This window comes from Saccostrea echinata, unplaced genomic scaffold (assembly GCF_033153115.1).
Source record: "Saccostrea echinata isolate AGI-Se365-2 ecotype Australia unplaced genomic scaffold, CSIRO_AGI_Sech_v1 ptg000054l, whole genome shotgun sequence".
Classification (NCBI taxonomy): domain Eukaryota; kingdom Metazoa; phylum Mollusca; class Bivalvia; order Ostreida; family Ostreidae; genus Saccostrea; species Saccostrea echinata.
The window spans coordinates 21,172,501-21,304,021 of record NW_026889803.1 but is presented as its reverse complement, the minus strand read 5'-3'; the positions used below and the strand labels follow the sequence as shown (position 1 = coordinate 21,304,021).

The 131,521-nt window shown below is 33.0% G+C and overlaps 3 protein-coding genes across 7 annotated transcripts in view; 2 read left to right on the top strand and 1 right to left on the bottom strand.

Moving 5' to 3' along the window:
* The first annotated feature begins 39,744 nt into the window (after window positions 1–39,744).
* On the top strand, window positions 39,745–66,927 carry LOC133206308 (tetratricopeptide repeat protein 24-like). Of its 5 annotated transcripts, none has more exons than XM_061342262.1 (14): window positions 39,745–39,788; window positions 41,942–42,609; window positions 42,837–43,052; window positions 43,442–43,570; window positions 44,381–44,595; window positions 46,282–46,403; window positions 54,882–55,142; window positions 55,952–56,136; window positions 57,784–57,818; window positions 57,983–58,032; window positions 59,233–59,576; window positions 62,843–62,993; window positions 65,265–65,288; window positions 66,350–66,927. In XM_061342262.1, exons 2-14 carry the CDS (start codon window positions 41,970–41,972, stop codon window positions 66,453–66,455), a joined length of 2,478 nt encoding a protein of 825 aa, XP_061198246.1. In that variant the 5' UTR covers window positions 39,745–39,788; window positions 41,942–41,969; the 3' UTR covers window positions 66,456–66,927. The 5 variants fall into 5 exon arrangements, with proteins under 5 accessions (XP_061198246.1, XP_061198249.1, XP_061198245.1 ...); XM_061342265.1 differs by having other exon boundaries at window positions 54,882–55,148; window positions 59,233–59,378; XM_061342261.1 differs by having other exon boundaries at window positions 54,882–55,148.
* Window positions 66,928–71,600: 4,673 nt separating this feature from the next.
* Window positions 71,601–78,572, bottom strand: LOC133205585 (RNA-binding protein 8A-like). Its single transcript, XM_061341426.1, has 6 exons — window positions 78,446–78,572; window positions 78,024–78,083; window positions 76,239–76,316; window positions 75,983–76,119; window positions 75,541–75,671; window positions 71,601–71,976 (listed from the first exon to the last, which is right to left on the bottom strand). The coding sequence occupies exons 1-6, from the start codon at window positions 78,516–78,518 to the stop codon at window positions 71,949–71,951; spliced, it is 507 nt and encodes a 168-aa protein (XP_061197410.1). The 5' UTR covers window positions 78,519–78,572; the 3' UTR covers window positions 71,601–71,948.
* Window positions 78,573–94,940: 16,368 nt separating this feature from the next.
* LOC133206047 (TPR repeat-containing protein DDB_G0287407-like) overlaps window positions 94,941–131,521 on the top strand; it is a 41,054-nt gene continuing 4,473 nt past the window's right edge. Inside the window, exons 1-26 of the mRNA XM_061341955.1 lie at window positions 94,941–95,206; window positions 95,382–95,558; window positions 96,378–96,515; window positions 96,717–96,755; window positions 97,336–97,525; window positions 101,231–101,377; window positions 102,989–103,215; window positions 103,768–103,929; window positions 104,196–104,300; window positions 104,391–104,458; window positions 104,932–105,016; window positions 105,851–105,990; window positions 106,963–107,025; window positions 107,120–107,168; window positions 107,590–107,732; window positions 108,913–109,078; window positions 111,885–111,989; window positions 114,042–114,175; window positions 114,688–114,793; window positions 117,088–117,237; window positions 119,498–119,616; window positions 120,632–120,776; window positions 124,491–124,605; window positions 124,943–125,219; window positions 126,477–126,717; window positions 131,055–131,171. Coding sequence (XP_061197939.1) covers window positions 94,943–95,206; window positions 95,382–95,558; window positions 96,378–96,515; window positions 96,717–96,755; window positions 97,336–97,525; window positions 101,231–101,377; window positions 102,989–103,215; window positions 103,768–103,929; window positions 104,196–104,300; window positions 104,391–104,458; window positions 104,932–105,016; window positions 105,851–105,990; window positions 106,963–107,025; window positions 107,120–107,168; window positions 107,590–107,732; window positions 108,913–109,078; window positions 111,885–111,989; window positions 114,042–114,175; window positions 114,688–114,793; window positions 117,088–117,237; window positions 119,498–119,616; window positions 120,632–120,776; window positions 124,491–124,605; window positions 124,943–125,219; window positions 126,477–126,717; window positions 131,055–131,171 — 3,672 coding nt within the window. The 5' untranslated portion in view covers window positions 94,941–94,942. The remainder of the gene's footprint in view (window positions 95,207–95,381; window positions 95,559–96,377; window positions 96,516–96,716; window positions 96,756–97,335; window positions 97,526–101,230; window positions 101,378–102,988; window positions 103,216–103,767; window positions 103,930–104,195; window positions 104,301–104,390; window positions 104,459–104,931; window positions 105,017–105,850; window positions 105,991–106,962; window positions 107,026–107,119; window positions 107,169–107,589; window positions 107,733–108,912; window positions 109,079–111,884; window positions 111,990–114,041; window positions 114,176–114,687; window positions 114,794–117,087; window positions 117,238–119,497; window positions 119,617–120,631; window positions 120,777–124,490; window positions 124,606–124,942; window positions 125,220–126,476; window positions 126,718–131,054; window positions 131,172–131,521) is intronic.

Here is a 131,521-nt window from a genome sequence, read left to right as displayed (position 1 = left end):
ATTTCCTAAATGAATCAATTTAAAATTATAGATTAACTTAAATATAGTCTAGAATACAAGAATGATTAATTTTTCTACGTTCCAAATCAAAAATATCAAATATGCTACAATATTCATTAATGCAAATATATAAGAAGTCAATTTGCAATTTTAACAAAGACACCTTTTCAAAGAAAAACAATAAATTAAACATGCGCATTGTTCATAAAATACTTTTATTAATTATTATTATTTTGTTTTGTTTATTTTGGGGGGTTGGGGATGGTGTCACGGTAAAATTAATGAGCATATACTATAAAATACAAAGTGATAAGACTTCCATAAAATTGTTTATGAGAACACATAGGATGAAATATTAGGACCTGATAGAGGCTTACATAATTGAATTAGAAATGGTCTTGGTGCTTCTCTCCAAATATCTAACTTGTTTGTAGAAAACTATCTTCGTTAAATTTCAATCATTTTTTTTTTTTTTACAATTTTAAATCGAATTTATATAAACTTTGTAAAATCTGTAACAAGGAACAAAAAAGCAGATGAGTATCTATATTCTACAATATTAATTTTTCAGAATGCTGGAAAATGTATCTTCCTAAAAAAATTATAGTACAACAAATGTTTACAAATTTTCAGAATTATTGTCAACTGCTGATTCCAATGTAATAATTAAATTGTGCAGTAACATATATCTAAAGTATATGAACATAGACCTATTTAGCATAGACCTAAAGCAAACCCTGGGATTTGTATATTGTCTTCATTTATATTGTACTTAGAACCTCATATTGTACTATTAAATGGTTGAGAGAATAAATTAAACTTTCAACTGAGCATACAGTATATAATTGATTGGTACTGATTGCTTTTGGATCATTAACATAAAACATTCAATGCTCAAACAAATATTTTTTAATCACAACTGATAACCTAATTATAGAATCTTTAGAATTGTTTTTACTGTTTATAGTTTTTATCTTTATAATTACATGCAATTCACTTCACAATTAATTTTCAATAATTTTTATTAATATGTATTTTTTAATATTAAAAAAGAATAATTTATATTTTTTAAAATTAAATTTATGTTTATTAATTTACATTCTTATCTGTAACATTTTTTTGATTTATTGTTTAAATCTAATTTGTGTATGTGTATGTTTTATTTTTACATTATTATTTTTAATGATAGTAATCCTCAGGTAATGCACAAATATTCATATGTGTATGTAAAAACAGACTATAGCCTTCTGATCACTCAGGTATAAAAATCAAAATGTTGGCTATGTGGGAATAGGGTTTCTCAAAATGTTGGGTATATATGTGGGAATAGGATTTCTCAAAATGTTGGCTAAGTGGGAATAAACCCTTGGGGTAATGCTAAATGTAATGGTAATGCATTACAATGCATTACTTGAACTCGATGTAATGCTTGTAATGTGTAATGTCAAAAAAATTCCATACATGTAATGATAATGTAATGTAATACTTTCTCAAATCAAGAGGAATGGTAGCATTACAAAGCATTATTTGATATATATATATATACCTTTGTAAGAGCCTTCTATACACTGCACACTAAAGAATTCTGATTTTGTAGTATTTTTATGCAGACTGATCAAGAATAGAATAAATTGAAATGTACAGTTCAGTACTTAATTTGTAATCAAATCAGGCATTCAGAACATTTTTAACAGGTCAAGATGAATAGATTGAACACTTCATTTGCAGATATTTTGCCAACTTAAGTAAACAACAGTGATTTCTGTCCATCAGTACTTCATTGTCTTTGAACATTTTTTCTTGGGGGTTAATGCGAGGTACCCTATGTCAAAAATGTGACATATAAGGTCAATATTTACACATCTACACTATAATTTCCTCAATGTCCAAAAATCTTTTCTTTCAGTGTATAGAGGGTCCTAAATTGTATGAAAAAGTTGTCAATATCGATTGTATTTGCTAGTAAAGTCATTTTATCGACCATAAAACTTGCGAAATGTTGACTTTAAACGAGGGAAGGTGTTGATATACTTGTAGCATCAACTTAATTGTCAATCAGCTGGCCTTGTTTTTGAAACTTTCGTACTTTGAGCATGCTCTTGCATATCGATCAACTGGGAGACATATACTCTATATGAAGGTGATAATGGTATTTTACTACGTAATATTGGAAGTTCACGATAGAAAAGTTGAAGTCATCACGTTTGTTATATTTAGTTTTGTTGTTAGTTTGCCATTAATGTCTTACTCTAGCAAAATATCCAAATATGAAGCAGATGAGTCAGACGCTGTGATGTCTTTTATTTCGAGTTCAAAGAGATATATATATTGAATCAACTAAGAAAGAAAGTAAAAATTATTTATTGATAAAAAGTAGTCGATGTATCTAAATGACGATTTGAAAGCAAGAGACGAGTTCTTCTTTTCATGTAGAAGTTTTTTTTAATAAATTCTGCTTCATATGAATACAAAAATAGGTCTGCCAATAACGTGCTGCAATTAGTACCCGTGGGAATTCCAACGGATTGTTGAAAGACTTGATCTCCATTAACTACACAGATATTGTCAGAAACTTAAGCATCTTTTTAATATCAATTGCGGAGCACTTGTGTGCACAATCAAAATGTGTTGGGTTTTTTTTTCAAAATAATTTTGCAGATGATAAATGTCATGGATGTAAATTTACGAGATCCATTTTTATTGAAATAGCAGTTGTCTTTGATGTCAAAAAGCCTTGACTTTAATTTATCGTTGGGAAAGGTTTATAAAGTGTTGGAAAGTAGTACGTTTAGATGCTATTGATTTTGGTAAAATTTTGTGATTTCAAATTTTCTAAAAGTTACTTGGAGTTTTTAAGTATCCACATTTCATTAACATTATTTCTCAATTAGGTTGTTGTACAATGCTCCTGAAGTTTCTCCTTCAATTCTGTTAACATTTTGGTGAGGAGTAAATAAAGAATCTTGGTAGAACATTTACAAGAAACTATGTTAGGATTATCCTGAGTAAATTGCCCTCATTCAAAATCGCTGCTAAGGGCCCGTTTAATGCAAAAATAAATACAATGTCAAACCAAACGTTTTGACAATATAATAAATCAGGCTGTTATAGAAAGACCTGCAGGAACACAGGAAGGGGTTTAGGTCTTCTTAGGTCGTGCCCCCCCCCCCCCCCCGAAGAAATGCTTCCTATGAGCCTGATAGAAGATGTATCTTAAGTCCAGAAACTCAGTATAAGTACTTTTAAATCAGTCTCTTCCTGCCAGTCAAATCATGTAACGCGGTATTTCAGTGATCATAATGTTGCCTAGCAAAAAATCAAAACATGCTTTAAAATCTTTATGTACTTATGAGTGGTTTAAATAATATTGGATATTATGTTTTATTGACATGTAGACAATGAAAATATAATCGAGTAATGAATAAATGCTCTGATGTATCTTTTGTGATCATTCTTATGGTTCTCCTTTCAAAAATTATGTACCTTTTTTCACGACCAGTTTATAAGATGACAGATATTGACAGCATCAGGAAATTCCTCTTCCAACAATCCATCAAAACAGGCATAGATTAAAAGAAAATAACGCAATCCTTTAATCAAAAATATAATACTGCTATTGTTTGAGCTGACACTGAGAGGATAGTATTGATTGGACATTACTATATTTTGCTTTTCCCATCATGACGTTGCATACAGACAATATCATGTCAAGTTTTATTAATAGAGAATACTATAGACACAACTTAGATGAAATCAAATTTGATATCACGAATCGAACGTTTGTCCACTTTTTAAAACCAGATTAAGTTCAAGAAAAAATATCCCTCAAGGAAGGTATTGCTGAAAAATCAAAATTAAAGATAATAAGGTCGACCATGATCGGTTTCGTCTTTTTCAGAATTTTTTTCCCCCATATACACTATGTAATGTTGTCTATCTACTATGGCAAAGCCTACCCCTAGGGATCACAAATTTGGGAAAAAAAATCCGCAATACATTGGGATGTTTGCCTGTTAATGAGACTAATTGTGGCCACGCTGTTCTCGAGAAGTTGATTTTTAAAAATTTCTATGTTCAAATTTGAAGCCCCATGCATTGAGGTTATGATCTGAACAAACTTGAATATGTTCTACACGAAGATACCTGCTCTTCTTAAGCAAAATATTGTACCTATGTCTTTGGTTTAAACTTTGGTCCTCTTTCGAGGGGTTGATTTTAACAACTTTAAATCAACACTACATGACCGTAGATGATTGCATGTTAATGTGACTAATTCTAATAGTTTTTCTAGAAGATTTTTACATACACCACTCCTCTTTCTGTATTTCTGAAATATCTCCGCTTGAAAAAGAGCATGGCCCTTTGGATTCCTTTTACCCAAAGATGCTTTATGGTAAGATTGATTGAATTTGACTTTGGTTCTTGAGGAGAATACTAGTAGTTAACGACCAAAAATGACAGACGGAACATTAGTGCTCCGACCACGTAAGCTAACTCCAGACTATATATCTTTCAGCTACGATGAGCTAAAAGGAGAGGTTAATCATGTGCATTTTAAATAAAACATGAATGATGGTTAAAACATTTTTTTTAATTACTGAAGAAAATGCTTATTCTTTGAATATTTAAGAGAATCTATCGAATGTATTCGTGTTGATGACCACACTACTTAAACCTTAACTGCAGTAATGTAGCACTCCCCGATTTTTCTCTTGACTTCCCATCCTCCCCTCCCCATAACAAAATTGAGGGAGGGCGATATTATTGCATCTTCTTTAACCTGGACACTTATTTTTGTGCGAAAACAATAATACAACAGCAACAAAGCTCAGTTGTAATCGTTTTGAGGTCGAGGTCAATGCACGACATTCTATGACGAAACCGATCATATTTCAAAAACATTTTAAAGTGTTTGATCAATCAAAGGTGCATTAAAACGCACCGGATATTGAATTTTACTGACATCACTGCTAAATGGATAAGAGTTAGTCAAATATAGTAGGCAAAATAGGTTAATGCATCCATTAAGCCCATTCTATAAAAAAGATCTCATTAACTCATGATCTTACTGTTGTTAACATCTTTTGTTAACATCAAATTTAAATATATTGATGGAGATTTCAAGCGCAAACCCATCAAACATAGCTGTTGAATTCAGAAACCCTTTAGTTTGAGGAAAACTTTGTCTTGCCTCAGAGATGACGTTGTTAATACCATGAAGATGTGGGAAAATTAAAGTATTCAACTTATTTTCTAGACATTTTGTAAAAATAAAATGATAAACTACGATAATCACCTTTTAAACAAAGTTAAAATAAAGAAGATATTAACTTAAGAGTTAATCGTTACATATTACAAACAAGAGGCCCATGGGCCACATCACTCACCTGAGTAACTTTGGCCATACTGTTCTTTACCAAATTTCCCCCTTGTAATACCTATTGTGGTCCCGCCCTACCCCCGGGGGTCATGATTTGAACAATTTAGAATCTACACTACCCAAGGATGCTTCCATATAAGTTTCAGCTTTTCTGGCCCAGTAGTTCTTGAGAAGAAAATGTTTGAAGATTTTTCTTACATATTTCAATGTAAAAATAGGATTCCCTATTGTGGCCCCGTCCTACCCCCGGTTGTCATGATTTGAACAATTTAGGATCTTTACTACCCTAGCTTTTCTGACTCACTGGTTCTTGAGAAGAAGATTTTTCCTATATATTTCAATGTAAAACTTAGATTCCCTATTGTGACACCGCCTTACCCCGGGGGTCATGATTTGAACAATTTAGAATCTACACTACTTGAGGATGCTTCCACATAAGTTTCAGTTTTTCTGGCCCAGCGGCTCTTGAGAAGAAGACTTTTTAATGACCCCACCCTATTTTTGTCTTCTCTTGATTATCTCCCCTTGTAAGGAGACTTGGCCCTTTATTTTCACAATTTAAACTTCCCTTTGCCCAAGGATACTTTGTACCAAGTTTGGTTAAAATTGACCCAGTGGTTCTTTAGAAGAGGTTGAAAATGTGAAAAGTTTACAAACGGACGGACGACGGACAACGGGTGATCAGAAAAGCTCACTTGAGCTTTCAGCTCAGGTGAGCTAAAATGAGTCAAACTATATTTTCACCGACATTCATATCAATTTCTCTCCTCCACTGCCATTCTTACCTTTTAAAAAGTTTATTTCGCTATACACTGTATGGCATGTCAAACGTTGCAATATTCTTTCCCATTTATATTGTATAACTTTTCATTTGTATTATATAATTTTTCATTTGTATTGTATAATTTTACATTTGTATCGTATAATTTTTATTTGGATTCTATTATTTTCCATTTGGATTGTAAAAAAAAATCATTTGTATTGTATAATTTTTAATTTTTATTCTATATTTTCCATTTGCATTGTACAATTTCTTATTTGTATTGTATAATTTCTTATTTGTATGCGATATTTTTTCATTTGGAATGTTTATTTATTTCATTACGAAGGATTTCATTGGTCAAGTTTTAGTCTGTAAAGTGTTCAAAATGAGATGTTTCAGGTACCCAACACAAACTTAGTCTGGTACCCTTCCCACAATTCCGTTCGCGCACTCTCTACATACAAACTGGGCTCCTCTATTTACGTGTATGCGGAAGTGTTTTGACTGACTTGTTTCATACCAATTGTTAGGCCTTTGTTTTTGTACTGAATTGACTACGGATATTTCCGTCTACCTGATCAATACATAGGGCTCACGGCGGGTGTGACCGATCAACAGGGGATGCTTACTCCTCCTAGGCACATGATCCCACCTCTGGAATTTTCATGGGTCACATATTTGTATTGTTTGTGGATTTTTGAGATCGATCACTGTTCGCTATCTTTACTCTTTACATTGAGTATTAGTGTAGACCCTGTGTTGGGTATTCATATTTGTATTGTTTGTGGATTTTTGAGATCGATCACTGTTCGCTATCTTTACCCTTTACATTGAGTATTAGGGTAGACCCTGTGTTGGGTATCCATTTTGTGTATTAGGTAAATAAGGAATCTTTGCAAAAAAAAAAAATCTTATTTAAATAAATTTCATTCAACGAAAATATAACAAAAAATAATAATCATTTTGAACAATTAACAATGTAATATTTTTACAGCAGTTTCAAAAGGTAAATGGTTTTCAGTTTAGAGAATTATGAATGCGTAATAAAACTCTGCCTGTGTGAGAATCCATTTTCTAGTATTGCGTTGATTACAGAGAAATATCCATAAGTTGTTGAAATGACGTAATGTCTTAGAATATGTTTTTGACAACATGCATTTGGCATCTTCTAAAATATTTATAACAAGTTCACTCATAGTGGAAGATGTACAAGACAATAAATAGAAGTTACTGTGAAAGGGCCCATTTTTTTTTTTAAATCTCGGGGAACTGCTACAATATCTATGAGTCGAGGTGAACATGAGTTGATGATTGTAAGGAGTAATTTAACTGTATCTCGGGGTTGTTTTGACATGCAATTGTTTTAAATCTTTTGAAAATTCTCTGAGAGAGAAAAACATATCTATAAAACATGTCAACCTTAGTACCAAATAATTAATTTATTCAAATATATTGTTTCATCACTTGAATTGTAAAAAGAGTAACCAAATACTAATGCATGATGAACGCCTATGCGTCATTGCGATGCAGCAAATGTTTTCGTTATAATAAATAATTTTAAGAAAGGCGTACATCCAAATAAAATTTTCTTCCTATTTGCAGCAATCAACCATTCCAAAACTCTACATACAGTAAAACACGTATTTTCCATCAACATCTGACTATATGTCAAACAACAGATAATAATTCAATTCGTCACATGACATAAAATAGATAAATGAGACTGTAAGACTTCCTGCTAGTACAAGTCATTACAAGTTTAGCTTTTTTAAAAAAGCTGAGAGTCAGCCACTGGAATATAGAGTTTTTTTTTCTTGTTTTGTGATGGTATATGATTTGTTTTATCCATCATGTTGTGTTCATTAAAAGTCATTGTCGTCTAAGTTAAAATTCGCCCAGTCGTTTTCTTATTTGTAACATATTTGCTGGCATATAGTAGTTATGTTTTCTACAGTAGTCTATATATCGGAAAAATTATTAAGGGGGGGGGGGGCGCCCCCCCCCCCCCCCACCACCACCGGTTCTTATGGCCATGAGATAAAGTTCGTCTCAGAAATGAACAAAGACACTATGATCCCAATTAATGAACGTTGAAGAATGTATACAATTTTACTGTTAAATTCTATAAATGATATTGATTATAATGCTTAAAAGGAAGGTAGACCTTGGGTTAGATTGTGTTAATTATTATAAGATAAAAGTTTTTAATTGTGCAGTTTCGAGGCAATGCATGATAGGGGAAGGGGGAGGGGTGCATACTGTGTGTACTTTTAATTCAATTTCTAAATTTAAGCATTCATTTTAGTGTTATTTGGAAAGAAAAGAATTGCTTCCAAAATAAAGTAATAAACTGGAAAATCAAAATATTTTATACATACAGTACGTATACCCTAAACTGATACTGGATTCCATCTCGCTCACTCTCTCTAATTGGGGGGGGGGGGGGCTGTCTATAAATCTGAGCAGTTTCTCTCAACTCTCAAGTTCTACTGTGGTCAGTTTCTCACCTGTGGGCGTGGTTCACGTGCACAAGCGGCACTTACATATCTATCATCGTGTAAATTATAAGACTTTACACATCTTAAGTGATCTTCTGACGTTTTCATAACTTCCATTATTAAAGTGAAAAGAGATTTTTTTTTCACTGTTTTTGGGACCTTTGTGCAATTGGATTATTGTGTGAATTCCGACCTGTACGTGTCTTATGCAAGGTATTGATCGAGGGAGTCTTGCATCAGGCATTCAGAGGAATACACACAAATTTGGACTTGCAACGGCGATTGAGGGTATATATATCAAGTGTTAAATGTGCTCTGCATATAAACTTCTCATCTATAGGAAGCACTGAAATATTTTCATAAGTATCATAAGTATCATATTTCCCACTTAGAACAATCTCTTCTTTAATTTTTCGTCGAGAATGACGAAGAACAATGCAGTCTATAAATAGATCGAGGTCGTGTCTTTGTTTAGAGGGTGTTTGTGAAGAATCACGCCCTCTGGTTGGAGCAAATAGCACGAGTTTCTTTAGAACAAGTCGTGTACATCTTTTTCCCAGAATTCCAAATTACGCAAGCGCACTTGCAGTTTCATCCCACCGTAACTAGTCAGCCCGTGGGCTGACTAATGAGCTGAAGTTAAAACAAAAAAAGTAATCACGCTAATCATTAAATCATTGTGACCAACATTTTCCTGATTCAATTTACCATAACATTTGATTTTCGCTTGTTTAGAATTTTTTTTCGGATGACAGAAAACTCAAAACAAGCGAGACGATTACAAAGGGTTAGGAGGTGGATAAAATATACAGGTTGCTCATGAAAGATGTCTAGAATTAGAATATGAAAGGTAGTCGATTGAACAATGCTGGAAGTGGAGAAAAACATCCACAAACGTGCGCAGAAAATCTTGCACCGTAAACAGCACAATTTTTACATTACGGGATTTGAAGCGTTATTGTCAAAGACTACTATAAAAACCATAACACTATCGTTCTGCAGCTACTATCAAAGAAGCCACAATCGTTATGATTTAGGTAAATATACATGTATCAAATTGAGCATAAAGTGCTTATGTGAGCAAATGTCCCATGGGCCTCATACCTGGTATTAAATTATTATGTTACCAATCTGATATTAAAGAATTTAACGAAGCATATATATTCTGTATAAAAAGGAGTTTTGGAAGAAGGCGTTTGTGTAAAAGAAGACATTTTAAAGTATTGGTTCCTATGACGAAAATAAAAATTCCAAATCGATATCACACATCTGTAGGACACCCCTATCATATTCCAAAAAATAAATTGGCTACTGCTTAAAATAAAGTTTGAGGAAGAAGTAAGCTTGACAGACGAGACAGGTCAGGGAAGAATTAATTATTGTTAAAAATATTTACAGCTGTTTTATTGAATTTCTGACTTTTCAAAAAATTGAACTCTTTATATTAAAAAAAATGTAGTTGAATCATTCATTTCAAAAATGATTTTTATATCTCAGAAATTTGAATTTTCTGTAACAGAATTCGAATGTTTGATATCAAAAATATTTTCTGATTTCCCAAAATTACCGGTAGTAGAATCTTCAATATCAGAAAGTTCCATTTCTATATTCGAATTAGTAATAACAGTAAATATTTTTTCTGATAACTTAAAATACCTCAAATATGACACCCACTCCCATATTTCGGAGTTCACTCCGTTTTTGGGGGGGTCTGACTAGACTGCTAAAAACCCATACCTTCTCATAAAATCTTCAGACTTTTTTTAAGAAATATATTTTGTTTCGATAAAATGTATACCAGTATCTAATAATATCGCTATACTTATTTCTTTTGCATAAAAACTTATTCCAAATTCTTACTTAAACTTTTCATCGAATGCAAATCATTAACCTAAAATGAGCTAACTTTTTAGTGGGAAATTTTCCAAGCTTTCTTCGTTTAATTTGTAGTCTCTTGTTAATTAAAACAGGAAGTCTTATTTACCTCCTTAATTGGAGAGTGAAATATGGAGAAAATGAACAGTAATCAAGCTCAAAAGTCCATTTAAACAATACAAAACGGGAGGTAATGGTCCCCTTGTTTCATCAACTTATTTGTCAAAAGCTTGCCACGTTTTAAAAATTGTTCGTACGTAGATCATGCTGTTGCGTATCGAATCAAATGGAGGACATAAAATCTATATGCAGGTGATAAGGGTATATAGCTACATGAATGAGAGAAGTGACGATAGAAAAGTTGAAGTCTCATTGTATCGCGGTTATTGGAATACATGGAAGCTTGGCGCTGGTATAAGTACAATTTTTTTTCTATTCTATAATTATGTGAATGTACCAAAAAAAAAAAATAATAACAACTTAAGGCTTTCAAAATATGAACTACATTATGGTTTTTACTAGGTTTATACACTCAATGGTCAAAATGAAATTTAAAAAAAAATAACCAGAAGTCTCTGACGAGACTGTAGCTCTACTGGTTTGTACTTAAAAGTAGCACTTGGACTTGAAACTTTGCAACAGCAATACATAGAATAATGATCCTTGGTGTAGTCTCTCTTTGTTTTATTGAGATTTTTGTATTATTAAGATTTATTGCAATCAGACTAAATCTGTAGGAGGAGTAGCCTTTTAAAAGAATTTTACAGAAATTTCAATTTTAGTAACCATGACAACATCATTCAACAAAATCAAAAACAATAAAGACAATTTTGTATCATAGTGTAGTCTACTTGTGTGCCAAGTTATACTGAAATCAGATCAAAACTTTAGGAGGAGTAGCATTTTGAAAGTATTTCAAGGAAATTTCTATTTTTAGTAACAATGGCGACACCGTTCATTGAAATCAAAAACCGATACACAGAATCATGTATCTTAGTATAGTTTAGTTGTGTGCCAAGTTATACTGAAATCAGACCAAAACTGTAGGAGGAGTAAGGTTTTAAAAGAGTTTCACAGAAATTTCTATTTTTAGTAACCATGGCAACACCGTTCATCAAAATCAAAAATTAATACACAGACTTATGTATGATAGTTTAATCTACTTGTGTGCAAAGTTATAATGAAATCACACCAACACTGTAGGAGGAGTAGCGTTTCGAAAGTACTTCCCAGAAATCTCTATTTTTAGTAACCATGGCAACACCGTTCATCGAAATCAAAAACCGATAAACAGAATTATGTATCTTAGTGTAGTCTACTTGTGTGCCAAGTTATATTGAAATCAGAGTAAAACTGTAGGAGGAGTAGCGTTTTGAAAAATTGTTTACAGACGGACGGACAGACAGACAGACAGACGGACGACGGACACCTTACTATCTCATAAGCTCTTCTGGTCTCTGACCAGTAGAGCTAAAAACGGGGAATGGAAATAAATCTGTAAAAATTACTATTTATTTGATTTCTTTCCAACATGTAATCCATACTTCATCAACACACGAGACGAAAGACAGACAGTCCATTTAAAAAAAAAGGATAGTGGTATGTTTCCTATTTTTTTTTTTGTGGAAAATACCGTGATACAATGGAACCCGCGATATGATGAGAATTGATATAAGAACTGAATTCACAATAACAATTCCGTTGAGGACAACACTCTCTCTGAAATCAAGTATTTTGCTTGCTTTTTCGTAGTTTTCATTGCAGAATGAAAAGAAAAATTCTGATCACTCTGGACTTTTTCTCATTTGTCCATTAATAGTACATGTATTTACAATATTTGTATAGTTTAAGTCAGAAAAATTGACCAAAAGTAGAAAGAGGTGTCACAGATAAGAACGAGACTACCAACTACAAATAGAGATCTGTCAACAGCATGGCCGACGTCCTTCCATCCAAGATCTAAGTATGGCTCTGCTGATGATTGCTGTATAACTTCACTATCGTCATCTTCATATGGAAATACTTCATTAATTTTTGGAATATTTGACATTTCAAATTTCTGAGCACTTTTGAACTTTAAACACATCACCTTACCAGCATAATAGGCGAACATCTTCCAATGAATCGGGACTGGTTTTGCTTTATCGTCATTGTCATACAGACTTAGACTTGCTATCGTGAAGAAAACAATAAAAGAGCTCATTGTCATTTGCATCGTAATGTATATGTTCAAAAGACAAACTGGATCCCCTATTGGCGGAAGTTCATCCGCCATGGCATTCATAAACACCACGAAGGTCAACAGAAGTGTTATGGCGTAGGAAATTCTTTCACCCGACTGATGAGGTAAAACAAAAACCAGGACGTTCAAAGCACTTAAGAATATGATAGGTAGAAGAACATTTATCATTAGAAATTCTGGTTTTCGACGGAAATGAATGATGAAAGAAATTTCCGTGATTTTCCCATGAACAAATTTTGTGCTGATATTCGTTCCAGTTATCACCCATTGTGGATGTTCCATGTAGTGATCGAGTTTAATGTTATCACGAATCGACTTCAGAACGATGTTCTCCTGGTAATGTGAATTTATTATTTGAATTTCACATGAATGTTTATCCATGGGGTAATAGAATATATCTGGTTCACAAAGTGTTAAAATACTTCCTGTTATTACATAGTTGACGGTACCATTGAAGAAATGCTGTGTTTTATCAACAGAAGTGGATTCCGTTGTTAATTCAAACCCCTCTGCAGGATTATGTAGAATCATCGTCGGAGTCCAAACTTTGTTTTTTGATAGTTGGAACATTATCATGTCTTCGTCTAAGGCATTCCATTGAATAAACTCGTCTTTCCACACTAAATTCAGCGCAATTGACGATTTTAATGTTCCTGTTTTAACATTGAAATCCTGAATGGAATTCAACATTAGATCTGTATATATAACCATGGTTTCCTTCTGATTTTTGAGCGGCCTTAGAAATTTTGTATAGTTTTCCAAGACAGAATCTTGAATGTCTTTCAGCACCTGGTATGTGTGGCAGGAACAGACCACCAAGAAGTAATGCATAAGAAATAACCAAACCGCCATCATGAAAATTCTGAAAAGGAATGATTGCGTAAAAATATAACCACAATTTTCTGCTAATGGCACTGAATTTTATGTTTTTATTTGACTCAAGGGATATCTTTTGTAGAAAATTCTGCAGTGTAATTAAGTCGATAAACAGGATCCTTAGCTAATGGAAATTCCTCATGCAAAACAAAGCCATTCCTTGTTGAAAGATCTTTTTCGTGTATAAAATACAATTAAGGTGGTTATCTTATACTATTTTTAATTAATGAAAACATTATCTCTAATCAATATTCCATTCAGAATAGGTCTTAAAGATATGAATATCTAAGAACTTTATTTATTCTCTGAGCCCGTATTTCTGATGCAATGGAAAAGCCAGTTATCTGAATACAGTTCCAATGAATCGTTTAATCCAATAGAAATCATTTCTGTAATAATTTTTTACCATTTAAGATATATAATTGGTCATTGAAAATTCATATAAAGGTCGTTTTATATAAAGACAGTTTTATTATTGAAATCTGCCACTTTTTAAACTTTTTGTGTGATTTTATTCTTTCTTTTAATTTTTTTTATGCAATGAAATATATGGTTATAACGAACAGTATTCAAGGAGCAGAGCAAACACGGACCTCCAAAACATCAGAGGCGGGATCAGGTGCCATGGAGAAGTGAGCATCCCGTGCCGACCGGTTACACCCGCCGTGTGCTCCTTGTCACCGAAATTCGGAACAAACATAAGAGTTCTTACTTTATACTTGGAGGAGACTACACTCTTCAGGACATAACGTGGCCATCTCGACAATTCACTGGCAGATCTGTTCCAACAAGAGTAACTGACCAGTACTGCAGATACAACATGACCTTGCTCTGGATCAGATTGTGGATTTTCCAACAAGAGATGACAAAACACTTGACCTCTTCTTCGTCTCCCACTCTTTCCTTGTAGAAAAGTGCAAACCTCTGCCAGCATTAGGTAAGAGTGACCATGGTGTGGTTATGATGGACACCCTCGTCACACCTACTATAGTCAAACCGGGTCAGAGAAATTTTTCTATGGAAGAGAGCAGACACACAAGCAATCCAGGAAAGCTTGAAGAACCTGGCATCCAAAGTAGTGATAAATGATGACATCAATGTTTTATGGACCCAGTTTAAGAACCATGTCAGTACCCGATTACATGTCTCAAACAAACTGAGTAGGAGCAGGCACTCTCAGGCATGGATCAACTCATCGGTCAAGCGTCTGATCCGAGGTAAATATAAGGCTTTCCGTAATGCCAGATCCACCCAAAACCCAGGAGAATGAACTCAGTATCGATACTTGAGGCAACAGCTCAGAGGGAATTTAGAAGAGTTCACGACAGCTATATTGATGAAATTTTATGAAGCGACCTCAATAGCAATCCAAAAAAATCTGGTCTTACCTCAAGGGAAATAGACAAGATTCATAAGGCGTTGCACATCTTAAAAAGGCTGATGGTCTGTTATACTGTGACAAGGAATCGAAGGCAGAGATCCTCAATGACCTATCCCACTCTGTGTATACCAATGAGAACACCAGCATCATGCCAGACGAGGGACCTGACCCCTACCCGGACGTGCATCGTATTATAATGTCACAAAATGGAGTCTATACCCTCCTTAAACACATCAAGGTCAACAAAGCTACAGGCCCTGACGAAATACCAGCTAAGTTACTACATGACCACGCTGACTAATTTGCAACAATATTAACATCCATTTTTCAATCCTCTATAGAAACAGGAAAGATTCCAGATGACTGGCGACGGGCAAGTATTGTTCCAATTTTCTAGAAGGGGGACAAACACTTACCTTCGAATTATCGACCTGTATCATTAACATCTATCCCTTGTTAACTTCTGGAACATATACACAGCCAAATCATGGACCATCTAGATGAGAATTCCATCCTCTCAGACAGTCAAGATGGATTCCATTCAAAACGTTACTGTGAAACTCAGCTGGTGTCCACCATCAACGGACTGGCTCAGAGTCTAGGAGAAAAAGGTCAAGTAGATATTCTTATGCTTGACTTTTCAAAAGCCTTTGATAAAGTCTCCCACTAGCGGATATCTCATAAACTAAACTACTATGGGGTACGAGGCATCAATCTCCAATAGATTAACGACTTCATTTTGCAGAAGACTGCCTCCTATGCAGACCAAAGGCTGATGCAGATAACTTACAGAAGGATCTGGACTTTCTGACTAGATGGGAGGAGGACTGGCAGATGGCATTCTGCCCATAAAAATGTGTAGTTATACAAATTACCAATAAGCGGAATCCCATCACTGCTAACTATAATATACACGGGCACCTCATAGACGTGGTTGATTCCAGCAAATACCTTGGAGTCAGCATCAGTAAAGATCTATGATGGGACAACCACATCAATAATATTGCATCCAAAGCAAACAAGACACATGGCTTCATTAGGTGGAACATGAGGGGATGCCGGTCATCTGCAAGATCTGCAGCATAACAGGATCTAGTTCGACTAATCCTTGAATATGCCTGTACAGCATGGGATCCCTGGAACTCCAGCTTGAGAAAGTGCAAAGAAGAGCAGTACGGTTCGCCACCAAGAACTATCATGATCACCACCCGGGCAGTGTTACCCAGATTATTCAAGATCTTCACTGGGAACCATTAAAGATCAGAAGAATGAAAATCAGACTTGTTTAGCTTTATAAGATCAAGCATGCATAAGTGGCTATTCCTGCAGATCTGTACCTAACCTCTAGTGACAGCAGGACTAGAGACAAGCACACGTTCCATCTACCACTCGGATAGATGCACATCGCTACTCCTTCTTTCTGAGAACAAAACTGGACTGGGACCACCTATCATATGAAGTTGCCTCAGCACCGACGTTAGAGTCCTTTAAGACACAGCTGGACACATACACGAGGTGCCAGCTGGCTAACAATACCTTCTAAGCATGCCAGTTTTTAGCCTTTTATTGTGCATAGTGCTATGATTGGGTTTTTAGCTTTGTCCGCAGCGTGGCAGTACCCGATTGTAACGCTCTACCTAGAGTTTAACTCGTATGGAAGGAGAAAATAAGGTAAAATAGGATCACTTCAAAATCTAGTTTTTTTTTTTTTGGGGGGGGGGGGGGTCAGAAAACTTGTGTATCAAAATTCTTTTTTGGCTTTGATTAAATTGCACAAAAAAGTAACTTATTATATCATATTTCTTTCATAAAACTTTTCAAATCAGAATTGAAACAAATGTAAAATAACAATCAGAAAGCCAATTTCTTTCATATATACAAGAGAAGAAACTCAATCAAGGTTTAGATCTAATCATTTATATTAATGACACAACTTTGAAGGATTGAAAAACTATAATTTCTTTTGATCATGTTATTTTAGAAAGTCATATAGAATGAAGTAATTTTTTTCTCAAAAAAATCTACTTTTAAAGATTCAGAAACTTTTCATGCATTTGTCTATTCTATTGTCACTTCAAAAAAGAATTGCAATATAAACTGGTTAACTGGAGAATTATCTAAAAATAAAAACAGGATGAAAGGACGAAAAAGAAGCTGGAAAAATACTGTTACGTATTATTTTTGGGTAACACTATAAATGTCTCGACCATTTCGGGGACAGATATAAAAAGAATTGCAATATAAACTGGTTAACTGGAGAATTATCTAAAAATAAAAACAGGATGAAAGGACGAAAAAGAAGCTGGAAAAATACTGTTACGTATTATTTCACATTCACAATTTGCAGGAAAGAATGATATAATGTAATGTGTGACATTTTCAAAGTAAATTACGAGATTCATTTTTAGCGTTGTCCTTTCGAAGGAAGTTGGTTTCAATGTTTCATATTTCGAGGCATCCTCAATACAATGAAAGACATCTGGAAATGGTATATAAAAATTCAAACATTAAGCATGATAAACTTAATCCTCATTTTACCTATTTATGTGAAAATCAATGTATTATACAAATTTGGAAAGAAAGACCATATGTTGATCCAATTTGTGAAATTTATTGCTACTCTGATATCCGTCTGCATCAATAAGTTCTGTTACAGTTTTCAAGTTTCAGTTTGATAAGTCCATTTTCACAAAAGTTATTGCCCTAGACTTTGAAAATTTTACTTTTCATCATTTACTGGACTTTTTTTTTGCTGTCGCTCTGCTTGTAGATCATGAATTAGCTGATTTTTGAATTTTGTCATGAAATATATGGAGATAACGAACAGTATTCAAGCTCAAAAGTCCATTAAACAATACAAAATAGGAGCAGAGCAAACACGGACCTCTAAACATCAGAGGTGGGATCAGGTGCCATGGAGGAGTGAGCATCCCCTGCCGACCGGTCACACCCGCCGTGTGCTCCTTGTCATGATCGGGAAATAACGGAAAAATCCGTCGACAATTCAGTGTGTAAATAATGGCCTAACAATTAGTATGAAAAACGTTAGTCAGCATTTGACTCAATGATAAATTGTATTTGCTGACAAGGTCATTGTATCGACCATAGAACTTACGAAATGATGACTTTAAACGAGACAGCTGATATTCTTGTTTCATCAACTTGTTTGTCAATAATTTACCTCGTTTTAGGAATTGTTCATACATAGAGCATGCTCCTGCGTGTCGAATCAACTGAGAGATATATACCCCGTATGCAGGTGATGAAGGTATATTGCTGCACAAGTAAGGGAAGTTGACGATTGAAAAGTTAAAGTCATCACGTTTATCATAAAGCTTGGTTATTAGATTACCATTAACGTCTTTTTCAAGTAAAATATCCAAATATGAAACAGATGTGTCAGACTCTGTGGTATCTTTTATTTCAAGCTCATGTTTCATGACAATTGATCTGTTTTTAAAAATGTAATTATAATTGGCCTTTGACTTTGAAAACTTCTAATTATTCACTAATTTCTTGACTTACTTTTTGCTATACTTCTAGATAATGAGGTGATATTTGGTATGTGTCCTCATATTGATGACTTAATGCTCAGGTTCAAGTTTCACGACAATTGACCTGTCTTTACAAAAGTCAGGACCTAGTCTTTGAAAATGTCTAATTTAATTATTCACTGTTTTCTGGATTTTTTCTTGTTATGCTTGTAGGTTATGATCTGATATTTGGTATGAGTATTTTTATTGATGATGTATAGATCAAGTTTGAGTTTCATGTCAGTTGACTAATTTTTACAAAAGTTATTGTCCTTAGATTAAATAATATCTGTTTTGAGGACTTTTTCCCTTTCTACTGTGTTTGTAGTTGATGACCATTTTCACACAGCTAATGTATGTTGTGATAATCAATTGACAGCCCTATCAGCAAAACAAAAGCAGAACAGCAACATGATATTCTTTTTTTTTTTTTTAATTTGCCCCCTTTTGAAGTTCCACATCTTTGTATTTTCAAATATTCGAAAATTGCATGTAAGCGGGGCATGTCACACTGACTCATCTAGTTCCAATTTACAAAAAAAAAATCTGAGTATCTTACCTTCCTTCCTGTTCCCACCAGGTTGCTTTTGACCTTAAATTAAACCCTCAACATATTTTCCTCTTAATATTTGTATGGATTGTTTTTCCCCATTTAAAAGCAGTTTAATATTCACAACCTTCCCAAAACATTTACCTTAGATTCTAAATCTAAAAATTCTTTTCCAGGATTTTTCCTAGATTATATTCTTTTTGCTCTTGCGTATGAATACTCTATGGACAACAATCTCATTTTTAGTTTCAATATTTTTCGAAAAAATTGATGACAATATGGAATTAAATTGTCTCTTTTTTTCGATTTCATATGACACCATATATGCATTGTTTCAGTACTGGACTGCCTTATATTATATGTTTATTCAAAAAGGCGTTGAGAAATAATTTCCAATATCTTCTTCCTCTATTGCTTTCATTTGTTTTAAACTTCAGCATTTTTGCTGAGTGGTTAGTTTAAAAACCTGGGGCTATTTTAGTGTGAAATACTTGATTTAACATACACAAAGATACAAAGAAATAATAAATCTACTTTAATTTGAATTATAGGGTTTGACCTTTTTCATGCATATTATCTCCCCTCTTCATTTCATCCTCTCCAGGGATTAACAAACTTCTATTTCTTAGATAATCTGCTATGCAATTTTTCATCATATTTCTTTACATCCATAAAAGTTGACTAAGAACAACATAACAATCAATGTCTATATTTTATTGAAAAACATCCCTTTTCTTTTCTAGAGCATTAAATAAACATATAAATAGTACTTATTACAAACAAATAATGAAAAGCAAACACATTTTGTAACTATAATAATACATTCTTTTTTATCATAAAGACTTTTTTGCTTATGTCAGAGTATGTAGACTGATATCACGTCATCAAACGATGACGTTACCGATTCAGTAACGTTACATTGATTTACTTAAGCTAATCACATGAAGGCTAATCATAATGGGCACGTATGCAGTCGTGACAAGGACTCCTCGGGTTCTAAACTATGGAGGGTGTGTTTTGTTTAGTAGACGGAATAACTCTTTTTGCACTTTCTGTCGCATCGCAATCTTAATAAAAATAATTTTGAATTTTCAACAAAATTGTTTTTTCATAGAATATTGTAAAACGATTTTAAATGATCTGATTGAAAAATACACGCAAAGTTTGCATACCTTAATGATCTGGTTTTTGCTGTCGTTTTCGAAGTTATTCACTGTAAATGACTATTGTACCCAAACACATTATCATCTCTTAAACAAATAAGGCACAAACCCCATCAAAAAGTGATTTTGTCTTCTGTTCAATCCATCTTGACATGGAAATTTAATAAGCTTAACTAAAAGTACTGTTTCAAAAATAAAAATGCTTAAAAAGTAATTTTGACATTTTCAGTTTGAGGATAAACAAGTAGGTTTGTATTTCATCATGTTATGAAGCTTTTTTCTGCACGGCAGTGGCAATTTACATATTTTGGTATATGCTTTATAAATGTTTTGTCATTTTTTGACTAAGAGGCAGTTAAAGAAAACTATACGAGGCAAGATTTTCTCAGCAAAAAGAAAGATGCAAGGTTGATATTAGAACAACAGCTTATTTCAAAATTTTACCATGGCTGGCCAGCAAAACGAAAATAATATAGAAAAGCCAGTTTCCAATGATAAAAAGCAAAAAAATTCTAAGACATGCCTTATTTGTTATGTTTCCAAAATATTCCCAGGTAATCCAACCAGGATTGTTCGTTTCATTCTTTTCCGTGTTGTTTTCTTGATCTCCATCATCAGTGATTGATTTTTCGTACCTCTCTACGGTCTGATTCTCCGTCTCACTCCCCTCCGATGATCCAACTGCGTTTTTCCTAATCTTTTTTATAGAATATATCATTATCATATTTTGCAGTGCCTTTGGAACAGGTTCATTCTTCACTTTTTTGTTGTAAATGATCATCGTTAAAATTGTAAAGATTAGAATAAAAATGCTATTTCCGATCTGTATCATTATTGAGATACTCAACATACTTATCGGATCACTAATGTGAGGCAAACTGTCAGCGACCAAATTTAGAAAGAAAATCAGAGCCAACAAAATGGTGACCGCTAGTGAAGTTCTCTCAGCAGAAGATTCTGGGAGTACAAGTACTAGAGGATTGATCAGACCTAATGCTTTGATGGGAATCAAAATATTCAAAATAAGAAAGTCTGGCTTTCTTTTAAAACGTATTGTAAAAATAACACGATTGTGATTAAATGCCGTTGAAAAGCTGTGGGTCGTATTTTTCTTGAAAATGTCTATAATTGTCCACTCTTTGCTGTTGGGTGTCAAAAAATGATAATCAAAATCAGTGGTTTTCAGAATCATGTGTTCTTTGTTGAAAGGACTCAAAATATCCAAGGTGCAGTCATGCTGATCAAAGGGGTAATAGAAAATATCGGCGTCACATTTTGTTGTTGCGATTCCATTAACCGTGTATAGCACTTCGCCATTTGAGAAATATATAATATGCTCCATTACATCAGTGCTTATGCCGAGAACATCTGTTGCTGAATTCATTAGAATAATTTGAGGAGTCCAAATTGAATCGCTAGTGCAAATACATATAATAAAGCTCATTTTTGAAGTATTCCATGTCAATATTTCATCCTTCCATGAAAATCCTAGTGTAAGTGATGTTTCTAAGATGCCATTTTTTTTCATCAAATGATTGCAGGGTGTTAATCCTGATATCAATATTCACATACATAGGTTTGCTTTGTTCAATAGAGGTCTGGTAGACTTACAATAATTTTTAAATAATTCTTGTTTTAGGTTATTGAACTCCTGATATGACAACGACGAAGAACGCTGAAAACACATAATTACCAAGACAAAGATAATTAGGAATGTCATTGTATTAAAAAAAGAAAACCAAAATTGTCAGAACGTACTCAGTCTGTATAAGCATTATGGAATACCTAATGGTAGCATTTAAATATTGTAGATCAAATCTTGAACCTTTTTTTTTTAAATGTAGTAAATCGATGCTTGATAAATTGCATCAACACATTACATTGGATACCGCATTAAAATATTAGAAGACCATCAAGATTTGAAGAAACGTACTTTAAAGAAATCTTTTATATCAAAATTCTAAGAACACTTACATATAGAAATGAGAAAACTGACATTTCTTCTCGAAAATATCACGTGTATTATAGTCATCGCAATCTAAGAAATTTTCATATAAAACTGTATATATTTGACAAATTTTCAGTTTATGAATGCACGAAACGAGAATATTTAAAATTTAACTGTAATATTCAATTTATGTAGACATTAATTCATCACAATTCCAGATAATTTGTAACAATTTGAAATAAAACATTAACGGTTTTAAATTACAATTTACATCTTGAAATTACAGATTATGAGTAAAAATTTCGTTATTCCGAGGTCTTGTTATAACAAGAAAAAATAACTTTAGTATGATATATTAATTGATGCTTATCAATCAAAGTACACTAAAGACATTATTTAACCACAAAAATATTCATATCTTCCAAAAGAAATTGAAAGAAGAGCTGCATACTCTAGCTAGCTAGCTTTCATAGATGCAGTTTGTTTGTAGACTTTTGAAACAAACTAAAGCTTGATACTGGTATACGACATATAGAATTGCAGTTGGTAGCAAGTATGCGTGTAATAATTTATTATTATACCCACACTTTCTAAAGAGAGTTCGGGTATATGTTGTTATCCTGGTCCGTCCGTCCGTCTGTCACACTACTATAATATCTTTTTCCTTCATCCTTTTTTTTTGTATTACAAACAGTGGTAATAAGATTGTGAATATTTCATTTCATATTTCATTTTCATCACCCCAGGGGTCAAATGTGGGTCAAAAAAGACTTTATTTTGCAAAAATCTGGTTCCATTAATTCCTCTTACATTTGTTGGCAGTGGCTCATTCATCTTTTGGAATATGATTGGTGGTGCCCTGTAGATGTGCAACAGGGTTTTGGAATTTTCATTTTCACCCTAGGAGCGATTGAGGTAAAAAAAAAAAACAAACAAAAAACAAAACAAAAAAAAAAAAACAAAAAAAAAACGACGTTTTTCTACAAAACCCTGTTTCCTTGAACTCGTCTTACATTTTTCACATTAAACCTGTCATAGTTTGGAATAATTCTGGGAGTGTCCTGCAAATATGCATACACTCAGTAAGTTTCGAAATTTACATTTTCACCCTGAATTGGGGTCAAAATCGACTTATTGTGACTTCTTCCCTTGTGACCCGAATATGAAGGTGAGTACATTTAGAGGCAAATTGAAATTTCAAAACCTAAATGCACATCTACAGGAGACACTAAACCTTCTCCAATTTGTGATTGGGCTGCTATGAAAAATGTATGAGGAGTTCAGGAAACCAGGTTTGTTATAGAAGAATAGTTTGACCACCAATCGCCCCCAGGGTGAAAAGTTAAAATTCTAATGTTTTAATTATGGGATAAATTTTCTTCTTTTTCTTCTTTTCTTCTTAAAATTCTTTAAATTCGGTAATTTCGGACTTGTAATGAATCCATTATATGAATTACTTACATTAGAGGCTCATGGGACACCTGCTTGCCTAAGCATTTTGTCATGCTCAATTTGATACATATATGTTTTGTGTAAGTTATAGAATTATTGTGGCTTATTCCCTGGTTACAAAAATATAAAGGAGAGTATATTTAAAGGCAAATACCTACTTGTGGGATTTATTGTGTCATAACAGCATCGAGTTTTATCTAAATTAAATACACAGGATAACCAGATTGAAAAGAGGAAGGGGATCAGAAACATTTTAACAAATGAAGAAAAATGTTCATATATATTATTGGTTTCTCCGTTGTTATGTACCTAAAAGTTAAAGCTGGAATCTTGATACAGCTTCATTTGCTGGGAGACTTGTTGTACTTGCATAAAAATTCCCGTGTATTGTTGTTATCCCGTTCCGTATGTCTGTTTCACTTTTTTCTTCCTCAAACTACTTCTACTTTTTAAGCAGCAGCAACCCCATCCTCTGGAATATGATTGGTGGTGCCCTGTACATGTGCAAAAAGATTTTGAAATTTTCATTTCACCTTGGGGACCAATATGGGAGTCAAAAAATGAGGATATTCAACAAAAACCTGGTTCCCTTAACTCTCTTACATTTTATGCATTGGGCCATTTATCTTTTGGAATATGATTGGGAGTGCCCTGTAGATGTCTGATATGGATTTGGTATTTCAGTTTTTCACTTTGGGGTGATTTGGGTAGAAAAGTATCGGATTTTTTTTTAAAGAAAAGAATCTGGTTCCATGAACTCTTCTTGCATTTTTAGAAGTAGCTCATACATACTTTGGAATATGATTGGGATTGTCCTGTAAATATGCAATAAGGTTTTTGTAGTTTTTATTTTTCACCCGGGAATGTGGTATTTGATTCTGAATGGAGTGTTGGTTCCTACAGGAATACCTTTATTTTCTCCGGATAAAGTAGGTTATTTTCAGCACAAATAATTTCATTATAACAAGACCTGTAATAAGTATTATATTTGTATTTAAGCAACTGGGCATTCTCGAGTGTTAGTCCATTTTCCAGCTAAACAAAACACTGCAAGGTGCCAGAAATTTAGCTTTTTAAAAACCCTTCAACCCATAATCCTGTATGATGTATCTTCAGTACTTAAGTGTGTAAAACAGTTTGCTTTTATTTATATTCTGGTTTGGTTTTATTTCAATTTTCAAATTCTTTGAATTAAGTCCTTGATATTCAAAATATGTAATTATATACATATCTGTTCTATGAGTAGAACAGATCACTTTCAGCGCCATGGCCTTTTATTTTCATCGTTCATACAAGCAGTGAAATTGCATAGATTATGCGCCGGTGACCGAAAAAGTCTTGAAATTAACTTAAGGTTTGTCACTCTTGAAATAAATTATATCAAGGATTTTTGAGAAGTATATTTTAGGTATCTACTCTAACAGCTTGACTCAAAATCGCAAAGAAAATTTGGGGTCAGTGTGCATCTTACTGAACAATGTTACAACGAACGTGGCCTTTTTGCACTTAAATTGTATTTCCTAGGTTAATCAATTTAACCCTTATCATCTTTTAACAGATTTAACAATAAATATAATTTTATTTTACGTAAAATAGTCTGAATAACAATATCATAATAAACTCGTATATTAAGTATTTTAAATATATGATAAATAGAATACTACATACTGAAATCCATATCATATGTCATATCAGCCGTCGGGCCCCATATCCTTCCACATAAGAAATAGTCCCTCATAAATCTTGTTTTTTTTTTAAAAAAATGATTTTATGACCATTTTTTAAATTGAATGCATGTTTTATAATTTTCATTGTTTGAATATGATATAAGAATTGAATTATAATAAATAGCTTAGAAATTAGAGGTTTTGATTGAACTTCTCTTAAAACTGAGTGACATATCTTTATATACATACATGTATCAAACATTATTACATGTAATGGCAGAATATTACATAGAATGCCCCCTCCCATGTATCAAGGTGATATTTCAAATGTCTAGTCTTGTTTATATAAATTATGCTGCCAGATAGATTGTTTTACTAAATAAATGTCACGAACTTATCATTAAGCTCAGTAGGGACAAAATGTCTTTTTAGAGTCTAAAAATAACTAACAGGAAAAAGACAATGCTTTATTTTGTCAATTCGTTCTACAGGAAATTTCACATACTGACTATTAAAGGTATTTATTTAGGAAACCGATAAGGGGTTTCATTTGTGCAGTGTACTTGGTTGCCTGTGAGTCTCCTGCATTAACAAAACCCAACGCATGTATTTTTTTCAGAAGCTTGAATTGTTTTATGAATACAAATACAGTTCAAATAATGTCATTTACTTTGACAATCAAGAAAATTTGAAAGCCACATTGAAAATTTAAAAAATCCAGTAATTGTCAATAATTGAAACAAAATTAAGACAAAGCATCCATTAGCTACATCTCATGAACTTAACTATGCAATCAAAATCAAACTAATACTCTGATTTACATCAATTCATCATTAACGACAGTTACAGGAAATCGTCATAATCATCAAATACATTTCTAGAACAGGTTTGTGATGATACATATTACCATAGAAATAAAAAAATCCTTGTATTGAGCGTTCTTTAAAAAATTGTTTGCTTGCCCTCTCCCGAAATACTGGCTAAAAATGACCTGACTCAAAACTGTTTTAAACCTCCAGGAAACATTTTTTTTTCTTTTCATTCCAAAGATTTCTCATCCCGCCAACAAGTATTTTAATTTTTTTAAAAACATAATTTTCTGTGGAAATTTTTTTTCCACCTACCTACTAACCCAATATTTTTTAACCCTAAGTCGGGAGATGGCAAACAAACATTATTTTACAGATGGCCTTGTAGATAACTGTTGAATCTTAATATTTCATTGTTAAACGGTCAATTTCGTAATTGTTTGTCATGAAGGGCAAGGGTATACCAAATTTTTAAGAAATTTACCCAAACCCATTTGTAAAACTTGTAGAAATAGAATATGTTCAAACCGGTCCTATTTGGCCCTAAGTACCATGAATTGACCACTTGATTTACTACACTGAATGAATGATACAAATGATTCTGTGATTAAGGAAATGATTGACTCTAACATTCACTTAAGTCATGAAATAACCTTATGAAAACAAAAGCAGATGCAAACACAGAAAATAAAGATTTGCAAGACAGTAAATGCTTAAATAAACTATGCAACAATATAACACTTCGACAAATGTAGTTTACATGTATATGGATTTAAATACTCTTTTCATTGATTGTCCTCTAACAAAACTCAAAGGAACTTTTAGAAAATTTGAAATCACAAAATTTTAACAAAATCAAGAACATCAAAACGTACGAATTTTCAACTCTTTATACAACCATTCCCCACGATAAATTAAAGTCCAGCCTTTTTGGCAGTTACTTTTTCAATTAAAATGTAACTCTTAAATATAAATACCTTATCATTGGTCATTTGCAAAATTATTTTGCTAAAAAAAACATTCTGGTTGTACACACAAATACTTTGAAGGTGATATTAAAAAGATGCTTGTGTTTTTGATTGACAATATCTATGATGTTTTTGAGATCAGGTATTCCAACAATCTATTGGAATTCCAATGGGTACCAATTGCACCCCCTTATTACTAGATCTTTTTGTATTCATATGAAGCATAATTTATTCAAAATCTTCTTCATGAGGAGAAGCAAACACTTGCTATGGCCTTCAGCTCGACATTTAAATATATCGACGACGTATTATCAATTAACAATAGTTACGTCCATTCATATGTCGACTCGATATGTCCCAATGAGCTTGAAATAAAAGATACCAGAGAATCTGACACATCTGTTTATATTTGGGTATTATGTCCACGGATTTTTCAGTTTTTCCTGATCATGACAAGGAGCACGCGACGGCAGGGGATGCTCATTCCTACATAGCACCTTATCCCACCTCTGATGTTTTTGGAGGGTCGTGTTTGCTCTGCTCCCGATATGTATTGTTTAAATGGACTATGACCTTAAATACAGTTCGTTATCTCCATATTTCATCTGAAAGACTCTAATTTAACTATAATTAAGATTTGTAGATGCAGTTTGTTAACAAATTCTTATATACAAAAATCTATCGACAGTTTTCGATACACTGACTAGATATTTAATCGACGAACAACAGTCGATAACTACAATATACCATGGGTGGCTAACAAAATAAAGATAATGTAGAAAAGCCAGTTGACAATCACCAAAGACAAGAACACCTTAAGGCATGCCTTATTTGTAATGTTTCCCACATATCCCCAGGAAACCCAATTAGGATTTTTCATTTCATCCTCTTCAGTATTTTCCACTTGATGTTCATTGACGTCATCAATAACTGTTTTCTTAAAAGTTGTCTCGGTCTGATTTTTCACTTTCAGACCTTCCATTCCAACTGAGATTTTCTTGTTCTTTTTGCCAAACCGATTCATTATTAAATTTCGCACTGCTTGTGGAATCGGTGTGTTCCTTGCTGCATTGTCATAAATAATCATTGTCATAATTGAAAAAATGAGAATAAGAATACTATTTCCGATCTGTATCATTATTGAAATATTCAACATACTTATTGGATCACTAATATGAGGCAAACTGTCGGCGACAAAATTTAGAAAGAAAATCAGAGCCAGCAAAATCGTGACCGCGAGAGAAATTCTCTCACCAGACGACTCGGGTAGAAGGAAAACAAGAGGATTGATCAGACCGACTGTTATGATAGGAATCAAAATATTTAAAATGAGAAACGCTGGCTTTCTTTTAAAACGAATTGTAAAAATGACCTGGTTGTAGTTGAGTGCTGTTGATAATCTAATGGTCTTGTTGCTCTTTGAAATGTCTTTGATCACCCATTCTTTGTTGTTGTCTAATGGTAATTCAAAATTGAAATCAGCGGCTTTTAAAATCATGTATAAATCAGTCAATCTACTTGATACATCCATGATGCAGCTGTGTTCATCAAATGGATAATAGAGAATATCAGCATCACATTTTGTTGTTGCTAGTCCAGCTTTCGTATATAGTACCTGTCCATTTGCATAATGAATCGTGTTTATTGTGGATTGATCACTGGTGTCTATGCTGAGAACCTCTGTTGCTGAATTTCGTAGAAGAAATGGAGGAAGCCAGACTGAATTGCTTGGTAGGAATATATAATCAAGGTCACACTCTCTAGCATTCCATGTCAGTAGTTCATCTTTCCATATAAACCCTAAAGCTAGAGTTGTTTTTAAGATCCCTCTTCTTTCATCAAATGACAGCAAGGTTTTAAACCATATATCAGTTTGCACATAAATAGGTTTGCTTTGATCCAATATAGGTCGAATAAGCTTACTGTAATTTTTAAATAATTTTTCGTTTAGGCTATTTAGTTCCTCATATGAGAACGAAAAGGAATATTGAATCCATGTAAGAAATAAAAAATAAATATTTAGGAATTCCATTGGATGTTAAAAAGTACAATCCTATTAAGATGTACACGCTTCGTTTCAATATCAAATAGAATGGTATTTAAATGGAAACATCCTATATTTTTGTTTTAAAAAGGCAAAATCGATGTTTCAATTTAAAAGAATAGGGAACGAATTTTCGAACAAAAATCCCGCAATATTCGTTCAGGCTGAGCAATGCGTAGGCCCATTTTTTCCTGAGTATAGTATTTTGCTATAGTAAATTGTCCTTAAGATGATGGGTGCTCTCAACCCACCCCACCCCCACTTTTTGTTGCTTAAAGATCGAGCACTGGCAAAGTCCAGCATTTGGACAGTTGAGGAAGTTATTTTCTTTTCTTATTTATTTAGTTATATATTTATTATTATTATTTAATTTTTATTATTTTAATTTACTTTTTATTTTGCTTGTCTGAATATTTTGGAAAGCCCCCCCCCCTCCCAAAATTTTATTTTTGCTTGTCAGATTTTTTTTTTGGGGAGGTGTCCTCCACTTTTGAAACCGTTGCTACGGGCCTGCTGCTGTGTCATATTAATTCCATTTCACTTAATTGAATCTTTTCAGCATTAAATGATGTCTTTTACATCAGTTTGAAAAAAAAAATGACAAACCTTCTTAAATTCATACAAAGATTTTTAATTAAAGAAACGTAATATTTAAGGGAAAAGTAAGCACACACACACTATCCATAATCAACAGCTCTGAGATTTGAATTAGAAAGACATAAGATATCGGCAATGTCTAGGTTAAGTCCACATAGAAAATTCAATCATCTTGTTAGACCAAGCTCATTTATAATGAAAATACACTTAAATGCTGTGTTCCGTTTTAGCTCACCTGAGCTAAAATTTTGTCCATCCTCCTTCCGTCTGTCAACTTTTAATATTTTCGATTTTCATTTTCGAAAGTCGGTTTCTACTGCAGAACCAATGGACAAATTGCAACGAAACCTGCCAACAACCATTCTCTTCAAAATACTGAAGATTCATGTTCGTTCAAGAAAGAGATACTCTTTTTAAAGGGTAGATAAGTGAGAAAAAGTGAAAAATTGGTGGGTCGTTTTAAAATCTTTTTTAAAGAATAACTGGGCCAGAAATAAGCCAAGTGAATGCATCCTCAGCTAGTGGAAAATTCAAGTATGTTAAACTCATGAGCCTGTGAGTTGGGTGGGGACATAATAGGGGATCTGTGATGAACATGGGAATGTATAAAAATAATCTTTACAAAAATAATCTTTTTGAAGAACAACAGGGTCAAAATTCGAATCTGATCATTATGCAAAAATCCCCCGAAAGTGCATATTCCTATTTTCGAAATTATGGCCCAGGGATTTTAGTGTTGCTATAATGTTCACATGGAATATGTGAGAAAAAAATCTGTTAAATATTTTCTTTTCAAAAACAACAGGGCAACATTAACTTCTATCAATATGTAAGCATTTTCGTTTTGCATAGAGTGTAGATTCATATTTGTTCAAATCATCGTCCATAAGGATACAGTGAGGCTAAAAGGCTATTATGATTAAATTTTTTACATGGGTATTTACCCTGCCTCTGATAAAAATATTGAAAGTTTTATTGGTCGAGAAGAATACTGTATTAAACCATATTATGCTGCCTACTGACATTATATTGTTAATGTGCCCCTCCACGTGACCTACCCACCACACAATTTATGGAAATTGTTTAAGGATGGGGCTACAATTTTAGTGCAAAATCATTTTAGAAAGTCTTCTCCAGAACGGCAAGTCCACATTTGTCATAATGAGATTTAAAATCCTCATGAAGTTTGGATTCAAGTTTGATGAAGTCATGATCCCATGTGGCTGGGATCGGCCATAATACAGACTCAATTTTTTTTCTGGAGAAAATAGAGTGGATAATCTTACAGACAAACATCAGAGAACTAGCAGGGTAATGGTGACGCAGGTGAGCGTTATGACCCTTGAGCCTCTTGTATAATCTACGTAACAGCTTTGAAGAAAAAATTGCTACTTTTAACGCATATTGTTTTTATGTATTGTGAGGTCTGATATAGATTGTGGCTTAATGGCTATGGGAATTCAGCAAAAGGAGCACATGGTCAGAATTTATTTTGATAATTGTGCAGTTTTTGTCAGAAGATAGTTTTAATTATTAAATACATTAATATAGAATAGGAAATCATGATTAGATCAAAATAGAAATATAAAGAATATGTAATAATGTTTCTGTTCATACATTTCTTTTCTCCGAGTTAAATTGGAGCTGATTTGTGTTCTTGAAGCGAAATCCCCTTATTAACAAAGTTGGACATGTAGTCTATGTTTGTTTCATTACTATCTTTACTCCTCACAAAAATATTAACTGTTGTAAATGAGAAACTTCAGACGTACATGTACTTTTATTTTAGAGGTGGTGCAAATCAAATCTGAATTCTCTTAAACTCCAAAGAACTCTTAGGAAATCTAAAATTACATTTTTTTTTCAAAAGTTAGTAACATCAGAACGTGTGATTTATCTACACTTTCCATCCATTCCTCTCAACAATTAAAATTAAACTAGGCTTTCTGACATCATGAACAAATGTATTTTCTTCAATAAAAATGGAATCCGGAATTTTTCATATCTTGTAATTGGTCATCAACAAAAATTACTTTGTTAAAAATCACTCTGATTCTACACGCACAAGTACTCTGAAGTAGATATTAAAAGGATGCTGGAGTTCCTCATTGACAACATCTTTGTAGTCTTTGGAGACCAGGTCTTCGAACAAACTGTTTGAATTCCGATGGGCATTGTGATCCCTTATTAGCTGACCTATGAAGCAGAATTTATTTTCTTTCAAAAACTTCTACATGAGAAGAAGAAAACACTTGCTGTAGCCTTCAACTCCTCATTTAGATATATCGACGACGTTTTATCATTTAACAATAGCTACTTTCGTTCATCTTATCTCATCTGATATATCTCATTGAATTCGAAATAAAAGACACCATAGAGTCTGTCAAATCTGTTTCATATTTGAATGTGTTATACTTACTATTGACGATAAAGGCCAACTAACAACTAAATTGTTGACAGACGAGTTGACACAAAACTATTCCAACATCACCTGCATATGGTGTTTATGTCTCCCAACTTGTTCGATACTTAAAAGCATGCTCTGAGTACGAGCAATCCTTAAATTGAGGCAGGCTTTACATGACAGATGATTTGATGTTGCAGGGATTTCAACAACTTCGTTAAAAGTCAGCATTTCGTTAATTCTGTGGTCGTTATAATGACCATGTTAGCAAATATAATCTAACCAAAGGGTCATGTTTTGACTGACATATTTCACACCTATTGTTTGGCCTTTGTTTTTATACTTAATTTGACTATGGTATATTCCATCTACCTGATCAATACATAGGGCTAACAGCGGTCGACAGGGGATGCTTACTCCTCCAAGGCACCTGGTCCCACCTCTGGAATTTCCAGGGGGTTGTGTTGTATGATTTGTATTGTTTGGAGGTTTGTTATTTTTTTTAGATCGGTCACTGTTTTTTATCTTTTCCTTTTTCATTTGGGAGGTTAAATTATACCGGAAACACATGAACTGATGTTGCAAAAAAAAAAAAAAAATAATTATAATAATAGTGCTGCTTTGACAAAATCATACATCGATGAAATATAGAGATAGCGAACAGCAATCAAGCTCAATAGTCCATTGAAACAATACAGATCGGGAGCAGAGCAAAGACGAACCTCAAAAAGCATCATAGGGTAGGATCGGGTGCCACGGAGGAGTAAGCATCCCCTGTCGACCAGTCACACCCGCATTGTCATGATTAGGCATACGGAAAAATCCGTAGAGAATTCAGTGTGTAAGTAATGGCCTAACAATAAGTATGAAAAACATCAGTAAGCAGTGATATATTAAATTTGCTGACAAGGTTATTATATCGACCATACAACTTGCAAAAAGTTGACTTCAAACGAGACTGTTGATATCCTTGTTTCATCAACTTGTTTGTCAATAGCTTGCCTCGTTTTAGACATTGTTCATACGTAGAGCATGCTCTTGCATATCGAATCAACTGGGAAACATTAACTCCATATGCAGGTGTAAATGGTATATTGGTATATAAATAAGGGAAGTTGTTTATAGAAAAGTTAAAGTAATCACGTTTATCATAAAGTTTTCTTGTTAGGTTACCATTACTTTTTTCTAGTAAAATATCCAAATATGAAACAGATGTGTCAGACACTATGTTATTTCGTATTTCAAGTTCACTGGATATATCGAGTCGACATAAGAATTAAAGTAACTATTGTTCATTGATAATACGTCGTCGATATATCTAAATGTTTAGTTGAAGACCACAGCATGTGTTTTCTTTTTCTCATGTGTAAGTTTTTGAATAAATTCTGCTTCATATGAATATAAAAAAGGGCTGCTAATAAAGGGGCCCAACTGGTACCCATGGGAATTCCGACAGATTGTTAGAAGACTTGATCTCCTAAAACTACATAGATATTGTCAATCAAAAACTCACGCACCTTTTAAATATCAACTTCGGAGTACTTGTATGTCCGATCAAAACCGAAAATGTGATTACTTCTAGTATTAAATAAAGAGAGTAAAACATGTAGTGAGCAGTCATTTCATCAATATTTCATTCATTTCTAACTCATTCACCGCTTTGTGATTGACTTCTCGATCAGTTTTGGTTTATACATTGTTCAAGTCAAATGACCGGCCATCTGTCTGATCATTTGGACAAAAAGTAAGATAAGGGATAATATAAAGTGAAATGATACAGATTAAAATCACAATTCTACTTCAATACCACTTGCAATAATTAAAAAAACTACTGAGATATCTTAAATAAAAATGGAATTTTATTTGGTTAAACTTATCTATTGTACTTATATTAACATAGATTTAGTTTCTATTTTCAAGACTTTTGGCGGGAAATTTTTGTTTGTATGGTGTGGTCTTAATCAGTGTTGCTCTCAGCATTGTAACTTCTGGCTTTAGAAAACCCAACTAAATTGAATATCGATTGTAGTGCATGAAATATGTCAATTAGACATGATTGTGTTGTAATTTTTCTGAAATACGATGCACCTTACATTAATGGCTGAATTAATGAAATTCAATAAATCGGAAAATTTTAATTGTCCCGTTAAAAACAACACCTCCTCCCCCCCCCCCCTTTAGTAAAAGCTATCACTTGAAATCATTTTTTGTTTGACTAATAGTTGTTTGATTTCTAACTTTTGCAATGGTTCTAATGTTATTTTAAAAAGAAAGCAGGTAATATATCCATTGGCTATATTACCATAGGCTAAATATCCATAGGCTCGTTCTGTGCTGCATTAGTATCGATTTCATTTAAAATGCATCTAATTGTAATTAAACAAGTGAGTCAAGTATAAATGGAATACGTCAAACTTTTCAGCTTCAATATCACAGAATGTTATCTGCTAAATCAATGCGGTTTGTGGTTTTACTGCTTCTTTCCATTTTTTCGTATTTTTCAGAAACCAGTGCAGTAGAGTATGATGAGTTACAACATTTTAAACGACAGCTTCTAACTAACTATACACCATCTCTTCGTCCTTTGAAGAACCAAAGTGAAGTTTTACCTGTTTCTGTTGACTTTAAACTCAGCTCTATTGTTTCATTTGATGAGAGGTCTAGCACGCTAAAGACGATGTGCTTCTTTTCTTTGTGGTGGATTGACGAGAAGATACATTGGAATGTCTCTTTCATTGATATTCAAAAAATATATTTACTGCCTTCATCTGTGTGGATGCCACGCTTTCATCTTGAAAATTCAGCGACAGGGGATATGAATATTTACAGAGGAGATGCTGAACACGAACGAGTCTATTTTCACTATAATGGGTTTGCTATTATTGCATATAGAGGTCTTTCTACAACTAAATGCGAAGCAAATATCTTGTATTTTCCTTTTGATAAACATAGTTGTGAGTTAAATCTGTTAAGCTGGGAACCCATTGAAGACGTCAGTATGACTGTCTACGAGCTAAATTACAGTATCCCGACATTCCCAAACAAAGACTGGGAGGTACTCAATATCACAAAAAAACATTCCATTTTTCGAATTTCCGAGAATCACAGCATGGTGGAGATAACAATACAGTTTAAAAGGAGACCTGCATTTTATGTTCTGAACATTTTGTCGCCCATACCCTGCCTTGGTTTCATAAATATTCTAGTGTTTGCTTTACCCGTTTCTTCAGGAGAACGTGTGTCTTTCTCAATAACAATTTTGCTGACGTTGGTTTTCTTTTTAAACATGATCGCTGATCGTCTGCCTCCCTTAAGTGAACCAATAAGTCTATTCAACATAATGGTTATGGCACAGCTGCAAAACAGTGTGTTTATAGTCATTTGCACTATTTTGTCCATTATGACATATGAAAAATCGCAGAAAAAGGCTGAAGTTCCCAGCAGGTTGAGTAAAGTCGTTTTTATTTTGTGTGTAATGATGAAGAAAACAAACACAATCAGCGGCTCGAACCAAGAGGAAGACAATATGGATCCTGTAATGCAGAACGAACGCAGTTCATCTCGAAAAGAACATTCCCCCGTAAAGAGTATCACTTGGGATGACGTCCTGGACATTAGCAATAGCTTTTACTTTCGATTTTTCTCTTTTGTGTACATTATTGAATGGGTTATATATGCTATTTTAACATTTTCTGCTGTGTGTAACAGTCCTTTAATTTAGTGTCCAATTCATAATTAATATTTTAAGTCATGGCTTATAGAGGACTGCGTACTATTTAACATTATTTTTTTTAAGTTAAAATTATCGTTTTTAATTAATCCTGCAAAACACAATTCCAAAGTGTAACATATAAATATGACTTTTTTTTTACTTCTTAGTCTAAACAGCTTAAAATTTTATGATACTGGTCTGATTAGGTCCTGAGGTATTGGGCATTTTTTGATTTTTGTTTTTTTTTTATTATTATTATTATTATTGATCATTAATTTGTTTTTGTTTTCTTTGTTCAATTTTTTTGTAGTTTTCAGATGCCTCATGAAATTTGTAAATCAAATGCATTAATAACAGTTGATATTCTATGAGTAAATAAAATTTTCCATTTTTTTCTATCTTGTTTAGAAAATTGGAAATTCGTGTTTTACAGTCAAATATTCTTTCTATGCAATTCCGTTTTAATTCATCAACTAATCAAATACTTTTTTTTCAATAGAGCAATGCGCGCCACATTGGAGATCAAAAAACAGCTCAAATGAATGTCAAACATTGGAACCGAATCACTAAATGTATCCATGAAACCCGATTTTATAATACTCATCTCAGTCAAATAAAAAAGCAATTCAACTAGTGTTAATTTCAAATCGATTAGATCTAAATAAATATCATTTCATTATGAACGTTTCCAGGTAGGAATTCTGATTCTGCTACCAGTGTCAATTTATAAAATGCTTCTTATTTATATCTTTCTGATAAAAGAAAAAAAACGTATGTCCATTGTAATTAGACTTTAACAGATCACTAGATTTTAAAATATTTGCGGCTTTGGATAAATGACCACTAATTTTTTTCAAAATGTTTAACAGCTTATTCAAAATGAATTTAATCATAAAATGAACTTGTCATCTACACATGTTCCCCAGCTATGAAAAAACAAAAGCCTTGTAATACATATTATTGTATGAAATGAATTATCATCAGCAAACAATCTTCACATAAAACATATTTTCAGCAACATAAGGTTATAGTATATACGTCCCTGGTTTTGATACTAACAGTTCCTCTTATACTCATAGTTCAATTTAGAGGATGAAATTTTTTTTCCAGATCACATTTCAGTCTTTGATACTTTTAACATTCCAGTCAACCAAGATGAGTTTGATATATCCTACCTACGAGAATGGATTCCTCAACTTCATAAAAACCCTTACAAACAAAGAGGGTCCAGTCTTACCGAGCCCATATCTTTACTCCTCACAAAAATATTAACTGCTGTAAAGGAGAAACTTCAGACTTACTGTGCTACAGCATATTCAGGGGTGTAAATCAAATATGGATTCTCAAAAACTAGTAAGAACTTTCAAAAAATTTAAAATCACAATTTTTATGATATTCAAAGGATACTGGAGTTCCTCATTGACAACATCTATGTAGACCAGGTCTGCCAATAAATTGGTGGAATTTCGATGGGAACTTATTATATATGCTTCTTTATAAACCGACCTGTTTTTATATTCCTATGAAGAAGAATTTATTCAAAAACTTCTAATAAGAGGAAGAAAAAACTTGCTGTTGTGGCCTTCAACTCAACATTTAGATTTATGAACGACGTTTTATCAATTAACAATAGGTAATTACATTAATAGAATGGAATACTTATTCAACCAATTTGGGCCCACAGTGGAGCATAAAGATGAACAATGTCCGAAATCATAGTCATAAATAACAATAAACAGAACAAAACAAACAATTGTATATTGAACAGAGAGTTAGCTGTCAACTTTTAGGATGCATAAAATGTATACAAATAGTATATGTATAATGACTGTAATATGCCTATATTGCACTATGTTGTTTTCTCGTATTAAAATTTTCATTTAAATGTTTGCATAATAAAACAACAAACTCAGAATCTTCATTTGATATAATCCATGTAAACAGGTCCACATTATTGAGCAGTATTAAATTTGGAAAAGTTTTAAAGATTTTGTTTAAAAACTCATATTTCGAATCGATGTATCCCAATGAACTCGAAATTGGACACCATAGAGTCTGTCACATCTGTTTCATATTAGGATGTTTTACTGACTTTTGAAGATAAAGGACCAACTAACAACTAAAACTAAACTGTATGACAAACGAGATTTCAACTTTTCCATCATCAACTTTCCTCATTTATGTAGTAATATTTCGCTATCACCTGCATTATGGTGTTTGTTTCTCCCAACTTATTCGATACTGGTACTGAAGACCATTCTCTATTAAGTACAATCAACTTTGTTTTATTAACAATTTAAGCTAGGGTGTGCCTATGATAACTGTAACAGAAGGCAAAAATACATACCGAACCCAATTCTCTTGCTATTTTGCTGGGAAATATTTCTCATTCAGAATTCAACCTCTTTTTCTTAATTAAAAGCTTCTAAATACAGAAAAGAATCTCTATTCTTGTGAATATGCATCAGAAATATGGATAAGTGATAGGTATCCAGAGTTGAATCTAAAATAGCTTTGGTAGATGTCATCTTGCAGTGGGTGTAGGCAACGTCTCAAATGTTTGTCCACAAAACTGTCTCAGATTTTGGTAATCTTGTTAATTTAAAGAGTTGAATTAGGCTAATAAACTGATAATTAGTGTAACTTTTGAATTAAAAGATTTATTACATGATTTTTACATTCAACCCTTAATTTACATTGAGGAAAAAATACCACTTTGAGCAATGCATGAATTATTAGTTTACACTGTACTGTGATTGACCTTAAATTCTGAATATTTTTATTTGAGTGTACAAAATAAGTTTAAGTTTCTGATTAAGATATTTAGAAGTTAATTTTACAAGCTTTCAAATATATATATATACTTTAATTATGCTATGTTTGATAACCATGCAATAGTCCACCTCAGTGGCTCTACAACAAGCACACGCATCTGACGGGGTGAGGTTAGTCTTTTCCTTCCAAGTGCATGTCTCTTTAGTAAAAAAAAAAAAAAATTAAATTACCGTACTCTATTTCCGCTGTTTAATCAAAATTATCTTCTTTTGAGCAAACTTGAATCTCCATTATCAAAAAGGATGTTTTGTGACAATTTTGATTGACGTTGGAAATTTGGTTCAGGAGAAAAAGTCGAAAATGTGAAACATTAACAGACAATAGACGGAATGTTAATCAGAAAAGCACAATCGAGCCTTTGGCTCAGGAGAGCTAAAACAAAGCTATAGAGAAATGGATCAAGCCCCCCTCATCCCCCCCCCCCAAAAAAAAAACCCCACTAAAGAACATGCACTTTTAGACATTCGTCTTGCTTAAATTTGGATAGTATAAGAGAGACTTGAAATTTATAAGCGAATATTGCATCATACAGTCATAATATAAGCCAAAGGGATTACCAATATTTTTCATAATATTCCATGTCTTTTAACATATTTACAAGAATGTCAAGTAAAACTTCCCCTCGCAGCTTGCCGAAAAAACTAATAATTGAAGACGAAAACGTTTATTTTCAATGCACGAAAAACATTGTTTGTTTAAATAGTTATAAGCTCTACACTCAGTTGCGTAGCTACCATGTACATGTATGCTTGCATGCCAAAGCATCCACAATATTTTTTTTTAAATGTTAAATTTTAAAAGACACAAAGTTCTTTGATGAAAGAATATAATTATAACAGAAATAAGATATCTTTAAAAATGCTAATTTCAGCAATTTTTTAATCTTATTTTAATGAGCGCATTTAGACAGACATAGAAAAACACATATTACACGAAATACGCCGTCCTGAAACCACGCGCCTATAGCTACACCGGCAAGCAACAATATTGCTGTTGAGTCCAATTTTCCTCGGGTTCAAAATTCTGAATATGTTGCCATGAAACTAGCAAAACAATATGGCTGACGAAGTCCCTGTCATTTCTCGATAAAGGTAAATAATATTGATTGCAGTTGGCTTGAAAAATAATATAGCATTTTAAAAAAATAGATAGTAGCAGGGATATTCCCGTGAAAATCAAAATATTCCAGAATATTTTCGGATCACGTTGGACACATGGACTTGCAAAGTAGCTCACAGTCACACAAGTTCCTGGGCTGACTTACCTATGTGAATCCATACTTTTCAAAATGTTATGTCCTTTGTTTCTGTCTTTGGGGAAAGTCTCATAGAACTCTCACATTAACCTTTATAACTCACAGGTCTGTATTACTTTTTAATTTTTACTTTATATAAGTTGTACCTTGTATTTTGATTGTTCCAGATATTGGGCTACACATACATTGAAAGAAAAAAAAAACTAGTGAATTTATCGTAGCACTCCCAAATGTTTGGTATCAACATTGTTTCTTTCCTCTTTTGAGTTCTGACCTTTGGGTTGGTTCTGCAAAAGGACACAACTGAATTTACTTTGTGCAAAGTGGGGGAATGAACTATAGACGAATTTCACATTCTTAAGAGTTATCTCCCGTTGTCAGGGTAACACTCATTTTTGCCACTATATCCTTTGTAACTTACCTGTAAATATTTTCAGCCCCTTCAAACGGAATTTGACAATTTTGACCCATTCCTGAATTGCCTTAGTATGGGGCAACATGAAAAACATAATGAACACGAATTTAATTTGCGAGATATTGTCCCCAAAATTTGGTAATATTCTAGAGGGAAAACAGTGTCTTTCACCAGTTGACCCCAGATTGACCCCGCAAAGGGAAATGACTTTTGTAAATGTGAAATTCGTCTATTCTTCCCATTGTGTGATAATTAAAACTTGCAGCTAACAAGAGCTTATGAGTTAACAGATAAAAGAAAAAGATTGTTATGGATAAGTTATGATAAAGTCTAAAATTTAAATGTAACACATTCTTATTTAAAAAGAACATACATGTAGGGTCTGTAAGGCAAAACAAAATTAATCCTCACCAAAAATTTCAAAAATCAATGCAACATGCAGTTTCCTTTCTTTTTTTTTTTCTTTGCAGGTGTTATCCCTTTTTTCTTGTCAGCTGATCAACAAGATGATTATATCAACTGATTCTTACTTTATTATCTTTTGTTAATTACTAATATTACCAGACATTGCTTTATCCTATCACTTACATTAATTATAATATGTTCAACTTTCAAATGCTATTGGACAATTTTGATCTATTCCTGTATTGCCATAGTATAAGGCAACATAATGAACATAGTCATACAGATTTCATTTGTAAAACATTGCCCCATAAAGTTAATAATACTAGTATTATAGACGTAAAACAGTAGGTTAATCTGGTTGACCCCAGACTGACCCTGCAAAGGGAAATAACTTTTGTAAATGTGAGTCATTTATGCAAGAGTTTATTGGGTAACAGAAACTGTATAATCCCAACACTTCATCGAAAAAAGCTAATTTTAGCTCACCTGGCCCGAAGGGCCAAGTGTACTTATGCCATCATTTGGAGTCCATTGTCATCGATCGTCATCGTAAACTTTTTCAAAAATCTTCTCCACTGAAACTACTAGGGTGATTTTTCTAAAACTTTATAGAAATAGTATTGGGCATTTTTCCTACAAATGATTCACTTTCATTTTGATCCAATCAAAAACAAGGTCTCTTTTACTATAATTTAAAAAAGGGGTTATATGCAGTTTTTTTTTGCTTATTGGTCAGACATTAATGCAGATAGGCAAAACCTTAAATTCAGATATAAAATGATCAGGATCATGGCAAGATCTAGCTACTTAGAAAGTTTCATTAAATTCTGTGCAACCATATTGAAATTATGTCCCCTTAAATGTCAAATTCTCCTGTCTTATAAATGATGATTGTGACCTAAGCAAACCATTTTATACGATATACAGTAATTTTTTTATCCAATCAAATACTGCGTCAAAACCAGAATTGAATTATTTATCAATAATTGTTAGTTAACACTAAAAACACTAACCCTCCTCTCTCTTTTATTCTTTCTCTCTCAGGAATTTTAATTGGTTACTTTGTTAGTAAAAAGATCATCTATAAAAAAAAAAGACTATTTATCTATGAAATTCATATCACTGAGTTAGTAAAAGTTAACTTTTAAAATGAATATATCTATTTACAGCTACTAGGTGTGATTTCTTTTCTGGAAAATGAAGATGGATCACAGAATGCTAAACCCTGCTGCTGAAATAGAAAAATTCTCAAAACTTGGAACACAAGATCTGCAAAACAACCATCTAGAAAGGGCTCTGGAATCATTCAAGTATGCATACAAACGCTCAAAAGAACTAGATGATGACAGTTACACTGAAAGAGCCTGTGCATTTAATTTAGGCGCAGTGTACATTGCTCTTGGAGATGGGAAGAAAGGGATTGAAATCCTTAATAAAGCATTGCCACCAGATAATGCCAGGGAAGGGAGGTCTAATGGGGACCTTTTCTTTAACTTGGGGCTAGGGCATGAGATGACAGGGAATACTGAGGAAGCAGTAAGAAGTTATAAAAAGGCTTTTGAGGAATACAAAATAGAAAGGGATAATGTCCAAATGGAGGCAGAAACACTGGAGAAATTAGGTCAGCTGTATCTAAAAACTAGAAACAAATTTACCATGGAAACTTTTGATCAGTTGGCCCAGACCTATGAAATTTTGAACAATCCATCTAAGCAGTTATGGGCATTGACTGAAAAGGCCAATCAACAGTTTGCCAATGCACTGGCTGAAGAATCTGAGAAAACAGCAGAAGAGTGTCTAAAACTGGCAGAAAAATGTGGTCCCTCTGTCAATCTAGGTTAGTTTATTATTGCCCTAATTGCCTTTATTTCCTTGATGATGTATGTTTTACTAATAGAAAATATGATTTACACGGATGTTTTACTAATGAATTGTGTGTAAGTACATCTCACATCATGAATCAAAATGCTGTCACTGCTATTTACCTTTATCCCCCCTCCTCCCAACAGCTTTATCCAATTCAAATGATTTTTTAAAAGTAGTGATGTCCATTTTACATTCTAGGCACCATCTACAATGACTTAGGACTGATATTTACGCAGAGACAGAAATATGATAAGGCAGTTTCGTGTTTTGAGTTGGCATTGCCGATGGTTGAGGGCCCAGAAGGGGATGAAAAGCAGATGGCAGTGCTTCTCCAGAACCTTGGGGCTACGTACAACTTCTTGGGAAACTACCAGAAAGCTGTAGAGTACCATGAGAAGGCTGGGGATATGTATGGTATGTAGGGGGTATAAATCTTTATGTAATGATCACTATTTTTTTTAATTCCTTACATTTATTGGCAAAATATCAGTCAGACATTAATTAGATATATATTGCAGTTTTCAATTATTCTTAATTGTAAGATTTTATTCTTGGAAGGAAAAAGGAGCATCATGTCTGCATTATGACAAATTTTGGCAAAGAAACATGAAAAATTAATATCCACGCAATCTTGCTTGTGTTTGTTGAAATGTTGACTTATTTATGTAAAATAGTATGTATTCCTGAAACTTAGTATAACTTTGTGAAACTTAGTGTAGATGTATACATTGCATAGGCCATGATGTTTGATTATTCCAACTCTGAAGGTATTATTCATGCTTTTGTTGTATTTGTTGTTGTAGCTCGATTACGAAACAGAAATAGCCAAGGACAGTGTTTTGCCAATATGGCTTTTGCTTACAGTCAGCTTGGTGATATAACCAATGCAGGAGAGGCCTTTTTACATGCCCTACAAGCAGCAAAAGATTCGGGTAACTAAATAATTATCTCACATATTATTCATTTTAGAGGTAAAGGCAAAAGCTTTATTTATGATTTCTTTGATCTGCAGATTTAGAACTGTCTTGAAACGGTTAAATATATTTATACATTACATGAAAGGCATTTGAAAATTTCCGATAACTGTTTTATTATATGTTAACCATTAAAGAAAATAAATACCTTTTTTTACATCATTGAAAATATCAGGAAAATATGCATGTATTAATTGTGATATCACCAAGTATTTTTTTTTGTGTACAAACCCAAATCTGTTTGTTCTGTGTACTGTAAAACAGTTTTTTGTTGTTGTTTTTTTTTTAAATCAAATAATGGTTTTAGTATTAGGATTTTTTAAACAAAATTTTCCAACAAATCTTTGCACAGACTTACAATATTGGTTAATATTATGCCTGTGATTGGTTTTGTAAATCAGCAATTTAATATTCCTTTTGGTAGTTCGGGTCAGTTCCAGTTTTATGGCTTGGTAACTTTTTGTTGGCTATTATACCTGTAGTCACAATTTGCAAACGTGCAAACTTTAGTGAGATTATAACTATACAGATGTCATTTTGTTTTAGTGAGAATAAATTCATGTCCAATCAAAAAGATTTTTTATTACCCCTTTTAAATCACAATTTGGTTCAGGTGAAAGAAAGTTTAAACTGCACATATTATTTTAACTGATTAGCAATTTGCATGCTAGGCTTTGTTTTGTTTGTGTAATGTATGTTTTCATTTAAATGAAAAATTCATAATTCATAAAAAGCTTATTATAACCATTTCTCAAAACAATGTAACAGGTGACAAGAGAACACAGTGGCAGGTAAGTGAGGGACTTGGAGCTGTGGCTTTTAATCAGAATAATATCAAGAAAGCAGTGGAGTACTTCCAGAAAGCTCTGACCCTGGTGGCATCATCAGAACCCTCCAATACGGTGGCTCAGAATAGGATTGTAGCTAAGATAACGCTGGCCCTACAGACACAGGTCCAGAAGGAGAGTGCACCAGCTGTAAAGGTGAGCCAAGAAGTCCTTATGGTTTACATAGTTCAAGAGAAGAGTGTGGTTTTTAGCTCACCTGAGCTCAAGTAACTTTTTTGATCACCTGTTGTCCGACGTCCGTCCGTCTGTAAACTTTTTTCAACTTCTCAAGAACCATGGGGTCAATTTTAACCAAAGTTGGTACAAAGGATCCCTGGGTAAAGAGGTTTCTAATTTGATAAAATGAAGGGTCAAACTCCCTTCCGAGGGGAGATAATCAAGAAAAGGCAAAATTAGGGTGGGGTCATTAAAAAATCTTCTCAAGAACCACTGGGCCAGAAAGACTGAAACTTATGTGAAAGCTTCCTGAGGTAGCGTAGATCAATTTATTTCCCCTGGGGTAGGGTGGGGTCACAATAGGGAATCAAAGTTTTGAAATTGAAATAATAGGAAAAATCTTTAAAAATCTTCTTCTCAAGAACCAATGGACCAGATAAGCTGAAACTTATGTGAAATCTTACTAACTAAAGGTAGTGTAGATTGTAAATTGAACAGATCATGTTCCCCGGAGATAGGATGGGGCCATGATAGTGGATCCAAGTTTTACATTGAAATATATAGGACAAATCTTCAAAAATCTTCTCAGAAACCATTGGACCAGAAAAGGTGAAACTTATGTGAAAATTTCCTGAGGTAGTGTAGATTGTAAATTGTTCAGATCATGGTCCCTTGGGATAGGGTGGGGCCACAATAGTGAATCAAAGTTTTACATTTAAATATATATAGGAAAAATCTTTACAAATCTTCTCAGGAACCCACTGGACCAGAAAAAATGAAACTTAGCTGAAAGCCTCCTGAGGTAGTGTAGATTTTAAATTCTTCAGATCATAGTCCCCGGAATTAGTGTGGGACCAGTATAGGATTATATAGGGAAAAATCTTTAAAACTCCACGTCTCAAGAAAATCAAAGCCATCATAAATCATATTAATGTGGAAGCATTCACAGATGGTGTAGATTCAAGCATGTTGAGATCTTGAACCCCAGGGGTAGGACTGGACCACAATAGATGATCATAGTTTTATTTAAAGGAATTTATAGGAAAAGATTTTAAATACCTTCTTCTCAAGAACAGCAAAGCCATGATTAATCTTATTTATATGGAAGCATCCTCTGGTAGTGTTGATTCAATTTCGTTCAAATCATGACCTTGAATATAGGGTGGGGCCACAAAAGGATATCAAAATTTTACATAGGAATACATGTATATTGGGGGGGGGGGGATCTGTTGAAGAACAGCAGTGACTCTTGTGAGCCTTGTGGCCCATAGGCCTCTTGTATTGCTAGTATTTGATATACATGTAATTAATTTTAACTCTTCAACCTATAAATCTGTCAGATGGAGAGATGAAGTTCATCTCTATTTAAGTGATAAAATCAAATTTTTGTAATGGTAAATTGACATAGAATTTTAAAATCATCTTCTATTAGTAATTTAATTAAGATATAACCCTGGCATGTGCAATACTTTTTAAAACTTGAAAGAATAACAGTTGATTTAGCTGGGATATGTAAGGACTTGCATTTGCACTTATGAATTCTTCACATAGTAAGTGTTAAACACTTACAATGAGATCTTTTTAAAGGGTACAAATGTTAAAAATGGACCCAGTACATGTAAAGATTTTTTAAATTTTTGTAATAGATGTAGATTATTTTTAAAGGAAAACCGCACTAAGAATGTGGTTGGCAGAACACCAGTCCGAGAACCTTTAATAAAGAAAGAGGTGGCCACCCCAGTACAGGCCAGTTCCACTCCTGTTGGATCCCCCCGCAGGCATGAAAGGTAATTTTTTATTAACATAATTTGAAGAAACTTTCTGCATGCTTTACTATGATAATTATTTTATTAAAGTTGCTTCACTTCTTCATTAATATCAAACTAGAGCTAGTGATCTACACATGTACATATACTAATTACTGATTAGTAATTACTGAAGATTATTTACCATTAATGCCTATAGTTGTCAACTAGTATTAAAAGGTTGGATATATATATACATTTCTTTTCTGTCCTTTTCACTACTACACGTATAAGTTTATTTTCATTCTTAACTAGAAAATTTAAAACAAAAAAGTATCATTCTTCACAAATCTCTTTATAATGACTATATGTATGCATAGAAATATAAATTTGTAATTTTTTTCTCATTTTAGTATAAATTTTGTAATTAGTAGTGTTGAATGCTCTTGATTAGCTATCTGAAGTTAACTGCAGTTATGAACAGTATCCTCTGTGCTATAAAGAAGTACTAAGTAACCCAAAGCAAACGTTTGTTTCGGGGAGGGGGGGGGGGGGCAATGAAAATGAATCAATGAAAGACCCCTCAAATGAAAGTTCATCATATTCCCTCTCAATGGTGACAATCTCAACATGGCATGTCAGATTTGTTTTCGTGCAAAATGCATGTTGCAAGAACATCTGAAATTAAAGGAAAAAGTATGGAGTTTCCAAATTTCTGACAGGGTATGCATGCATACACCGAACAATTCAATCTCTTTCATTTGAAAGTTATCTCAAAACAGTGCATCAAGAATGGTTTTCAAAGTGAAAATTTCTCTTCTTTCATATATATTAGGTATCTTTAGATCAGATGAACCATTTATTTTATATGCATGAAGTTAGGAACTTCTTTAATTTTTGTGGACTACTTGTGGATTACTTCCCCAGTTGATTCTTAAAATAATTAAATAGGTGTCCCCCACAAAAAAACCTATCCACTTTCCTTATCTTTGGTACAGCTGACTAAATGGTAGCACAAAAGTTTAAAAATGCTACAGGTACATATATGTATTTGGAGGACTTAAGTTATACAGGATGTAGCTTTAATAATTAAGATAGAAAACCGTTTTCCATAAACTAAAGTGTAATATTTAAGATCCTGATATTCATGGTTTGCTTTGTGATTTTTTAATCATCTAACAAGCACATTCATTTTTCAGATTTAGCACACCACAGAAGTAAGACAATGGCTTAATTAATATTATTCACCAGGTTTTTGTGGCTGAATTCACCTTGTTTACTTCATTCAGTTTTGACCACGCTTTATTTAATTTATTAGAACTGTTGATTAGAATAAGTACATGTAAAAGAAAAAAAATGAGTGTTCAAAAATAAAAAAGAAGATGTTGTTTGCCACACATATTAACATTATCATTATTTTGTTTGAGTCTGGTTTTTTAGTTAACCCTCAAACACCTTTTTTAAATCATCATCCATTATTTTATCTTAAGCCTACCTGAGTCACTTGTCTTTCCTATTGTTTTTCACCTTTTCAGGCTGTCAAGTAGGCGACTTTTGAATAAAAAATATAGGAAAATTGGGGAGGGGGAAAAATAGAAACCATATACATGTATAACAATGTTAGGTGTACACTGATATGTTTATTTAATCAATAAAATGTCTGTTAAACATGTATGGGATAAAAACAGCTAGTTGCAAATGACAGAAAAAAATAATATTAACCCATATGTTATTCATGTAGATTGTCAAGATTATTCAATCTTAATGCACCTCCACCCCACAGCTGGAAGGGATCTTGTCACCTACAAAGGGGTTCAAATTAATGTTTGCAAAGCCATATGAAGAAAAAAAATTAAGATTTTTGCTTTTCTGAATTATTTGGAGCTAAAAATCGTAAAATTAATTTGAAGTAATTATTATGCAGTACACAAATAAGTCAAAGAATTCAGTTCTTTGCACTGTGTTATAAACATATCCCCTAAAACATGGAGTTCAAAATGCCAAATTATGGAAATATTCTCATGTACGATAGTGTATAAATACAAATCTGTCTGAATCATTGCATACCCTTTGGGTCTAATGGGGATGTATTAGGGTTCTTGAGATTTACAGAAGGGTAGTGAATGATTTCATACTATGTGGTTCAGAAAAAAAAAAACTTCAACTGTGACACAAAGGCATCTGTCATGACCCATGGACCTCTTGTTTTAAATTAAGTTTTAAAGCTTCATACCATCTATTAAGTTTTTGTTTCCAAGAAATATGAATAAACTCTGAATATTTTATATATAAAAAAAAAAATCTGTCTTATTTTTAACACACGTATGCATGGATTTTCAGTATAATTTCTAGTCAACCGGTCAGTTGTTTTTAGTGTCATCTGCATTGTAGATGAAATACATTTATAGGTTTCTTTTCATCTTACATGTACTATTAGTCTGTCTGACATCAGTAATGTGTTTTAATTGAAACACGTACATCATGTAGTTAATGAATCTTCTTTATAGTCACACTTCTAGTTAATATTTTTACTTTTAATAGATGCAATATTGTACCATTTTATTTTGAAATCATATCCCTTAGCTAGGCCCCATAATTTCTGTTCAATTCCAATTCTTTTATTTGCAGCTTCTATTCCCTCAATTCTAAAATGTACCTAATATTTTGTTTGAAAATCTTAATACATGTATTTCTATACAGTGATGAAGTAAAAAGAGAAGCCTACAGGTTTGTCATGCTTGCATGCAGATTTGAATGAAAAGTAACCAATTCCTAATTATTGAATAACTTATGTAGACTGCAAGGTGCATGTATTAGAAATTTTGAAGTAAAAAAACCTATATTGAGATAATGAGAATAACACAGTTTTGACATAATATTTTCTAAATAATGAAAATTATGAATTTAATATGCTATTTATGATTATGACTAAAATATCCAGAAAAAACTATCAAAATGCTACTCCTCCTACAGTTTTGGTCTGATTTCAGTATAACTTGGCACACAAGTAAACTACACTAAGATACATAATTCTGTGTATCAGTTTTTGATTTCGATGAACGGTGTTGCCAGGGTTACTAAAAATAGAAATTTTGTTGAAATACTTACAAAACGCTACTCCTCCTACAGTTTCGATCTGATTTCAGTATAACTTGGCACTCAAATAGACTACACTTAGGTACATAATTCTGTACCGGGGAATATTGATTTTTGATTTTGATGAAGTGTTGCCATGGTTACTAAAAATAAAAATTTCTATGAAATACTTTCAAAAGGCTACACCTCCTACAGTTTTGGTCTGATTTTAATATAACTTGGCACACAAGTAGACTACACTAAGATACATAATTCTGTTTATTGATTTTGGATTTCTATGAAAGGTGTTGCCATGGCTATAAAAACAGAAATTGTTGTGAAATTCCTTCAAAACACTTCTCTACAGTTTGGTTTGATTTTAATATAACTTGGCATGCAAGTAGACTACACTGAGATACATAATTGTCTTTATTTTGATGAATGCTTTTGCCATGGTCACTAAAATCGAAATTTCTGTAAAATTCTTTTTAAAAGCTACCCCTTCTACAGTTTTATTCTGATTGCAATAAATTTTGCCACCAAAAAAAACTAATCCAAGGATCATTATTCTATTTATTGCTGTTGCATAGTTTCAAGTGTGCAACTTTTCTCTTCCTTTGTTATAAATTCAAACCAGTCGAGCTACATTCTCGTCAGAGACTTCTGGTTGTTATTCAATCAATTAACTTCTAAGTTGTTAGATCCTGTTTTTAAAGCTTGGATCTATAAGAAAGATTTCTTAGTATGTGAGCTTTATTGGATCAATTATACAATATTTCAAATACTTTTGCCCACTTTAAACACAATTAATGTAAACAATAAAATGTCTTTCTTTAATTGCTGCTTTATATGGAGATTAATGGTTACAATTAAAACAGAAAAAAATTACATAACCTGCAGCTTACACTGCTTAATATGTATTGTTTCTATAATGGCATTTTAATTGTTAATAACCCCCCCCCCCCTTTCAAAAGAAAAATGAGACATGTTTGTGAAACACTGATGTCCCCATATGACAGCTCATGACGAAAGTTAAAGTTCCTCAAATGCAAGTCAAACTCACAGCTTAAGGTCAAGAGATAAAAAATAATGGTACCCAAAGAAAGATCTTGTCACAAGGTATACATCTGTGAAACTGGAGAGCCCTCAGTACCAACCATTCAAAATTTATGGCCAGGGTTAAAGTCTTTCAATACTAGGTCAAGGTCAAAGGGTAAAAATTGTTGGTACTCAAGGAATTATTTTGTCACAAGAAATATACCTTTGAAATAAGAAATCCCTAGCTCTAACTGTTCAAAAGTTGTGGACAAGGTTAAAGTTTTTTCAAAAGTGGGTAAAACTCAAAGGTCAGAGTCAAAGGGTCAAAATTGTTTGATACCCAAGGAAAGGTCTTGTCACAAGGAATACACATATGTACAATAAAAGCCCTAGTTCCAACTATTCAAAAGTTATGGCCAAGGTTAAGTTTTTAGCTCACCTGAGCCGAAGGCTCAAGTGAGCTTTTCTGATCACATTTTGTCCGTCGTCCGTCCGTCCGTCTGTCCGTCTGTCTGTCCGTCTGTCTGTCTGTCTGTCCGTCCGTCTGTAAACTTTTCACATTTTTGACTTCTTCTCAAGAAACACTGGGCCAATTTTGACCAAACTTGGTACAAAGCATCCTTGGGTGAAGGGAAATTTAAATTGTTAAAATGAAGGGCCAAGTCCCCTCACAAGGGGAGATAATCAAGAGAAGACAAAAATAGGGTGGGGTCATTAAAAAATCTTCTTCTCAAGAACCACAGGGCCAGTAAAGCTGAAACTTATATGGAAGCATCCTGGGGTAGTGTAGATTCTAAATTGTTCAAATCATGACCCCCGGGGGTAGGGCGGGGCCACAATGTGGAATCAATGTTTTACATAGAAATATATAGGAAAAATCTTTAAAAATCTTCTTCTCAAGAACCACAGAGCCAGAAAAGCCGAAACTTATGTGGAAGCATCCTGGGGTAGTGTAGATTTTAAATTGTTCAAATCATGACCCCCGGGGGTAGGGCGGGGCCACAAGAGGGAATCCAAGTTTTACATTGAAATATATAGGAAAAATCTTTAAAAATCTTCTTCTCAAGAACCACTTAGCCAGAAAAGCTTAAACTTATGTGGAAGCATCCTGGGATAGTGTAAATTCTAAATTGTTCAAATCATGACCCCCGGGGATAGGGCGGGGCCACAATAGGGAATCCAAGTTTTACATTGAAATATATAGGAAAAATCTTTAAAAATCTTCTTCTCAAGAACCACTGAGCCAGAAAAGCTGAAACTTATGTGGAAGCATCCTGGGATAGTGTAAATTCTAAATTGTTCAAATCAGGACCCCCGGGGGTAGGGCAGGGCCACAATAGGAAATCCAAGTTTTGCATTGAAATATTTAGGAAAAATCTTTAAAAATCTTCTTCTCAAGAACCACTGAGCTCTTCTCAAGAACCACTGAGCCAGAAAAGCTGAAGCTTATGTGGAAGCATCCTGGGATAGTGTAGATTCTAAATTGTTAAAATCATGACCCCCGGGGATAGGGCGGGGCCACAATAGGGAATACAAGTTTTACATTGAAATATATAGGAAAAATCTTTAAAAATCTTCTTCTCAAGAACCACTGAGCCAAAAAAGCTGAAACTTATGTGGAAGCATCCTGGGATAGTGTAGATTCTAAATTGTTAAAATCATGACCCCGGGGGTAGGGTGGGGCCACAATAGGGAAACATTGAAATATATAGGAAAAATCTTTAAAAATCTTCTCAAGAACCACTGGACCAGAAAAACTGAAACTTATGTGGAAGCATCCTGGGGTAGTGTAGATTCTAAATTGTTAAAATCATGACCCCCGGGGGTAGGGCGGGGCCACAATAGGTATTACAAGGGGGGAAGTCTGGTAATGAACAGCATGGCCAAAGTTACTCAGGTGAGCGATGTGGCCCATGGGCCTCTTGTTTTTTTTAAGTGGGTCAAACTCCAAGGTCAAGATCAAAAGGTCAAAATATTTGTATCCAAGGGACGATCTTGCACAAGGAATACACAAGTGAAGTATGAAAGCCGTAGCACCAATCATTCAAAAGTTATGGCTCAGATTAATGTTTGGTAAAATTTTGCAAAAGTGGGTCAAACTGGAAGGTCAAAGAGGTCAAATATGTTAGTACCAAAAGAAAGGTCTTGTCAGAAAGAATAAACCTGTGAAATATGAAAACCATGTGATAGCTCCAAAAGTTAAGGGCAAGGTTAAAGTTTTTACAGACAAATAGACAGACAGATGGACAGGGCAAAATCTATATGGTGGCTCATGGCTGATCATGAGCTCTTTTCTTTTTACGATATTGTGTGTATTTAAATATCACTTAATCACATACTGAATAATCACATGTAAAGTACATTGTATATTTGAATGCCTTTTAGGGACAAGGGAGTACCCTATATGTGCGACTGTTTTTATTATATGAATTGTTAGTTGTTTTTCTTTTAATGAATTATTTTTTACTCAGTGTTGATGGGCTAGCTAGTCCTGGAGTTCAAACATATTTGTATTTTTGAGTGTACATGCTCTAATAAAATAAGAAGAATCATATGATAATATGCTGTATTAGGTGAACAACATGCCTATTACATACATGTATAATCAATTAAATTTTAACTTTTAATTGACTTACTATGCTAATTAATGTATTATTCATTATACATTGATCTACTAAATTGTATTTTATCCATATTTTGAAAAGCAAATCAAAACGTGTCAGCTATGGGTAAATATCAATCAGAAAGTACATTCTGTCACAGCAGACAAAGTTGTGTCCAATAATTCTTTAAAATACCGTGGAATCATTATGTTACATATTGGTTCACTGTTTTCATGGGTTTTACAAATTGAGCCATATATGGAATTTATAACTTAAATGATTATTGATTTATAATAGCTTATATTATAATCTAGAATGATGAGACTTTATGCCTATGAAATTATGTCACCAAATTTTTTTCATTTTCACCAATCAAAAAAAAAACAACAAACAAACAAACAAAAAAAAAAAAACAAAAACAAAAACAAAAAACGCTTGGCCCCTCTTGAGTTAAAATGATTCCACGGGACAATGAAAATCTTTCAAGTTCCCATGTTAGTGAATACTGAACACCATTACTGTGACATGAGCTTTCTTACATTACATGAAGTGGTGGAATTTTTAGAGCTATGGATGTTGCTTATTTTTAGATAGTATACCTGGAGTCTCCATTTAAGCATGCCAGAGATTTTTGAACTTTAAGTATTGAAATAAATTTTAGTAAATGTTTCTAGAAGGCTTACACCGATACATATAGCTGGTTATTTTGGCAGAGATAAATTTTTGGCCTATGTTGGCAATTTAAAGATTCACCTAAATAAAATTGTTAAGATGAAGTACTTTTGTATATTACTGGTTTGCAAGTATGATCAAAAAAGTAACTTGTGGTTTGTTGATGAATAATGTTCATACACTTGTAAATACATGTATTAGAAGAAAGCCTTGCATGTTTCTATCATACTAAAGTACACAATTACAATACATTCTGTATATATGTACATCTGCCAAATCTAACTGTATACCTTGTAGACCCAAATATGCCAAATTTTCTGACCTGCCAAAAAAAAAATGGCTATACAGTAGTATGCACCATCCAATCTGTTTGTTTTAATTACAGCAAATCTAATGAAAAACCTTCCAAATGAAAAAAAAATTCCAAATGCAATGGAAATATCTAATAATTCTACCTTTCCCTATATGGCATTTTTAAAAATTTTTGCAGAAGTCCTTTTTCTATGAATAGCTTGATACAGCAAGTTAGAGAATAAAGAAATTAATCAATTGCTGTTTTGGAATGAATAAAATACACGTACTGTAAACATACTAAATCAGTGCATTCAAAATTAAGCTTCCTCATCAGTTGATTAGCATATTCATGAATTAGCAGATAAGCATTACCATAAATTAGCAGATTAGTATAATCATAAATCAAAGCATTTTGGGCCAGTTAAGATTCTGTATGTATTTGTTATATGTTTGGGTGTGGACAAGAAACTGCTTAAAAGACACTAAAATATGATTAAATACTGATATGTTTACCCGGTACATATATGTAGCTATAACAGAACTTTTGAAGTAAAACCAGTTATGTACCAGTGCTTGTTACTTTAATTTTTTAAATTTTATTTATTTATTTATTTAATTTTGTTATTGTTGCTAAGTATAGAATTTTTTTGTGGCTTGTAATGCATACCAGTATGATCTTAAAACTTTTTAAAAATATATTACCTGTTTTTTAAATTTCTTTTCATAACTCTGAAATTCATTGTGAATGTTTAGATAATATGTTTTTAACTACAAATTAAATTTTAGCATTAAAGTAAGAATATATATATCCTAATAAGAAAATGACTTTCTTTGACAGATTTGTACCAGTTGGCAGGAAAGGTTCATCCCTGAGATATGAAAAAGTCGCCAGAGGTCTCAGCAAGGACACCATTATAACAGAAAGTATTCGATCCAGTACACGGAACTCAATGATAGATATAGAATCTGAGGAGGAGGAGTCGTCAGGGGATTCTGAGGAGGAGGAAGAAGAGGACAACTCTGATATTGACAAGACCATTCACAAGACAGAAATGGCAGAAACAATCCAGGGAAGGGCCAGTAGAAGCAACACTGGGAGGTCAAGGTCAAATCTTTATTTTTACCTCCAAATTTGGAGACTTTATACCTATCAGCTTTATAGATTTTGTACCAATAAAATGCCTTACTTTAAGTACCAGCTTTACTGTAAGTTTGATTAGCCATACTTTGCAAGCTTTGCAGGTGCCCTATAAAAATCACTTTGCCATTCTCTCTGTCTATCTGTCCATCTGTCATTCCATTCATCTTCAAGTTTCAGTTCTGTCCTGATAACTTTTTGAATGATTGTTTTCTTATGTTCAAAGTTATATGCTGTTTCAGTGGGCAGTATGACACATTTTGATAAGCTGGTTCTGTACATCATCTGGTGGTTTTTGTTTTGAAGTAAATGTCAATTTTTGGTTATATTTGTACTCACCGAAACCTGGCACTTATAAAAAAAATTATACTTTATTAATTTTGGTACAGATACAAAGTATTTTAATTATACTTTAAAGGAATTTTACAAAAAAGTGTAAAATTTAAGGTATGACTTTTTATTGTTGCTTTATATAAAACAAGGATGAATACAATAATTTCTTACAAGTAGTTGAATTATAACATCATTCATTTTATTAAGGAAATATCTTTGAATTTAATTCATAATTGCAGTAGTTGTTACACATTCTTTTTATATCTTTAAAATTTCCATGTAATTTTTTTTCTTTATCAAGGTATTACATTCTCATCCCTGAACTCTACCCTTAGATGCATATTCCTCCAGGGGGGCCCTTGCTGTTTTGTTGATTTTAGTAACTTCTTTATTATATGGAATAAAATGTATTTAAATATTTGTATTGATTATTTTAGTGTGATGAATACAAATAGAAGACAGAGTACAAAGATGGCCCAAATACAAGGTCTTCACAACGATTCATCTGATTCATCATCATCAGACTCCTCATCTGAATCAGAGGAAGACACAGCAAGAAATGATGAAGAAGACGATGAAAAAGCTGTTAAGGAGGCCTTGAAGAAACAGTTAGATAGCCATGGTAGGTTGCTTATAGAATATGCTGATAATTATTTGCTGCCATAATATTGGTGAGACATAATAGTTATGAATGAATATGCCAAACAAAGTACAAATGTAGCGGGATTCCTGGAATTGCCATGTCCATCTGTCTGTCTGTCTATAAATTGACATTTTTTCTGCAGATTATCTTGGAATCAAAACTCAGTTTTTATTCCAATTTTTATAGAAATAATGCATACATGTGCACTTGGTATTTTTGGATTATTTTGTTGAAATTTAAATTTTTTTTAAATTTTATTATATGTAACTTTTGTGACAGGAATAAAAAGAGGGATATTCTTGTCTGGACAGACTTTGAAATGGAAAATCTTAAGAGCTCATACACATTACAAAAGTAGCTTATGACCAGATGTGTGTCTTGACCCTGTATCAAGGTCATTTTAGACAATGTCAAGGTCTTGAGTACAAAAGTATGGAATTATTGTTAAATAATTCCAATACCAATCATATAGCCAGTATATTGGTACTTAAAAACAAATAGCAATGCAATATTTCTTTGTCAAAGAACTGCAATACACCAAAATATTAGCATCATTGCATAGGTCAACATATGGGGGTATGAAATCCTATTGGGACAGTTCTAGTTTACATACTGTAAAATCACATATTTTCGTGGGGTAAAATTTTCTAGGTTTGAAAAAAATATTGGTTTTTGGGGATTTGATTTCATGGTTGGAGAAGTGTTGAGTAGTAATGGATATGAAATTATACATTTAGTGGTGGTCATGAATTCATGGGTCATTCCATACCTCGAAAACAATGAAAATTAAACCCCAGCGAAAATTATTATGCTTCCTGTAAGTTTGTTTCTATATAATCAGTACCCAACTATTTTCACATAGTGTTCTAAGGATTAATATAGTTTAAGCATATTATGCCGAAATAGTGCACGGCTTCTTTTTCTGAAGAAAATCCGACAGCGCCAACGCTGGGGATCAAACTCGCGACCCCGAGATTGTCAGTCCGACGTGCTACCGATTTAGCCACAGACCCTGTTATCTAAAACACAGTTGTTTAATATATATAAACTTAGCTTCAAATATTTTACACTTAAAGAAAAAAAATAAACAAAATAATTTTTCTGAAATAGTTTCTTGAAATTTTCTTCCCTTCACGCAACTAAAATTCTCTGAAACTATCTGTACATTATACCTAAATGCATGAAACATTCAAAATTAAAGAAAATATTATGACGTACATGTAGCACTATGTGACATCATAATAGGGGTGTACTAACATGAATTTAAGAGGTGATGAAACATTTGAAATGGAGAAAATATTGTCGTTTTTATAAAACAGTCAGCATAATAATAACAATAGTGTTGTACTTTGCATTCACTATGCCTAAATGGAAGTCAGGGCTTGACACATAGTGCAATCGCCTCCGGCTCATGCACCATGTGTCAAACCATTTATTACAAACTATTTAGGCATAGTGGATGCAATGTACAACACCATTATATAATTAGTGATTTCACAGTATTTGGGCAATATTTAAGCTTAAAAAAATTTTAAAGTTGATTTTCTCCTCAATTAAGCCATGTATGAAAATACATGTATATTTTATGATGCTGGTTTTCATTCCTCTTTGATTTTTTATTTGTAGAGAGTTCAGACAGTGACTCAGATGTATCACAAAAGGTAATTAAAATACAATTAAGTTACAGATTTTATTTTTAAAAAGTCAAATACTTAATTTCATCTATAAAATCAAGTGTTATAGTCATGCATTGTTTGAGCTATTGAGGTTTGACATATTTTAGGTCAATTTCTCTTATAATAAGTTAAATTTTGTCTAATTTCAGAATACCAGAGATAAGACAAGACCAAAGCAGGCTAAAGAGGAAAGTGAAAGGTACTTAGATAATTTTGCAATTAATTGTCTTTATTACATTTTCAACAGTGAAATACTGTAATCTGTTTACTGAATAGAAGTGATATTCTGACACAGTGTGAAAGCATGGTATTCTCACAGTGTGAAAATATCAGAAGTGCGGCAAAACTTACGATTTTTGTTCCCTTCACGAAGAGTGTTTTTAAATAAATCCCTGGCCTGTTATAAGATAGAGTTAATGAGCCATCCTGACAGAGACTAATAGTTATTCTGCCAAAGTTTTTCCAAATATGTTGTTAAAAATCTATGTTTACAACGTTTTTCAATCTCGCAATCGCTTAGCTATGACGTCTCAACCACTCAACTATGACGTCACAGCCTGTGCTACAAAAAGACAGAGGGAAAGGGAAAATCTAAGAAAATGTAATAAACAGAAAATTCGATGTTTTGTAGATGAATATGGAATTTATTTCACTCGTGAGACATGATTTTTTGATATTTTCCCTCGTGCTTCTCACTTGTGAAAATATCAAAAAATCATGTTCCGCTCGTGAAATAAATTCCATATTCATCTACAAAACATTGAATATCCTCCGTTTATTAATAATTCTTAAATTCATCCACAATATAATTATATCTTTCTTGTCTAACTTGAGCCAGCTTTTCTGACAATCGCTTTGTCTGGTGTGTTTTAATTAATAAATGTTTACAATCCCTATTTTCATTTTCTTCTCCAGAATCACCGGGCCAGTTTCAACCAAATTTGCAAAAATCTTGGGTATCCCTGAGTGAAGGGAATTAAGAATGTTCAAATGAGGAAAATACAATAAAACATGTTTATAACTACAGAAGGTTTTGTTTATTATAAACATAATCTTTTTATTCTCAAGTTCACAATATATTTTAAAGCATGGGAAATGAAAATCACTTTGCTCTATTGCATCAATTCATTATTCGCTATTAATGTGTTTAACTGTATATGTAGTTGGAAAATTTTTCAAATTATCTTTTTGGTGTGTGATGTGAAATAAGCATATCAATAAAAACTGGTCGGTATACCATTCCATATTGGACAATGCTGTATTGTTAATTGTTTTTGTATGTATTGTTACAATTTAGCATCAAACACAGTCAACATATTAAGATGAAAAGGCTAAGAAGCATATACATTCAAGATATATGTGAATTTGAATTTATAATGCTTCTCTCTTTTCCTGGCAGCTCTGCAGATGAAGCTCCCCCTCTTCCAACCCAGTCCCCACCCCAAACTAAACTACTGGGAGGAACGTACGAAACACCAGAGAGGGTGCAGGACAGGAAACTTCACTATGCTGACATTGAGCATACAGGATCACCCAAGTCTGGAGGTGAGAGATTTGTCAGGCACTCTGAACATAGCTCACATCCTAATTTCTTGAGTGATCAAGCAGATAGCTCCAGTAGTTCAGAGGAGAGCGATGATGATGATGACAGTGAAGATGATCATAAGAAATCATCTGCTAGGAAAAATGAGGGCTTGGAGGCTAGTGGGACCTATCATGAAATAGAAATTGGGTCAATGCAAGGTATTATGCACTCTCAGAGACACAAGTTCCTTTATGTAACCATGTATCCTGTAGAATAGAATTGAGACATTAAAGTTAGCATTTCAAATGCTAGAAAATGTCCCATATATATACACTGTATATATCTTTTTAGCCTGTAATCATTGCTTTTCTTTGTATCTTCACTCAAGAGCCAAGAGTATCAATTAGGCTATCATGCTTTAAGTCCATTAATTACAAAGTGAAATGAATTACCTATGAACTTTCATGTTTTAGAGGAATGTCTTGGCTCTTGAGGGTATTTCAGTGAAACCCTCAATAACATAGTTAATGGCTTTTGAGGCTTTGTGAAGTAACTACTGGTAGATGTCTACTTGTTTGTATTTGTTTATCTTTCTATCTGTCGTGTGAATATATATGCTTTCAATCTTCTCCATAACTTTTAGTTGTTGTATATATATTGCCTAAAATACATGTATGTGATTTTTTTTTCTTTGTTTATTTTTTTTCATGTCTTTGACTGTAAAATATTCAGCATTTTGTTGTGATATAACTGCACAGATACATTTGTATGGTGTATGAAGTATGCAATTAACAGAGTTTGGTATCACTAATATATTTTTTCAACTGTGAGTATTAAACAGCATTCTGCTTTTCTGTTGCTTTTGAAGGTTCACTTCTGTATACAGGGAAATGTTTTGCCCCGTAATTTCACCCCTCATCATCAGAGGGTTTATCAAGAAAAATGTAGGATCATCTCTTTTAAAACAACTGGGTATGGGCGAATTTTAAATGGGGCAAAATCGTTTTCAAGTGTATAAATAGGGCATAAATGGCCCTGTATACAGTTCATGTATAAATACATGAAATTTAGTTTCTATTGATAAAAAACAATTTTATTTCATAATAATATTAAGTTTTTATTATTGCTTTTTTTCATGTTTTGAATGAGCTCTCTATAATAAATATTGTATATCATTTAATGCATTTGATTGACCAATTTATGGATAGCAAAATGCACACATTTGAGCATTAATTTTGAAGAAATATTAAAAATTTAAGATAATAGTATTTGTTTTACTCTTGTGATATCCATTATTGAAATATCATTTTAAAAATAGAGTTTTTCATTTAATGCACTTCTTAAACCAGAAATCTTGTGTGTTTGTTTGTGACTAACTCTGCTACATACCTTAATACCTTCTCTTTCTATATACATCATAGTACTAGTAAATTTATATAGATGACCAGGTGGATTACTAGCAGTGCATTGTCTTATGCTATTTTCTTTAGAAAAAAAATTATAAAATACAACTAAGTATTAGTCTGTATCTTTTGTGATTTGCTTGAAAATTATTCCAATTTTTCTCACCTTGACAAAGTTGAGATGTGCTAACCCCAGCCATTGGCTTCCTAGTTTTAAGTTCTACATGCAAGGAGCAAGTCCATTGCCAAGTAACCATATTATTAGCCTAGAACAAACTTTCATGGATGATGCATCTTGAGATCAGATGAACACTATCAGACATGCTCCTTGGATCTAACCAACATTTTTGGATGAGTGACCAGGTTAAATTTATGGAGCAGGTTCATTCCCAAATAACTTTAAGCCCTATGATGACCAAACTTGCATGGATGATGCAACTAGGAAATGCACACTATTAGAACATTCATATGGAGAGAGACTTTGCCTTACTTACTAATATCATTAGTCGAGGTGAGCTTTGTAACCTTTGATAACCTATATTCTACAAAATAGCTTTTTCAACCTTGTAGGAATTGCTTGATGCAAAATTAAGTTATGAGACAATTTCTTTCATAGTTTGTTTTGCAGTTGTTGTTATAAATGTCTGTCTGCTTTAGTAAAAAAACATGATGTTGTGGAGACTGTACGCCTTGCATAGTACATATGTATGTAAAAATATATATATATACAGTGTAATAATTGATTTCTTTTTGAGATGAATGAGTCAATATTAATACAGGTCATTTGTTTAATATGTATAGTACTATAATCACTAAATAGAAAAGTTAACACATCACAGCACATGATTCTTTATTTCTACATTCTGTTTTTTTATTGCACACTGTAATAGAACATCTAGCCAATTCAGGCCCGTAGCAACGGTTTCAAAAGGGGGGGGCACAAAAAAAACTTACCAAAAAGTGGGAGAGGGGGGCAACTTCCCTAAATAATCTGACAAGCAGAATTAAAAAAAACCTAATTACCTGTCCAAATCCTGGAGTTTGCCAGAGCTCTACCTTACAGCAACAAAAAGTGGGGGGGGGGGCATCTAAAGGAAAATTTACTATAGCAAAATACTGTACTCATAAAAAGGAAAAGGTAGGGGACTAACCCCCCCCCCCCCCCCGCGCATTCTACGAGCCTGCAGTTAACTATATCATATTAATGTTGTAAAATATTTATATCAACAAAGAATATTACATTAATTTTATAATCAAAACTTACAAGGTTAATATTAATGTCTAGTTTGTGTTTTTTCTAGGTCTCGGTTGAACAATTGTTCAGTTTTGTATTCTATTCACTGTCATATTCTTTTGTTCATATTTTAAAAAAAATTATTGAAGACTCAACACAATTAAACATATTTTACAACCTTTTTTGGAAAGGGGGGATGTATGCCTTCTGTGGCACATTGGGACTGTTATGTGAGGAATTAAGCATGAACATTTCTTGGAAAATCTATATATCAATTCCACTTAGAATTATTCATTTACTGGTGTAAAGATCAAGACGCACTTTAATCCAAAGTCTGATCAATCCATATAAATTTATTTTTAAGAGAATACCAAGCGCCAAAAAAAAAAATTAATTAATTAAATTATTTTGGAATTCGAAGTATTTTATGGGTTATTTCTGTAATAAGAATAAGTAGTTACCATAAGAAAAATTTGGACAGTGAGATTTGTTTTTGCAGGGACGAATATATGTCCCTGGTTTTGAGATGGATCCATTGTACTGCTCTATATACGTCCCTGTAAGATGCTCAATACCAGAACTAACCTTTTATGCCACAAAGCCTCACTGTAAATTTGGAAGAATTTTACAGTAAATTTATTATTCAAGTTTCAAACAGAATGACTGAATTAGGGACAAAACAAGTGCTTAATGTAATAACTACAGGGGACCAAAATTTCCGCATAAACAATAAAATTGTAAACCGAAATGTCAGTCATGATTATTAGTATATTTCCTTTTGTTGTTTTACAAAAATGATGGGGGAAAAGGTATTATGCATTGAAAATTCACATATTTGTTTTTAAAGGTGCCGGGACTGCAGGAGAAGACGATCCTCTCTACCAATCAATTCCAGCCAGACCAGACACGGCAAGAACTCAGGATGGCGAAGTGGATACCCCCACTTTTGAGAAAGGACCGCAGTTTAAAAACTTCTCGGATTTGCCGCGAGGAATGAAGTAGGTAGCCATTCCTTAAGTAGACTACATAAATATTAGACTAGTTATATGAATACTTCTACGTGATGGTGTCTGCATCATGCACAACCCTTGCCTTTTCATACCTCATGAAAAACGAGGCGCGCTTTTCATATACACATGTACATGACTTATTATCTTTGTTTGACATTGAAACTTGATCATAATCATTAAAACATGCTTTGATTAACGAAATATTTTATTTTCATTTGTTTAGTTTTACCAGCTTTGGCTCCAATTTTAATCAAGCTAGAAAACGGTATTAATATACATGTAAAGAATTATTAATGTAGTTGTGTTGAAAATTTGTGTAGTGCAGCTTGAAATGATATTTTGCAACTTACTGTAGAAGAGCATTGTGTAAAATTCAGGATTTCGATTTTTTTTTTTATGCATTCTGTAGATACATACCCGTATAACACTTGCATTTTTATACTGGCATAAGGATTAATTATTTCATCACTAAAGTTAGTTTGAAATTTGAAAAAAAAATTAAAGAAATTTAATAAGTTTTCATGATCATGAACATTACAAAGTTTTGGGAGGTGCAATATCTCTTTTTTTCTTTATTGATTTAGATTGATCAATTGCTTGCAATGCACTTGCTCTATTTTCATATTTATGAGGCGCCGTTTTAATATTTTTAAGGTATTTTCTGATATCAAAAAATGATTTTTTGATATCAGAAATTCGAATTTTTGATATCAAAAAATCATTTTCTGATATCAGAAAATATATTTTTTGATTTCAAAAAATAAGCGAGATTTTTTGATATCAAAAATTCGAATTTCTGATATCAGAAAATCATTTTTTGATATCAAAAATTCGAATTTCTGATATCAAAAAATCATTTTTTGATATCAGAAATTCAACTGGATTTTTTGATATCACAAAATCAATTTTTTGATATCAGAAATTCAACAAATATTAGTGTTTAGGCTCATACAGATAATCTATTCTCCCCAAGATTGTTTTCACAGAAGTAGGGCTCCCCTCTGTTTGGGTTTTGTACTATTATCTATAGAATTAGTGGAAAGGCGAACTTGTATATGTTACAAAATGATGGTTACAAGTTTCCGTGTTTATGATGTAAAGAGAACTTACTGAATGCATAAAGTGTTAATTACTCTATTCATTTCTACTGTCATTTCCTACGAATCTCTTGCCATTACAACTCAAGGAGGCTTCAAGACTTATTTGGAATTCGGACATTTCAAACTTATCAGCATTGTAAATGCATGTACGTATCAATTTATGTATATTCATTTATTTCCCTGCATTAATCTATACAAAATTTTATTAAGAAAACACAAGGCTTTAGGCTAGACAATCAACTATGAAGTGATAACACTAATCAAAGTTAACAGAACATACAATGTTGCAGCGGGGATCGGTATTCAGGATGACACTAATACGAGTAAACTAACCATTGATACGGAATAAGGGAGGATTCATTAATGGAAGTTCTATTTATTTCACTCATATTTTCTGATATCAAAAAATCGATTTTTTGATATCAAAAATTCGAAAGCATTTTTTGATATCAGAAATTTATTTTCTGATATCAACAAATCGATTTTCTGATATCAGAAAATGATTTTTTGATATCAAGAATTCGATTTTCTGATATCAGAAAATCTACATTAATTTCTGATATCAAAAATTTGATTTCCTGATATCAGAAAATCATTTTTTGATATCAAAAAATCGAATTTTTGATATCAGAAAATCATTTTCTGATATCAAAAATTCAAATTCTTGATATCAAGAATTATTTTTTGATATCAAGAATTATTTTTTGATATCAAGAATTCGAATTATTGATATCAAGATTTCTTTTTCTGATATCAAAAAATACCTCAAAAATATAGAAATGGCGCCTCATACATATTCGCTATTTTTCTTATCATATGAACTGCTATTTACCATCTGAAATTTTCTCTCCTTAAAAAAAATAATATATACAATACTTTGTGTAAGGAGTAAGGTTACTCCAATTCATCTCTTACTTTCCCCCCCCCCCCCCAAGATTCTAGATCTTGTACATGTAGAAAAGGTAGTTTTTTTTTTAAATAGTCACCAGCAAAGACATTTTAAATATGTGTATTATTTTAATTTGGAGGAAAATAAAACCTACATTTACAAATTAACATGTTTTTGCATTTGCCTCCAATGAATTGTGCAACATTACCATTTTAAATACTTCTGTAATAGACTAGTGTATTTACATGATAGTGACCTAATTTCTTTCAGCGTAGATTCTTCCGCTGCTGAGTCGTAGGTATCCTGTATTTAAAACATAACCTACAAACCTAAGTTCACGCTTTCCTGCTTTTACCATACCATTTTGTATAATTATCCAGAAAGTTTCTTTTTTTTTTTGATATTGTTTTTTGGTGTTCTCCATTTTGTATACATGTACTATTTAAAACACAATAGAAACAAGAAAAATACATTACTATTTTATTGCATATTTTTAAAAGTAATTAAAATACATTTTCGTGAGGTATGTATGTAATAACAAGATGTCTTTTTGAACATTTAACAATTTCATATTCATTTGAATGTTAACATATTATCTATTGTGAAGAAGATAAATAATACATTTTGAAACGTGTTCGATACTCATAACTTGAATGAGATATTTTTAACGATTCCTTGCACCTTATTCCTTATCCCTGTTAATACACACCCCCGTTTTATTGTTGTGTTTCCCTGGATGAAATGAAATCACGACCTTTAATAGTTTTGACACTTCTTAAAAAAGAGGTAACATACACAGGTAACTGTGTTTACACAGGATGAATCCAAACACGCATTAACTTTTTTATTTGCGAAAATTAAGTACTTAACAAAAGTCATTTATTAAATAAAAACTTCACTGAAAATGATAAAGTATCCATATCTGCAAATAAAGTGTCTCTCCTTAAAAAAAACGATGGACTCTGATAGAAAAAAAAATCGATTCATATGAATGTTGAAAATATAACTCTCTTTGCTAAGTTCTGGCATATGAAAATGTACTTAAGTTTATAATATATATATATATATATATATATATATATATATATATATATATATATATATATGTATATATATATATATATATATATATATCACTTGATTTAAGCACAAAGTTTTAGCATACTAGTATTATTATTTATCCCTTTCTGTAATCGTGTTCTTGGCAGAAATTAGATGATGTTGCAATTAACGGTATATAAGCTTTCAGAGCAAGATGCATTAAAAATGCCAGAAGCTTTCCGAAAGCAATAAAGCGACAATCTATATCCTCTAAATAGAACTTTACTAAGGAACTAATAATCTTCTTTATGCAGGGATGTTTTCCACTATGAGCAACACCAGAAGATGGCCAGGGAGAGACAAGCGAAATTAGACCAAGAAAACGAGAATAAGGATAGCAAAACCTGCTCTGTGATGTGAAATAATGATAGCAAAACCTGCTCTGTGATGTGAAATATAAAATCTTTCTTGCATTAGCTGTTGTGAACATAAGTCTTAGTAATGGATTCAAAGTCACACCTGTTCATTTTCAATGTAAAGAAATGTTGTTTCGTTCAAAGATCTTGAATGTGTCTTTTCTAGTTATCTCGAGTCATTCGACAATTTGGTGAAAATTGCCATTGTGAAAAGATAAAAAAAATTACTAACGAGTTGAATTGTTAATTAACAAAACGCTTGCTGACAGTGCCTGTAAAAAAATGTCCATAATGATATCAATTTTCAGTTAAAAAAAAAAATTAAATAGCCAAGCTTGATTATGTTTTAAATACATGTATTGAAATTATGGTCATACACACGCACTCCACCACATATATATATGTCAAAATAAGTGTCGTAAACGCATGGATATGTTCTAGTTTCGTGCTTGTGATTTGAATTGATCAGCAAATAAATAAATGATTGACTTTTTTAGAATATTGTCACATGAAGGAAAAGTAATTTATCGTGATTTCAATATTGATTTTTAATTGTTTAACTTGAAACTAATGTAGATTCTTGTACATGTGTATATCAGCTAGTGCTTGATAATTTGTTTTAATTGGCCACTGGGACATGAAAGGGTTTTTTTTAATTTTATTTTATTTATTTATTTTTGTTAACGCTTAGATAGATTGCAGTAATTAATACATGTGTTAAAAATAACTGTAGCAAAAACTTTCAAGAATTTTAATTTCATTTAGCACACTTGACAGTGATGGAAGCTATCAGTAGATTGTAAGATAACCTGATGCTTATCTAGTACGCAAGAATTGGCTTGAATTTTATTATAAATTATGTTCACAGAAATTAATACAACTAATAGCAGCATAGAGCGCAACCTGTAACTTGCATAAAGAGTGTGAGAATAGTGGGTATATATTCTTATTTTCAATTATTTTTTTGTTATTATGGAATATGTATACTTGGACACATTTTTAATATCTGTCTGTGATATGTGGTTCATACAAAACGAGATTCATCTCTAAAAAGTTGAAATAAAGTAGATCAAAACACAAATATGCAATGAGTGTTTTTCTTATTTCATTTTTCTCAGTAGCGCTTGGCATGAGAGTGCATAATTCATTTTGTAGCATTCTCAGTATACTGGTTCTGATATTGACCCACAGGTCGTAAAATTTCATAGTTTGGTATAAGGTTGATCATGCAATTTGTCTTCTAAATCTCGATATGAGTAAAGAGTGTTTTAAGAAATTATGCATTTTCGATACAAGACCAACTTGGTCCCACCCTGGCTTCAAGACTATAAACTGAGAACAGACTTTAATCAAAATTTTTATTATCTCAGCTCAAGTTTTATTTAGCATATTTGCTTTAAAATATGCAGGTCTGTGCAATCAAACACATGATGAGTTTTGATTCATTATCGACATTATTTCAAAAAGTTATATCGATTTGAAATTTTTGACTTAAGTCTGTTCTCAGTTTTTGGTCTCGGGCCTGGAGTGTGAACCCAGGGTTCATGGATTTTCACAATGGTAGAAGACTCACTGCTTATTCTAATCAGGCCAACAGTTTCACTCTTGGTTTCCAGGAGTAGAGAAAATTTCTTAAAATGGAATTAATTTTGATGGTATTGCTTCCACCCCTTAAGGAACCAGGTATAACAATACTTATTTTCATTATGTGAAATTGATATATCCCAGTAGACAAAAAGGGCATGTTTTAAGTACAATCAATTTTTAAATTGAGGCAGGCTACTGACAAATTAAATGATCCCACAGGATTTCAACTATCTTACGTCAAAATTTCACAAATTCTAGGGTCATTATAATGATTGATTGATTGTATGTTGTTTAACTTCCTATTCGAGAATTTTTCACTCCTATAGAGATGTCACCGTATGCCGGTGAAGGGCTTCAAATTTAGACCTATACTCGGCACTCAGGGCCATCGAGCAGTGAGGGTTCTTTATCGTGCCAACACCTAAGGTGACACAAGACCTTGTTTTTTAAGGTCTCATCCGAAACACCCGTAACTTTCAAATCTAATGCCGGGAGCTTGGCGAAGGAACAATCACTACCTATGTTTAGGTCTTCTGTTTGAAGCGGCGCGGCAAATGAAAATCTAACCCAGGCCTCCCATTCACGGTCATTATAATGACATTTGCAAATTTAAACCAGTTGGATTGTATTATGAACAACATATTTCCCATCAATTGTTTTTTCATACCTTTTTGACTACAGGATTACTCTGTTTACCTGATCCATGGAAAGGGCTTACGACAGATGTTACCAGTCCACAGCTAGGCACCTGATCCCACCTCTGGGGTTTCCAGGGATCCATGTTTTTGCACTGTTCATAATATTCTTCACTGGATTTATGAGATAGATCATGTTTGTTATCTTCACTTTTTACGTGATCTTAGTGTACTGTTTTGCAGTGACTAAAGTTGTCTAGATCAAAACTGTAGGAAAAGTAGCATTTTGAAAAAAAATATCATAGAATTTTCTAATTTTAGTAATCATGGCAACAAATGCCATAAGTGGCCATTTCTAATGATAGACTGGGATTATACATTTTTTGTGATGGATTTCGAACTTCCCAAAATGACCTTGGGTTGAGGTCCAAACACAACTTGAATTTGAACAGATCATGACCTTGAGTCAATGGTCATGATAAACCATAATCTGTAATCTTTATGTGAAATATGAACTTCCATTGTTTCTCCATTAGAAATTAAGGATCAAACAGGAATTTACATTTTTCCACCAGAGACCTTGAACTTGTCCATTTTATCTTAAAATATTGGTCAATTTTCAATATGAGAATGCATAACTGGTGCTTTTATTCTTATTTCCTGAAAATGTATGAGATTTGATATTTTTGCCTATATAATATGATTAACTGAAATGATGAACTTAGAAGAAATTATGGGTATATTCACACTTTTGTATGAATTCAGTGACATTTTTGTGAGCATTTTCAATTGTTAAAACCTTAGAATGGACTACCTTAAAAAAATGTATTACATTTAGTAGACTATTGAAAAAAAAAATACAGAAGAGCAGACAGAGAGCTAGAAGGACACTTAACCATTGTATAAACTCTATCTGACTTTTGGGCTATAAAACTTAGATGAGCTCACATTTGATTTCAGTCTCACTTATGTAAAAGTGAGACTGAGATCAAAAGTGAGCTTGTCTAAGTTTAATGTCCCTGGAGCCTGGTCTACCTTACCTTCATCTTTCCAAGTCAAAGGTTTCTGATCCACTCCGCTCCACATAAACCCTTGACCGAATTGACTTAGTTTGACAGGATTTACTTTCGTGCCATCTAGTGAGATTACACATTTTGAACTCTATTGACCTTTGCTATTGACCAATCAGAGTAAGCGATGTAAATAGAGAAAGCAAGAACAAAAATATTGCAAGTTGGTAATAAATTCAACATAATTCAACTAACTAGAAATATGTCCATAGGACATGAATGCCACGCCGAGGGTATATTAGTAATGCAACATTTAACACAAATTGAGAAAAGTGAGGTCAAGGTCAAAGGAAAGGTCAAGGTGAAAAAATATTGATGCAGTTGAAAAGCTTACATCAGTATGTATCAGCATATGAAGTTTGACACTAATTTAAGAAAAGTGAGGTCAAGGTCAAAGGAAAGGTCAAGGTCAAAAGTTGTTGATGCAGTTTAAAAGGTTACATCAGTATGTATTAGCATATGAAGTTTGATAAAAATATTATGAATGGTTTCTTTAAAACTGAGCTAAACACTAATTTAAGAAAAGTGAGGTCAAGGTCAAAGAGAAGGCCAAGGTAAAAAAATATTGATGCAATTGAATAGCTCTCATCAGTATGTATCAGCATATGAAGTTTGATACTAATTTAAGAAAAGTGAGGTCAAGGTCAAAGGAAAGGTGAAGTTCAAAAAAAGTTGATGCAGTTGAATAGCTCTCATCAGTATGTATCAGCATATGAAGTTTGATAACACTATCTTGAATGGTATCTTAAAAACTGCGCTAAAATCTTATTTTAGAAAAGTGAGGTCAAGGTCAAAGGAAAGGTCAAGGTAAAAATACTGATGCAGTTAAATAGCTCTCATCAGTACGTATCAGCATATGAGGTTGTTAAAAATATCTTGAATGGTTTCATTAAAACTGAGCTAAACATTAATTCAAGAAAAGTGAGGTCAAGGTCAAAAGAAAGGTCAAGGTCAAAAAATGTTGATGCAGTTGAATAACTTACATCAGTATGTATCAGCATATGAAGTTTGATTACACTATCTTGAATGGTATCTTTAAAACTGAGCTTAACACAAATTTAAGAAAAGTGAGGTCAAAAGAAAGGTCAAGGTCAAAAAATGTTGATGCAGTTGAATAGCTTACATCAGTATAGATCAACATATGAAGTTTGATTACATTATCTTGAATGGTATCTTTAAATCTGAGCTAAACACTAATTTAAGAAAAGTGAGGTCAAGGTCAAAGGAAAGGTCAAGGTCAAAAAATGTCGATGCAGTTCCATAGCTCTCATCAGTATCTATCAGCATATGAAGTTTGATAAAAATATCTTGGATAGTTTCTTTGAAACTGAGCTTTGAACAGAGCTAAACACAAAGTGTGACAGAAGGACAGATGGAAGGACAGAAGACGGACATGACAAACACTATATGCCCCAGCCATATTCATGGCGGGGCATAAAAAAAGCTGAGACAAACCTTTAACTGGGCTATTTAGTAAAGACATTATCAATGTAGCTAAAATGTGTGTGTTTTTCTGTTTATGATTTAGTTTCAGGTTAAATAAAAGAATGTTTTTGATTGGTTCATGCAAACTTGCATTAGGCCAATCAGAGAGCGCATTCTAACCCCATCAAACTTGGTCTATTCGGTCAAGGGTTTATGTTGAGCGGATTGGATCAGAAACCCTTGACTTGGGAAGATGCCTTACCTTAAACATTAAAATGAGAATCTAACTCTAGGATATCTTAAGATGATGTAAGTAATTCATTCATTGCAAGTGAAAAAGTGAAACAAAGTGATGTTAGTGGATATATATAGATACTACCCCACTGCAGTGCTTTTGATAAAATAATTACAATAACAAAACAAAATTGATGATGTTTTTTTCATGAAGTTTTTTAATTTGTGTAGAAAATGAACAGGATGATATTTGAACAGATGATGTTTCTCTATTTGAAAACAATTATCTACATTTATATACTGTAAGTTTCATGAAACATAAATACATGTACTTGAACATGAACTATCTCTGTTTATATCAGAATTCAAGATATATCTGTTCAAGTGTTCTACACAATATAAGGTTGTACAACCAATGTGTGCCTGTTCCTTTACAGCCCCACAAGCTAAGAGTTTAATATCTAAAAACAAACGGAAAAGTGTCAGTTCTCAAAAAGAGAGCAGCTGCAGAGTTTCATTGCAAATCACTAAAAATTCTTTGTTCTTTCACCTTCTCCTTCCATCTTTTCTTCCTCTGAAAAAATTTATAATAAACTGTTAAGGGCAATTTAAATCGATCTTTGAAAAGCAAGCTTTATCAATAAGAAGTTGGTACATGTAACATGCACCCTTCGTTTCAGAAGGAATTTTTCTGGACTTCAGGATTCACATCGTCAAATATCCTCAGCTGATCTCCTCTTCTACTTCTGAGTTACAAACAAAATCAACCAAGGGTATCTGATGATGCGAGATTCACAACAATTGGCCAAATTGTTATTGCTTATGATAGGACATAAAAAATGTAACATGAGGCCCAAGGGCCTTAATGGTCACCTGAGTATAATACAACAATTTAGAGGATCCATAGAGTATAAAATGAACTGAAAGGTGAAGCTTTATTGCCCAAAAGCAAGAAAAATAGGGTGATCAGGATCAACAAAATAATTAGTCTAGCATTCATTAACAGTTCATAAATTAGGTTATAATCTGTTCCCCATTTATCACTATCACCATACAAGTATATTAATTAACAAACTATCAATGCTTCTGTACTATTTTAATTCCTTGTTGAAATCACTCACATTGTTTTTTGTCTCATTTTTATTTATCTATTACTTACAAGTCTACCTGATCATTAAAACTAAGAAAGTACTTTTTGTATTACACAATAAAAATTCTTGCATAATTCTCTTATTCTATTAAACTTTCAAGTACATTATTTACAGTGATTAATTATCAAAAGTAAATGGCAAAGGGGAATAACTACTCTCAGTAGAATACAAATTAATGGAGCCCTGGCCAGGACAAGAACACTTGACCAAATGGTCCAGATATTCAAAAATCTGGTAAAAATACCCTTCCTTATTTTAAACAACTTTACTTTTTTTGCCTCTGATATGCCCAAGTGCAGAGAAGATTTCCACAGAAATAATGCATTTTTACTACAGATTCACTATATTATCAATAGAGCCCCCCCCCCCCCCCACCCCACCCCCTCCCCACCGAGAAATACCAGAGCCTCTCACCCTGGGACCAGAAGTTTGCTCATCATAAGTAATCACTTTGTTTATCTGCTTACCACTAAGGAGCAGACAGGATTATTTAATAGAATTAATGCATTTTCAGTATATTATCAAGAGCCCCACCCTTACACCAGCAAATCTGACCCAGGGGTCATGCAATTCACTACTCTGGAAGAAGCACTCTTGCTCATCATAACTATACACTTAATTCTTTGCTTTTTAACTAGAAGCAGAAAAGAATATTATCAAAGAAAGTTTGCCTTTTCACTATATAATCAATAGAGCCCCCCCCCCCCTTTCACCAGAACCCTTGACCCTGGGGCCATGAAATTCACAATTTTGGAAGAGGCATCCTTGCGTATCATAACAATGTACTTATTTTGTTTAAATAATACCCATGAGCAGAGAAGAAGATTTTAAAGCATTAATGCATTTTCACTATATAATAAATAGAGCCCCGCCCTAACACCAGGACCCCTGACCCTGGGGCTATGAATTTCACAATTTTGGTAGAGTCACTCTTGCTTATTATAACTATGTATTTAATTTGTCTAAATAATACCCAGGAGTAGAGAAGAAAATTTTCAAAGAAATAAATGCACTTTCACTAAATGATCAATATAGCCCCACCCTAGCACCAGAGCCCCTGACCCTGGGGCTATGAATTTTACAATTTTGGTAGAGTCACTCTTGCTTATCATGACTATGTATTTAATTTGTCTAAATAATACCCAGGAGTAGAGAAGAAGATTTTCAAAGAAATAATGCACTTTCACTATATGATCTATATAGCCCCGCCCTAGCACCAGAACCCCTGACCCTGGAGCTATGAATTTCACAATTTTGGTATAGTCACTCTTGCTTATCATAACTATGTATTTAATTTGTCTAAATAATACCCAGGAGTAGAGAAGAAGATTTTCAAAGAAATAATGCACTTTCACTATATGATCTATATAGCCCCGCCCTAGCACCAGAACCCCTGACCCTGGGGCTATGAATTTCACAATTTTGGTAGAGTCACTCTTGCTTATTATAACTATGTATTTAATTTGTCTAAATAATACCCAGGAGTAGAGAAGAAGATTTTCAAAGAAATAATGCACTTTCACTATATGATCTATATAGCCCCGCCCTAGCACCAGAACCCCTGACCCTGGGGCCATGAATTTCACAATTTTGGTAGAGGGCTCAATGCTTATTACAATCATGCCAACAGTTTGACTGCTTGATGTCCAGGAGTAAAGAAGAAGATTTTTAAAGATTACATTAATTTTGGTGGTTTTAGCCCCACCCCTCAGGCCCCAGGGGAGCAGGGACCATGAAATTCACAAATTTTGTTCCCCTTCACACATAGATGCCATATGCTAAAATTGGCTCAAATTGGTTCAGCGGTTTCAGAGAAGAAGCTGAAAATGTTCAAATGTTAACGCACGATGGACGACGATGGACGAAAACAGATAGCAATAGGTCACCTGAGTGACTCAGGTGACCTAATACATGTAACACAAATTATATTTGATAATAAATCACTGAATCAACAAGAATAGGTTGAGTTTGATAATACTCAGGCTATCAATGTTATTATCTAATTTAAAGCTGTACTGTTCGTAATTTATAAGTCATGTATTTGACTTCTTGATGCCATATGCTAAAATTGGCTGAAATTGGTTCAGCGGTTTCAGAGAAGAAGCTGAAAATGTTCAAATGTTAACGCACGACGGACGACGATGGACGAAAACAGATAGCAATAGGTCACCTGAGTGACTCAGGTGACCTAATAACACAAATTATATTTGATAATAAATCACTGAATCAACAAGAAAGGTTGAGTTTGATAATACTCAGGCTATCAATGTTATTATCTAATTTAAAGCTGTACTGTTCGTAATTTATAAGTCATGTATTTGACTTCTTGATGTAAAATACAGTCAAACCTCTTTATCTCAAACTTGATGGGACCAGAAAAAAAAGAGATATACGAGGATTCGAGATATCGAGGGTTAAATACTTAGATAATAAGTGATTGGGACTTCAAAATTACTTCCAGATATCCATGGTAAAAATATTGGTGTTCGAGATACTGAAGATCAACTGTTTGTGAAAATATTACTTTTTCAAGAAGATATCAATAATTTTTAAGTTTATTCAACACATTGTATTATTCAATACATTGTATACATCCATTAATTGAGTATGCTGTTGAAGATTTTATGAATTTTCATCATCTCAAGAATTAAAATATATCTACACATGACACCACAAATAAGGTAGACTTGCTGAATAACCACTCTCCTGCTTTAAGAAGTTTTCACTTCAGAAAAAAATCACTGTAAAAGTGTTGCTCTCATGCTCATGAATTGCTTTGCTTCCATATACACCTAAGACTTACAAGATCTCAAAAAAGCATTTTAATTTCTTGAGAGATCCAACCTTTTATATTTTGCAATTTTTAAAATGATCATGTTTTTGGTTTGGAAAGGAGAAATACACTCAATCTACCAAATATTTTTTCTATCTAAATTGTTAGAGACCATATCAATAATAAAGTAAAGCTGCAACAGAGAGCAACTCACCGTCCCTTCCTTGGACCACGAACAAAACACCAGTCTACATTGATCTTCTGACCAAGGATTTCTGATCCGTTTAATGCATCCATTGCTGACTGGGCCTCTTTGAAGGTTTCATATTCTACAAGAGCATATCCCTGTGGAAACAAATGGAATATGCTTTATCATTTGAAGATTATAAACAAGTTTAAAAAAAATCTACTCCAATTTTACTCAAAAGGCTTAAAGCAATTAAATATTGCTTTGTTTGAATTTGCAAAATCAGTTTCACTTCTATGCATTAAGTAAGATCAAAATTATCTAGTACCTTGACTTTCTATTCAATTTTAATTAAAAGAAAACCACAAAAACAATGTCTTTAAAATATATTTCAAAAAATACAATTACATGTATGTGCACACAAACTTTAATCCAAAAAACATTGGAACTGGACATTTGATTTGTTCACCTTTAAAAAACCTGTGCGTCTGTCAAGATTAAGGTGAATATTTTTTATGGTGCCATAGTCTGCAAATTTGTCGTGAACATCATCTTCTTGAGCCTCTTCATGTACACCAGTAACAAACAGGATCCACCCCTCTACAGCTAAAAAGAAATGAATTAAATATTTCAACTGTGATCAGGAGCAGATATTCATTTTTAAAGAAATTAAAACATTTACTTGACTTAATTTTCAAATTTGTCAATAATTTCATTAAATTTACATCTCTGGGGACCAGGTCCTCCTTCTTCATCTATGTCCATAGCTTCATAATCTTCTACCCCACTCCGTGTGGGACCATCTATAAAACATAAGTCAACAAGTATTATATCAAGTAATGCTATTATATGTAGCTTAAGAACATGTGTACATATTAATATTGCATGATGTATGCTTCAGATGTGCATGAAAACAACAAACTTTTGACAAAATGCATTTGTTTGTTTACTGATTGTGAACTTTTACAAATGGCAAATTGTTGCATCTTAGAAAAATTACCCATCATATAAAAACAGACTATCGTATATACTCGCCAATAAGCCCGTTTTTTTTGGAGTTAGACTTTGGTCCAAAACTCTTTATCCAACTTATATGCAAGTTATAAAAAGATTGATATTTTAGCGAGTCTATTCCTCTAATTTAAGCTTAAAAAATACAATTGACTTATAGGCAGACTGACTTATAGTTATAGGCGAGAGTATACGGTACCAATAAACCGTTTCCTGTTATATAAAGCACTTATTAAGGACAACAAAAGGCACAATGCCTCATTCAACCAAATTTTGATCTTATTAATCCAAAAATATAGGTGTTACATATGGTATGACAGGTGTTTTAAATTTGTTGCACTGCATATGATATTCATAAAAATTATCAGATAGATTTAGAATAAAAATGTTTTTTTTTTAATTGCATAAATCATTTTTTTTCATTTTGTTATTCTCATAAAACATACCATGTATACATGGCATATTCATTTTGAAAATAGTCGATTAAAAATTTCAACAGTTGCACCATAGTTTCCTTGACCTGCATGGCCTTCCCAAATAATTGGAAAGGTAAAATAAAGTAACATTTACATTTCAAGAGGCATTTCACAAAAAATAAAAGTGCAACAAATATAGTATATATTACCAACCAATTTTCAAATTCTTTCTACATAATATAAACAAATAAAATGCCATTCAGAGTTCAGAGAAATGAAGAATTCTAGAAACTATGAGGCCAAAGAATGTTTGCCTTTTAGATGATTGCTCAGATTTCATGCTGTGACTTTATATATCTAAGGGAACTGGTATAAAATGGACATAGTTGGTAAATAGCTTTGTCTCTGCTCTTGCTAAAAGGTAAATGTTTCCGAGCTTATCTTTTCTATCACGACTAAATGACAGGATGCTGTTAGTTTACAGTTTTGCCCAAGGTATGAGACATGTGACCAAATATTCAAATATTGGTACTAAATATCCAATTGAATATTCACCATATACTATCAATTTGAAAATATTTCAGCATTTGTTTTAGCTGTACCTTCCATCCAAACAAAAAACACTTAACACAAATGTTTATTTTATGCAATGAATAAATATACAGTATCTCGAACACTGATATCTTGTATATGTCACATCCCAACTAATTTAACTGCAGGTGCTTGTGTTTCTGAGAAACATGGTCTTGAGATCATGAAACATCTTAAGCTTAAGTCAAAATTTTAATGTTGTATTAAAATTTTGTAGAAGTCAAGCAGACCAAAATTAAAATATTTTTCAATATTGCTTCACAAAAGTGTTGTTATTTGCAAATTTAGAGATTAATCCAATTATTAATAAACATTTTACAGCCGATTGAAAATGTGACTTAAGTCTAAGTCTGTTTCATGATCCTGGGGCCTGGCCTCTATAGAAGGAGACTTTCCAATGCATCACTGTGTCTGTCCTGTCTTAAGTTTATTTTACCTTTGAAACACATTAATGTATAATATCCAATTCATTGTTACACAAAGACAACAAACCTGCTCCGAATCCTCTTCCTTTCCTCTTCTTAGCTTTTTCTTTTAACTTTAATAAGCCCTCTGAAAAGAAATGAACTGTGTGGAACAATAATTTTCTTTACAGATGTACAAGCCAAATTCCACTATGTGTCTAAACTTCAATAGATACTAGCAATTGCATGTGCAAAGTACACAATGAGGAAATTCTGGTGGATCGAATTCGTTTACATACAAAATATTAAGATAAGGAAATAAACCACTGAGTAAGTAAAATTATAGGGTAGAAATTTCCTCAAACATTGTCACATGCAAATACCACTGTATATATTTATTTGCCATCAATTTTGGCGTCATCGCGTCAACATAAATTTCAATTTTCAGTTTCCTAAGTTTCATTTAAAAGTAAACTTTATAGAACATGTATTTGCATGATTTGAGCTTACGATCTCCCTCTTCGTCAACTTCAAATTCATCTCCACCCTCCTCAATTTCATGTAAATCTAAAACATCAGCCATGCCGCCGGATTTTTATCTGTTTTCAATTTAACCGGAAGTATATATATGTTTAAGGTGAACGTATTTTCCAACTCGGATAAAACGGGTAAGACGGAATATTTTTTTTCTTTATTCATAGAATACAAATAAAAATATAATTTAATTAATATATACATACAAGTGGAAAACGTACAATACGAATAAAAATTATATGTACAATATAAATAACGAAATATAGAATACAAATAGAAAATATAGAATACAAATAAAAATTATACAATACAAATGGAAAACATACAATACAAATAAAAAATATAGAATACAAATAAAAAAAAATATATACATACTTAATAGGAATTTTTCTCGGCTCTTTCGTCCATCTTCTTTATGTTGTATAATTTTTTTATATGCATTGTATATATATATTTTTTAATTGTATTATATATAAGGCAAAAACGATCATTTGTTCTAGCTATAACACAATTTTTCTCTATCAGAGGATATTGGCTCCATTATTTTTTTTTTTTTAAAGTATATCCTCATAGTACATATGTTTAAACTTTAAAAATATAAAATTTTTGCTTAGACCTTAAAAATACACTTTTATGACACAAAATTTTAAATCTTTCAGAAAAATATTTAGGTCAAGTAATTCAAGGGTCATATCTTAAACAAGATTTAAATTTGTGGTTTAGTGGTACATATGTAAGTATGTCAATATCTAAGAGAGAAAACTGATACTCAGGATTTTCATCTCTTGAGTTGAAATCCATAACTTTTTTATCATAGAATTATTTTTGGCGAGAGAATTATTCGGCAGAAAATCTTGTTTGTCATAATTTCATACCTTTCAATAATAATAAGAACTTTGCTCTAAATACTGAGATGACACATAATTGAATTTGATTTTTAAATATTTGAAGCTACATGTATAGGTATTTTGCACGCCTTTTTCGCCCATCTTCGAGTGAAATATGCAAAACAAACGAACAATTTTGGAATACAAATGGGAAGTTCGAAGTTTACAAGCCATATTTATGTTCATCGCGAAAACGTTTAAAGTAAAACATTATTACAATTTAACTTTTTACAAGATTCTTGCTGAGTGAAGTCTATGTAGCCCGCCCTCTTGTGAGATATTGCCGTAACACCAGGGGTGCGTTCAAGATCGAAGTGGCTACGTAGCCTCTACGTAGAACTACGATCTTGAAAACGATATGCTTCCAAGCCGCTAGGTAAGGAAAACTAGCATAAATAATCTTATGCTATAGGTATACCAAATCCTAGTTGGCTTCCTAGGTTACCCCTTCGCACCATACGAGATACTAAAAAAGTAGGGGGTCTCCATTTTAGTAAATTAAATGTTAATTTGGACAAGGTATGGCAACGGCCAAATTTGGTCCCTTATTTGAGAAAAAAATTAAAACACATCCAGTTCATATTGTGATAGTTGGCACTTAAGAACTTTAAATAATGTTTGTTTTAAATCCAGCATTAATTTTAATTTAATTTAACAAATTTTCTCAATTCTAATGGAATTTCATCAAATTTAAACTTTCACTTCGGAAAACGTAGAACAAAGGCTTGTCCATCTGAGATTTTCATACATAAGATGTATCTGATACTAGTGCATGAAATATATAAATCTGGTAAATTGGCAATTAAGCTTGAGCTCTGTTTTCTGAAACAAAATGTGCTTTAAAATTGTTAATTGATGAAAATTGGAATAAAAAGGAGAAAATTTGGAAATTGATGAATTCGCCGACCTTTCCGTGACCTCTGTGTACCATACCACTTAAAATCAATACTTATTTTATAACAGAGATAACAACAGGCTTTTAATGATGAACTGTTGTATCGTTGAAAAAAAAGACACCCTATAAACCGGGGGGGGGGGGGGGGATCTTGCCCTATCTTGTCCTTTACATATGCATTTTCACTTGAGTTCAGCTTACTTTTTTCCAAAAATTAGTTATAACTGAGATATATACATGTATGTATATATGATCTAACATTTAGCGGCCGTCTGTTCAATACAGAGACTTGTTTAATTATTTGTTACTTAATGCTCTTCATCCTTTTAATGGATAATATATATTTGTATTAAATAACAGTAGGAGGGCGGATGGATATGCATGGTCTCGAAACAATAGCAACGGAATGAAAATACTATATGGACAACCTGTGGAACAAACGAAAACCACGTTTAAGACTTTCAATCTGGTTATTTTTATATTAACTAATAAGGAATTCAAAAAATTACAGTTATCACAATGCATGCTAATATTTGGCCATCTCGTAAATCAGATTTCTACCTCACACAAGTAATGAATATTTGTTTGAGGAAATTCACAATATCATAAACTTTGAATCACATGAAAATTAATCTACAAACTGTCATAAAAATCAGTCCACAGTTGAGCAGAAGCTATGAGATCGTCTGTACTTATTTCTTTCACTGAACTGGATTCTTTGGAACCTCCAGTACTCTTGGTACTTTTCTTGGTAACCTTAGTTATTTCCGAGACCTGGATGCCCTTTCTTTGTCCACTCCGGTGTTCGGATACAGATTGATTTACCTTTGGTTTTTCATTTCTTTCATAAGTTTTTGATCCAAAATAATAAAGTTTTAAATCGTCTGTAGACACATAAGGTTGGGGTTCTGGTAAACTTTTCTGAATGTCCGATGTTTTGATACCCTCTGCGGTTTTGACTGGCGGTATCCTGGAGTTTCTAACAGAACACGTTCCACTTTCTCTGGTTTGTTTTACGTTAGAAACTGGTTGTGACAGTTTGGTAGCCTTTCCAGCATCTTTCACTGATTTCTGTAAAAACGGTTTATTTTTTACAATTTGTTTTCCCATTCTCCACGGTGTAATAAAAATTTAATGAGGAGCTCGATTCTTTTTGTATATGCATGAAGTTACAATTTATCTGTATTTATACAGACAACACACCCTCCCCTTCACACCCATTTGACGTCAATGTGTAAAGATACCCTGTTTTGATGGTTATTTAAAGCTTAGGTCGGTTATTTCTGGGACCAAAGTCCCCTTTTGGAACCAATAGGCACTAAATGGCCTTTAATTTGTATTGTCTTTGAATGTGTTTATCTAATCATTTCAAACTACGGATGTACATTTCTATACATTGTAGAAATGTCACACAGATCTCGGTTACATATTCCTGTTTAAAATAGTTCGAGGTGAATAACGGTAACATTTTAATAATTTGTAGTCTTTCATCATGTTCATCCAGACTTTCTAGTCATGTGCGTAGATCGTCATACAAAACTTCGTCATATGCATTGTTTCAAACCATCAAACATTTGAGAGAGAGAGAGGAGGGGGGTTAAATTGTCTCTCAAGAATGGAGATGTAGTAACCGACAAAACGATTTTTCTCTCTTTATCAGTGTTTATTAGACTTTGAAAGCCCACCGTTACCATATAATTGAAATAAAGGCAAACATATCTTAAGAAGCTATCAATTTATATGCAAGATCATGGGCCGTCTGAGTCACCTTAGCCCCGCTATTCTCCAGAAGATTTTAAAAAGATTTTTCTCTTCTTTATTCCTTTTAAAATTTGGATCCAATATTTGTCACCCTATCCTAGTCACAAGGCACATGACTTAACCATACCTGAATCCATAAATCATGCATGGAGATGCTTCCATACCAATATTCATGACTTTATTTAATTATTCTTGTTATTCTGGAGAAGGTTTTTTTTTTTTAAAAAAGATTGCTTTTTCCTGCATCAAGTTAATCTTTATCACTGATTTTAGCCCCGAATACATAAACTTGATCGACACAACTAGGGATTTATGTTGCGTAATAATGTGGCCCTGCTACCGTTGAAAAGAATATGATTTTAATTTCCTGTATAGACCCACGTAAAACTCCTTATTGTTGCCTCATCCTAACCCTCTCCTCTTAACCTTGCTACCAGTGGAAGCGAGTAAATAAATATGACTTACCATAACCCTGGTATACAATCTATATTACTTTATAAAACTATCAACCTCCATCCTATAACCCGGGGCCACAATTTGAACAAACTTGAAATCTGCACTACATGAGGATTCTTCCATATCAATCTGACTAAACATGGCTTTGCTGTTCTTGAGAAGATTTGTAAAGATTTTTTTCTATATATTCCACTGTGATACCGTTGATCCCCTATTGTGGCCCCATCCTACCTCTAGGAGCCATGGACTATTTGAACAAACTTGAGTCTGCGTTGCTAATTAAAGTCATACGCAACGTACATGTACTTTACAATGTACTTTTCCCACTTATAATTTTCCAAGATAGATGTGTATTCTTAATTTAAATCGTAATACCGTCAAATGTTCTCAGACAAAAAAAAAATCAGCATACATTACCCACACCCTATTACCGGCAACTGGGACTACCGATGCAACTGTGACAACAGACGCCAGTGTTGTTTATCGCTTTCACAGATAGGTGATTTTTATCTTATCTGTGGCAATTAAAAACATCCATTTACTAATTTATTGTGGTTTCCCGTTTTGGTCCTACCATAAACTTTTTCTTCGTAGAATATAAAACTATGATTTACTCATTAAAGTAAAATAGGAAAGGAGTAAAGTTAAATTTTAACCATCGTACAAGAATATTTGGTTAAACTGGGCTTATATCAGTAAAACTGTTACTTCACGGTCATATTTCAGGTTGAATATAATAAATTTAGGCTCTTTACGATCTAAGTACAAAATTTGGATAGTCTTACTTGTTTAATAAGTGTGCTGCAAGCGTTTGATTTGGGTGGGTAAACATTTTTTGGCTATCGTGTACAACAGATTGGGCAAACAATGACAGCAGATTCATAACAAAATATGGCAATCGGAAACAAAGGTTACGAATTTTAATAAAATATAAATCTACTGTATTTAATCAAATTTCAAATTCAGCGATATATTTATTTTTATTGTTAATATTTGTCGTACTTACAATAGTCGCTAAACGACAGTTACTGATTCAAACTATTCATTTATTTCCAATATGAATATGATTTAAGGAATAAAGGATTAATACAAATCATGCACAATACCTTATGCCATCAAAAATGTTGAAATTTTACACTGTTCTCTTGCGCAAACAAATCACCAGTTTTACGTCATAAAATCAAGGAGATGTTCAATTAAAATCGTCGTTACACAGCCTTAGAAAAATGTTTATCTTTATGCTGGTACGTAATAAGCATGAAGAATATTTTACTCTTTACAGGAATGGAACGATACATGTGCTATTATTGTGAGCAAACGGAAAAAAAACCTTTGGGGGAATAATTAGGCATCTTGTTGACAAACATCAGACAAATTGTCTTAAATATCGCGAAAAAGAACTGAACGCTGAAACTGGTCGACTAGGCTACAGAACTAAGTCGTACAACCATATAATTCCTGTTGAAGGAATTTCACCGTATTGCTAGTTTACAAACAATTTCTTCATAGCTCTATTGTTCATACCGGTTATCAAAGAAAGCAAGTATTTTATATAAATCTGTATAATGAATTTCCATGATTTTTTTTCTTTCTTTCCTGTAAGTGCATTGTTGTCATGCCGGCAATCTTATTTGTTTAGCAAAAGGGAATAATTAAAAAAGAAACGAAAGTAAAAAAAAGTCACAATAAAAAAAATTCAGAACAGTAAAGGACAGGCTTTTTAAAAAATTCAGGAAAATAGTGTAAAAAATGTTCCATTTCTCTTTCACAAAATACTGTTGAAAGAGGGATATGTAATATCGGCTATTATGCACAATTAAAAAATGTAGTTTCCTCTGGAAATTTTATTGATGCAGGTATAGTTTTTTTTAATCAACCAATCACAAGCGATGAATTCTTATCAATCTTACAAAAATTAAATGGTATAGTTGTACTTTAATATATTTTATATCATAAACAGTCAAATTAAACTGGTATCTAATGGCGCTTTCTTGAAAGTTTACCGGAGCGTAATGCTGACATGAACTTTCCTGATCCTGAGTTAGCAAACGTCGTATTATCTTTCAATGATTTTTTTCTGCTAATTTATTTAAGCATGGGGCCAGTCAATCAAACTGGTAAATTCTTTAAGAGATATTTAGAACCCATGTTTCGCGAAAATCGTTGGTTCCATGCTTTCTATCTTGCAACAAATGTTGTTGTCTCCTGCATATGGTATCAACTTTATTTTTCTATGAAAGTTTTCAACAATAAAGTCTTATGCAATTCATTCATACTGGCAATTTACAATTGTCAAACTTAATTAAGAGTTAAAGAGCATACTACATGTAGTCTAAAATGTGTTCATGTAGGCATTAAAAATAAATGTTTGTACATACAGCGATGTATGCAAGTGTGTAAATTATCATAGACCTTGGAGCTTCAGGTTTATGGTATTATCAACCTCAGAGGTGGTGCTATATTTATAACTTAAGCGGATCATGAAAGTAGTTATATTCTTTAAGTAGTATATATCATGCATGTAGACATGGGACAAGCATATAAAGAAGAATAAATTGTATTATAACTAGCTACATGTATCAAAAAATGGATATATTAATCGTTCATATCCTTATTTTTTAAAAATCATCAAACGATTGCAGAGTACAGTCATCTGCAACAGAGGATATCAAGGATGGTTTTAAATACTGATATTATATTGATATAAACTGTGAATTTTTGTGTGTGAGTTGTTTCCAAATTTGTTGTAGTTTTGAATATATTTTCTTTGATTCGCCTTTTCTTTTCATTAAAAAAAGCTGATGTCCCATGCTCATTAACCGGGAAAAAAGTCGCAGCCGCATTACTTGAAGACATAAAAAGAATCCCTTTTCCAAATGCATTTCGCAACGGCCTCATCATTCCATAAATTTTGACCGATTCCTAATGTCTATTCGAAATCCTTAATTACAATTGATACATCCAAGAATGAACCATCAGCGGGTTCTACTAGGTCTGACCATTCCATTTCTAAAAATTCTAAAAAAAAAAAAAAAAAAAAATAAATAAATAAATAAATAAATAAATAAATTGTACAATTAAGGGATTTTTTTTTTTTTTTTGAAAATCATAATTAACCCCGCTATCTTAGCCAATTCTGATTTTATGAAGAAAATAATCAAAATTACATCGTTGAACTAGATGGTGTTTAATAAATCTAATAATTGCTATAACAACAAAAAAGTGTTGTTCAGTATTATTCACAAAAAGTATTAGTCCTAAAGTTATTTCAAGGCATTTATCATAGTCTAAATAACGACGGTTTTCAAATCTTAATGTTCCAAACTATAATTATCCGTAAAGTGATTCCAAATTACAGTAGCCTTAGTTGATCTACATTTTGCTTATGAGAACATCGAAAACTGAATCAAAGTTGTTACCGATTGCCATCATCTGCCGTCAGTGTTTGCCGTGAAATCATCCATCTGTTGTACACGATAGCCAAAAAAATGTTTACCCACCCAAATCAAACGCTTGCAGCACACTTATTAAACAAGTAAGACTATTCAAATTTTGTACTTAGTTCGTAAAGAGCCTAAATTTATTATATACAACCTGAAATATGACCGTGAAGTAACAGTTTTACTGATATAAGCTCAGTTTAACTAAATATTCTTGTACGATGGTTAAAATTTAACTTTACTCCTTTCCTATTTTACTTTAATCACAGGTACTTGTGGACAGGACCCCCCCCCCCCCCTTCCAATATGCCCCACAGGTCAAAAAATATTTTTATGTATTTTTTTCATAAATTATTCTTCTAGTACACATTTACAATGTATTTCATAAGAAAAATCCAAAAAATAACACAGAATTAACGTTTAACTAAAAAATCATACCCGCGGTATTATAAAATAATACCGCGGGTATGATTTTTTAGTAAAACGTTAATTCTGTGTTATTTTTTGGATTTTTCTTATGAAATACATTGTAAATGTGTACTAGAAGAATAATTTATGAAAAAAATACATAAAAATATTTTTTGACCTGTGGGGCATATTGGAAGGGGGGGGGGGGGTCCTGTCCACAAGTACCTGTGGCGTCTGTTGTCACAGTTGCATCGGTAGTCCCAGTTGCCGGTAATAGGGTGTGTTACCTGGAGTTTTGAACAGATATCACATGATGAAAATCTTTTTTTTTTTATGAAGACTATAGTTTTAGCTGATATTTATTCATCATTTGATTCAGAGGTGGTGCACAGTATTACCAGGCATCATAAATTCGCGCAAAAGTTCTTCAATTGTTGGAACTCTTAAATTAAACAGGGAATGAGAAAATAAAGTTCAAAATTACGTACACAGTATTACTCATCTTGACCTTGATGGTTTTTAAAGTTTTTTTCCCCTATATATCCTTTTGTAAAAATGTCACCTCCTTTGAAGTTCCACCCTACACTTTGAACCCATGATTTGATGGTGGAATAAAAAATTCTAATCAGTAAAGAGGTATTTATGCTACTTTAGTGTATTAACAACATAAGTTTTTTTTTATTTTTCAGAAGTCTTCGGAGGTTGCGTAAGAAGTGTAGGATAGGCGTACTATGCTGTACAACATGCGTAAATGATTTCGAAATGAATCAATTTTTGTTACATAAAAAAAGATAATGTATTCAATAAATCCAAATGGTAATTTACTGACATCTTGAACATTTAAAGAGATTTTGTAAAGAATTATACACGATATTCTCTCTAAATTGTCGAGTATGATTATTCCGCTTATTGGAGAATTTGGAATGACGCTCATATTTTCATGCTTTAAGAGGTTTCGGGAAACGAAGGACACGTTTCATTACAAAAATAGGTAGTTTCACGAGCAGTCTCCATTTTGTGTCTTTTTTCTTCCTATGCAAATAGATAGAGTGATCAAATCTATAAAAGTGTAATTGAATTTTGAGAGGATTCCTCTATGTCAGGGGATGTACAGTGCTATACGTCATCCAATGTCCTGCGAAAACATCGTACAATATACAAATCCTGCCTTCTCTTACTGCCTAATGATGTATAACAAGTTGATAACTTTATTTATTGATTGATATATTCCTTGAATTCTACAGGGAAACACACAAAATAGGTCCCAAAAATGCGCTGGTATTTAATATCGAATAAAAATTAGCAAATTTAAACATCAAACCGGAATAATACATGTAAGAATGTCCTAAAGCTGTGTCACGAACACGGATTTTTTTTGTAGTTTTTGTTGCTTTTTGGTATGTTTTATGAAAACAAACCTTATTCATATTCAACAAACCATATGAAGTCAATAAAAGAATACCCAAGAAATATGTCGTTATCAACAACAGTTATCAAATAAACCAGAGGTACTGTGAGCACTGAACTCACAAAATGATACCCCGCTACCATATGCGTATAATGGCAAAGTGCATTTCTGGCAGTACGTAAATGAGATTCCTTTGGGAAACCCCAAATATCTGTCTGATCAAAACGTAAAATAGGAGGTGCACAATGACACTGTGTAATGAAGATTCTGTGGAAATCTCATTAAATTTTATTCAGTGGTAGTGGAAGTGTTGCGGATAAGAGGTGGGTATCCCCAATGTAAAACAAAGACTGGCAAAGTCCATGTTTTTCTATGGAAAATCCCAATTGTCTTTCCGATTGAAACGTAAATTATGAGATGCACAATGCCACTATGTAATGAAGACTTTGTGAAAATTCAATAAAATTGCATTCAGTAGTGTAAGAGGAGTTGCGGATAAGGAATGGCAACACCTCAACAGGAACGGACGGACGCACGGTCACCTCCATCACTATGTACCCCTTACTTTTCTAGACGTAATAATTAATGTCCACTTTTAAAGTAACATTAAGTCAATTGCATCTGGTCTTCTTCGTCAAATACAACATATCTATTTTAAAACAGTATTAGAAAAGTATTTATTGTTTGAGCATCAACTTTTAAACGGATTTGTGAGGTACTACATTAATAAACACATTCATTGGAATTTACAGTAAAACACAGAGTCAGAGTACATGTACTTGGCACATTCAAGAGTACATATTCTATATTTTGCTAGATTAATTGCACAGATCCCAGAACTATATTAATATTTTGAATTTCTATGTGTTTCAGTGTAATAAGGACTGTTTAGCTTTATCAGTTCGTTCTTGTTTTAGGTAACTTCTAGTATAACATCCACAGTCTCGGTATTTATCCATTCTGTCCAGAGATCTCGGTCTTTCAAGGGAACGAGAAATATTGTCTTGTCTACTCGGACGGTCCCAAAGCCTGTAGAAGCTAGACAATTTCAATCCGTCCATTTTACCAAACCGCGCCTCAAACGAATCTTTACAGTTTTCACAACTGCAGTCGTCATGCAGGGAGGATGCTGAAGTACTTAGCTGGTCACAAGAACACGACTTTCTCGAATCCAAACTCTGCGAACAGTAACTGGCATTTTCTTCCAGACGACCTGGCAGTGAAGAAACAGACGAACTCATATATGGCTTGGAATGCACCTTCTTGCTGAGTATTTCACGATATAATGAATCGGTCGAACTCTTATGGTGTTCTCTTTTGGTTTTTCTCATATCTTTATGACTTCCCTCAGACAGCAAATGTTGTTGCATATCAGAAAACAGATTGTTCCAGCAGCGTGACAATTTTACTTTAAGTTCAGTGGAAGCTAACGTACCCAATTTATATACAGTGTGCAGTGTCTTAAGAAATGACACACGCACGATGGATTGACGCATATCAGCACTATTTTGTAGGTGTTTAATTGTCAACAATTACCCGACCAAACACTGATGAATGGAATTTTAAAATTCTCAAAAGCGTTAGAGCCTTGATATGTAGGTTTAATAGTATATTTACACATAGGATGTCAATGTGTTCCTGTCCAAGGCAAATCAGATAAATGGATTCCTACATAAACAACATGTCATAGGGCGAGGAAAAGTGGAATTCTTTTTCAGCTAATGTCAATATTGGATATGCAAAAGTAACCGATATCTTTAAAACACAGCAAACCGTGACGCAGAATATGTTTTGGACCTTGAGACTTCACGTAATATTGAGATATCATGAGTAGTTATGTAAACTTTGATAAAGAAAAACAACTTAATTAGTCTGGGTTGTAATTATTTTGTTAAAAAAAAGGAGATTAATGTTATTTTTGAATTGTGTATTTAAAGTGGTTTATACTTAGTACGTAATATCATTAATTAATTGGGTTCTCGACATTGCAATTGTTACAAGACCAAGACTTTCAATGTTACAGGAAGGCTTGGTAAACTTAACGTAAACAAAACACTTATTTCCTTAAATTATTTGAAAAATCGAACATTTTTTAACAGTTTTGGGTGTTAAACAGATGTACATTGCAATACGACAGACGTATAAACTATACTTAATGTAGGTCCCTGGCAATACGAAATCGTTTGTGTTTATTAATGGAAAAGGTAAAGCTCACCTCTAATAATTACTTAATATACAGAACAGAATGGGATTGAAGTAGCAATAATTAAAGTCATTCCTTTCCTAAACCTCTCTATACAAAGAAGTAAGTTTTGAAATGTTCCTGATGGTAATAATATGAAAAAATCAAGTGCGATTTTGTTCCATTCAAAGAAAATGAAAGGATGATTCTCTATAAGGCCATTTTCCGGCCTACGATAAAATCACTTAAAAATGTGATTTTATGTAACTTTAATCATTGTATTTCATGATTTTGATGTTTGTTTTTCAACATCGATCACCTAAGTTGCGTGATTTAAAGATCACAAACGGCCGTCAAATAAAGAAAAATTGAGAGTAGGTCTATTTACATCAAGTTTCTATGCATGTTTCTAGATGTAAATGATCAAAAATTGTTTATTTATGTCGGAAACATATCAGACTTAAGTAATAAGTGCAAAGATTGTTTAATTTAAGGCTAAACATATTTTTTTATGGCAAGAATTTTGATGCATTCACATTTTGCATATTTTGAATGTAAATCTTTACAAAATGCACCTCGTATGATGTTGAAAAATGTTTAATTAGCATTTAATTAAAAGTATTATGTCATACATGTTTATATTGTAATTGTGTATTGTTTCTATAGATGTGGTACCTATTTTACGCATAAAATGCCCATGCAAGAAATGAGATTTCTATGTTTCTATTGAACTATAAAAGTTGTGTATCAAATGTTTAAAGCATTGAATGAATTTTGTTTGTGATTAAATCAAAATTAAGTTGTAATTTATAAAATATAGTCTACATTTGCAAAAAAAAAAAAAAAAAAAAAAAAAAAAAAAAAAAAAAGAATTCATTAATTTACAGGACGAAAATATTAATGCAATTACCTGTTAATAGTCAGTACATAAAACTCAGAACGGTTGTATTAAAAATATATATATCGACGTAAAATGAAATAACATCGTAAGAGTTGCTTTGATTCAATTTAATTACGCATGTAAAACAAAATATTTAATTTAAAATGCTATCTATAACTATAATACACAAATGTATGTATAAAGTCGAGTCTCCCCCCCCCCCCCCCCCCCCCCCCACGGCACTCCATAAAATGGAGTAGATTTTCAACAGTTCCTTCCACTACGCATATCAGAAGTTTTAGTATATCCATGAACTAACAGAGTTCTACAACATCCCAGGTACAAAATGGACCGTAAGAGATGACACTCCTTTTGCACTCTTGAAACCTGAGGATTAAATTCTCTTTCCATGCTGCGTCAAGAACTAAGGTGTTTAACACGGGTAGTGACAGTGCCTTTACTAAGTCCTCAGCATTGAAAGTAAAAGTCATGGGTCTTTTGGATATTATCTTAAAGAAGGAGGTCCTGTCCCACGGTAGGTGTTGGTCAATACTGAAACCATGCATAAATCAAAATTGTGACACTTCACCTTAAGTGGATGATCTCTTTATCTGGGTGAAAAATTCTAAAATGACGTAAAGCAACATTCAATTATCAATCACGTGACATCTAGGAACCCCTTTCGTCCTTGGCGTTTTATTTTCTAAGACAGAACTACTGTTCTCATAACTTATATTGATGCTACCAAAGAAGTGTGATGAATAGACTGAGTCCTCTCAACACCCAGTTAACAAAATACATGGATCCTATGTCACTCATACGGAAAAGTGTCCTTCTAAAAGGTCGAGGCGAGAATTTCCATCATGAAACCATCCCATCAGTAATTCTTTATCTATAAAAGTTACATGTGTACCCATAGAAAAATTAAGTTTATAACACACATAGCAAATGCATCTACCCGCTACAACAAAAATAGCTTTTATCATTTCTAGAACTAATAACAAATATGCAGTACTCCTAAGGAAATACAAATACAAAGAAGTAGCATAGATATACTAAACTATCCTTATAAATAATAATAATTATAATAAGTAACTTATATTCATGCCTTATAGTCTATAAAAAATTTCTTTATTTCTAGCAGATAGTTCAATGAGACTTGTCTTCACGTAATTTCATAACAACCAGTCATTTCAGTCCTTTGATTTTAGATTTTTTAAGTAAAAAGTTTACCTTTTTTGAGTAAACATGCATGGCTTATATTAATTCTTAGTAAATCAATAGAAACATGTACTCTAAGTGAAAGTTTATGATAAGAAATAATCTACATAAGCTGATATCCTTCATTGTGAGTAGTTAGTTTTTCCTGCAAATATCGTAAAAATGAAGCGAAAAGTTTTTATTTACATGTCATAACCACCTTTAACCAAGTTGATAATTTGGTAGTCACTTTTTATGTTTATAAGAAGTTTACATGCAAATTTTGTAGTTGGTTAAAGGTGGTTATGACATGTGTAGGAGATACCTAACACACCAACCCTCTTGAGTTTTCCCATTACCCTAATGCTAATACGGACCGATAGTACCTTACTTTGTGACCCTATATCATAACAAATACTTTTGTATCATTAACCAATCAACATTTATCATTAAATTGGAACATTAGCCTACTGACTCATGCAGTTTTTAAGGGAAAAAATACTATTTGAAAATTTGAAGTCATTGTAGGCCGCAAAACGGCCTTATAGAGAATGATCCTTTCTTGCAAGATTTTTTTTCTTTATTAGAGAATAGAAACTGGATGCGCATTAAAAAAACCCACATATTTATAATCATAAAACGAAAAGATAGGTCATGCCATGGAAGTCTTCGGGGGCGAAGATCCTTAAGGCTGGAGGAAGGTCAAACAGGCCCCGGGGTCAGATAGCTCAGCTCGTAGAGCACATGCCTCGAGTTCAGTCGGGGGGGGGGGGGTCGCCCCGGGGTCTGCTCCCTCCGTCGTATTTCTCCCTTCCACACAAGATTTAAATCCAGTTCTTGTCGCGAGTTGTGGGCCGATCAAACAATATACAAAGGATTTTTATCGTTTGGGTTTAATGATCCACGCAGAAAATCTCTGATGCATTTTCTTTCATTTTCATCATGATGATATTGTCAGTAGAATTCTAGTTAGAATTTAATTTTATATCTATCAATGATAAAACATAACATTTCCAAATACCAAATTCACTAATTAAATCTTATTTGTATACATATTGAAGAAATTGACCTCTTTTATTTTTGACTGACAGGTACACATTTTAGTACTTTGATTGTTTACGTAACAGTTAGTCATTTACATGTATACATCAACAGCACAGTGGCACTTGTATCACACCGACTTACTCCAAAATATAGATTTTTTTATTAAAAAAAAAAAGAACAAGAGGCCCCTGACAATAATGCTCACCTGAGTGATTTTGGTCCTGTCGTTCTACAGCAGCAGTTTTTCCCCCTGTATACATGTATTCATATGAAAAATTTTGATTGTTTTTTTTTTGTCTCCACCCCACATCCAGGGGTCATGATTTAATTAAAGAAAATTGAATCCACGCTACCAGAGGATGCTTTTATAAAAATATTACTATTTATGGCTCTTTTGTTTATGAGAAAAAGGTTTTTTTAAATCTTTTCCCATGAATTCCAGTGTAAAGGTATGATCATCTATTGTGGCTCCACCCTACCCCTGAGTTCAAGACGTCAACAAATTTAAATCTACACCACCTGAGGATGTTTCCACACCAATATGATTCATCATGATTTTGCTGTTCTTGAGAAGAGGAGTTTTTTCAGATTTTCCCCACATAATTTGATTGTTATTATGGCCCTACTTTACTCCCTAGAGCCACGATTTGAACAGATTTGAATATTTACTACCTGAGGATCTTTCCATATAAACATGAGAAATCATGCATGGCTTAATTAACTGTTCTTGAAAAGAAGGTTTTAAAGATTGTTTCCTATATAAAACGTTGATCACCTATTGTGGCCTCAACCTACCTACACCCCACCCCCACCCCAGAGCCATGATTTGAACAATTTACAATCTACACTACCTCAGGATGCGTTCACATGAGTTCCATTTTTTTTTTTTTGGTCCAGTGGTAATTCTCGAGAAGAAGATTTTTAAAGAATTTCAATTTAAAAATTTGATTTCTGGCCCCACCCTACCACCGGAAGCTACGATGTGAACAATTACAATCTCAAATACCTCAGGGAGCTTTCACGTTAAGTTTAACCTTTTCTGGACCAGTGGTTCTTTAAGTAGATTTTAAAGATTTCCTCCTAAATTTCCTAGGTAAAACTTTGATCCTCCATTTTGGCCCACACTACCCTCAGGGGCCATGATTTGAACAATTTACAACCTACATTACCTAAGGAGGCTTTCATATAAGTTAAATCTTGATAAGATGATTTTAAAAGACTTTTTTGTATATTTCAATGTAAAACCTTGATCCCATTTTGTGGCCCTGCACTAATCCCAGGGGCAATGATTTGAACGATTGTAAACAATTTACAATCTACTAATACACTAACCTCAGGATGCTTGAAAATCACATGAGTTTAATTTTTTATGGTCCAGTGGTTCTTGTTTGTTTGTATGTTGTTTAACGTCCCTCTCGAGAATTTTTCACTCATATGGAGACGCCACCATTTGCCGGTGGAGAGCTGCAAATTTTGTCCTATACTCGGCACTTACGGCCATTGAGCAGTGAGGGATCTTTTTACCTTTGATTATCTCCTCTTGGAAGGGGACTTCCAAGCCCTTCATTTGAACAATTTAAATCCCCTTTACCCATTGGCAAGGATGCTTTGTGCCAACTCTGGTTAAAATTGGCCCAATGGTTTTGAGAAGAAGTCGAAAATACTCAGATGAGCTAATAGAAACCTTATGAAACATATTCCACTATACTTCTTTTTTTAAAAAAGGTGAGTCCAGTTTTTTGTTTTTGTTTTGTTTTTTATTTTTAATTTTTTTTTAAATAAATATTTTTTGTATTTCTGTTTGTTTTTTTAATTGGTTTATTTCTCTTTGTCTGTTTTCTTTGGCTTCTAATCTTGGCGTTGCTTGCTTTTGAATAAATAGAGTCGGGCTCAAACTTTGTCATATCTCAGCATGGACGACTTGAAGTTGAAAGATCCTCGGACATGTCGAATTTTCTTTTCTTCTCCATTTGGGGGGATGGAGGGTGAAAGAGAAGAATTAACAAAAAAATACTTTCCCCAAATCCACCATTTTTGTAACAAGTATGGGGTAAACTTTGTCGCTGTAGATATGAGATGGGGTATAACATCGGAAGCTTCTGCCAGCTCTCAAGTGATAAACATTTGTTTAAGAGAGCTAGATCGATCTGACTTTTTTGCGGGATTTTTTGGACAGGTATTAATTACACCAATGCTTTTTTCACATTTCAAGATTATTCATTTTAATCAACAGGTGGAAGTCTTGTTAAATATTATTGGTCATACCAATGGTATCGAATGTAAACATGTGTTTTCCGATCCCGATTTGTTTACTTTAACTCACCGGGAAAGTTTCTTTTTCAAATGATCAGAGGTATGGTTGGCATGGCAGAGATGACAACAGTCTACAAGAAAATTTTGATAATGCAGTTGGCAGATACCCATGGCTGGATAACGTTAGGGACAAAAGTGTCACAGAACTGGAATTTTTACATGGTCATCTCAACAACCCAGGGACATTACCAGCAGTTCTTTGTTTTAGGAATAAAGTAAGTAGAATGTATAACCTGTAAAAAGCAACAGTTTCTGTCTATATCCTCCATCCTGCATTATCAGTACATATAACAGAAATTGTGCATATCCAGGTATCTCCCACAGTATATATCGATCTGCATGTTCATCATAAATTTGATTAAAATTGTGCAGGATATGGCTGCAGTGTTAGCAACTATATATACCCTTTTCCATATCACACTCCATATCAACTGGAGACACCAATATCAGCCACCGGTCCTCTGGCAGACATTGCTGTCTCAGGCTGATCTGGGGTGTAATATGGAAAAGGGTATGTTTTGGTAAATTCAAATTACATATTTAGTATCAGGTAGCATATTATAGGCAAACCAATTCTAGCATAACACTTAATTCTTGAAATAAATAAAGTAAGTTATTGGCATTTTCAAACAGTAATTGCCCTTTTAACACAAAATGCACTTTTAAGATATTCAAGAAAAAAAATAATTAAAAAATATCGTAAATTTTATCTACACTAAAAATTACTGAGCAGAGAGGGCAATTTATAAGTCTAGACATATATTGTAGGCAAGGTACAATACTTTTTTGCTGCATAAATATTTGTTAAAATTTATTATCATATTATATATAAACTCAGTTTCTACGATATTGGTGGTCCCTAATATGGATGTAAAGAATCTCCGTTATAAGGAAATAAAAATTGAGGTCTCAGACACTTCTTCATAATCAATTTTACACAGAACTGTATGTGAATTTATTATTATTGCTGCTGCCTTTTTTGAGTTCTTTAGCATTTTATTAGTATATGCACTGTTTTGTTGATTTTTTTTTAGGAATATGATGACAAAGAGAGGGAGGAGGGTAAAAAGAGAGGAGACAAGAAACAGGTGTTTAAATACTCACCAGAGAGTGAATTATCTACTCAGTTAATGGAGGATCTTAAACAACGCTGCTCTCAGACAAAGGACAAGGTTATACCGTTCAGCTTACTCCATACTTTCAAATAATAAGCATTTCATTCATAGTAAGATATAGGAAATTATAATAAACTCTATCTAACTGCATATAAATAGGTTTAAATTATATGTATATATAAATATGTGTATATATTGAAATTAATTGAAGAGAGAGAGCTAGTATAAACAGATTTTTAGATAATTAGTTTTTTGCAGACTTATGGTGTTCATCTGAGCTATCCTAATCCTCAGGAGGTAATTAAGTATTGTTTTTAATTTTGATATCAAGACAAGCTTTAATTTTGAAATAACACACTAAATATTAAGTTAAGGAGATTCTGTTGACATACATTTTGCATATTAAGTTATCAAGATATTTCATTGTTGGATGCTTATAAAATTCAGTTTCCAATATAAACCTCCATCCCCAGTATACTTGTAAGAAGCAGAGACATGATGTTTAAGTTTATATTCTTCCAACAAAATGAAATACAGGCGTGATGATGCTTCTTTATGATTAAAAAAATGTAATTCAGTGGGATACATGTTGATTAGTTTTTTTTTAGTTATCACTTTAGCAAACTTTTGCATTTCACTGTAGATTTTATTTGATACATGTATGTGTATAATAAAAACATTGCATTCTGAACAAAATTAGAAAATAATTGTTGCACACAAAAGCAACGACATTGTGAGCAGCAGCATTAATACCACTCATAGGGACTAATTAATCAAAGGTTGCACTTATGAATGACATGCAGAAATTTGTACAAAAAAATTGGAAATTCATACTAAACTGCTCTGAGATGTATAATCCAATGGTTGGTATTTACAGGGTGCCAAGATAATATTTGATGCTATATGGAAGTATTTGAATAAGGTCCTACCAAAGCAGCGTTCTGCTGAAACAGAGACCAAGAGAAGTATACTCCTGGCTCAACATGATGCATTCTTGGCCAGCAGACAAAAAATGTATGGAGTGCAAGATGAAAATTTGTCATCTCTTTTGAACCTGATTAACAAAGGTTGGTGAGATTTTTCATTTTCTAAAGACAATAAAGCAGCTCCCTTACCAAAAAAGTATATTGGAAAAAATTTTTTTAAAGTGAAAAAAAGTCAGTTTAGTGGACTTGGGATACAAAGAGTGACCTTCATAATATTTACTTATACGAGGGGCATTTGAGATGTTCTGAGAACTGATTGATAAAATATTAACCGTTAAACGGAAATTACTGAGTTTGATATCATTGGACAGATCACAAAAATATACACATATTGTGACGTCCCTTTGTAAATTTTATTACGTAATAACTCCGAAAATGACGTCAGAATCTCGAATGTCTACCATACTGACCATAAAAATGACGTAACACGATAAAATTTTATAGTCAACATTTGTTCATTACTCAGATGCACGCTAATGGACACAACCACCAATTGGTAGAATGTTAACATAGACTAAAGTCTATCATATGGAGGTTATATTCAGGAGCTCTTATAGTTCTGAGGTGGTTTAAGAGTGTGTCAAACATAGCATGTTATTATCGAATCTCGCGCAAAATATTGGATAAAAAAGACGCTGTTGTGAGAAAAACACAAAGTTTAAAACCACAGTAGAATAGTGGAAAGTGTTACAGAATTTGCTGGCATTAATTCGTCAGGTATTTTAACCAATTATGCGGGAATGATTAAAGCTCAAGAGAGGTTAAGCTAAAGATGTCCCATATTTTCTCGTAAAAACCAAAATGCGCCGGTGTAGTTTTAACCCCACCGTAACTCGATATGTTCGAAAATTTTCAATCATGGAAAATAAATAAGATTATACATGGCAATGAAACTAAGATTTATTTTTTTGAGTCGAAAGTCAAAAGCAATAGTGAGTTTTGGATTGCCGAAGTTGAAATAATATGAAAAAATACGCACAGAAACTTGTCCCGGGGGAGACTTATATACGTCTTATTCGTAAACGGTAAGAGTCCTGACACTCAAGATACATTTGTGGAAAACTGCATTGTTTCACTTCAGTTTTATATAGAATATGTTATGTTTAATATAATGGAGAGCTTCATAATAGACCGAAAATTCAGCTATATCATATAAATAAAAATCTGTTACAAATGCCTAAGATAACATTACCGTGCTTATTAACTAAGTAAAAAATTAAAATGTGGAATTGCTGATTTACGGTACTTTTTTGATAGTCTTACTCTACTTCCATGCAAATTTTCTTTGCAATATCTTTTCAAAGAAGACTTTGACAGCACTTTTTGGATGTTCTCATGTGAACAAAAAACGCGACTTTTCAGTATGCTCAACATTCGAGATTCTGACGTCATTTTTGGAGTTATTACGTCATAAGTATAAGAAAATAACATTCATATAAGTGCAAATTTTTCAGCTCTTTTCATTGGTATCAAACTTATTGACTTCTGTGAAATGGTTAATATTTTAGCAAGCAGTTCTCAGAACTTTTCAAATGCCCCTCGTACCTGGCATTCACTTCTTTCCAATAAGAATGATATGACAGTCATGTTTATCCCAGTCAATGTTATTGTTTTGGTTTATATAGGAAGTTAGAAACACTAAATATGAAATAATTGTGAATGGAATTATCAATTCCAGAAAGATGTAAGGGTTTAATATGGTTTCATCAGCATTAAAGTTCCTCCAAAGTTCATAGTCTTTGATTTATGCATGGGTATATTTTTCCTGTTTGTAACAGTTTTAATCAACACAAGATGCTTTTATACACAATGCTGTGCCTTTTTTCATGAATCTCTCAATAAACTCAGAAGATGCTTTAATATTGACAATAATGATTTTTCATCCATATTCTGGCTTTTGCCCTAAAATAGGACCAAAGTTCTTATCTGGCATTGACAGACTGTTTCTAGAGTCTTCAATGTCTTACAATTCTCAAATGTAGACTCTTTCCAGTTTTTATGTAAAACATTCTGTTCCTTATTTTCCAGAAAAGCACTTTTAAAATTATGCTCAATGTACTCAGAATAATTCAAAATTCCCTTAGAATTTCAATTTCAGATTTTCAATAATTTCAATATTTCAGCTGTTGTATAAAAAGATATAGCTTTCCTGTTTTTAGACAACATAGTTCAGAATGAAAAAGTTACATTTGCAAGTAAAAGTAATTCAGAATTAAATACAACCAACTCAACATTAAATTCAATCAGTGTAATTGACATTGGGTGTATTTTTAACTATATTGTAGATCTGACAATTGCAGTCAGGCATGATGAAAAATCAATTAATTGCACATTGAGGGGATATGATAACACATTTATTAGTGTCTGAGGTGACTTACCTGGGAAGGACAGGTGAAATCAATTGTAATAAAGTCAAATTTCCTTTTATCTGCAGACATTGTGTAGAAAGAATAATTTTCAATTCATTCTAAAAAATTGAATTGTCATTATAACCTTTTTTTAACGTGTAATCATCATATTTTTTTTACAGAAATATGAAAAAATAAATGGGACCTTAAATTTATGTCATTATATGAAGTATTTCATTGTAACAAATTCTATGTATCTGGAGGCCACTGTATTTAGATTTTATTGAAAATATAGCTGAAGGGAGACAACTCTCATTGAGACAAAATGCACACTTGCAGCAGTAGGACCACTGTGGCAATAGGACCACTGTATATTTAAGAAATAAGATATCATTTTTTAGAGTTTCATTGGGATATGACATGAAGTCGGTCACATGTTCAAATTCTATAATGCCCGAAGGGCGTTATAGTAGATTTGATCATGTACCGACTTCATGTCATATCCCAATGAAACTCTAAAAAATGATATTTTATTTCTTATATTTATAGTTTCCTTTTTCATTTGTGTTACAAGGAAAAATAGGCACTATATAGACTTTGTTATGAAAATACAACATAACGTATCTACGACGTCATGTTATGTCACAATCTGAACTTTGCAAATGGCTCGTGCAGTTTGCTTTCCATACGCAAGAAAGTCTGATCATGTGACCAACTGCATGTCATTGAAAATTGAATTTCAATTTAATTAGTATTGTCATATAAGGAAAGACATCGGCAAATGTAAAAATTTATTCTTTAATCATTTTTGTATGTTTGTTAACTCTAATCAGCTTATGTGATAGTAAGGTATCCGTCTGTCTGCTTATCTGTAAAAATATTTCAAAATGTTATTCTTCCTTCAGTTTTTGTCTGATTTCAACAAGAGTTGGTACACAACTAGACTTCACTTGGATACATATTTCTCTTTATCAGTTATTGATTTCATTGAATGGTGTTGCCATGGTCACTCAAAGTAGAAATTTCAGTAAAATTCTTTCAAAATCCTACTCCTCCTACAGTTTTTGTCTGATTTCAATAAAACTTTTTACACAAGTAGATTACACTTAAATACATCATTCTGTTGATTTTTTATTCTGATGAAAGTTATTCCCATGGTTATTAAAAAGAGAAATTTCTGTAAAATTCTTTCAAAATACCGACTTCAAGGCCACAGTAGTCATATTGATATACAGCATCCTCCTGTAGTGTGGATTCACACTTAAAAAAATAAATCATGACATCGTGGGGCTAGGATTGGGTCACAATATGGAGTCCATAGTAGGAGAAATAATTTGAAGAACAGCATTGTCAATGTGCCTCAGGTGAGCATTGTGGCCCATGGGCCTCTTGTTCTAAATTGTGTTTTATGTGACAGAAAAATGGATTCATTTTGCAGAATCTTCAAGTCCACTTTTGGTAACTGGAACCTCAGGATGTGGAAAATCCACCCTTTTGAGTGTGTTTATTTCAAAAGTAAAGTCTGAGTATAAAAGTCAGTTCTGTCTGGTCTATCACTGTGTAGGACATGCAGAGGAAAGCACAGGTAGGTCAGGGTACAGTACCGTGGCTGTTTCTTTTCTGTATATGGACTCATTGGACTGTCAAAAGGAACTTGTACTTTTCCTTTGGAATATGACTCTGAAATATGATTGAACATGTAGCTTTACAGATAGAAAAAAAAGTTTCCTACCACAATTGTAAAGATCTAGCTATTGTGGTGAGATTTTCTGCAATAAGGAAGAAAAAGCAATACTGTAGAATAAAAAAGAAATTATTTAAAAAATGAAGAAATAAAAAAATAAAACAATCATAATGATGCAAACCTTACACACAACACATACAAACACACCCAAAGAAAGAAAGTATAACAGTAATACAGAAATATACTACATGTAACACACACAGAAACAATGAATACAGTAGTTATAAATACTATGTGTCAGTATCTAATTTTTAAACAAAATTTCTTTAGTGCAAAACAGCTATTTTAATTTTTTATGAATAGTAATTACATCTAATTCTAAGTTGTTGAAAAAATTCAAATCGGAAAATTAATCTTTAATTACTTTATCCAGTGAAAAACTTCAGCACAGAACACCACTGGGTCTCCACACACAATACAATTAAAGTTCACTAATGTTTCCAGTCCCAGACAAGCAGGCCTAACACTGGGGATTTATCTACATTTGTCTAACCTTCAGTTGGATCCATTCTAATTAAAATTAGATGTTCAAATCCGCTACCGCTTCTCAAACATCTAACAACATCCCATTCGGGGTCATGTCAGAGCAACCTTTCGATTAGCCAATGAAATCACTGCCTCCAAAATCTTGGCGTATAGTTCGGATGCATTTCTTTCTTCACTGCCAAACCTAAACACCCGAGGACTTTCGTAGTAAACAATATATGCATGACAAAGGCTGTACTGACCGTGCTATGTATGAATGTGATTGGCGGACTATACATTCAATTTATACCAAAATTACTTTAATTCATGGTAAGATAGACTACAGAGCATCAATAACGTTAAGATGTAGCCGTGGAACTAATTTTAGAATCGAATACAGAAGCTCGAATCTGATTGGCCAAGATTTTCATGTTCATTCATAATCAAAAGGTCGCTCTAACGTGACCCCGAATGGGATGTTAGATGTTTGAGAAACAGTAGTGGATTCGGAACATCTAATTTTAATTAGATTGAGTTGGATCAAATTTATAGCTCTCTGGAAGTCTATGGAAAGTGTAATTCCATCATGGCAGGCCTACCACATGCTCTGATCCTAAATGCCAACCAACCAAACACTGTCTCAAATCCTCAGCCCCTAGCTAGCTGGTATACTCAATGCCAAATGCACTAAAATGAAATTACTTCTGTAGAATTCTGACTTAAAAAACAACAGAAATAAACTAGACTCCCTACCAAAAAATATATAGGCCTAAAACAACAAACACCTATACATAAGTCAAGAAAACTATTTTTTCACATCTGTGCTGGAGAAAAATACTATTTACTCCATCAAAATCTACAGATTTAGAATGAATAAAATATATTGCTTAGTAATTTCAGTTTTGTCAAACTTTGGAAAGATTGTGTAGAATAATGGTTTTAATATTAAGTATAACTAAGTGAATTATGATTCCTTTCTATTTCTAGATCCTGGCCAGATTCTGCAGAGGCTTACAGATGAATTTGAGTTTGCTGTTGATGTGATGGAGGGAAGAGAAGAGAAAAACAAGACCAGTAAGAGAGATGTAGAAGATGTGAGAGACATCATTAATCAGTTGTCAGCCAACATCAGTAAAGTCCAGAGTAAAGGCAAACAGTGTATCCTTGTTATTGATGGTGTAGATAAAGTGACCAAGACGTCCAGGACTGAAGAGGTATGCACTCAATCAATGAAATCTAGCTATATACTGGAATGTGAATATTAAATTTGCTCTGACACCAAAAGAGGGACTAGTAAGAGCATTTTTTGCAGTGTCTGTCCTCAGTATATATGACTACTGGTACTTCAGAGTGATGTCTTTTATGTGAATCTATAGTGTGGTTCTTTTAAGATGTGGACACTGATGCATAAATTTCCATGTTTACAGAAGTTTCTCAAAACATTTCTTATTCAATTAATGTACTGTTATACTGATATGGTATTATGTGCAACCAAGCACAAATAGGAAGAGAGTCTTTTTAAGTGTTAGTTTCAAAATTATACTCTGTAATTTATTTATGAAAGAAAATATGCATAAGCCCTTTTAATGGATATGTAAAAAGTGAACCAGACTACTTCACAAATGAATTGCAATTAATTTCTGAAGAAAATCTATACTTTAGACAAAATGAAACAATTGTAGTTGTTTTGATAAAGTTAACTTTAATACTTTTGCTTTTGTTGATAAATATAAGCTACTATTTTTATATTTGACTTTTTTTTACAGGTTTTGTTCTGGCTTCCGAGAAACCTCCCAGGAGGAACAATAATGATTGTGTCAGCAAATTCCTCCGAATCTGATATTATAGAGGAACTTGTCACCAACAGATCTTTTGATAAGTTGGAAATTCAAGAGTTATCTGAGGAAATGAGACAGGAAATCTCTGTGGTCAGTAACAACCAAACTTTGTGAAGCCTGGATCTTTATATACCCCCTCATTTTCCTTTGTATTTATCAGAATTATAATCTCTATTATAGTTATAGCTAAGTCTCTTTTCAAAGAAAACAAAAGAGGAAAAAAAATGAAAATGGTTAAAATGAACCATCTTAAAGAATCTTATTATGTGGTAAATGTAATATTTTCTTACAGTGTTGTCAGTATCTTTCAAATTGATACTATTAATTTATGTTGATGTTTTCTTTAATCATTCTAGAAAATGTTGATGGAAGTTGGCAAAGAGTTATCTCCCTCTCAGATGAGGAAAATTAGAGAGTCCAGTGCAGCCAAAAATCCACTCTACCTAAAAGTCTTACTAAATGTAAGTTGTACACAGCCAATATCAATTCAATATGAATTTCTACAAATGTTTACTGTAAAACTTCTTTGCCTTGTTACTTTTGTTTTACAGGAGCTGATTGTGTTTGGGTATTTTCGTCTCCTTGATGAGAAAATTGACTCTTTGTTGAAAAGTGGAAGGTAATGAACTGAGTTTTGAGTTGAGAATTTAATATGATGAGAAAAATTATTATGATGAGAAAAAAAGAAATTCATAAACAGTATGTAGCAAAAAAAAATTAGAATTTTTGAAATAAATCTATTTGTGGTGTCCATTGGGGGGGTGGGGGGGGGGGGTGGGGGGGGGGGTAAAGAGCAAGGTATTAATTTAGTGATCTAAATTGACTTATTCCTCTCTGCCTTCAGATTCAGAACTGCATATTAATCATTGGGGGACAAAAAAATGACAAGCAATAATTATGTTCTGAAAATAATTCTCCTGATCAGGTCTCTATTTGTGAATTATAAATATTATAATGTTTTAATTTTAATAATGTCCAAAAGAAAACATCTTCCTTGTACATCTTTCACCTGAGTTGGGGATCAGTTAGTCCTAGCTGCTTCTGATATCATGGGGAATGCTTAGTTGATCTTGTTGCAATACTTTCTTGCAGTGTTGATGAATTGTTTGAAAAAGTCTTGGAAAGATTAGAAGCAGACTACAGAGGGACTGAATTAGAAGGAAATTTAGTAGAACAGGTAACTTTTCAGAAAAGGTGGATTTATTTTGAAGTGACTTTTTCATATTAAAATTTTTAATTCCTACAATTTATTTTTTACCCATTTTACAACTCTTCAAATATGTTTGTTAATTTTTATTTCTTTCATCTCAAATTAGATCATCATACTCTTGTATTCAAATATATATATGTTAATATGTATAATCAGGAATTCATGTGTTTCCTGAATATTTTTAGGAAATATCTGACTATTTATTCTTATGCTTATGCTTATGTTGATGCACTATTATTTCAAAGAAAATTAAAGAAAGACAACTAAACTTTGTGTAAACATATTTTTAAAAAATTCCTTGTAATATTGAAACATGAGGTATGTCTTAAGCTTTGTCTTAAGATTTCTAATACTGAATTAAGATAGTTTTGTGAAACAGCAGTGACAAATCTTATGATTGTCATAAGTCAGATCTTAAGATGATCTTAAGAGCTATCTTAATTAGGACAAATCCTACTATAGTTTTGTGAAACCCGGCCCAGAATTGGAAATTAATCTATGATGAAAGTTAGCTTTGTAGAAAAAATTAAAGTGCTATTTTAAAAGCATGCATACTAGTATTTGTACACTCATTGAATATTTTAATACATATGTATAGCCATCCTGTAGTTTAGTAAAAATATGTAAAATTGGCTAAAAGTTTCAGTAAATACAAGAATTTCCTAGTCTATTCAGTAATTGCATGTATTTCCTAAATCAGCTGCCAGTGATTACATTTATTTACCAAACAGTTTAGGAAATACATGAAATTTCTGATTTCCCATATTTACTGTAATATATATACTGCTATTTTTTTTTCAGGTGACCAGTGTTATCTGCCTGTCTAGACAGGGGATGTCTGAAGCAGAACTAACAGACATGTTCTCACTCCCCTCTCATGTTTGGTCACCATTTTTCTTTTCTGTGGAAAAATACTTCATTGACCAAAGGGGTCTTATCCAGTAAGAAAGGAGGATTACTTTCATTATAAAGTTCATTAAGAATTAATGACATGCACTGGCTCTTGACCTATTGTATAGCTTATTAACAGATCTCAGGCATGCCCTAATATTTGCAATAGCACAAATTTTTAAAAAAAAAAGTACATAAGGGACACTTGGATGTAAAACTTTGAAGTAAGTTTTGACATTATATTAACTCTGATTAAATTAAAATCAATAGGCACAATCTTAAAAAAAATATATAAAACAATGATGATTTAAATTATGATTTAATATTTTTATGGCATGCATTGAATCCACTCTTGTTCAGTGTTTAGAATTTTGTTTGCCTTTTCTTTTTCCTAAGTTTAATTGCAATCAAATAAACAAATAAAATGGGAAGTTGTAGCATACAGATTGAATGTGCAGCAAAATTTTAATTATATGAAAGTGTCCAAGAATTTGATCTGTACCCTCGAAATATATAAAATTACCAGTAAAAATTAATCACACTTTTTTTTTCACATCCTTAACATATAGAAATTATCTATGAGAAAATTTGCAGAATAACTGTGCAATTTTGTAAGATAATTTCTTTTTGGAACTCAAAAATATCTGTATGGACTTTATGAAGTAAAACATGTTATACACGAATAAAGTACTAATGTAGCATATTGTTTCCAGTACATTTTGAACTACAGTATGTTAACTGGATAATTTTTTGATAAAAAAGGAAGAATTAATTTATTGATTAATTTTTTTCATCAAATTTTAAAAAAGTTCAAGTCCCTGGAGTACTTTCTGTACTTTGATTTCTTTAAATAAAAAGGATAAGGCAGCATGCTTTGGCTTTGCAAGCTTCCTCTGAATTTTCTGAATTTGTTTTAGCATATTTGCATGAACAATCAAGATTGTAGATATTTGACATGAATGACATGTACTATATTCTGCTTCACACCTATCACAATTCATTTGTTATTTTTTTAATTCAAGGTTTGGGTTTCGGGAATTTAAGGATGCAGTCAAAAGAAAATACTTAGCAGATGAAAACTCGAGGTATTAACACTTAAGTAAAAAAAAAATAAGAATTTGTTTTAACTATATTTACATCACAATTACTAAACATTCTCACTGTTATTTCATATTGCAGGAAAAAGTACGTGCAGTGCATAGCTGATTATTTTGAGGATCAAAAACAGGCAAGAGCTTGAAGTTTTTACAAAAATGTTAAAAAGTGTAGTGTAATTGATTTAATTTAATTTTTGAAAATTTTTCTCTTTTGCAATATATTCATGTCACGTGAATTAAACATATAAATGATGTATTTCAATAAGGAGATTTTTTGATAAGTTTAATCTCAGTAATGGTAGAACTGAATTTGAATTGTTGATCATCATTTCTGAGACAGAATTAATTATTTACCATTGTCGAAAATCTGGGAAGGTTTTTTAGAAGTGGGTATTGGGATGTTTTTGAACATCTGTTTTCTTTAATAGGACCCAAAAACCTCCTGCGTGTGTTAATTTATGATGGCCCAATATATATATTGGTCCATTATAACATATAATATACCCGTAAGTATCTATTGGTTGATTTTGTTTTTGTTTTTTTTTTTTTCAGAAACTATCAAAGCTACACTCGGTGAAGAATAATGAGCTCACAAGAATATCTGTAGAACTGCCATTTGCATATCATACCTTACGTGATACAGAAAAATTAGGAGCGACTTTGTCAGACTTGTCTGTGCTGAGTTATCTGATAGAGTGAGTATAACAGGAATTTCAACAGTGAACCAAAGGCACAGAAATAAACTAATGCATGTATCTTTCCTTTCTATCAGTGATATTCAAAATTGAAAGTAGACTTATTTATTTACTTGCTTATCTATGGATAAAGAGTAATTTTGACAATTTATGAAGTATTTTCATAACCTACACTGAAAAACTTTGACATATGTCAGGTGCCCTTTGTTAATCTTCTGCTTGTATTTGTTAATTGGTATGTCAAGTTCATTATGAATACAGTTGAACTTCATTATCTCGAAGACCAATATCTGGAATATCAGGGATATGTCGAAGTGTGGTGGCAGCCCAACCACTCTTTCATTATGTTTTTTCACCCTTGTTATCTAGAATTCTCAGATACAGTTTATCGCGAAGTTTTATCTTGGTCCTATCAAGTTTGAGATATCTGAGAATTAGACTGTAGATTATAATGATATTTAAGGCAAATGAGGAAAATATTTCTAGGATGTATGAATGTTAAGTAATCATGGAAATTTTATACCACAGAGAGTGAAGATTTGCAAGTGGGGGAATTGTTTTATTAGTCACCTACTGGTGAAACCGGAGGGGACAAGAGGTTTCCTCCTCGTCTGTCTTTCTGTGTGTCTGTTCCTCTTTGTGTCTGTTAGTCCATCCCACTTAGTTTTCTGCACTTTTTAAAACAATTTCAGATATTGAGCTGATTTTTGGTATGTTATAAGTGTGCCTTGATGAGTTACAGATAAAGTTTGCAAATTCTTCAAAGATTTTGACAGAATTACAGCCTTTTTTATTTTTAAGGGGAGCCAGATTACTCTTGCTGGTAGGGGACTAGTATTGCTTATGCAATACTCTCAGAATGCTTTTTTTCTATTGGTCTTTCTGCCTGAGTCTTCATTTCAGTTTTGGCAACGATTATGTATCATGGAGTCATAACATTTGGCATGGTGAACTTACCTAGAACTTTATATCAAGATACATTCATAATCACACATATATCAATAAAGCTTATATTATTTGCAGTTGGTTAATATTACATCAGGAAAAAATTGTATCTCATCATTTAATGGAAATGTTTTTTGAGGACATTAAGGTTTTAAAACTTGAGTTAAGTACTTTTCTAGCTGCCTGGTTTTCATGTATACTCTTCTCATTTGAAAAAAAGTGTGATTTTTTTCAGAGGAGAAAGGTACATAACAGAGGTGTATGACCTGTGGGAGTCCACTGGTTACACTTGGAGTGAGATCACAGGAAAGTATCTGGCAGCAGTGGATCTACAAGTAGCAGACCTGTATATAAAGAAACAGGAAGAGGGCAGTGTTGATCAGGAGAGCCCCGGCCTTATGGTTAGTAATGGACTTGCATGATTTTTAGCTTCCTTGAGCTGAAAGATCAAATTGGTCAGCTTGTGTGACCTGTCAGTTGTGTGGTTGTTAATTTGCACACCTTCAAGTTCTCCTAAAAAAGCACAGGTGCAAATTTAAGAAAAGGATCATATGAATATAAATTAGCAATTAAAGCACATCAGGAAAAATAATGAGCAATAGTTAGCAATTTTTTAATCCTACAGCATTCTATTTATCTATATAAATTCTTTTTACCAAAATTATGCAATTACTAAATTTCTCAGCCATGTGAATTTTCATTTTTAAGGAATGGTCTTATATAAACTCTAAAGAAGAAGAGTTTTCCTATTTTATGTCAAAATTTGACAGCACAGTAAATTTTGGTTATAGTGAAGTCCTGGGGACCTGTGAATTTACTTCGCTATCTCCATTAAGTATACATAGGGAATTTGCAATAGTCATGTTTTCCTTCAAGTATTACTACTGAATATGTTAGGGAAGCAATTATAACAAAAACATACATTGGATAACTAAGGTTTTATTATGAATTGAATTTTATATACAAATACCAGTACTTAACAAAAATAAAGTCAGTTCAATATATCAGATTTTGAGATCTTTGAAAATTTGTTATAAAAGATGTAAATTACATTATTTTAAACCTCTACGGGACTTGATATAAATCAGTTTGCTATTCGCTGATTTATTTGTAAGTCATGAATTGTGCTATAGAGTTCCATCTTTAGGTCATGAATAAATGAATGAATGGTATACTAAATGTTTCATGTGTAGTTGTTGAATAATTGCTGTAAGAAATCTATCTGTAGGTCATGAACAAGTGTTGTAGGTGTCTCATCTGTAGGTCATGAACAAGTGTTTTAGGTGTCTCATCTGTAGGTCATGAACAAGTGTTGTAGATGTCTCATCTGTAGGTCATGAACAAATGTTGTAGGTGTCTCACCTGTAGGTCATGAACAAATGTTGTAGGTGTCTCACCTGTAGGTCATGAACAAATGTTGTAGGTGTCTCATCTGTAGGTCATGAACAAGTGTTGTAGATGTCTCACCTGTAGGTCATGAACAAATGTTGTAGGTGTCTCATCTGTAGGTCATGAACAAGTGTTGTAGGTGTCTCATCTGTAGGTCATGAACAAGTGTTGTAGGTGTCTCAACTGTAGGTCATGAACAAATGTTGTAGGTGTCTCATCTGTAGGTCATGAACAAATGTTGTAGGTGTCTCACCTGTAGGTCATGAACAAATGTTGAAAGTGTCTCATCTGTAGGTCATGAACAAGTGTTGTAGATGTCTCATCTGTAGGTCATGAACAAATGCTGTAGGTGTCTCATCTGTAGGTCATGAACAAGTGTTGTAGGTGTCTCACCTGTAGGTCATGAACAAGTGTTGTAGGTGTCTCACCTGTAAGTCATGAACAAGTGTTGTAGATGTCCTACCTGTAGGTCATGAACAACTGTTGTAGATGTCTCACCTGTAGGTCATGATCAAGTGTTGTAGGTGTCTCACTTGTAGGTCATGAACAAGTGTTGTAGATGTCTCACCTGTAGGTCATGAACAAATGTTGTAGGTGTCTCACCTGTAAGTCATGAACAAGTGTTGTAGGTGTCTCACCTGTAGGCCATGAACAAGTGTTGTAGATGTCTCACCTGTAGGTCATGAATAAGTGTTGTAGGTGTCTCACCTGTAGGTCATGAACAAATGTTGAAGATGTCTCACCTGTAGGTAATGAACAAGTTTTGTAGGTGTCTCACCTGTAGGTCATGAACAAGTGTTGTAGGTGTCTCACCTGTAGGTCATGAACAAGTGTTGTAGGTGTCTCACCTGTAGGTCATGAACAAGTGTTGTAGGTGTTTCACCTGTAGGTGTTGAACAAGTGTTGTAGGTGTCTCACCTGTAGGTCATGAACAAGTGTTGTAGGTGTCTCACCTGTAGGTCATGAACAAGTGTTGTAGATGTCTCACCTGTAGGTCATGAACGAGTGTTGTAGGTGTCTCACCTGTAAGTCATGAACAATTGTTGTGGGTTTACCATTTATAGGTCATAAAACAAGTGCTGTAGATTTTCCATCTTTAGGTCATGAACAAGTGCTATAGGTTTTCCTTCTGTAGGTCATGAACAACTGTTTATGTTTACAATCTGTAGGTCATGAACAAGTGATATAGGTCATATGTAGGTCATGAATAAGTGCCATAGGAGTTCCATCTGTAGGTCATGAACAAGTATTGTTGTGGTTGCATCAGTAGGTCATGAACAAGTGCTATATGTGTTCCATATGTAGGTCATGAACAAGTGATGGAGTTCCATCTGAACAAGTGCTTTAGGTGACTTAGCCATAGGTCATGAACAAGTGCTGTTTGGTGTACTATTTATAGGTCATGAACAAAGGCTATAGATGTTCCATATGTAGTTCATGAATAAGTGCAGTAGGTATTCCGTATGTAGATCTTGAAAGGCCATGAACAAGTTCTGTAGGTATTCCACCTAATTGTCATGAACAGCTATTTATGTGTTTCATCTATAGGTCATGAACAAGAACTATAGGTGTTGTATTATGTAGGTCATGAACAAGTACTGTAGGTGTTTCATCTGTAGGTATGAACAAGTCCTTAAGTTTTTCATCTGTAGATTATAAACAAATGATAAAGATGTTTCCATTTATCATCTCATATTTTAGTGCATAAAATACAGAGAAAAGAATAAATTCACCTTTATGATTTATATAACCTTTATTAATGTATAACATGTACTTTTGATTTGGAAATCAAACCTGTTATCCATTTTTTTTCCCAAGGTCATAGATGATCTCTGGAATGTAAACACCTTGCTTAAATATGTCCATTATTTTGATGGATGTGAAAAAATTTTGGAGAGGATTTTGGACATTAATGAAAAAAATGTAAGTACAACAGCACTAATAAATATTTTTTGTAAATATTGAAAGCTCTATGTTCACATAATACCACAGTTTTCAATTGAGATATGTCACTTGTTTTACAATATAGCTTGTTAGAATTTCAGTTTCTACATAAGAAAAAGAAATCAACTTTTTTTTTAAAGAATTTTTACCAAGTAATTCCAAGAAATCATAAAAAGTTTTTAAAAATCAACAAATTTGATCATATCAAATGTTATTGTGCAAACAAGTGTTATAACCCTCAATAAAGATGTTTTGATGAGTAAATAATTGAAAATGTACTTATTAATTAATGTGTTCTGTAATGTGAATTTATAATGTGAATCTATCCTCCAATGGACCAACAATGAAACATGTGGCCCAGCGTTTCCCAATCAGACACATGTTTTACTGACTAGGAGGCATGTGATCTTATGGAGATTTTAGCTCACCTGAGCTGAAAGTTCAAGTGAGCTTTTCTGATCACATTTTGTCCATCGTCCGTCTGTCTGTCCATCTGTAAACTTTTCACTTAATGGTTTGGGCCATGGATATTGGCCTGAATAGCTCAATTAGTGGAGCACCTGACTTGTGATGCAGGAGTCCCAGGTACCATTCCAAGTCCAGTCATACATTTTCTCCTTTCTTGTTACACATGTAATACATACATGCCTGTCTCTTCTTTGTGCAAATTTATGTCAGTGGCAGTACTCTACATACATCTCAGTACTCTCTGTGTCAGTGGCAGTACTCTACATACATCTCAGTGCTTTCTTTGTCCATGGCAGAACTCTACATACATCTAAGTGTTCTCTATGTCAGTGGCAGTACTCTCTGTGTCAGTGGCAGTACTCTTCATACATCTCAGTACTCTCAGTGTCAGTACTCTAAGTACATCTCAGTGATCTCTTTGTCCATGGCAGAACTCTACATACATCTCAGGGATCTCTATGTCAGTGGCAGTACTCTCTGTGTCAGCGGCAGTACTCTACATACATCTCAGTGCTCTCTTTGTCAGTTGTGTACTCTCAATGTCAGTTGCAGTACTCTACATACATCTCAGAACTCTCTATGTCTGTGGCAGTACTCTACATACATCTCCGTGCTTTCTATGTCAGTAGCAGTACTCTACCTACATATCAGTGCTCTCTATGTCAGTGACAGTACTCTACCTACATCTCAGTGCTCTCTTTGTCCATGGCAGTACTCTACATACATCTCAGTGCTCTCTTTGTCCATGGCAGTACTCTACATACATCTCATTGATCTCTTTGTCCATGGCAGAACTCTACATACATCTCAGTGATCTCTATGTCAGTGGCAGTACTCTCTATATCATTGGCAGTACTCTGCCTACATCTCAGTGCTCTCTATGTCAGTGGCAGTACTCTACCTACATCTCAGTGCTCTCTTTGTCAGTGACAGTACTCTACATACATCTCAGTACTCTCTATGTCAGTGGCAGTACTCTACCTACATTTCAGTGCTCTCTATGTCAGTGGCAGTACTCTACCTACATCTCAGTGCTCTCTATGTCAGTGGCAGTACTCTACCTTCATCTCAGTGCTCTCTATGTCAGTGACAGTACTCTACCTACATATCAGTGCTCTCTATGTCAGTGACAGTACTCTACCTACATCTCAGTGCTCTCTTTGTCCATGGCAGTACTCTACATACATCTCAGTGCTCTCTATGTCAGTGGCAGTACTCTACCTACATCTCAGTGCTCTCTATGTCAGTGGCAGTACTCTACCTACATCTCAGTGCTCTCTATGTCAGTGACAGTACTCTACCTACATCTCAGTGCTCTCTATGTCAGTGACAGTACTCTACCTACATCTCAGTGCTCTCTTTGTCCATGGCAGTACTCTACATACATCTCAGTGATCTCTTTGTCCATGGCAGAACTCTACATACATCTCAGTGCTCTCTATGTCAGTGACAGTACTCTACATACATCTCAGTGCTCTCTATGTCAGTGACAGTACTCTACATACATCTCAGTGCTCTCTATGCCACCAGAAATGAAAACTTACTGTCCTTTTGTGATTTTAGTGCAAAGAAATCGACAGAACAAAGAATGTGACAAGAGAAGCGGCTTTGTATGAGCTAGCAGTCACATATCATCACAATAGCAAACTACAGAAGAGTACAGAGATTCACCAACAGGTGTTAGAGATTCGAGAAATGTAAGACAAACAATCTTGTTCAGTTACGATCTTTTTATGTCGTCTGATCAATGTGCCCCCTAGTTTCAGGTCTTTTATGTACCATATTGAGAGGTATTCGTCATTTGATATAAAATAGAATAAATTGCAATCTGCATTATGTAATAAATTCAATTACTAGTATTCTAAACATTAATTTAGACCAAGACAGAGTAATTGAAAACTTTACTTGCATGTATTTTCCCATTAGAATAATCAAACACAATTTTTCTTTATCAGTACTTCATCGTCTACTGATTTTCCTGGGTAAAAAAGGCATGCACCCTATTTTAAAAATGAAGTAGACAATATGTTCTCCTTTATGCTATTTTATAAGTTTCTTGGAGTCCAAAACACATTTGTCATCAGTGTATAGAGGGTCCTTAAAGGTTTATAGTACTCTGTAAATAGATCTTTAAAATGCCCCAGCCTACACTTGTGGAGTACTGGGGAGCTGAGATCACTGCTTTATTCTTGTATTTTGTACATTTTAGGAGAGTGCCAGATATCTCAAATGCAGACAAGTTAGACTTGGCAGAATTAGGTAACTCTTACAATGGAATTGGCACAAATTATCTCATCACTGCAGATTATGAAAAGGTCAGTTATATTTGCACTGATCAACCATCTTGATAATATCAATATATCAATGATATTATAGAAATATTGCATGTAGTTGAGGGTAACATTGAAAATTTTCACCCCAAGAAAGCCATTGTCAACCGAGGCGCAGCCAAGGTTGACAATGGTTTTCAAGGGGTGAAAATTTTCAATGTTGCACTCAACTACATGCAATATTTATTATATTATACTGAATGTTTTATACAAATGCATATTACAGTGAACTGTGCACGCATAAATTTTGCGCAGTCAATATTTTTTTGAATATCACCCTTTGTCAAGCAGTGTTGACTGTTGCTATGCTGGAGGGCGTGGCTTCATTGTTCAGGGTAATAGTGTTTTTTAACAAATGTTTCTTCAACTTATTTACATAAAAGTATAATATAATATAAATACTGTATGTAGTTGAGAGTAACATTGAAAAGTGAGCTTTTCTGATCTAAATTTGTCCGTTGTCTGTCGTTGTTGTTGTCGGCATCATTGTAAACTTTTCACAATTTCATCTTCTTCTCCAGAACCAGTAGGCCAATTTCAACCAAACTTGCCACAAAGCATCCATGGGTGAAGGGGATTCAAGTTTGTCCAAATGAAGGGCAACGCCCTCTTTCAAGGGGAGATAATAAAGAATTGGTGAAAAATTGATAGCATCTTTTAAAAATCTTCTTCTCAAGAACCACAGGGCCAGGAATGATGAAACTCATGTGGAAGCATCTTCAGGTAGTGTATATTCAAATTAATTCAAATTATGACCCCGGGGGGAGGATCAAAGTTTTACATAGAAATATATAGGAAAAACCTTTAAAAAATCTTCTTCTCAAGAACAGCAAAGCCATGATTGTTCATATTTATGTGGAAGCATCCTCAGATAGTGTAGATTCAAGGTTGTTCAAATCATGACCCCTGGGCGTAGGGCGGGGCCACAATGGAGGATCAAAGTTTTACATAGCAATATATAGGAAAAACCTTTAAAAATCTTCTTCTCAAAAACAGCAAAGCCATGATGAGTCATATATATATGTAAGCATCCTCAGGTAGTGTAGATTCAAGGTTGTTCAAATCATGACCCCTGGGTGTAGGGAAGGGGCCACAATGGAGAATCAAATTTTTACAAAGAAATATATAGGAAAAAGCTTTAAAAATCTTCTCAAGAACAGCAAAGCCATGATGAGTCATCTTTATATGGAAGCATCCTCAGGTAGTGTAGATTCAAGTTTGTTCAAATCATGACCCCCGGGGGTAGGGTGGGGCCACAATGGAGGATCAAAGTTTTACATAGAAATATATAGGAAAAACCTTTAAAAATCTTCTTCTCAAGAACCTCAAAGCCATGATGAGTCATATTTATATGGAAGCATCCTCAGGTAGTGTAGATTCAAGTTTGTTCAAATCATGACCCCCGGGGGTAGGGCAGGGCCACAGTGGAGGATCAAAGTTTTACATAGCAATATATAGGAAAAACCTTTAAAAATCTTCTTCTCAAGAACCTCAAAGCCATGCTGAGTTATATTTATATGGAAGCATTTTTTCCTTGATTTTAGGATAATGGACATATAAGTTCTACATAAAAAAATCAAACGAGGGGTGCATGCCTGGCGCACCAGCCGTCGATCCGCCTTTGCTGGGGTAGGGTGGGCCCAATGGGGGATCGAAAGTTTTACATAAGAACATATAGAAAAAATATTTCTTCTCAAGAACAGAAAAACTATGTTTATAAGTCATATTGTTATGGAAGCATCCTCAGTTACATGTAGTGTAGATTCAAGTTTGTTCAAATGATGACCCCTGGGATAGGGAGGAGCCACAATGGGGGATCAAATTTTTACAAAGGAATATATGGGAAAATTTTTTAAAAATCTTTTCAAGTACAACAAAGCCATTTGTTAAATTGACATGGAAGGTAGTTTAAAATTCAAGCCCCCCCCCCCCCCCCTTCCCAGTAATCTTTTCAATACTGAACTGATTTGTGCTTTTGCCTAGCCAGTGTGCTCAGGTTCAGGTGAGCAATGTGGCCCATGGGCGTCTTGTTTAAATGTTTCTTGATGAATCAAATTCAAGTAATTTACATGAAAGTATAATATAATGCATTTGGCAATCAATGAATTTGAAGCAGAAGTTGCTTGATTGTAAAACAAATGCTTGTGTCTAATTTTTCAAACAAGCACTGCATGTCCTACAGAAAAATTAAGTCCCATAAGCAAGCTCTTATTAGCCAGTGTAGATTTACACTAGTTTTCACAAACTCATCTTAAATTTTCTTCACATTCTTTTCACAGGCTGAGGAGTACTTGAAAAAGTCTTTGGAGTGTGCAAAGATAGGCAATGCAAAGAATGATATGGCAAGTTGTTATCTGAATTTGGGCAATGTTTACCTAGCAACAGAGGATTACGACAAGGCTATGGAATATTTAGAAGAGGCAATTCAGGTGAGACTGCATCGTCTAAATGCAAATTCAAATCTGAGAGTAGTCCAGACACCAGTATTTTTTATGTTCTAAGTTCAAAAAATTGAAAAGATTAACTCCCTAACTATTGTCAGAGGCCCCTTTTTCTATGATGAATAAAATAAATGTACATGATTATGGTATTTTTCAAACAACAATGAAGGAAACTGACACCTTCTTAAAAGTGTCAATAGTTTATATCATTTATAATTTTGAGGAATACATGTACTGCATTATTGATGATTTTTAGATTACATTACAGTTAAATTTGGCCTTGTTTGGGACACTTTGTTCCTTTATGAATATAGATGAAAAGAAAGGGAGGATCTTAGTACAATAGAGAGATAAGCATGTCCTTGGAATCTATCTTATATGGCTATTGTTATTTCGCTCAGAGTTGTCAATCTGATGGTTGAATGATGATGCATGCTGTTTACTACATGTTTAAATTTTGTCACATACGCATGGTTCAGGTAATTAATACAATTATATGTCTTTTACATTTTAAACTATAAATGGTTAAGGAAGGGCTTTGATACAGGACAATACATGTGGAACCTTAGTGTATTCATGTTTTGCATGTATACAGGATAAAAAAAATTCTCTGTATGATTCATAGACCCCTTAGAGTTAAGATGGGGCCACACAAGTCAGATTTACTTGCATATGTTTTAAGTGACTAAAAGTAAGTAATGCTGCTTCCAGAAGTTTAAATACAGTCAAATGTCATTATCTTGAACTCAATGGGACTGAGAAAAAACTTCGACATATCCGAGGATTCGAGGTATCCAGGGTAAAATACTTAAAGAATAAAGCCATTAAAGGGTTGGGACTTCCAAATCACTTTGACATATCCATGGTATTCAAGATATCAGTGTTCGAGATACCGAAGTTCAACTGTACTGGGATGGAGTGGAAGTTTAGAATTCAGAGAGGCTGTTATATTATTACAAAGGAATGTTTGGAACAGCCAACAGAAATGTAATTTTTCTGTCCTAATTATATAATCTCTCAGTGACGTATTAAGCAATTTTTAGACAATTCAAATGGACTGGGTCTTGAAGACCTTAAATCATTGGACAAAATTCTATATAAATATATAGTGAAGTCAAGAGCAGCTGAACTGGTGTGAAAACTGTTGAAACTTATTGTCGACGTTAATTCTATTTGCACAAAAAATATTTTTGAAAATTATATACATGATGTTCACAAATTTTAGTAACCTGTTCCAGAATAAGTACTGTCCAAGAATTTTAAATTGCTAATCAGTGTATCTGTTATCATTAATTTTGAAAATAAATTCAAACTCCAAACATTACATTAATTGTTGTTAACTTTATGAGCAAAATTAAGTTTATTAAAGTTATAGTTCAAAGTCACATCTCTAAAGCATGTCTGACCCACGACTTTGCAATATTTTTGTTGAGATGAATTCATACCAATAAGCTGTACCATAAAAGCTAGGTAATTTATTTAATGGTACATTTTGCATTGTCATTCAAAAAATGAAATTGCAAAATACTGTATACAGGGTTATTTTCGTCCCATGTTATTTTTGCCCTTTTGCAAACAATTTTGCCCTGTTTTAAATTCGCCCAGCCCAGTCACAATTCTGTTTAAGGAAATGATACTGTGTTTTTTGAATTCGCTCCGTTTTAAATTTGCCCACCTGTGAGTAGGTCCAAAATAAAATGGGGGCAAAAATTTGCCTGTATATGGGATTACAGTCAAACTTTGTTATCTTGTACCCACTGGAACCAAGAAAAAAACTTCAAGATATCTGATGATTTGAGATACTGAGGTGAAAATACATAAAGAAAAAAGTGATTGGGACCCTTAACTCACTTCAACATATTTTTGGCATTGGAAATATAAGTTTGAGATAAGAAAGTTCTATTGTATTTTGTTCTTGTTAGGCAGAATTAAACCACAAATCTTCAAATACACAAAAACTGGAATGCTTTCATGAAGGAGCAGAGTTGAAAACAGATCATTAGAAATAGTCCACTATACAGTATAACATCAGCAATGACATTCTATACAAATATATTAAGTATACCATCAGGTCAATGTGTTGCTCAAGGCCAATAAAATGCAGTCACCCTGATTATCAAAATCAGAATGCTTAATGTTTCTAGAGGAGCAAACAGTATTACTTTTGTTGAAAAACTGTGATGATGGTAAACATGTACATGTAAGAGGCATTGATAAATTTATTTTTGTCAGTTTTTTCTTTATCCAGTTGACGAAAGAGATTTATTTTGGTCATCAGCCTCTAAGTTTAGGACTGCTGTATAATAACATAGGAGTCTGCTGCAGGAAGCTGAATCAAGTTGATGATGCTGAGAAATATTACCAGATGTAAGTCAACATTTTGTCTAGAGAGTATACTGTAAACCAACTATTATTCGCGTCATCTTTAATTTTATTCGTGATTCGTCAGTCTGAAATCAATCTGCAATGATTAATTTTTGCGACTGAGTAAACATTCTCTACCCAATATAAAGCAAAATAAATAGTTTGCGGCAATTATTAGTTAACATAGGTTGCATTTTGTTTTTGTTGTGGCACTTGATATTTTATTCTGTAAGCTAGGTCTTGGAAACAAATTTACATTAAAATTAAATAGATTTATGATAAGATGACACTTTCTCTCCCCCTCTTGGTCTGTACCCATAAAGTTCAGGATAGACAGGAGTTCCTGTTGTTAGGCCTACAGGTCAATGAGAGTGGTTATCACACTGCATCTCAGCTGGAAAAAATTCCTTCTTATATTTTGATTTTGTTAACCCACCATGAAAATCCACCTATTTTCCCTGTTTAGATTCTTATTTTGTTTTAGTTATTTAATCTTTGTTTATGAATGTTGTTCATTGTATTTGAGTTGGCAGTTCGCATAACCCTTCTATAACATTTTCTTATAGTTTACATATTGTTTATTACTAGATTGGTAATATTGTATTGTATATTGTGTATTGGTAATAAATTATTGGTTTGCATATGTTTGTAAATGAATTAAGTTGAAAGTCTCTGCCTTCCACCTGCAGTGCCAGCTTTGATGTACATTAAATACAGTCAAACCTCGTTATCTTGAACTCAGTGGGAGTGAGAAAAAAATTCAAGATAACTGATGATTTGAGATATTGAGGGTAAAATACTTGAAGAATAAGGGGTAGGACTTCCAAATCACTTCAACATAGCCATGGTATTCAAGATATCAGTGTTCGAGATACCGAAGTTCAACTGTAAAGCAGTCCATTCAAAGTCTTGGGTCTAAAATGTACTGCACATTTAAATGAGTAAAACATGAAGAGTGGCTAAGAAATGCATTAATCTTGATGCAAATTGTTCTTAGTAGAAATTTGTATTTTGACAGGTCTCTTGATGTGAAGAGAAATACAGTGGGTAACCATCATCCTCTACTTTGTCAAACTTACATCTCCTTGAGTGTCATTGAGACTTTAAGAAACAACAACCTTAAAGCTCTGGAATATAACCAGTTAGCAGCAGAAATTTACAAGGTGAGCAGAATCTTATAAGTAGGCAGAATTTTACAATATAAGCAAAATCTTACAGGTAGGCAGAATTTTGCAGGATAAGCAGAATCTTATAGGCAGAAATTTACAGGGTAAGTAGAATCTTACAGGTCAGGTAGGCAGAATTTTACAGGATAAGCAGAATCTTATAGGTAGGCAGGATTTTACAGGATAAGCAGAATCTTATAGGTAGACAAAATTTTACAGGTTAAGCAGAATTTTACAACTGAAATAATGCAAGTTACAGGATAAAAAGTGGGACCATTGAAGTACCTGTAATTGACATAATTTAAGTATAACTTTCACAGCTGTAATGTTTATAGAAAACTACAAGATTAATTACTTATTATCACAAAATGAAAATCATTTGCTTGCTAAAGCAGATTGGCTCTAAGGGATCATGTCACAGTACCGGTATTTAAAGTTCTGATTGGAATTGTTAACTCATTGTTAACTCAGTATTGGTTCTGGGTTTTACTGAAGTTTTTATTTTGACTTCTTGCCTTCAATATTTCATTCCAATGTTCTTGTGTTTAGAATGTGTGGAATTAAATTGCTTTGCTTTATTAAGTGAGAATAAAATTTTAGATAAAATAGGATAAATATATTTGTTGTATTCAGTAAAGAAAAAATCTCTAAGAATACCAAAATGATATTCTGTCACAATTAAAAAAAACAAATAACACAATTATGGGAACTTGAAGATTCACTAGCACTACAATCAATGTGCTAATAGTGCATTTGGATACAAATGAGTTCCTGAATTTTTGGGTCACCTGAGTCACTCAGGTGACCTATTGCTATCTGTTCTCGTCTGTTGGCGTGCGTCGTGTGTTAACATTTGAACATTTTTAGCTTCTTCTCTGAAACCACTTAACCAATTTCAACCAAATTTGGCATATAGCATCTATGGGTGGAGGGGAACAAGAATTGTGAATTTCATGGTCCCTGCCCCCCTGGGGCCTGAGGGGTGGGGCTAAAACCACCAAAAATAATGCAATCTTTAAAAATCTTCTTCTTTACTCCTGGACATCAAGCAGTCAAACTGTTGGCATGATTGTAATAAGCATTGAGCCCTCTACCAAAATTGTGAAATTCATGGCCCCAGGGTCAGGGGTTCTGGTCCCAGGATGGGGCTATATAGATCATATAGTGAAAGTGCATTATTTCTTTGAAAATCTTCTTCTCTGCTCCTGGGTATTAAATAAATTAACTAAGTACATAGTTATGAAGAGCAATAGTGCCTCTTCCAAAATTGTGAAATTCATGGCCGCAGGGTCAGGGGTTCTGGTGTTAGGGCGGGGCTCTATTGATTACATAGTGAAAGTGCATTGTTTCTTTTAAAATCTTCTTCTCTGCTCCTGGGTATTAAATAAAGTAACTAAGTACATAGTTATGATGAGCAAGAGTGCCTCTTCCAAAATTGTGAAATTCATGGCCCCAGGGTCAGGGGTTCTGGTGTTAGGGCAGGGCTCTATTGATTATATTGTGAATATGCATTAATTCTTTGAAAATCTTCTTCTCTGTTCCAGGGTAATAAATAAAGTAACTAAGTACTTAGTTATGATGAGCATGGTTGCCTCTTCCAAAATTATGAATTTCATGGCCCCTGGGTCAAGGGTTCTAGTGTTAGGGCGGGGCTCTATTGATTATACAGTGAAAATGCATAAATTCTTTCAAAATCTTCTTCTCTGCTCCTTGGTATTATTCAAACAAAGGAAGTGCATGGTTATGATAAGGAAGAATGTCTCTTCCAAATTGTGAAATTCGTGGCCCCTGGGTCAGGGGTTAGATGAAGAGGAGGGGGACTCTATTGATTATATATTGAAATGCATAATTTCTTTCAAAATAAATTATTTTTTCTACTACTGGTTATAAAGCAAAGAAACAAGCGTATAGTTATGATGAGCAAGGGTGCTTCTTCTGGAATTGTGAGTTCATGGCCCCTGGGTCAGTTGTTCTGGTGTAAGGATGGGGCTTTATTTATTTAATAATATAGTGAAAATGCATTTCTTTGAAAATCTATGCTTCTGGGCAAACAGAGTAGAAGTTTTAATATGCAAGGTATTTTTACCAGAATTTTGAACACCTGGACCATTTAGTCAAGTGTTCTGGTCCTGCCCAGTGCTCTATTAACTTGTATTCTGCTGAATAAAGTTATTCCCCTTTGCCATTCACCTTTGATAATTAATCACTGTAAACAATGTATTTTAAAGGTTAATAGAATATGAGAATTATGCAAGAATATTTATTGTAAAATAAAAAAAAAATTACTTTCACAGTTTTAATGATCAGGTAGTCTTGGAAATAATAAATGAATAAAATTGAGACAAAAATAACTAATCTTTTTAAATGTTCTTCAAAGGCCAAGAGAGGCCAATGTGAGAAGTTATGATATAGGGTTAAAAAATAGACATTTTGTTAAGTAGTCTCCATGGTAATAGTGATAAATGGGGGACAGATACATACTAGACGAATTATTTTGTTGATGCTAATCATACTGTATTTCTTGCTTTTGGGCAACAAAGCTTCATTTATCAGTTTATGGATCCTCTAAATTGTTGTATTGTACTCAGGTGACCATTAAGGCCCTTGGGCCTCTTGTTATGAATAAATTCAAAATGCTCTTTTATTGATTTGTTCTGGGTTTTTTTTCTTCATATAATAAAAAAAATTACCATCTGTGTTTTTGGGCAACATTGATTATATTAGCCCCCTTGGGACAAAAATATTGCCCAGGATAACAATAATTGTTTTTTGGTTTTGACATTACTTCAAGATTGAATTAAAAAAAAAACTGATAACTATTGGACATGTGTTTGTGTACATTCAGTTAGAAAACTTAATTCTCTAAATATCCGTGTGCTGATATTTGATTATTGTATAACACTCTCAGTGAAGAAGACAAAAAAGCAATTTAACATATTAATAGTGATTAACATTTAAAGCAATATGAGCTGCAACTTTAATGTCGGAAATTTTTGTTGTAATATTGTAATTTACTACTTCAATGACAGAAAAAAGTACGTTTTTAAACTTCTGTCGTTCATATTCGCGATGGAAGAACTATTTATATGCTTTGACTAAAGCAAAATTACATAATTGTCATCCTGTACAATATTGATTTCTCATATAATACTATTTTACATTCCATTGTACAGAAATCTTTCTTCTAAAAAAATTTAATGCTTTATTTTAGTCTAATTGATCATAAAGGATTAAATTACACACAGATTTATCATAACAGCACATTTTAACAGCAAAATAAAATTCTCAAAAATGCAGCTCATATTGCTTTAAATTAATGTATTCTAAAAAAAAAAAACAAAAAGTAGGTACCTGGATCCAAAATTATCGCCAGAACCAAATTTAAGCAAGTCAGTTCTGAAAATATAACCCAGAATGAAATTACTGGTTTTGAACCATTCCAGTCAGAACAGTAAATTACCTAAAACCAAATTAATGCAAAAAGCTAGGCAGGCTTTGATTTACATTTAACACACTTCTTTGACAAGATCTTAGAAAATAAATGTGCTCTTTGACACTTCATAGTAAAAAAAAAAATTCAACAAAAGTTATATGAAATTTTGTTGTTTAAAAAAAAAAGTTATATGTTCAATTTCCATCATTTTTCTTGAATCTGAAGTTCATGGAAATTGGTCATTTTGTTGTACATGTATATTTCTTTGTACTTTGTAGGAAAGTGGGACTCCAGAGAATGATATTTATTATACAAGATGCAGAGAAAATGTCATTGTGAATTTGATTAATTTAAAGAAGATGGCAGATGCTGTAGAATTATACTTACCATTTTGTGAGTTGGCTTTCAGACCATTGAAACACTATCCTGAATTAACTCTTTATTTGTAACACTAAAATGTGGGCCATGACCACTTGTGTTTTTCTTAAAATTAATATAATTATTCTTATTCTTATTATTTAATATTATACTTCTTAAATACTATTAAATAACATCTAAATCTTTCTTTCATTTAAAAATTAAATTTAGATATTATTGCTGAAATTTTAAAGTTTACAAACTATAGCAGTATATTCTTTATAGAATGTCTCTATGTAGTAATTTAAAAATCTATATATATACTAAAAAACAATTGGATTAGAATTTCCCCTGAATTTCTGGCTCTTTACAGTTGAATTTTTGGAGAAGGAAATGAACAATGGCAATGTACACCTGATAAATGGAACACTTCCTTTTGCACATGCTGACATAGTGAAATACCTGATACAGAGCAAACAGGACAAAGTTACTCAAAGAGTTCTCAAAATATTAATCAAAACCAAAGTTGTCATTCCAATATATTATGTCTATCTTGATGAAGTTAACATGAGACTTAATAATCCTGGTGAAAAGGCACCAAAAGCTTTAGGGAATGAAGGAGCTATGTCTGTTGATGAGGCGCTTCAGAAGTTTGTATTTTACTTGTATAATGATTAGTCAAATTATTAGTTTAATTTTATATATATATATATATATATATATATATATATATATATATATATATATATATATATATATATATATATATATATATATATTAGGGATGTCAAATCAGTCAATTTTTGATAATCGGTTACTCGGACATTTTTCCGATCGAGTACCCGGGTACTCGGTAAAAATGTAAATTAATAATACAAGTTTGTTTATTTTTAATTGTTAATTTGTTAAACCCCAAACCTGTGTTTATCACGTTTTATGAATGTATATAAACATGGAGTCCAACGGAAATGATTTTTGGTACTAAATAAATACAAAAGACAATTAATACATCAAAAATTACAAATGGTTTACAGTTCTTGTTTAGGATCTATTTCATCAACGCAAAAGGAAGACAATCTGTTACGCAGGTTTGTGATGATTAGACAAGCAAAAGAGAAGAAACGGACATTGTTTGGATCGCTAGTCTAATACTTTTTCATATGTTGGTTGTTTTCCCCGTATACACTAAACTTACTATGGAAACTGACTTTAAACTTTTTTTGGGAATCTTTACTTATTTTGAAGTGGGTAGAGGCATTTCTATGCATGTCCAATTTCGCTGCCGTATATTAACTATAATTTAAAAATGATTTGAAGACAATAGACCATATTAAACAATCGATGTTCAGTGAAAAACAATCATGGAAGCCATCAAAAAATTAAGGACCATGACCACAATAGGTGTGAACAGCTGCGTACCAGGTGATTGGTCACTAATTACTGTATATACACAGCCATAGGTGATAACGGGTGTTTACATGTGTACATGTAGATGACAACACGCTAATTACCTGTATGCATATTTAAGTTATTTTTTGATAAGTTTTTGATAAAAATATGTACTTTGAAATAAGAAAAAATACACATCCGAGTAACCGAGTACCATTTTTAGTATTTGATACTCGGACGTTCGATCGAGTACCCGGTTAACCGGGTACTCGTTGACATCCCTAATATATATATATATATATATATATATATATATATATATATATATATATATATATATATATATATATATATATATATATATATATATATATATATTGTTTTTGAAAATATGTAAAATAGTTGGGGGAAAAAAAATAAAATGATCAGAAAAAAATCCCACTTCACATATATGTAAGTACATGTACTCTTTAAAATCTAAAATTACTCTAGTAACTAGTTGCTTTAATAAATTTCAGATGGCCTGGAGACAGAAGTCTGCTGGAATATAAATTTAGAAATCTGATTGATGCAGGGAATTCAGAGACACTTATTGATTCATTCAACAATTTGTGTCCAAGGATCTACAACTTTGGTAGTCTGTTGAACTTTGTACTGGAAATGTTTGCAACCTCAAAAACATTCAATAATAAAATGTTTCTAGAATTCAACATTAATGCCCTGAACCATCTACCAGAGAATGAGGTTGAATGCTTTCTGGTAAGTTCATAAAATGGAATTGGTTTATTATTTAAATAATTTTCTGGGGGAAAAATATGCAGTGTTCATTTGAAAACACAAGACTTCATTAAAGAAAGCAGTCAGTGATTTAGTATCATTAAAGGCACTGTTGATTTACCATCAGCTTAGAGTAATGGAATTTAGAATAAGTATGGAAAATTAAATTCATGGTTTAACATTAATGATTATTAACTGAGTAAAGATTAAGAGTGACTTAGCAAAAGTGATGTTTACTAGTGATTAATAGCTTCTGTGTTCATCACTAGTGATTTTGTGAAGGTCACTAGTGACTTATGATGATGAAAATCACTAGTAATTGAGATTCCTTATGGTTTAGCATTTATATGAGGATCACTATTGATTTAATCATTAAAAATAGTGTTTTTAAAAGCACTTGTGAAGAACACCAGAAAAATTACCATGTTTGATTAAGCATTTAAGAATCCTACTGGTGTTTTAGAGATGAAGACAAAGGATTTATTGCTACTGATTTATTATCATTACTCAGTTAACACAGGTATATGGGCTTTTAGGTCACCAGAGTGACTCAGGTGACCTATTGTTATCTGTTTTCATCTGTTATTGCATGTGCATTGTCCTTCAATCATCCATCAATATTTTAACATTTTCAGTTTCTTCTCTGGAAACATGTTACCAATTTCAACCAATTTTGATATGTAGCATCTGTTAGGAAAGGGGAACAAAAATTGTGAATTTCATTGTCAGCCTCCAACCCTTCAAATTCTTAACCACTGGGTCAGTGGTTCTGGTGCAGGGCAGTGCTCTTTTGATCATGTGGGGAAAGTACTCTTCTCTGTCAGAAGTTATTCCTCTTTGTTTTTCATCTTTGATAATTAATAAATTAACAAGCATTCTGAGAGTATTGCATTAGCAGTACTAGTCCCCTACCGGCACTTGTAATCTGGTTCCCGTCAAAAATTGAAAATGCCATAATTCCGTCAAAAATCATTGAAGCGAAATGAAATGCAAACTTGATCTATAAGTAATCAAGGTAAAGTCACATACCAAACATCAGCTCCATATCTCCAAGCGTTTAGAAAAAAATCGCGGAAAACCCTTAAAAATTGAAAAGGTCATAATTCCGTCAAAAATCAATGAAGCGGAACGAAATGCAAACTTGATCTGTAACTCATCAAGATACACTCACATACCAAAAATCAGCTCAATATTTGCAAGCGTTTATGAAAAAAGTGCGGAAAACCAAGTGGGACAGACAGACAGAGGGACAGACAGACAGCTAGACAGACGGACGGAAAGACTCAGAGGAAACCTATAGTCCCCTCTGGTTTCACTGGTAGGGGACTAATAATTGTAAATAATGCAATTGATAGGTCATTCAAATAAAAGTGTTATACAAGAATTTTATAGTGTATAATTCAAAAAAATACAGTACAATTCGTTTATTATCATAGTTTATTTGTCAGGTCAAAACTTTATAATAAGCGACTTTTATAATAACCATAGCCGGCTGAAATTCATGTCGGATGTCTGACATGAAATGACGTTTGTATAAATTATTGGATGTACTTCTCTTATACATGTTATGTTACATGTAATTTCAGGTTTTTTTTTAGTTTTTTTGAAATACAAATTAACTATCATATCATTTCACAATATTTACTTACTATTTCAACTTTCTATAATAAATAAATTCACTTGAATAAAGCTTAATACTCTTCAAACTCTCTAGAAGAACTTCGAGCTGTCTTCTAAATCCCTTGGCATCCATCTTGTTTATTTTCATTTTGATCTACTTTCATTTTTAAATATATGATCAATTCAAACTACCAATATTTCGTTTTTTTAATTCATTTCTTTTATTCAACTAAAGTAGACATAAAAACATCACTTCTTAATTAATGGGGCAGTTTTATAAATGTAATTAATTATGAACATTGATCACGCAACAAGCGTAAGAAAACTTGGGTTAATCAGGGACCTATATATACTAACGTTAGTATATAGGTCACTGGGTTAATTGACACAAAATTTAGTTTCAACACATTTGGTAAAACACATTTATTATCAATGTACAATTCAGGATAAACAAAAGAAGAAAATAAGATTGCGAATGGTTTTGTGTTGTTATGTAATGTACTCTGTTAAATAAACAAACTTCATTTCAATCACTCAGGTAAGTGCACTGAAGTGTGACTAATCTCCCCAATCAAGCCATTGTGTATAGACAAGTGACAGTGCATGAACCACAGGTGTAGATAGGTGTTATCTTTTGTTTTGTTGATTGTCCCAAGAGTGAAAAGGTGTGAAAAAAATATTACGGATGAAAATTTTCTATTATAGTAAGCGAAGTGTACACTTTTACCTATGATAATAACAGACGAAATTTACAATGAATTATTAAGAAATGCTTTAAAATTTATAGTTTTTGATGATCAGGTAGACCTGTAAATAACAAGCATTCTGAGAGTATTGCATTAGCAATATTAGTCCCCTACTGGCAAGTGTAATCTGGTTCCCGTTAAGAATTGAAAATGCCATAAATCCGTCAAAAATCAATGAAGCGGGACGAAATGCAAACTTGATCTATAACTAATCAAGGTAAAGTCACTTACCAAAAATCAGCTCAATATCTGAAAGCGTTTAGAAGAAAATTGCGGAAAACCCCTAAAAATTGAAAAGGCCGTAATTCCGTCAAAAATCAATGAAGCGGAATGAAATGTAAAGTTGATCTGTAACTCATCAAGATGCACTCACATACCAAAAATCAGCTCAATATCTGCAAGCGTTTAGAAGAAAAGTGCGGAAAACCAAGTGGGACAGACTGACAGACAGACAGAGGGACAGACGGACGGACAGACAGACGGACTGACAGACTCAGAGGAAACCTATAGTCCCCTCCGGTTTCACTGGTAGGGGACCAATAATACATGAATAAAAATGAGATAAAAATACCTTACATTTGTTAATGGTATAGGAAATTTCCTGGGTTTACTATGTGTATACTGTTAAGCATTATTGTGTATTTATTATGACAAAAGAGAGTGTAGGTCTGGCACATGCAGGCAAGTAAATAGATCTACTTTCTGAGTTGTTGCCGATTACCAGATTCTCTAGTCCTTGAAGAATATATCTTCATCTGTCAATTTATTTTATTTTTAGGTCACCTGAATTACTCAGTTGACCTATTCAATCTGTTTTTGTCCATCACTCTGGGTCATTTTTTCATGCATTTGTTGTAAACTTTTGAAGTTTTTTAGTTTTCTGGAACCACTGAACCAATTTCAACGAATTTTGGTATATTGCATTTATGAGTAAAGAGAAACATTATTTGTGAATTCCATGCTCTCAGCCTGCCTGGGGCCTGAGGGGTGGGGTCAAAACCATCCAAATTAATCCAATCTGCAGAATCTTTTTCATTTACTCCCAGACATCAAGTATTCAAAATGTAGGCATGAATATCATAAGCAATGAGCTCTCTACCAAAATTGTGAATTTTATGGCCCCAGGATCAGGGGTTCTGGTGTTAGGGTGGGGCTCTATTGATCATATATTGAAAATGCATAAATTCTTTCAAAATCTTCTTCTCTCCCAATGTATATTTAGCAGAGTTATAAAGTGCATGGTCACATTGAGAAATTTTAAGGGTGGCTCATCCAAAATTGTGAAAAAAAACACCAGGATCAGGAGTTCTGGTCTAAAAATGGGGCTCTATAGCTATTGATCATTTAGGAAAATGCATAAATTCTTTAACATTGTAATCTTCTGTCATCTCTTATACTAAGCAGACAAAATAAATGCATAGTTATGATGAGCAAATCCTGTTTCAGAGATGGCTTGGACAATCTTGATGAAACTGTATAGAAATGACGATGGCCATCTTCAAAACTAATGATATTGAGGCATCCCCATGTTGTATGGATTCAAGCTTGGTTAAGCAATGACCCCTTTGGGCTAGGATGTGATTGAAATTTGGGGACAAAATTTTTTCATGGAAATTCATAAAAAACTTTTTAAAATCTTCTGCTAAAAACAGCAATGCCAAGGTGACTCAGATGAATGTTGTGGCAAATAGGCCTCTTGTTTATGGTTGAGTATTCTCCTATGCTTCAGTTAACTTAGGACATTACCCTCTTCAGTAGTATATACATGCCTGTATGGAGGATGTGATAATATGAGCTTTTAACATTCAACACCTCATTTTTAGTTGCTTTTAATCAGCTGTTAATGTTTTATCAGTATTTTTGGGTTAATCAACAAGTTGAAACATGTTAAATGCTTTAGTACACTAGTAAAGGATCAAGTAATTTCATTTATATCTTTCTCTCTTTCTTTAGAACTGTTTGAGAAACACTGCTGAAAGTTATGAAAGAGAGAAACAGCCAGAAAAAGCTTTAGGATACTACACACAGTGGACAGAACAAGACAAGGATAACCCTTATCCATACTTAAAAGTGAGCATTTTTATGCCCCACCATCAATTTGGCTGGGGCATATAGTGTTTGTCATCTCCGTCTTCAATCCTTCTGCCCTGCCTTCTGTTTGTCCATCACACCTTGAGTTTAGCTCAGTTTCAAAGAACTGTCCAATATATAATAACCAAAATATATTAACCAAAATTCATATGCTCAAACATATTGGTGAGACCTGTTCAACCATGGCATAATTTTCTGTCCTTGACATTCATTGTGACCTTGACTCTACTATTGTTTTCCTCATTTTGCATTTAACTTAGTTTCAGAGAAACTGTTCGATATATTTTCATCAAACTTCACAAAATGATACAATTTAATAATAGCTACTC

Excerpts from the sequence above, each read along its gene's own strand:
- LOC133206308 (XM_061342261.1), top strand. The coding sequence starts at position 41,970 with ATGAAGATGGATCACAGAATGCTAAACCCTGCTGCTGAAATAGAAAAA. Across the intron at positions 42,610-42,836 it reads TGGTCCCTCTGTCAATCTAG|GCACCATCTACAATGACTTA; the intron begins GTTAGTTTATTA and ends TTTACATTCTAG. Across the intron at positions 43,053-43,441 it reads GAAGGCTGGGGATATGTATG|CTCGATTACGAAACAGAAAT; the intron begins GTATGTAGGGGG and ends TTGTTGTTGTAG.
- LOC133205585 (XM_061341426.1), bottom strand. The coding sequence starts at position 78,518 with ATGGCTGATGTTTTAGATTTACATGAAATTGAGGAGGGTGGAGATGAA. Across the intron at positions 76,120-76,238 it reads AGGACCTGGTCCCCAGAGAT|CTGTAGAGGGGTGGATCCTG; the intron begins GTAAATTTAATG and ends ATTTCTTTTTAG. Across the intron at positions 71,977-75,540 it reads CGTGGTCCAAGGAAGGGACG|AGGAAGAAAAGATGGAAGGA; the intron begins GTGAGTTGCTCT and ends AAATTTTTTCAG.